This window comes from Melanostigma gelatinosum (genome assembly GCF_949748355.1).
Source record: "Melanostigma gelatinosum genome assembly, chromosome: 21".
NCBI lineage: Eukaryota > Metazoa > Chordata > Actinopteri > Perciformes > Zoarcidae > Melanostigma > Melanostigma gelatinosum.
Genome location: NC_136654.1, coordinates 9583924 through 9728102, shown reverse-complemented (window position 1 = coordinate 9728102; position 144179 = coordinate 9583924). Strand labels below are relative to the sequence as shown.

The window sequence follows — 144179 nt, the reverse complement described above, 5'->3', positions numbered from 1 at the left end:
TTTAAAGAAGTCCCAAATGCCGTTTGAGTATTAAACACAGCACCTGTAGGATGTAAATGCAGCTTTGCTTTGTCCTCATTGGAGCCTGGTGACTGCACTTTACGTCAATTCCTGCTAGTTAAGATGAATTATTACGCTGCCATTCCTTTCAGACATGGTCACGATTGGAAGCCATTCTCATTGAGCAGATGTGTCTTTGCTGTCAGCAACACACTGATGTTTAGCCGCTATAATGTTTACCATGTTCCCCATCACAGTGTAGCATCTTAGCATGCTAACATTATGTAATCTAATCGTTTCATGATCTAATCATCGTGCGATAACTCCAGAACAACAGAGAGTACAGCTGAGGCTGATGCAAATATCTCTAGTTTTGCAGGAGTTTGACAGAGGAAAGGTCATGGGATCATCAAAGTCAGTAGTTCATCATGTGGTGACCATGAAGGTGTGTGCCAATCCATCCATTAGATGCAAGGATATTATAGAAGTGAAAACATCCGGGGTCCTCAAAGAAGTTAGGAACCATCTTCTTGGTACCGTGAACATCTGTACTGAATGTATAGCAATCCCTCCCTTCTGTTGTTGAGATATTTCACTTCACATCTGAAATGTCATCCACGTGCTGGTGCATGAAGAAATGGGAGGGGATCATCCTGTGAGGACCATGACTGTCTGAACTCATGTTGGCCATCCATCTGATCGCTATTGAGGTATTTTCATCTGGACAAAGAGGTGGCCTAAAACCTCTGTATCTATCTCTGTATCTATCTGATGCTCATGGGGATAATGGATCTTTTTGTGATTCATTTAAAGTCTTCAAACAGCCTTCATCTTCTCACTCAGAAACCTGTCATTCCTCAGTGTGAGGGTTACCTGCCGACCCTTCCCCTCCTTCAGCGTCTGGATCTCCTTGCTGAGGACCTGGGTCCTGCTGCGGCTCTCTCTCATGGTGGACTGTCTGTCTGAGTTGTGGCCTGTGGTCTGCTCTGAAAGGGTGGAAAGAGAGAAAGATGAGCGGAGGACGGCACGCGTGATAACACATTATCATTGTGCATCTTTAAAGTCAGTCCACATCAGAATAGTGTTGATACTTTCCCAGGAATGAGAGGAAGGATGATTCAAATTGAAGCTACAGTGTAACATTAACAGTCAGAATCTGAATCTGACTGTTAACACTGTTGCACATACAAGGAATTAGTCATGGCGGGTGGTGCACAACATTAAACCATCAACAACAATCAACACAGTGCAAGAAATAAAAACACACAACATTTACAAAAGAATATAAAATACAGTGCACAACAAACAGATACTATAAACAAGTATGATGAAGTGTATTGTTGAAAGTGTCGAGTGTGTTTAAATAAAGAAACAGATGGTATTTATTGAGGTATTATTTATATTTCTAATGCAAAATAGAAAAGAAATACAGTAACCTTATCCCCACACACACACACACACACACACACACACCGTACCAAGAGCTTTGAGTGTGTCACTAGGGATGTTGTTCCCTGCCATCTCCAGCTGCATTATGCTCCTGTTCTTCTGCAGAGCCTCCAGCAAAGTCCTGCCACCCAACAGACCAATGTTGTTCCACCTCAGATCTGTAAACACAGTCAGCAGGGAAGGCGGCAGTGGGCCATCAGTCAGTGAGCCCACACACACCAGAACACAGCAACCCTTCTAAGCGGTGGATTCGATTGATCATTCTACGTGTGTGTTCGTTTTCTGGATCAGTACAAGCACGCTTTCTCTGTATGGCCCTGGTTCATGTGATCATGTGATCAGTCTCAACCCCCTGTGAGTAAGTAAGGAATACAAGGAAGTTGACTTTTTTGTAGTGGTGTAACATACAGCACATGAACTGTTATTTATTTATCTGATCCCTACGGATCACAGATAAACCTTAACTTCAGGCAACTAGTTATCTGTTTGATAAGATGCAGAAACCATCTGTGATGATGCTCAGTACAATCATACGTACTTCCAAGCTAGTAATATTTGACAGTAACATATGTGATATCCCAGCAGAGAGTCCAACCACTGACACCTCCGCTGAAAAGATGTTCTGACAAAAGAAACAAAAGAAAAACTTCAAGTAGGAACTGTGTGTCACTTAGTGTCCAATAGATACGTCCACACTTAGTTAGCTTACAGGGTGAAGGGGTTGTGTTTAGTTTGACAGAGTCTCACCCAGCGCTTGAACAGCGGTGTTGCGTTTAAGTGCCAGAGCGAGCTCGGCCGCTCCGTGGTGGTTGATCTGATTGTTGCGCAGGTCCAGCTGTGTCAGCACGCCATTAGACGCCAAACCCTCACAAAAGAGCGAGAAGGCTTCGTCCCACACCCCCAAAGCGTTCCACTCCAACACCAGCCTGCAAACGGCGTGTGCACGTTTAAAGCATGATGTGCTCACGGGGACACTATTCTCTGTCGCAGCTTCAGATTTAAATTCAACTTTACGTCCCGATCGAGGAAGATAAAGACGGGATTTTTGTTGATTCTAAAAGTATGTAGTAGCAGTCAACTTTGATGAATGCTTCATTAAGCATATTAAAATGTATTACTTGAACAATGACAAGACATAGTTATATAGCCATGGTAACACCACTCATGGCAGCTCACATTAGGATTGGTGATGCAACATGAACAAGCAGAACTGACATGCTTGAGTTCCTGAGCATGATGAATGATGCTGGATTGTATATTTTATGACACGGTGTCTTTGCATGGTTCTGTATTTGAAGCACATGGCCAACTGCTGACCGATGCCTTTTGCACTTTTTAAACAGATAACTCTGCCTAAAGTGCCTTAAGATCATGTCTTAAATGTGATTGGCTGAAGTAGATTCACTGCAAATAGTAATAATAACATTTATTATTATTATCATTATTATCAAAACATCTTGCTCTGAGGTACCTATCTTGCAAAATCTTGAAAAAAACATATTAGTAATTGAAATGATAAATATTTAATTGGAAAAACCAAATAAATATTTATCATTTCAATAGTAACATTAAAAAGCTATCTGTAATTTGCACTTCATTTGTTCATATTATTCCATTGCACAGTGACATACAGCAGCCTTAAGCTGACATTATGACCACATTTGAAGCCTTTATAATGCATGCCTGGTGTCCCACATGAAGAGCGTTGTTCTCACCTGCGTAGAGTCTTGTTACGCGCCAACAGCTTTCCCAACACCTCAGCCCCCGTCGATCTCAGGTTATTCCCCTGAAAACGAAAGTTACGGACGTAACTACGGTTCTATGAATCCTGGATGACCGCCAGAGGCAGTGCTTAACACTGGATGTATCCCGTCTCGCGCATGCGCAGGTCGAATATTTATATCAACAAAGTCACGTGTGACCTCGGATGACCACCGTCATCTATAAGTTCCGGTGTCATCCTGAGCTCAGTCCTATGGAATCTTCTCGCGAGTTCACGGGATTCCGAGTGACCAAGAACTCTGGCGGTCATCCAGGATTCATAGAACCGTAGTTACGTCCGTAACTTTCGTTCTATTTCATCCTTACTGACCGCCAGAGGCAGTGCTTAACACTGGATGACTTATACCAAAAGAGTCACGAGGAAGCACAGTAACTACCCCTTATAGCTCCGGCAGAGAAAATTGGCCAAGAACCCTCCCCAGTGGGTGAGGGCCGGCAACGTTAACTCTGTAGTGTTTGGTGAATGTGCTCGGCGATGCCCATGAGGCCGCCGCACATGTATCCCCCACAGGCACACCACTCAGGCTTGCCCTCGGTGTGGAGACACTCTTGGTAGTGACCCTTCACCCCGGATGGCCGAGCGCAGCCGCTCGCCTTGTATGTATCGGCAATGGCCTCCACTATCCAGTGGGACAGGTGCCGTTTTTCCTTTTTCCCTTAAAAAGGAGCACAGCCCTTCTTAGGCTCACCATAACTGACTATGCATGCGGTGGCTGCCATATAAGCTCTGAGGGCCCACACTGGGCACAGCAGCCTTGACCTCTCCTCTCCCGATGGGGGAGGGGGGGGGGGTCAACTTTGCCAGCTGGATAGGCCGGTTTATATGTGACCGTATCCACCCCCTTGGGAGAAACACTGCCTTAGGCCAGAAAGTGACACCCAAGCCATCTGAGTTCCACCTCAGACATGATTCTTCCACTGATAGGGCATGCAGCTCGCCCCCACATTGAGCTGAATTGACAGCAAGGAGAAAACCGTCTTGCTGATAGCCATCTAGGCTCCGCCTGTGCCAGGGGTTCAAAAGGACAAGCATAAGCTGTCCAGTACCAAGGGTAGGTCCCATGCAGGGGAGACCGGCCCTTATCCAGGAGAGACTGTAGAAACTCAGTACAGCAGGCACGGGGCGCTGTACTGGGACCTTGTTCTGAGCCGCACACTAGTCGGAGAACAGCTTCCACCTGTTTCTTGTACTGCAGGCAGGTAGACCGCGCACTGGCATTCAGAATAGTCCGTCAGACTGGTTCTATGCAGCCACTCAGCATCCGGTCGGGCCCTCCCGTGACCCCTAATTGAAGGCGGCAGGGATTGGAATGCCAAATCCGACCCTCTAGTTGCGACAGGAGATCCCTCCTGTCGGGGAAGAACTCTGACAAGCTTACAGCAAAAGCAGAGGGAATGGTGGAAAGGCATAAAGAAGATCCTCTGGCCACGTGTGAGCCAGGGCATCTTGACCCAGAGGGCTGGTCCTCCGTCAGGGAGACCCAGTGGGGGCAGTGGGTCGACACGTCTGGCTGCAGCCGCCACTCTCCCGGTGGAGGCTTGTAACGGAACAGGAAAACCACAACCTTGTTCCATTCTCCTGGTGGGTACATTGCCCACAGGCTGGTCAGGCGAGGGGCCTCCCAAGTCAGAAGGCCACGGTGATCCCCGTAGCAACTTCTGCAGATCTGGTGCCCCATCGATAGTTCATGGGAAATCACAGCAGAGGTGCTGTCCACCGGACAAGCACATGCTTTCCCTTCAACATGGAAGGAAGTGCTCGAGCGCTAGCTCTAGAACCTGGACCTGCGGTCTTTCAGCAGACAACTGCCCCCAGGCTGTCCCGTTCTGTCACCCTGCACCCGCCTTGAGAGGCAGGTAACTGTTGTGACAATCTCCTGGTGGAATGGAACCGAGCCCCTGGGGGGTCTTGTGGCGCCTGAAGCCGGGACGGCGCCTAGGTCAGCCAGTCGTCTAAGTACGGCAGTATGTTCACGCCCTGCGATTGCAGGGGGAAAGGACAGCAGTAACACACTGTGGACACCCATGGGGAGATGGGAGAGTCCGAATGGAAGCACCCAGGACTGAAAGTTGTGGTGACGCACCATGGGAACAGGCGTCGATAGACGTGCACCACTCTCCCTTGGAAATCCGCTGATGGGAGAAAGAACCCTGACAGCCGGCCTGGAGACATCTCCTGGCACCCCTGCCGGGGGGGACGGGGACGTAAGTAGGGTTGTATAGGTAGCGGTCCGGCCTCTCAGCAGGACGCCGAGGCCTGTTGCTCTACTAGGGTAAGCTGGAGGCTGAGAAACGGCCTTGTGGGCCAAAAATGGGACCCCTAGGTCTGGGGGTGCAGGCATGTCCCTGCAAAGACCAGAGAACTGCTGCCAGGTCTGGCTAGCTCTAACAGTCCGCTGAAGCGCCTGTACAGCAGCTGACTCGAACAGCTCACCAGGCTCCACTGGGACAGTATGGAGGGTCCTCCTACATGTCTCAGATAGGGGTGACTGCGCCAGCCAAACCTGGCGGCGAGTCTGAACCAGGGTGGACATCATCCATCCACGTTCCCTCGATATGAGCGCAAACGCCTGCAATGAAGCATCACTGAGCAGAAGCGTCGAAGTAGCCCGCTGCAGAGAATCTGCGAGGGAAAGCATGAGGTGGGAGAGGGAGTTGTCGATACGGTGCACAGCGCTGCTGTGTCCTAAGCCCTGGATAGCAGGTCATCTTTGACCCGACATTGGGTCGAGGGCACCTGGCATCGGGCCTCAGAGTCTCCTCAGGGGAAACTGATGGACGCCATAGTCGTCGAACTGGCTGGCATACGTGCAAGGCCAGATTTGCCACCTCCTGCATGGTCTGATGTAAGGCGGGAGAGAGCCCTGGTGTCTCCACCATGCACGCAACTCCCTCAGATATTCCTCGGAGGGAGGAACAGAAAAGGTGGTGAGGGCGGGAAGGTGCCTGAAGAAGGCACTCACAGGTGGATGCTCCAGCTGCTGTGTATGCCCGGCGTGCAAGCGCCATACCAATGACCAGGGTAGGTTGGTCTGGATTCAGCTGCCCTGACAGGGGGAGGTAGACCTCCCGCATCAGGTGTTCCACTTCGGCCAGCCTAGCAGACCTTACTGCTCAAGGCGTGATGCCGCAGGTCCTGCCTGGGTTCTCCCTGCTAGGGCAAGAGGTCAGGGCCGTCCTCCGGCTGAAGAGGAGCTATACAGGTCCTACAGCCGGGAGAGTTGAACATGGCCGCGATTCTGGTGGAACCCTTGTCCCACTAGTTTATGCGGAATTCCCAATCAGTCCGAGCGAGAGCGCTCTGCTGAAGGTTGAGAGAACAGGCAGGGGGCAGTCAGTGGCGAGTGATCCTTCGGACACTCTTCCCTTAGCCAGCCGCTGCGGATATTGGTGACCCACCAGTTAGCCTGAGCGAGAGCACTCTGCAACTGCGGAAACAGGTCAGGCAAAGTCCTTATAGTGAGAGGGGCGAGGACACTCTCTAAGCCCACTCTCTTCACTAAGATAGTTGCTGCAGATATTAGTGTCCCCCCAGTTAGCTTGAGCGAGAGCACTCTGTTACCGTAAAAACGGACAAAACAGACCACAGTCCGTACAGTGAGAGGGGAGCGAGGACACTCTTCACTAAGATAGTTGCTGCCGATATTGGTGTCCCACCAGTTAGCTTGAGCGAGAGCACTCTGCTACTGTGAAAAACAGACAAAAAGAACACAGTCCTTACAGTGAGAGGGGAGCGAGGACACTCTTCACTAAGACAGCTGCTGCAGATATTGGTGTCCCACCAGTTAGCTTGAGCGAGCGAGAGCACTCTGCTACTGTGGAACAGGTCAGGAAAACAGTTCTCCTAGTGAGAGGGGAGCGAGGACACTCTCTTCACTCGGATAGTTGCTGCAGATATTGGTGCCCCACCAGTTAGCTTGAGCGAGAGCACTCTGCTACTGTGAAAACGGACAAAAAAACCCACAGTCCTTACAGTGCGAGGACACTCTCCACTTGGACAGGTGCTGTAACTCTTGGTGTGCTACCAGTTAGCCTGAGCGAGGGCACTCTGCTAACTGATATCCGCTACCGATATGTCCATAATGTTTACAACAATCAATGGACACACAGAGTATTAGCTTAGTCTAGTTAGCCGGAGCGAACTCGACAGCCGTAATGCGTCAAAACCATCAATGGGCACAACCTCAATGTTGATTTAGTATAACTAGCATTCACCGAGTTAGCCTGAGCGAGCACATTCCGCTAACTGTGATCGTTGTAATGCTACAAAGTTGATGGCCACAGCCCCAGTACCAGCTTTGTTTATCTAGTTTCCCACTGAGTTAACCTGAGCGAGGACGCTCTGTTAACTGTGACAGCCGTAAGGATACAAAGTTGCTGGACGCAGTCCCAGTCTCAGCTTTTGTTTAGCTAGTTTCCCACTGAGTTAACCTGAGCGAGGACGCTCTGTTAACTGTGACAGCTGTAAGGATACAAAGTTGATGGCTACAGCCCCAGTATCAGCTTTGTTTAGCTAGTTTTCCACTGAGTTAACCTGAGCGAGGACGCTCTGTTAACTGTGACAGCCGTAAGGATACAAAGTTGATGGACGCAGTCCCAGTATCAGCTTTTGTTTTAGCTAGTTTCCCACTGAGTTAACCTGAGCGAGGACGCTCTGTTAACTGTGACAGCTGTAAGGATACAAAGTTGATGGCTACAGCCCCAGTATCAGCTTTGTTTAGCTAGCCAGCTAGCATCCAAGTTAGCCTGAGTGAAGACACTGCTAACTGCGAATTACGTCAGATGTAAAGATTAAATCTCCATGTACACAACGCCAATGCGGACTAGTGTCTCACAAAGTTTGCCTGAGCAGGAACACTCTGCTAACTGTGATAGCCGTAACACTGTGAAGGGCGGGCCGACAGCGTAATTCTACGCTCTCGTTAGCGCGCCACTCGATTACTAGAGCGGAAGCGCTCTGCCAACCGTGGAACAAACAACTGTTATAGAAAACAATGTTAATCGATCTTACCGATTGCTGTCATCACGACTTAGCTGACCCTTATCAGACTGGTGACGACCGATGATAGGGGCGGCCACCAGTCCGGGGCTCGATGTCCGAACGGCGAACACACCGTTCCCTCCGAAGAGGGACAGCTCGTCGCAGCCTTTGGAGGGCGAGAGAACCGCAACTCCGACCGGTAGTCACAAGGCTACAGCGACGAGCTCTAATATGTCTTGATCGTAGACACATCCTTGTTTAAGCTACCATGGTAGCTAACCTGCGACGCGAGAAGAAAAAAAGGACTGAGCTCAGGATGACACCGGAACTTATAGATGACGGTGGTCATCCGAGGTCACACGTGACTTTGTTGATATAAATATTCGACCTGCGCATGCGCGAGACGGGATACATCCAGTGTTAAGCACTGCCTCTGGCGGTCAGTAAGGATGAAATAGAACAACATGCTTGCATCAACCGACGATCAACACGTCTCATGTCATAAAATCCATTCGGGTGTTAGAGTGTGGACGGTCTAGTGTGGTGGGTGTTACCTTCAGATCCAGGACTTTCACAGTCGTGTTGCCAAACAGTCCGCTCAGAAGTACTTTGGCACCTGAGAGTCACACAAGCATCAAAGCAAACACTGCTCAACATGATGTCATCAGAGTCAAACCAGCAATGATCACTCCTCTCTGTCATAGAGCTCCTTTCTCCCAAAACTATTGCAAAAACATCAATGAGCCACACTGTTGCACTGGGAGACTCTCGTGTTTGTTATGACCCGTCCTGCTGCCACAAATACTCAGTAGAGCACAGAATGTGGATTAATCCGCCACAGAAAATAGTCCCCAACAAAAGGAGTATTGCCTCCTGGTTGAGTAATGTTTGTTACAAACTACAGTGTCCAGCTAGTTTAGAAATATAACTGAGACGTTTTTGAAAAACTATATATTTGCAATATACTTTTAAAGATTTACATCTTCAGTAGGAGCCAATGGACTAGTATTTTTCAATCAATTAAATGGGCATTCCACTGCATTACATCCATATGTAAAATCAAAAGATGCATATATTTGCATGCTAATTGTGACTGCTGTTATACTGAGCAACTTACAATGCAATGCACTAGGCTATATGTAGGCTGTTTGTCGATCTCGAGGCTTACATACCTTCCTCGCTGAGCATGCAGTCACTGAGCAACACCTCCGTGAAGACGGTATCCTTTTGGAAGGCCCTGGCCAGCACAGAGCAGGTATCTGCAGACAGGCTCTGTCCGCTCAGGTCCAGTCTGGAGCCCTGAGCAGCCCTGCTCTCCTGGAGCTGAGCCACAACACTCTCCTGAGGCTCCACACCGCCCTCCTTACACAGGCGCAGGTACGCCCGCCTGAAATCCTCCATCGTGAGTCACCAGTCTCCCCTTATCGTGTGAGACGTACAGCACCGTCTTTCTTTCCTCTGTGACTGAAGAAGAAAAGATTACATTTGCAGATGAAAATGATTTATTGATGGACAGAAAATGTACTATTCTGATTCTATTTATTAATCCTTCCAGTCGCTTTTTTTAATGCACAGAAAGCCAAACATTCCCTTTAGAATTGTGGCTTTGGGGCTTTTTTATTTTTTTACTCTTGTTGTCTTGAACTGAATATCTTTGGGCTTCGGACTGTTGGTTGGACGTAACAAGACATTTGATGACATCACCCTACCATTCTAATGGGTCTGTGTCCTGCATCAAGTACATTAAAGCTGCACTTCAAAGGGGGTTCTATGTGCTGGACTTGTGAATCAACCTCGCACAGAGATCTCTGAGCAGCTCATCTCCATCAGTAAGTAAGTGGAAATGGATGCAAGAGGACTGCAGAAGGACCGAGGTCAAAGGGCAGTAATCAGCTACCTTTTTGAGGCCAGATTGCATGCAACGCTTGTGTGAGGCAGAGTCAGTGCTAGTTACTGGGTTCACGAGCAACAGGACAATTTGTGATTAAGATCACAATGCATGGAGGCTTGATCTTGTAAAGACTTGTTCGGCACTGACTGTATCCCGAGTCACGGTGACGGCTTAGGGTTAGAATTTAGAGATGTCCAACCCTCATTCACTAGCACCAGTTGGCTGCCAGCATCAAAATATCTGGCAAATTGTAAAAATCTAAACTTGCTGCTGCAAGTGAATGGAGCTGACCTTGCAAGTTCTCCATTATGACAAACTCCATAAAGCAAACTGCAGCAGTGTAGACTGCATCATGAGTTCGACAGAAACACAGACCGCGTAACATACAAAACACTCCGAGAACCACCTCCTCAATTTGGCAACATCGAAACTAAAAACCAGAATATATCATGAGTAATACTAACTTTAAGAGCGGATTTCCTGTTACGTTCGCTAGTTGGCTCGGAAGAAAGTCGACAAAAGCAACGAAATCCAACAAAATAAATGCTACTTGGTGGAATCATATGGGAGCCGAATCAAAACGTAGCTTCTATTAGTTTATAAATGGTTTTGTTATTTATGTTCATGATATTTATCTTGAGGATAAGCTAACTACATTTGTATTTGCCAGATTTTGAATGGGAGTGTTGCGTAACGTTATAGTGTCTCCACGCGAGTCAAAGTCTCGAGCAAGGCTATCGAAGGGTTAATCAACGTGTACATTACGGCAGTTTTCCTGACATAATTATAACTAAAATACCTTTAGATAAAAAACCCAAACCTCAGCGACTGCAGTATGTTCTTGGCAGTTATTGTTGTTGTAGACAGCACAGCTGACATGCAGAGGAAGCCCAGCGACAAAGTAACTAGGAAGTAAAGTCGCGCAAAGCATCCTGGTCAGCGTAGTTCCGAAAACGTGAACAATCTTTAGACATCTACCCTCTAACTACAACAGTACTTAATCAACCGCGAACAGTCAATACGTCTACGGTTTACATAAGATTATTTAATAGCATATCATAGAACATTGTGTTAGTTTGGCTTGGAGCTCAAATACAAAATAGTTATTAACTCATTGAACCAGCAGACGGCGAAACGGTTCGCCAGTCGCAGTTGGTGAAGTAGTAGAAGAAGAAGAGGGAGGGACATTGAATTTAGCCGAAGAAGAATTAAACAAGCATGGCAGGGAGCATACACAACACTGCGGCTCAGACAGCTAGTTCTCTGTCTAAACTACAGTCGATAAACGGATTGTTTGCGATATATAAGAAACAAGGGCCGACATCTGCAGACGTGTTGAATACACTCAAAGAAGTTTTACTCAAGGGTAATGCGACAGGGGTCGGCGGAGTCAGGGAATAAGTCTAATCGTAATTTGTTGAAGCTAACAGTGAATTGTTTTTGTGTCACTAACTCTTTTCAGAAGCTGGCGTGAAAAACCCAAACCCGCGAAAGAGGAAGAAGCAGAGCCTGAAGATGGGTCACGGAGGGACGCTGGACAGTGCTGCCAGCGGGGTGCTGGGTAAGCGGCGGCTTCCATTCACGTTGCATCCGGGTGGTGGTCCGCGGGAGACTTTCGTCAGTTCTGCCTTTGCTAGGTCGTAACGGAGCAGTGGGGAAAAAGCTACTGGTGATGTACCCATGCAGCTTATTTCTTTAAGGCCTTGCGTTTGGTTATTACATTGGTAAGGATGGCGCTTAAAGGACTGTAGATTCTGTCATCTGAAAGTTGTCTCTGTGCATCAAGTTTGGGCTTTCTTTCTAATTTGTCTCCCTACTTGAAGGTCTAAATACAGTATGAAATAATTCTTCAAACAGCCACTAATACAGCTGGTGGAGAAACACTATATGTCTATTTGAATTAATCGATTTGAATTGCTCTGCCAATAAACGGTCACACTTAAAAGGACCATCCCCAAATAGATTGCTCTTTAGATGGCAAAAAATGCACTGATAACGAGTTCTCAGATGAGAATATTTGCTTGTTTTTCTTTAGTCTTCTATGACGGTCAACTAGATACCTTTTTAGTTTTTGGACGTTTAAAGACCTTTGACACCTTGGACTCTGCAGGGCTCAACCCTGTTAATGAAACCTTTACCAACGCACATGTTGTCTGGTTCTGGCTGCAAGAGAAATCTAAAAATATCACTGATGTAACAAATATTAAAACAGTTTTTATTTCAGGGTGCACGTTTGGCTGCTTGTTGTCCCTATTTTTTATATGTTAAGTTTCCGCTGATGGCAAGCAAAGGCCAATAATTGGTTGCCAATTTCTCATACGGTTGCCTCACTGCGGGGCCCTGCTCTGCGGGGGCTTGTGACGGACATTGTCACTGTAGGCCGACATGCTTACTGATAAAACATGAATCTGTAGATCAACCAATAATGAAAATAAGAATTATTAGTTGCAGCCCAGCCCCAACCATGTTCGCTAACACTGCCTCCATTTCTTTCAGTTGTTGGTGTTGGGAATGGCACAAAGATGCTCAGCACAATGTTGGCTGGTTCTAAGGTGAGTTTATTTGCACTTATGTAAAGAGTGAAAGCCAGTTGATCTATGCAACGACGCTAAAGAGCTTTACTAACAACACTGTGAAAGTGTTGTTCGTAAAGCACAATGTGTTTCCCATCATGACGATTCTGTTCATTATAATACCATAGAGAACAATACGACTTGTGCATCTGAAGATTCATTAGGAACAAGTGGTGAGCAGCTTCAACATAATGTATGCTTTGTTACTATGTGAAATCTAATTTCATTTTTCAATTTGAAACGAGTAAAACTCACCAAAAAGACTTAAACCGGTAAAAACCTGAAGAAAGCTCGGGGAGAGCAGCAGGAGGGATCCCTCTCCCAGGATGCACAGCAGCACATGTCATGTGCACAGAATGATATGAAACAACATGATACAGCTTCTATCCATACGCCAGAAATGATACACACGATGAGAGACATAATAGCAGTGCTAGCACTAATAACAGCACAATGATCACTCCTACTAATAACGGCAGCAGTGGATGTAATAGAATGATCATGATTATAAAAGCAGTAATAGAACTGATCGTGTGTCTAATAATTCTAATAAACTGGGTCCAGGTAACCTGCAAATATGACAACTTATTAAAATCCCTAACAATCTTTATTTGTCCAATCGGTGTCAAACTTTCCAAACACAATCACCACAACTTTCAGTTTTTCTGTTGATCACTTTTATTTTGCCATTTACTGCAGCAATTCAGTCTCTATGGTTTGCTGCTGTTCTTTCTATGAAGTGAGACGCTTTGCACTCGTTCAACACTCAGCACATCTGTAGAGTGGATTACAGTCACGGAAACTGAATAATAGAAACCAGTGGACGTATATAACGTATGCAGTCATACACAGATAAGATGTGCGAGTGTTTTAAAAGAAGGATTCAATACCAACTCGCCGTTTGTATTTTTTTCCCATTTTTTAAATTAGATTTGATATTTAATGAACAAAATGTGGGTTTGCGGAGAGCATTAACAATTTGGCTAATTGTGCGATGCTGTGTTAAGACTTAGGTATCTTAATAACACTGGTAGGCATAGCAACAGTACAACTCTAAGATGCATACAATACTGATGAGAGACAGATGTCATAAGCTAGGAATACTTCAAAGTGTTATATTGACTTTAGAAATGACATCCAAGTGAATTCATCTTCCTGTCATATAAATACTACACATGATAAATGATGATGCATCGGGGTAACCGGGGCCTTTTCATGTTATTGTTTATTATTATTATTATCATCAAGTTTCGGGTTGTCTGTTCGTACTTCTGGTCCATTCTCGTAAAGGCAATATCTCAGGAACGTCCGGAGGGACTCAAGCATTCATATGACAAAATGATGACATTTTGAGAAGACGTGGATGTTAACTGCTGCTTGACTGGTCGGCGGACAACCACCAGGCGGTCATTCTAGTTTTTTAATGTTCCGGTATTTTGAAGGCTTTTTTCACGTGCAAAATGCTGTTGACTGTAGAAGCATTAAAGGAGTTGAAAGTTCTTTAATGAGGAGTGCCCTGGACGTCCTCACTTCATCGAGTTGTTCTGAACGTCCTGGAGGGTTTTCTTTGATGGGCTCAGTTAGTGTCTTCAGGTTTATCTCACTGAGGATGGTGCATATGACAGACCATAGTTTGAATATTATGGTGTTTCAAAATGAGCAGTGTGAATATTTCCATAGATCCATATCAGTGGTCATTAATACACAGAGACAACAAAGTGGTGGTACCGTTTGTTTTTCAGAAATACGTTGCGGTGGGGGAACTGGGGAAAGCAACAGATAACCTCGATGCCACTGGCCGTGTGGTTCTGGAGAAAGACTTTGGTAAACATGGAAGTTCCACCTGGTCTCATGGATGTGAGCGTGCCTCTCTTTCTGCACTTTGGTTTGCTTCTGTTTTACAGGATGACGTTTCTGTGATTCTGCCCACAGAACACGTCACCAGGCTGGACATCGAGGACAAACTGAAAGCTTTCACTGGTGACATCATGCAAGTTCCTCCACTGTAAGTACAGAGGAAATGATGTCATCACAGCAACACGTGTGAGAAAATAAACTGTAGATCTGATTGTTTAACAGCTGTGAAATTGGCTGTGCAGATTCATGCTCCTCAGAGGATGAAGCCATGGAGGACCCTGCATCCATGGGTTTCTGTAATCACAGGAGGAAACTCACCTTGAAGCAAATATGATAAAGGCCACATTTCAGCAGAGCTGTAGATCACCTTGTGTGTGTGTTGCTGCAGGGCCTTCATTTCATGTGTTAATTATCTCCACCAGGCGTCAATCACATATATATCTTTCTCAAAAAGCACATGTAAAGGCTGAAATCTGGCATTAGCATCACATTGCAGTGTAGCAATTTAGCCACTTCCTTTAAGCCGACATTAGCATCCTGATGGAAGAGTAATACAGTCGACCACTGTTTGACAGTTAATTAGATAGAATGTCACTAAACATGGTCATCGTGTTCTTAACCGGGTTCAGCGCTTCTGGTTTCGCCAGCAGGTCTTCAAAATATGTCCTGCAACATTAAAAAAGCCACTTACAAAATAAAAGCATGCAGGAAGGGTAACTAGCAAACTAAAGGTGTGTAGGAAATATTCACCATATTACAGGGCCTTATAAGAGTCAGGTTAACCTGGTAGAAATGTCTTTGTAACTCCCTCTAGTCTAGGTGAGTCATCAGTATGCTGCTGTTCTACTGTGGTGCAGTGAACCTTGCAGACTCTAGAGGTCCCGAGCAGGGCTTTAGACCACGCTCTCAAAACCTTCTGTAACTGAAGACCCACTTCTGATTGTACTAAAGATTACAGAGGACCACCTTCCCAAATAAATGAGAAGAAAAACACAACATGACAAAATATGAAGATGACAATCTGCTGTAATATGTGTTATTCCTCCATCAGCTGTAGTGACCAAAACACATTCCCTGCTGCCCCTCAGCCATCACTGCCCCACATCATGAATCCACATTTAATGTATTCAGGCTCATAGTTCTGCTTTGGAACTTGTCTCCTGCATCACTTTTTCATTTCAATAACCGATCCATTTAGTTTCACTGCATCGGAAGGAACGTTAGCTAGCTCACAGTGGAGAAACACGAGCTGATGACGTGTGGTGATCGGTGTGTTGATGTTCAAACAGAACTGGTCATTAAAATGATGCTTTGTTGGAATTACTATGTCTTATTTATGTGAACTGTTGAGCACATTCCGATATGATAAGAACAAGCTTTGTAAATAAACAAAAACAGACTTTTATTAGTATTGGATGTAACCATGTGGACCCCCACTAGATGGTGCTCTGGGGCCCAGTGGTTGAGAATAGCTGCTTTAGAGCAACATTGTTCGACTGTCACTTCCCTTGTAAAGAAGCTTTCCTGCCGGTGGCCATTGCACTTGATGAAGGCCAACAGCCTGAGGTTGCAACCTTTCACACTGAGGGAAAGGGGACCATTACAGTGTCGCTCTGTGATATGGGATGGATGTTATCTATCAACTCCTCAGCGCAGCTTGTCCTTTCCATTAGATAAGACGGGTATCTTCAGTATGGTGCGATTAATTGAGGTTCTGTCATTTCAGCTACTCTGCGCTGAAGAAAGACGGCCAGCGTCTGTCTGTCCTGCTGATGAAAGGTCACAAGGTTGAGGCCAAACCCGCCAGACCAGTCACCGTGTACAACCTGACCCTGCAGGAGTTCACGCCTCCTCTCTTCACCCTGGGTTAGCATGAGATGCATCACGCAGCATTTCTCTCTTCCACTTCTGACTTTCTGGTATTTGAAATAGCTCTTTTGCACGTCACTTCCTGCCACAGTCAAATATATTTTTATTTCCATAACAGATATCGAGTGTGGTGGTGGATTTTACGTCAGAAGCTTGGTGGATGACCTGGGAAAAGGTGAGATTTACTCGTTCATTTCGTCACGTTGATGGAACAGTCAATAAGTCGAACTCGCCGATCAGGAATCCACCCTTAACCCCACGTGAGAATAAAGTGTGCCTGTGTGCCGCAGCTCTGTCATCGTGCGCTCACGTGAAGGAACTGACCCGGACCAAGCAGGGTCAGTTCACCCTGGAGGAGCACGCCTTACACGAGGACCAGTGGACGCTGGAACACGTCCTGCGCTCCCTGCAGCCCTGCTCGGAGCCGGAGCAGGCAGTGCGCCGCGTGGACCCACCAGAAGCCGACACCTGAGGGGCCTCTGACTGGGACCGCAAGGTGAAGAGCCGGGTCGCTGTTAGACGTGACTCGCCTGCTGGGCTTTTCCAGCCAAGAGAACATCCTGTCTGAACGTGATGTTTTGGAACTCGATGGAGCGGCGTGGTTACTCTGCACTGTGCGGGGATTTCCAGCCACGTCCCGTCTTTGTCTCGCCGGTTATTACCTGTCATTTTAGTTTCAGATCATTGTGTATCTGTCAACAGCCCCACCCCATCTCCAGCATGTATAAAAACAAGACATGATACAGTTGGAGAAGATTGCTGGACAATGCCCACCACAGTAAAATAGTTTGTGCTTTAAAATCAGCAGAAGCATAAACTTTACATATATATGAGGAGCATTGTGATAGCATTACCTTCATTCATGTTGTCTCAGATGGAACACGGGCAGGTTCACCTTCACTGAGCAGGTGTTTCAGTGAGAGATCATTTGGTTCAGTTTAACGCCTTCTTGTTTTTCCATGTTAGAGACCAAGTCTGCACCTGTTTGCTCTCAACATGTTACACAAAGACGTTGACATGTGAACGAGAGTATTCCTGTTCTTCCAGTACAAAGTGTAGAGCTGTGGTGTTTTTTAGAGATTGGCATACTCCACATTTGAACGTGTTGTTGCATCAGCAGTGGTGTGTTTATACAGCATGTCTCATTGAATTTGTCCTGCACTCGCAGATTAAATGAATATTCAAACAGACAAAAATAACTTCTATCTCCACTCAAGCGGTTTACCGTGTGGTAAGATTTAGTGCCATCTAGTGTAGATGTTGCCGATTGCAGCCAACTGTAACCTGTGTGCCAGAGGTGCTGGTATGATTTGGCCCTACCTTCATACAGATGTGCTCCATATTGCAGACGATGTAATGAAATGACTCATTGTTTCATCATTTTGATTCGGTCTTTGTATCTCAAATCACATTTTAGCATCACAATAAAGACATATTGTCACACAGGTCTCAACTGTCTAATGATGAATTGGAGAATGTTTGAGTTACTAAAATATACAATATGTAATGCTTTGTCCAAAGTGAGATGAGTCAAAATCTGGATTTATCTGAAGTTATTGGTTCAGCATAATGTTCTGTCATGAAGCCAACCTTATTAGATACAAAGTCATTCTCTCTCTAACTCAGATTTCGTATCATATATATCATTTTCACTCGCAACGAGAAAGAATTCCAAAAGTGTGTCATATTCGATGAACTGTTATATCTCCGAACGGTAAAGGTTGTGCTCGCGCAACGTCTCCGCGCGTTCATGAGTCCGTGGCTAGTTTGGTGGTCTGACGGTAACTCCTGCATGGCGCCGAGGAGACGAGCCGAGGAGCCGAGCGGAGGAGTTATCAATCGTCCTGCTGGACAGGAGCCTGAGGCCGCGCTAAGCCGGGCCGGATCAATGCGCTGCAATGATTGTCTCAGTCCAAATATTAGCCCTTTGCTCACTTCTTTCATGTCTTCAAGGCTGCTCATATCCCTGTTTGCTCTCCCGAGTCCGCTTTTATCTAAATTACAGCCGTTAGAAAGTTGCCAGTTAGCGGCGCGCGCTTTAAAGATCGAACACATTGGATTTAACTAGTGCGCGGATTTATCGATCTGAAGCACTACGGCTTCCTACCGACGCCGAAGAGAGACTCGTGACCGTGTCATTAATGAAGTCACCAGGTAATAAAAGACCGATAAACACGAGCATGACTCGCTCTGTTCGTGGTGTAACCGCGAAACGGCTATCGTTTAACACTCTGCAGGACACGCGCGTGAGGGGTGAACGTGCACTCGGGGAGCCGTTAAAGCGATTTGCGTTTGCAGTCGTTAGTGTCATTATAGCACCTGATAGCCCGGTGGGTTTCACAGGAACTGTCCAAACATTCAAATGATGAGTAAATCACTCTGCAGCGCTGCAGTTAACCCGCATTACACTGTTCGAGATAACACTCCGCACTTTGTTTAGGCAAAGTAAGCGCAACGTTTGGGCTGTGCGTCAATTCAGGGCCACAACACCGAGCTCGTGTCGTCTGGACCCTTTTTTTCTGGGGATGAAAGTGCAGAATCCAGCCTGATACATGACAGGTTGACTCCTGTAGTTCGTTATATGGAGGCCATGAAGTAGTCAGGCTTCAGCCCTAAAGACGGCCAACTGTCTCACTGTAACTGTGAAGGCATGTCAGAGAGACGGAGGGGAGCTATATGCTGTAAATATAGACATCATATATTATATCATATATATATTTACATATTATAATAATTAATTACACCCAGCCATATTTATTTTGATGTATTGGTTTATTTGATAAGGGACAGTGCACATTCATGAAAACATTAGTGTAAATGCACCGGAGTGCAGCCAAGAGGATATTTTTCATCTGTAGTCCGGCAGATTTTACAAACAAAAACAGAATTTAAGATTAAAAAGTTTTGATTTCTGTCTTTATTTAGTTTCCAACAATCTGTCAGTAAGGGTCCACCTCATAACGAATAAGGATAACGCGTGTGTGTGTGTGTGTGTACACACAATGTCAGTGAAGGTAGTTTACTGTAAATTAAAAATGGCTTACTCTAAAGAACAGATGCTCTTTCGTGTTTCTTGTATATATAGTTCTGCTCTTCTGAGACTTGAGACCGCTTCTCTTCCTCTCCAGCCCGATGAAGGGTTGACGAATGAACGAGGAAGATGCTAAACGACCTACTTAGAGGCTCCTTCTGCTGTTTGGGGCCGAGGTCTGCTGATCTGTCCGAGGATTTAACAGCAGAATGACAGACTCATTGAAAACAGACTACAGTAATACATCTGAACTATATACTAATTGATATTAGATATTGATAAGCAGAAAGATCAATTCAATTGACAACAACATAAAGATCGATGAACACTTTAGAATATGTATTTCAATATGTGGCATGTTTGGATTGTGCTCACTGTGAATTCTTTTTTCAATGTAATGCATTCATATCTCTTCTCTCTCTCACTGAGTTACTGATTAGTTCGCAGATTAAGATTTAACACATAATTTTACCAAATGGATGTATTGTTGAATAAACTGCGCAACAGCTCAGTCGCAGCAGCTGCTGCTCACAAATGAATGCGTCATGATAATGTAATAATATCACATTGATAGTATTACATGTAATACTACTTTTACATTTGAAATACAGGTTTTAGTGTTTCTTGTAAGACGTAGATGTGCGTTAACATTAATGAAGGATCACCTCCATCACATTACAGAAGCAGCAGGCTTCCTGAATGCAGACGGAGAAACAGTGTTGACGAGCTGTTGCCAAAAGGCTCACTGGACACAATGTGTGTAGAAATCAATCAGAAACAATGACAACAAACCTGCAGGAGCAGCAGGAGACGAGGACGCTCTCCTCTCATTCATCTCCTCTCAATGTTCAAATATTCTCAATGGGGACATCAAATCTCACGTTTTCCATCCCTGACTATTTAACTCAGTACAATATGTGTTTTTTCCAGTGAAGATACTGACACAATTGCTTTTCCCAAATATGATTGGTTGTAATAACCAGATATCTTCCTGCATATAGCGTTCTGTAAGAGAGATTCAAGTATCAGATGGTCTCATAACAACCACTTTTGTGCTTTATAAAAACACAAGCGCGGAAGTTATTTAGGCCACCAGGTGATCGGCTGTACTGCTGATCTGATTCTCCTGGAAGACAATTATCTCCTCCCTCCCGTCATTGAATCACTGTGTACTCGATCGGAGCCGCGAGTAAGCCAATCAGAAACGACCTCCATAGCCACCTGCAGGAAGTTTGCCGTGCGCTTATCTCCTCCCTTCTCCGCCTGCAGCCAGATAACAGCCCCAACAGTTGGACCGAGAGTCGAGCTAGTCCACCGCCTCAACCACCTGATGGACAGCACAGCAGTCTAACGGACTCTCTCTGAAACGTGCTTCGGGTAGCAGCGCTGAAAGTGAGTGTGTTTGGTGAAGAAGTTCTTCTGAGACACTGTCGATAAAGAGGAAGGCTGTAGGAGAGACAGGGGGAGACGGACGCATCTTTCTGTTAATTCAGCTCCAGCGCGCATCGGCGGCAAAAACGGCACCATGAGCGTCCCGCTTTACGCACCGACTCCCATCCAGCCGGCTCACCCGACACCCTTCTACATCGAGGACATCCTGGGGAGGACCGCCACCGCCAACACCTCCTCACCCTCTTCGTCCTCCTCCTCCTGCTGCTCCACTCCGATCGTTCCCACGCCGACTCTCCCGTCGCCCAACTCCTCCTTCACGAGTCTCATCTCGCCTTACAGGACGCCGATTTACGAGCCCACGCCGATCCACCCGGCGTTGTCTCACCACGCCGCCGCCCTGACCGCGACGTACGCCTCCGCCGGGGCTTTCGCCGGCTCCATCTACCCGTTCCACCACCAGCACCACCGCTCCATGGGGGAGTACGCACACGCGCTGCTGAGGCACGACCCTCTCGGTAAGTTGGACGTGTGTCATATTCTGGGCGCACAGTCTATAGACGGTGTAATTGACAGCACCGCGTTTGTTTTCAGTCTATGGTTGGCCTGATGGCACTCTCGGTATCTGTAGTGCTTCTGGGTTGTAGGCTACATGAAACAATTTATTTGAGTTTATATATAGTTTGCATGTTGCGTGCTTTATTGTACAGTAATAAGTTCTGCTTCCCTCTGAGAGATTAAATCCGTTTAGTCCAAAAAGAAGTGGTACTCGCTTGGCTGATGTGGCACCATTGAGACCCTGTTTACCCTTCAGGACAACTCTTGTGTCTTCACAAGCTTCGTTTCAGTGCCAACGAAACCATGTGTTTGCATAAGTATATCACGCTTGGCCGTGCATGCGTGTCGAACGCAAGGCAGTCAGTCTGCATAGTTCCATGAAGCCTGTATGAGCAGCAGATCTCGGGGTGAGTGACGCGTGTGTCCCCATGTCTTTTCTCAAGTCTTCGATCCCAAAAGGAGAAAATTGTGCACGACGCCTGGCCCGCGCACGTTGTTATTGTGACAGAGGTCTTTGGGGGGGGGGGGGGGGGGGGACAATAGCAGCAGGCTTATCCATTCTGTCGGCTGGGGGGAGGGGGGTGCATGGCAACCTTGACTCTTTTTCCTGACTCCCATTGTTCTGAGACATCAAGAGAGCAACTCAGCGGTGACTAAAACCCAGAATCTCTTATTATCTGACTTGCTGTATGAGCGCGTGTTCATGTGAGCACCACCAGGCCCTCCGTCAGCTAGACAGTTATTCTACACGCATTCAAATATTTAAAAAACTGAATTCTTAGGTTGTTGCTCTCATAATGATTCGAAATTCGAAGATGCCATGTCGGGTTAAAGTGCACTATTGAATATGAGACCCCCACCGGGGAATCAGGGCTCGTGTCGGCCTGAGATTTGTTAACTGCTTTACATGAAATGGTTTTAGAGGTCTGAGTCCACAGTAGACCGGTTCGGTTAGACTGGGAGAGCTGCTTTCCTTTTTAAATGTAGTGCGACAAGCGGGCCGTCTGGCCCTGTGCTGCGCTGGACCAGCAGCTCTTTTCCGTTCATAGCGGAAGCGCAGAGGAGTAAATCTGCTTTCAGAAGCTGTTGAATGTTTTCCCGGCTCACCCCGGCCAGCCGCTTCCTCGGGAGCTCGCTGCGCGCTGCTGATTATTTTATCGACATCCTCAATACAGACGCATTCAGGAAACACTCGGCCTCTGATAGCCCGGGATCCGTTTTTCGCATATTGTTGCACTTCCTCTGTCGGGCCCCGCGAGGATGTGGCTGACTTTCTTTCTGGTTGCGGGCAGCGAGAAGGGGAGGCAAAGCAAACGGGGGCCCCGTGGGCCCCGTGGGGTCTCACGAGAAGAGACCGAGTCTCATTCTGGGGAGTTTTTAAATGACAGGGCTCGAGGAGGGAAGGGCCGTTAAATACAAACAAAGTGCTTAAAAATGTAAAGTGCTGGAAAACGCGCGAAAGACGTCTATAAAAGATTTGGTTTGAGTTTGACCCCACAAAGGAATCATTTACCAATAAACTGTACAGCTTATAGGCCGCACATGTGAGGACAATGTGATCAGATTACAAAGATATGAATTTAGGCTGATGTGCAGTCATTGGTCGTATTACGTCTATTTTGTTTCCATTTTCGCTTAACGAAATAGTTTGACTCCATTTATAAATGTGTCCTTGCTGCAGATTGAAATGCAGCAGTTAGCTACAGGCTAATGTTAGCAGGAAGAGAAGTGTTCAAATAGAAGTAAGTTCATAAAGACTTTCTGTAGCCTAAATATCATCAACCTAAGAAAAGGACTGCTCTCATGAATCCGAGCTTTATTCTACAAGATGTTTCCTTTGCTGATATATGTGTTGTTGTTTGCGTTAAGAGTGCACCTCGTGGGGACTGGATTAGCTAACTTCCTTAGGAAAAGAGCAGCATAAGACGTTCGGACCACAGCAGATGTGTGTGGTGTCAGTGGAGCAGAGGACACGAGCGTCGCCTGTAATCGCACCGCGGAGCAGGAAGCACGTGAAGCGGATATTTGGCCATAGTTTTCACTCTGTCACGACCTTCCTCTAAAAGAGAGCAGCGTGTGCTGTTGTTTGTTCCAGAGGAGAGGAAACCAGACGAGGGAATATATATATATAATAACATAATAACAGCCCTGATTACACATCAATCTGATCAATAGTCATCTGAAACAACAACATGTTTATTAGACTGGTGCAGCTCAAATAAATAGGCTAGTATAAATACTTTATTATTCTTTTTTTCTCTTTAAATATTTCAGTTATATTGAGCAGTATCATAATTTAACAAAATTATTTTTCACAATTTACGACAATTAACTAATAATAATGATACTATTAATAATAATCATGATCATAATGTTCAAATGATTATGATAGTAATTATTATAATTACTATAATATAAATAATTCTAATAGTAATTACTATTAATACGATTAATCATATCTTACTGACTGTTAAATCCCACATGTTAATTGTAACTATTTGAATAGACATTATGTATTTGGGCCATGCACAATATAAGTTATTAAATGACAGTCTGCTCCATAGATGTGTGCTGGTGCCATTCTGTGTGAACAGTAGGAGATTAAAAACATGCTGGTGGACATGTGTAAACGTGGACGTCTCTTCCTTCTCCAAAGGGAAACCTCTGCTGTGGACTCCCTTCATACAGCGGCCCTTGCACAAGAGAAAGGGCGGCCAGGTCCGCTTCTCCAACGACCAGACCATCGAGCTTGAGAAGAAGTTCGAGACGCAGAAGTACCTCTCGCCCCCGGAGAGGAAGCGACTGGCCAAGATGCTGCAACTTAGCGAGAGACAGGTGAGACCGTCTGAGTCCGGTTCCAATCGGAGCCCGTTTCACCCACAACAGCCTGAGAGAGAGAGAGAGAGAGAGCGAGAGAGAGCGAGAGAGAGAGAGAGCGAGAGAGCGAGAGAGAGAGCGAGAGAGCGAGAGAGAGAGAGAGAGAGAGAGAGCGAGAGAGAGAGAGAGCGAGAGAGAGAGAGAGCGAGAGAGAGAGAGAGAGAGAGAGAGCGAGAGAGAGAGAGAGAGCGAGAGAGAGAGAGAGAGAGCGAGAGAGCGAGAGAGAGAGAGAGAGCGAGAGAGCGAGAGAGAGAGAGCGAGAGAGCGAGAGAGCGAGAGAGAGAGCGAGAGAGAGAGCGAGAGAGAGAGAGAGCGAGAGAGAGAGAGAGCGAGAGAGAGAGAGAGAGCGAGAGAGAGAGAGAGCGAGAGAGAGAGAGAGAGAGAGAGAGCGAGAGAGAGAGAGAGAGAGCGAGAGAGAGAGAGAGAGCGAGAGAGAAAGAGAGAGAGAGAGAGAGAGAGAGAGAGAGAGAGAGCGAGAGAGAGAGCGAGAGAGAGAGAGAGAGAGAGAGCGAGAGAGAGCGAGAGAGAGCGAGAGAGAGAGAGTGGGGGTTGTCATGAATGAGAGACATCTAGACCACAATGCACAGCGACATTTACAATGTTAAGAAACCCCAGCAGGCTGTTTATCAGACAGAGAGAACATCTGAGGTAGATAGCACCAGGAATTAAACACACACAGACCCACACACACAGGACCCATAGACCATTAGGGGTGCCTTGCCCAAGGGCACCTCGTCAGTGCTCAGTGGATAGTGTAGACAAGGGGTCTGACAAAGCGTCAGTATGTGACGAGTTGGAATGGGAGCAGCTCTACAGTCCATATAGCCGGATTGAACAACTTTGCCAATGATTGCTTTAATTGTGTCAAATATGGATCAATTAAATAACGTTTCATAATTCTGTACAAAAACACGTTTAAAAAGCTGCACAGCTCTATTAGTAATTCACATATATTGTACATATTTTATAGTATTTTTGTGATTGGATTTCTCGATTCAATATTTGTTTCGTGTACATATGTTTACAAGACATTTTCATAATTCTTATTTTCTCTATTTATATTTCTTGTACCTATTTGTATAGTGTTTTTTCATATTTGTATCGTATTTTTATTCCATGATATTTTTCTTGTACCTATTCTTCCACCACTTCATCCTTTTATTGTATATTTTCTCTTCTGTATTTATGTTTCCTGTGCATATTTTAAAGTAAGTTTAATATTTGTATTGTATTTTCTTTTGTGTCTTATGCTTTTATCTTGGATTTCTCTCTGTTTTGCACCAATACACGAAATAAAAAATCCCTTTGTGCTAAAGCTTCTTTGCAATAATCCGGATTCTGATTCTGATGAAGACACTGTTTAGTGTGCATTCCACCTTTGTAATATAAGTATCAAGCATTTAAGAATAGAATCCCTGGAATCTATATTTGAACAGCTTCACATCATTTTGGACTAACATGATAATAATAATAATAATAATATAATAATAATAATAAGAAGAAGAAGAAGAAGAAGAATATAATAATAATAATATAATAATGATTCCGATGAGCACTCAGGAGTCTAAATATTGGATATTGATTGATGAAACCTAAAACGTTTATTTTCATTTCGTCTTTCAGGTCAAAACGTGGTTCCAAAATCGCCGAGCGAAGTGGCGGAGACTGAAACAGGTGAGGCCTTTTGATTTATGTCACATGATACGCTGAGGGCAGCGATGCGGGCTCTGAATTCATAGAACGTTTCTTGCATCAGGAGAATCTCCCGGTGGGTAAGAGGGAGACGGAGGAGGACGGTTCCCCCACCGGCAGGAACAACAGAGGAGACGAGGCAACCGAGTCCTCCGGGACCCTGAGCCTGGAGCAGAGACAGACACTCCCGGCCTCCAAGCCGGCGCAGGCGGACCGCTGCGTGATGCGCTCCGGGTCCCCGCAGCAGCAGCAGCTGCAGCAGCAGCAGCTGCTGCCCCACACGGAGCTGGACTCTGACGTCTCGGACGATACGGACCAGGAGCTGGACATCGAGGACGACGACCATTTCACGCTGAAGCCACAGCGTTGAAGCCGGCTGCACACTGACACTGGTCCGCTATGACTTTTGGACTCCTTTGACTCTCACCGTCACTGAGTCTTTTTATGTTGACATACTATTATAATATTCATACATCAGCATCTAAAACAATACAACACGTCCTCACATGCAGTGCCTCTCACGCAGGACTGTTGTAAACCTCGAGCTCTCTGTTGTGTGTGTGTTGATGTCTCTGTTATGTGGATCACTGTAAATAACCGGAGAGGCCCACGAGTTCCTCCGGTAACGTGTGTGTATCGTCTGGGATGATGAGTGCTCGGGTTCATAAGTCGTTGCCTTAAAATGTGATATTACAATAAATAATCAATGTAGCAAATGATGTTTGGTTGGGTGATAATATCTAATAAACGATTTATTGTTTTGGTAGGAATAACGTGTCACTTTCGGATGGAGCTCTGATGAAATTGACTGATTTATTATTTTGTATTTTTTTAAATTGCAAGAAAAAGCAAAACAATGAATGACGTAATGTTTGGAACATCTACAACTCTGCAAAAATAAATAATTAAGTGAAAACAAAACAATGAACCTGATATTGACATAGTACTTAAAAATAACAACAATAAATGTAGGTATGTGAACCTGAACTGGTATAATTTCAGTCAAAGCCTTTTAAAGAATGAAAGTTTTCATAAGGTGACGTATAGCAGGCTGAATATGTAAAATGTAACCACAGTAACAGTGTTACACATACGCTGCCCACCAATAATCATCAGTATAACACTTATGACGACCATGATTATCATACATTATAAACACACTTATAACCCCATGTTTACAGCACTGTATGATTATAAGCACTTAAATTCTTTATAACAATAATAACACATTGTATACTGTGCTGGTCACTCACTAACATTGGTTGCAATACATGATCATCTTTTTATAATTCACTATAATGTTAGTGTTAATTATGATAATGTGACAAATCATCTGATCATTGTTTGCTTTGAGTAAAGTAAAAATTATTTCAACGTTTCGTGTGCTGTTCTTCTATATATTTAAGAAAATGTTCACTTTACTTAAAGCAAAAACAGATCACAGAGTCATTTATAATCATATTTGAATGCATTTTAACTGCTTTTAATGGACTGTAAAATAAGATGATAATATGAGAATTATGATTATTTTAAGAAGAATCACTTGAATTATAAAGTATTACTTGACCTTACAAGTAATTATAAAATGATATATAATGTGTTATAATGATTGTTATAAAGCATTAAGAATATATATGAGTGCTTGTGCACAGTGGTAACACATTATAACACATTATAAGTATGCTTATAATGTGTTATAATGCGTGTAATAAAAAGTGCTATTTATTAATGACTTGACGTTTTGCTTGAATACGGGAAAAGTACAATAGTAATATCAGTAAAAAGCACTTATCAAAAGCAGAGTTACTGACGATGCAAATTGTCCCTTCCAGAGTATTATTTTATCATTTACGATGCCTTAATATTACTGACGCATTAATGTGTAATCAGCATTTTAACTGATATTCTATTGTCTAATGTGCTTTGGATGAGTTTTTAAAGGGAAAGTTATCAGCCCCACTGATATGGAACTTGCTTGCTTTAGGTAATCTATAACAGTGGACATTGTTTCTACTTTAATTTGTCCTCCAGGACAATCTGTAACCCAAACAGGAGCATTTGATTGGTGGAGTTGTGACAGGAAGCTCATGTGCTCTGTAGTGTCTTTGAAGAAGATTAACATTCTACTTTGATTTACCTGTGACAATAAGTATCCTGAGGAAATGTTTTTGAATAAATATCTTTCATTCCTTGTATTCATTTGTGTAATATTTTTGGTTTAGTGGACGACACGCCTGCTCATAACGTCCCCTCCCCTCAGGTAACAAGAGCCGCAGAGTCCATCCATGATAGGAACCCCTCCATGTGCTCTTGGGGAAGATGCTGAACCTCAAAGTGCTTTGGAGAACTTTTAAAGTTGTCTTCAGGACCCGAGCAGCTGAACTAACTGTGAACCTATGAGTGAAACAGCATGAAGCTCATTGTTGGAGAGTAAATGCTGCGTAAAGACTTCAAGATGAAACCAGTCGTCGCTCTGCGCTCTGCTGTTTCACTGAGGAATCAGAGGCAGCCACAGATTAGCAAACAGTTTAGTGCATGTCAATGGTCGTCCCATCAGCACATTCAACTTCAAATAGCTTATCATTGAGTTCTCATGCAAACACTGTGTGAGTTTTTCAGTAAGTAGATTAGGTTAATGATTGAGTGAAGCCTCAGAACAGCAGGAAGATACCAGCGGGCTGATTGTTGATACAATACCTTCACACTACTTTTTAATACAACACGATCACAGCAGGAGGCTGGCAGCTCAAATCACCGACTGTGATTTTCAGGCTGAATTTGGAAATATTACAACATAAATAACATTGTGATGTTTCTTCTAAGGATTAAAGCTCATTGTCTTATAACTTTGTTTGTGTTATATTAGGTTCAATGACCGCACACATAAGAGACTTCTCCAAAACCAACAGTATGCACATTGATCTCAGCCCCTGTATTGTGTAATGGTTCACAAATTGTGCAGAGTAAAGTCAACATTTGGAGAAATAGCCCACACAGTTGACGGGTGAAATGTCCAGAAGATAGCTGTTTGATTCCAAAGTGCCTGTCTGATCTGGTCAATTAACACACACACACACACACACACACACACACACACACACGCACACTCACACACTCAAGCACACACACACATACGCATACACACTCACACACACACAGTCATGTTTCTATCACTTTAGGACATTACGTTACATTTTCATGATTCCGGGGACATTACATTGACTTACATTCATTTCCTGCAGATTGACCCTAACCACCAATGTGCCTTATCCTGACATTAATGGTCCCACGCTGTTCCTCCTGATGGCACAAATGTGACAGAAAGCCAGCTGACATGTAGAAGATGACATGCTTTCAACAATAATTGCAGAATTCTGAAATCATTGTTTTACGCAATAAATGTGATCAATATGTCATGCAGGAATTCAAGGACTTTATTTGTCATGACAAATCAACACAGTCTGAAGGTATTGAGATTGTGACACAAAATACCATACCACACCGTGGTTTGGTGCTGAATTTTGGGGATTTTTTTCCGTGCTACTTCGTAAGACTGATTATTTGAGATGAAAGGTTTAGGAAAAACATCACGGTTAAAATCACTACAGATAAACATTAGCCGTTATCTGTGATACTCAGCCACAAACCCATTGGTTCCTACTTCCTGCTGAAGATCTTTACAAACACCTCACAAATATATAGTTCAGCAGTTTTTAACCAAACGATACTCAAACAGGAAGAAACTGCATTTGTTGGGGACTATTTTCAGCGGCGGATTGATCCCCACTTGGTGCTCTAGTGAGTATTTGTGGCAGCAGGACGGTGTGTGTGGGACGGAGTGAAAATACACTAGAGTGTGTGTTCATGGTAATGACGGAACATGTCATCAGTGGGGCTCACTGACGTATTTTTAATATATTTTGGACAAATATGAAGCTTTATGGCACTGAGGAATATGAAAATAAAAGTCACTTTTGTATCACTATGTTGTGTACCAAAGAGGTGGACCACGTTGACTCACCGGGGTGTTTTTGTTTTTCAATAAATGAAGTGTAAGTGAACCTAACCCAATCATTGTAACCTCATGAAAACCCTGAAACACTGAGCCAATACATGTCTTCACTAAAACAATGTTCAGTTCCCAAACAGATGGCGACATCAGGTGTCATCGGTGGACAAAGCACTTCATCTGTCTGTGTTATCATAAGTTAAGCTCTCTGGTGTGGAGCGGATAGTCTGAGCAGAGATCAGAGACTTTGAATCACCTTTTTAACAGCATGAAAGCGTCATCAACAGGCAGGACAGTATCACCAGCGCGCACGAACTCTCTGTTCGCTGTGCGTCAGTGTGTGTGTGTTCCCTTGTGGTCCCGGTGGAAACAAGTTCATGTGTGGTTGTATTTGAACGACTGTGGAATGTGTTGACTGTTGACCTTGGCCAAATGGAAGCCATTATCTCCCCACGCTGAGAGACCCCCCCCCCCCCCCGTCCACTGAACTGATAAATTAATGAGAGAAAACACTGCATACATCGATACTAGTGTCGCCAGCAGCCACAGAGACAGGGGAGGGAGGGGAGCAGGGGGGGGGGGGGGCGGTCATTGAGAAACACACATATCAGAATATATTGTTCTGCTGATTTACAAGTATAAAAGAAAAAGAAAATAACATGAAGAGATTAATAGTGGAATTGTGCAACTGGTTCAGTTCCTATAATCATAAAGTGTAATTTACTGTCAGTGGAAAACGTTGAAAGAGAGTTGCAATGATGTGTAAGATCCATCACACCATCAAGGAAGTGATCGTTGATGGGTGAAGGAAGTAGCCTGGTCACAACATGCACACAGAATAACACAAAACAAGGTGCACTCAGGAGATGTGTCTGCAAGGACCACTGCTGTCGTGCTTGATTGAATTAATACAAACCGCAATTGTCCCCCATACTCAGACTTGTTTTTAAAAATGGCTGTGGATTTGTTGATAATGATGTTGATAAATAACATAAATATCCTAAAATATCTAAAAACACTGAGAGAGGACAGAAGCTGTGCAAAAGCATTTATTGCAAACGAGATGAGTTGAAGATGGACAGAAGAGGGATACAGAACTTACTTTTCCAAGCGGTAAAGAGCATATGACGTGAAGGCAGCAATGAGAGTTCACTTGCTAAGATGCGCTCATGATTTGTTGGTGACAAAAAGATGCGCTCATGATTTGTTGGTGACAAATAAAACTCACAACCTATTTGACTCTAATAATGCATGAACAGATGAACAACAACATACGAACAATGGAAGTGACTGAAAAGGGGCAAAGCTTCATCCATTCATTAAACATTTCAAACCGATCTGAAAAGTCTATTTTCTGAAGTGCCTGAAGGGTGCAACCTCTGCAGGCCTTCAGCATTCTTTTTATTATATCTCATAGAAGTGTTAAGTGTGAGTCAAGCAATGAATTTAATGACTTCACACATTTTGTATTGTTTTTAAAACTGTTTTTGGACTTGAAACGGTTTCAGCAGCATCTTCAGAGATAGACAGGCCAGTGGTGGGCCGTCAGGGCCAGCTAAGCCTTCTCTGCTGGCCTAAACTCAACCACTAACTGATAGCTATTTTATCATTTCATACTTTTTCACAAATACACTACATGTATTATCTTATTTTCTCATTGCACAGCTCCTGTCGTCCTCTGTTGCTCTGCTTCCAGCCTGCAGCGCTGCTTCCAGCACAGCTTGTTTTAAGGAGAGCTTTTATCCAATCAGATTCAGCTCTATGTCTCTGTGAGGAGAGGCCCGATAGCCGCTAGAGAGCCTTTGCAGATTAAAGTAAATGGGGACGATATTATTGATTGTCATAGTGTTCAACCAATCAGATCTTTAGTTTGATGTGCCACTGGCACCGAGGTAGCCTCTCAGTACGTCTGCATTAACTGTGCCGTGATTGGTCAGTGGGCCAGCGTGACTTCTGTCAAACAGAAAGCTAGCAAGCAGATCTTAGTGTTTAGTAAGAGTTCAGGTTGAAACATATGTAAGAGAAGTTATGACATGATTAGCATTTTGCTTGGTGTACATTCTTTCTCTTGTTACCTAGCTGTGTTTTTTAACACTCAATGGCTGAAGGAGGAGAAACGGATTTAGGAGTTACTGACTTTGTTAACAAAGAAAGGAGGATGGACTTTGTCTTTAAGTGAAGGCAGCTTTGGTAAGTGAAGTGCTTTTGTGTGTTTACATCTGCAGTAGCATTACTACTGTGTTCATTTGTCTATCGTGTGGTTTTTATGAATAATATGAATAATATGAATGACGCGAGCTCTAGCGCTGCAGGTTTGCTGGATTGATTTGTTGCTGTGTTGTCATATAAATATGTGTGACTGGTTCTTGTGAGTTTGTTCTCTTCATTGTGTTAGTTACATTGATTCTGACTTGTCCGTTAATGATGAAGCATGCCGTCATCGCGGGGTTATTTCGGACATCTGATTCTCTGTTTGAATCAGTAGGGAACAGCTAACTGCTGTTGTTTCCTGCTAAGCTAGTTAGCTTAGCCTCCCTGAACACACGCGGGGCCTCAGCTGTTTTTTGTTTTTGTTCTGGGTTCAGAGGTCAAAACCTGTTGTCTCCTACGTGAGCGCAGTCCACCCAAAACATTATATTTCCCACAGTTTAAGCTTCTGCATTTTCCAAATGCACTATTCAAAGGTATTGTTCAGTTGGTAAGCCTCGTACCGAATGCTTTGGTACGGATACGTGTGTTATTGCACCATAGAAACAAAGAAGCGTAGCTCAGTAGGACAGCACAGAAGGGTATCAAACACACGGCCCCCCACCGGGACAGGCCAATGTTGAAACACAACACCTGTTCATCATCCTAACTTCACCTTTAAAGCTGAGCCAACCACTGGTCTCAACCATAAAGCAAGTCTGTATTATTGAATGGGTTTTGGGACCAGTTTGTTGTCTCCAAAAGGGAGAGAAATCTCCATAATGTGACAGATTGTTTTTCATAAGGGCACAGGACCCACTATTAACACTGCAGGTAACAGAGTTCTTACTGCAGCCTGGAACCAGTTGGTCACGTCTACACCTCTCAGTGCAGAGGAACAGGAGTTAAATTGGCCATGCACTGATTTGTGTTGAAAGAGAACAAACAGTGGCTTATGTGCTCTGCTGGGTGGCACACAAGACCAAACAGCTTTTGAAGACCTGTAATGATGACAAATGTCTGTTTGTGGGTGAACCGTGTTCCTCTCCCGTTGACCATGAGGATAGGGTGCTACTTGTACCTGGGAATAGATTAGTGTCCAGCTAGGTTTGATGTTGACTATTTTTCATTAGCTTCACGTTTTGTACATTTTGACACTTGCATATTTATTACTTCCACTGCATTCAGTATGTCACAGATTCATCTGTTGTTCATTTGTTCATCTGCCCGATAACGTCTGTTTTGCTTGAAGTTTTCATTTTGTATTTGTCGGTTGATTTAACAGGGAGTATAGATAAACGAGTGTCACACAGGAAGAAGACATGTGATTATGTATCGCTAACCTGCAGTCCCCATTCTTGGCTGGACTTCTAAATTCTGATGAAAACAATTAAATAAATGTACATTTTCATTAGTTTGGATCATCAATAGTATTTACATATTTATATAATAGTTTTCTTATTTAGTTGAATTAACACTTACCTTGTGTTTTCTATCTCACATATCCACCAATCAAACATCAGCTGGTATTCGTCAGCAGAGTCACAAAGCCTAAAATAATTACATTTATTATTTTATTATGATCATTATGTTTTTGTTTTCAGTCTCAAATATAAACACTTTCAATCCATACCAGTAGCGATGTGTCACAAACATCTATATCTTCCTCAACATTGTGCACCCCCCCATCCCTCAGGAAGCCTTTATAATAAAACTCACGTCCTCTGGGAATTTGCAATTTGAGAAAGAGAGTATCGAATCATTCGAAATATGTTAAGTTTTTGCATTCTGTCAGCGCTGACTTTGATGTTATGATCTATTATGTTGTACAACATAAGAGAGAGAGTTGTGAAATATGAAGGGAAGCAGAACAGAGAGTGTTTGTGAATGCAGCCGGGCTTTTATTGCATGAGGGGATTCAGTGAAGAAGATCAACAGTTCCTGCCTTGAACTCAGGATCCCGGATCTACGTTGCCTCTGAAAGAGCCGGATGAACGGCTGCTCTGTGAGGACGGAGTAACTGGGATTGTACCTCGAACACACAATATACTGAGAGCTGGCTCTCTGAGTCATCATATTGCAGTAATAATAACTAATCTCCATCTGATCTGAACTCAAACAAAGTTGACTTGTAAGTGATGTGGAACTATAATACGTTACTTCAAGGTGATCTCCAAACCAAGCTTCTTCACTTTGTGCATTTATCTTTCATATCCACGTCAAAGCTGCATTTCTTTTGCTATTCATAGGCAAACTAAAGCTGTATTCACTTGTGTTGTTGCTGAGACGATATTGATAAATAATCTGAATACAAAGTCTGCACTCACCGTTCCTCATCTTTAAATTCAGATTAAAACAAACAAACAAACAAATGTGCTGTTTAAGAGCAATGATTTAAAAGAATAGCACGAATACAACAGACTGTGTGTGTGTGTAAGTGTCTAAGTGTGTATGAATTGTACATGACTATGTATGATTATTATTATGAATAATGAATGTAATTTAATTCTAATATAAAGTAACACCTTTCATACCAAAATGCAACTCAACCTGTTTTACAAATCAAACAAAGACAAAAAGCCAGATGAAATATAAGAAAACTAAAAAAGAGGAGAGAATAAAGAATCAAATGATGTAAAGTAAATGAGATCTTGGGACACATCTTTGCATCATGTCACCCAAGGGGCAAGTCTGACCACATGTATATGGAGAACAATAATCTTAAAATAATCCTATAACTGAACTATAAAGTGAGGTAAAATCAGTTTCTGTCTTTGCTCTTCATCAGAACACATGTCTGTGTCTGTGCCTGTGTGTATATCACTCACTCCTACCTGTGTCATGTATAAACGTCCATCGCTGTCCTTCCTGCACTGATGCAGAGCTTGTTGCTGGTTCCATCACGCTGCAGTCATTCAGTAGAGTCACGTTATGGATACATTGAAAATTCTTACACTTTATTCAAATCTTGACTCTATTTCATTTTGTCCTATTAATGACTTCAACTGTTTCTGGATTCTGAACCACCACCTCCAGATCACATCTTCATCATCATATTATCTGACCATAACAGCTTTTCCATCATCATCACTTTGAGTTATCTCAATGTGGCAAAAGAAGCTCATGTTTCCTCTTTTAAAGTCATTATCCTGAGTTGATTGTCATTATGTTCCTTTATCTCAAGATAACAGGCGTCTGTCCGTCACGGTGCATCCAAACTGGTGTCAGCGTGCAGTCGTTCCACCCAGCTGTAAATAATAGAGGCTGAAGATCAAATGACCGTCGCCATCTTGGTTTTTTGGAAGAAATGAACAGAAGTGACAATGTTTGGAATGTGGAGGAGTGACGTAGAGACGCGGTATACAGCTCTGGCAGCGGCAGCGACCTGTCAATCACAGTAAGCCCCGCCCTAAAGCATCCCCTGCTTAATGGTCTGTGTGACTCTAAATGGACCATAATGTACTTAATGAACATCATGCTGCATTGAAGAATACTTGAAACTAGAGATTGAGACATAAACTCATGTTTACAATGTTTACTGAGGTAATAAATCAAGAGAGAAGTAGAGTCATTTTCTCATAGACTTCTATACAACCAGAGGAACCATGACCATTCAATTCATGACCAGAGCTGAGGCTGCCGCCTGGTTCCTGTGCTTTATCTGACGGGCCCTCCTCTGAGCTTTGGACAGCTCTGTTTGACAGCTAGCACGGTGAAATGGTGAATTATGAACGTCCCTACAGCAAAGAACTATGCTCAGCTGATGAAAAGAAAGCATGTTTTCAAAGTTATATTGGAACCACAATGGTATTATTTAGTACTCATATTGGGACTCTGTATAGGCAAGTACTCAAATGTAAGTACTTGTACTTGGTCTGAAAAACAAAGTGGTGTCGGTGCTTCCCCAATAACATGGTACTTCTAGTGGCGACTATCACGACACCCAATTACCGTCTATATGGGCGCCCTCTGAAGGGGCACTAGTGATTTAGTTCTGCACTTCTATAGAGTTAGGACTTTAGGCTCAGCCCAAATCTAGAGGAGATTCTTTGTCCCTTTACGGCAGTTGTATGCACTGTTTTCATGTGCGATCATAGAATTCCTAAAAATCTCAACATCATTTGGAAAAAATGTGATCATAGACAAGGAAAAATAAATCATGGTGTATAGTCTAGTGCAGAGGTCCCCAACCTTTTTTGCACCACGGACCGGTTTCATGTAAGACAATATTTTCACGGACCGGCCTTCAAGGTGTGGCGGGAAAACACGACGAAATAAAATGATACGATCGGCATGAAAACAAATATAAAATGCAACTCACAATAACGCTGAATCAGTGGAGCCCTGAGCTTGTTTCTCTGCAACGAGACGGTCCCATCTGGTGTAATGGAGACACTGACACCCGAAGTCTGTTCCTGATGTCCAGTCTACTCCGTTTTGTTTTGATTGCCGTCACTGCAGAACATCCCGCTTCACAAAGAGGATCTGTGAAATGGAAGCAGGGTTTTCAGTGCTTTAGTGGCGATCTCAGGATAGTCAGCCTTGGTTTTAATCCAAACACCAGCAGAGTTGTTGTCTCAAACATACTTTTAAGGCCACCGTCATTTACAATCTCCAGCAGCTGATCTTCCAATGTCTCCACATATTCTGCAGAGCGGGTTTAGCGCGTCAGAATTACTCCTGATATTTAATTAGAGTCCTGATATTGTCTGTTAAATGAAGCCTTCTTGGAAGTTGTAGCTCTTCTTCTGTCTCCTTAGTGACCTTTTCTCTTTGCAAAGAAGCTCTCCAAAAGTGTTTTACTCATTTTCACGAGCTTGCGGGCTTAATTTTTGAGGTAACTTATCACGTGACCGAGACAAGCGTCTTGTCAAGAGACACAGGCGGATGAAATTGCGAGAGAATCCGGTCATTTTTCAAAATAAAACTTCTTTCAGACTCTGATAATCAATAAAACGGAAATAATATAATATTTATTCTTTCTGTGCGGCCCGGTACCAAATGATCCACGGCCCGGTACCGGTCCGCGGCCCGGTGGTTGGGGACCACTGGTCTAGTGGCAGCAGAAGCACAGAACATGACAAAGACGGTGATATTACTCCAGTAATCGAGCATTTGCGCCATCGATATTCAGGCCCAGTCAGAGAGACCAAGATGGCACAGAGTTGAATGTATTTTTTAAAAACCTGACAGATTCGGGGCAGAAATCTGACGCTAATGTGTAACGATGGTAGAATTCTCCTTTAATTCTCCTTGGTGAGACGGTGATGTTGTCCTGCTTGTAACAGGCCGAGCTGAGTGGACAGACTTTCGAGTGAGACGTTGCAGACACCGGAGCTCAAAACAAAGAAGTGAAACCAGTGTGTGCTCCAAAGAAAACAATAATGTGCACGTCAGCAGGGCTGCAGCCTGTGGTCAACTTCTTACCATACTCTATTTACACACTCCGAGGCCAGACAATACTGCCACCAGGGGCCCACCAGCCTGGCCACCCGATATGGATGAAGCAGAGGCGTGCAGAGGACACTCAGGCTGCAGCTGTCCATCCCTCATTTTAGCTCACTAATTCATCTCAATGAAGAAACAATTTCTAGTTCGATCATTATTATTGTTTATGCTGCATGAACAAGAAATACTGTGCAGGCTATTAAAAATAAATATATATCTTCAGAAAATGTTCACACGTCATGACTTCAGCCTAAAGCTATTCCTTAAAGGTACTGCACAAAGTCAGGTCAACAGAGCAGTGTTCTTCAACCGCGATGCCGTGAGAGATCGGCAGGTGTGCCGTGGGAAAATGTCCAATTTCACTGAATTTGTCCAAAAAAACATGATTGAGTTGCTGCAAATAATTTGCCATTGTTACAACATAGTGGCTGACTAAGGAATAAATACTCTTCCATACCAGTGGGTGGTAGTAGGTAGCGCAATAATGACCGTGTTAGTTTAAGACAGTATTAAATGATGGGAGAAGTTTCGGTGACAAGACGAACAGCGATGGAGAAATATTTGAAAAGGAAGAATGCAGACTCTGAACTGGGCCCTGGACAACATAACCCAGATGACAAACCTCGTATGAGCGAGCTCGAGGCAATACAGCGAAAGTTATCTTTCATTCGGATTTACTTCCACCGGGGATCCGACTGCACTGACTCCGTCATGCTTGGTGTGGCGGTCCCAAGAAAGCGTCAACGTCAATGTGTCATTGTGTAACTGTTGGTTGTTGGTGTACCGTGGGATCTCTTCAAAGTCAAAAATGTACCGCAGCTCAGAAAAGGTTGAAAAACACTACACTGTGGACCCAAACACTGATGCCCGTTTAATACTCCAAATCAACCCTTAATGAATAAAGTACCATTATGTTGTTATATTGACACTTTCAACATTATCACCATCACTTTCGGATCATCCCCTTTTCTTTTTCTTTTTAATTTGTCATTTTGGAAAAGTCCTCTCCAGGTTCACCTTGAGCGTCGAGTGTCTTTGTTCAGCGTCCCATCTGGTGAGTCAACAGTGAGACCTCGAGTTGTCCCAGAAACCACTTACCGTGGGAGTGAAAAGGAGCCACATCGGGGCATTAATCCCCAAAACAATAATCCAATAGATAATGCGTGAGGGAGGCCATTTTAAGCAATGGAAACCAGGAGCGGGGGCGAGGGGCCCGGCACAAGAGATTCATTCCTCCAGCAGCTAAGGAGATATCACTCACCGATTCATGGGTGCACTCAAGTGTACTATTTGCTTTTCAATTAGGCCATATCCAAATGGAAGATAGGGAGGTTTTAAAAGTATTACCATGCTAGTTAAAAGAGTTCAGGATTTTCTGCCTCACCATCCAATTTAGATAGAGTCCATCTGAACGATTAGCTGCTCAAACAAGCCGCCCTGGCAGAGCACACACACTGATAATAAATAGTTCTGGCCAAATGTAGCAAACATCCGACTGAATTAAGCTGCTATTAGGGCACAAGTGACATTTTAGGAACAATGTAAAAGGATATATCCTGAGGTGAGGTATGTGGCTACTGGGAAAGAGTTTTGTTGGATTTTCCATTGTGATAAGACAACAAAAGTCAGGCTTTTATTCAGTTGAAGGGAACCCCTTTATACATAATATATGATTTTGATATTCTGTCTCAACCTTGTCCCCTTAAGACTTTAGAGGCACTATGAGTGGGATTTGTCGATTGTGGTTTGTAAACATAACATTCAAAGTTGCGTGCTTACGATCTGGCTCCTGAGTTTAGAGCAGAAACGTCCTGCGCACAGAAAGCACAGGCAGAGGAGGAGAGGGTCTCTGAGGAGGTCTCTGCAGATACAGACACCACCGCACTCCTGCTGGCTCACAAGTCATGACTGAGAGGGATCATTTATCGGTCTATATAGCGTCAATTCTACTCATTTCCCTTCCTGCGCTTTAGTCATGTTGAGACAGTGTGTTTCACAGCCCAGGCACCAGGAACAGAACCATTGAATGGCGTGATACATTTTTATGTTCAATGTCACTTTTTTCTGTGCATTTGGTCAGAGCAAGTGACGTAGAATATTGAGCGGGCGTAATTGAAAGTTAAGTGGTATAATAACGAGTACAACAAACGAGAAAGTCCACTACTGAAAATCTATGGGTGGATCAACAAACACAGGACTTTCACCTTGGAGACAGCTGTTAGTGTCCAGTGTGAAACAAAAAGTACATTTTGACTTTAAGCTTGTGACACAACGTTATGTAAGAAAGTCTGCTTTAGGTCGGTTGTTTGTTTACGCATGTTAAGTTGTTACGTTATTGTTTTAACACAAACTTTTTCTAACCTCAAGAAGTGTTGTTGCCTTAACCAAACCAATGGATTCCCAACGTTAACCACGTGGCCTTGTGCGTTTCTGCAGGCGTGATAAGAGGCTGAAACGTATTCATGAAACCTTTAGGTTGGGAAACTGGGTTGGTTTTCAAATGACCTCCTTCTGGCTTCATCAGGTCCATGTTACATTTTAGCACATACAGTTTTACATATCCATTGCATCATTTTAATAAGTCACAACACAGAAACATCAAATCCTAATTGTCAGTCGGCCTCTCTGCACACAGAAAGCAACAAAGCACTGTAATGTATGTGTGCAGGTTTGGAATGTCAGAGGAAATGGATCAAAAGTGTGGCTCAAGTCTTATCAGCCTGGCCCGTCATTGTTGTACAGTGTGACACTTTTCTATTACAACACTGATTACAGCAGTTACACTGTAAAAAGTGTTGTGTTGAAATCAAACTGGTATCGAGCACACAGCCCAAATGTGGACTACAATATATTTTGAAACATGATCTGCAGCAATTAAGGTCTTTGCAATTTCTGTGATATGAGTTCATATTATTTAACATGGTATGTAATAAAATCTCATGATAAAATGGTCCTGTAAGGAACGAAACATAAACTAATAGTACCCCAATAAGTGATGCAGTGAATAGTGTTGATCAGGCAGTGTTTTGTTTTCATGATGTATTCTATTGAGAGGAGCTATAACATCACTGTATGTCCTCTTTAGACGTGGAGTCTGTAACAGTGGGGCTGTTAACATCACGGGGCGTTGGCCTTCAGACATAAGGCTTTATTCCAACATGACAGGACGGTGACGAGCCACCATGTTTGTGCTTGGTCCAAAGAGGGAGCCGTGTGATAAAGTAACGATATGAAGAAAGAATGAGTTTTGTGTTCGCTCTCAGACCGCAGTGATGGAGTTTAAAACTTATTTAACTGATGAAGCCATAAGACATTAGCCCGACGTGTACAATTGCAGATTCCACACATATTTTGTTTTGTGCCCGTAATTCTATACACCCTTTAGCGTTCAACACAAGGAAATGCATCTCTTTACGGATGGAGAGAAACGCCAGCGCAGAAATGGGAGAGAAGGATTCATTTAGTCCGTCTTTCAGCGTCCAGTCTTATGGAATATGCTCATGGACATTATCGAGACAAAAACAGGACAATGCCTGGCGTGCAGCCAGTTGTATGAAATAATATGCATACACTTTATATGTTACACAGCTAGCATGCCACCGAAGTTAGCTAAATACAGCCGTATTACGTTCTGAAATCAGTTACTAGCTCGCTACTTCCGCAGGAAACGCGAAAATAAAAAATGGCAAATTCTGGAGCCAAAACAAATAAAACAACCATGAGGAATGAATGGACTTCTGGTTGACTCGCATACGTCCAGAGAGCGATGTAGAGACAAAGTGTTATGCCGTGTTCACACCAAACACGTCAATCGCGCCGCCGGTCTCGCTGGGGACTATTTGTGTTCATTCCCGTGAATCGCCCCGGAGAGGGGGCGGGGCTTATCACCCTGAAAGCCATTCAACTGTCCGCCATTAACCATGAAAAAAATAACCTCTATTTCTGCTTAGTACGTGTTGTGGAAGTCACAGATATCCCGGGAAACTAAACACCGTCATGTCTGGTTCATAACATTGTCGAAGTGTATTCACTGTGTCTAGTGAGCCACAAGTCGCTGTTTACTACAGCTGTAGGAACACTAAATAAACTGATTTGGCTGTGATTTAACGGCAATAAACCGACAAAAAGGGACTCCGAAATAACTACGTTATGATGCCGATTTGTAGGCTACTTGTCTTCTCAATGGAGCTCTGATGGATCGGTGCTAGGCTATGCTAACATCGTAGCAGCTCCACCAACACTCAGAATAATGTCATGTAGACGTAAATACGGCAGCGTCTATTCATTGTTTGTATCGTATGGTTTACACACACACATGTATACACATAGTTTGGTCCGGTCTCTATTGATATGAGGTATCGTAGAGCTCTGGGTGAACACAGACGGCTACAGTAGTTCCTGATTCAACAACGGCAGGAACATCTCAATGCAGATCAACAGTTACTAATCTACTGGAAGCAATCGACATCTGGACTGAAGCCCTTTGTCACAAGCTTCCAGTTGATATTCTCTTCCTAGACTACGCTAAGGCCTTTGACACGGTTCCACATGAGAGACTTCTCCTTCAACTGTCAACCTTTGGCATCCAAGACAACATACTTCAATGGAGCCGTAACTTTCTTACCAATCGCAGACAACGAGTAGTGGTAAATGGACAATTCTCTGATTTTGCAAGCGTCAACAGCGGGGTACCTCAAGGCTCAGTACTTGGCCCTTTGCTGTTTGTACTATTTGTGGCTGATATACCGGATTTCCTCAACAACTTCGTCCTGATGTTTGCCGATGACACTAAGATCTTTGAAGTCATATCACAGCAACATGACACGCAGCACTCCAGTCTTCAGTGTGATTTAGACCATCTCCAATCTTGGGCCCAAACAATGTGCATGTTATTTCACCCAGATAAATGTAAAACAATGCACCTCGGGAACACCAACCCACAACGCACATACACAATGAGGAACAACGATGGCACAACCCACCAGCTTCAAATCACACAAGAAGAGAAAGACTTGGGTGTAATTATCGACCACAACCTCTCATTCTCCAGGCACATCCAAACCCAGGGATCCAAGGCCAACCAAGTGTTAGGAGCAATCAAACACACGTTCCAGTCCTTGGATCAAACATCATTTCTCTACCTGTACAAATCCTTGGTACGTCGTCTGGTCGCCCAAACTCAAGCGGGACAAAGATGCCCTGGAACAAGTCCAGAGACACGCAACTAGACTAGTGCATGGCCTCTCCAACCTCTCATACCCAGAAAGACTTGCCAGCCTCAACTTGCAAACGCTGGAATTTCGCCGCAAACGAGCCGACATGGTCCAAACTTTTAAAATACTGACAGGAATCGACAGCGTACAGTTGTGAAGTATGTGGCAATAGTATGTTCAAAAAATCCCTCAGCACCAATACAAGAGGTCATGATCTGAAGCTACAGGTACAACACCAGCCTGGTCCACGGAAACCTTTTTTCTCTAGTGGAACACCACCAGTATGGAACAGCCTGAGTCAAGCAACAGTTCGTGCCTCCTCAGTCAACGCATTTAAGACCAGCCTAGGGAGAGAATGGCAACACCACCAAAGCCAACACCAACACATATTTTCCTACTAATTCACCGTCCAGTCTCACGTTCTGCATTAACATATCTAACAAACCTTGAAACTCAACTATTTACGGATGAGGATCAAGCCATCACCTTGGTTTAGGGTCTCAATACTCTTAAAGGGACCTAATGACCTTTTACTAAAGATAAATTACTAAAGATAAATGCTGATAGGCTATCGCGCTGGATATATGGAATATTTTGGCGAAGTTGAAAAATTTCAACTCACGCGTTTGGGGCAATTTGGCCCACGCCATCGCAAATTTGCGTCGCTCCAGTCTCATTACGTCTGTGCATAGACTTTGTATGTAATCTACTCTGCATTTGGTGTAAATGCAGCATTAGATGTCAGAAAACACAGTGATATTACTGCTCCACTTCAGATGCAATTCATATCTGTTTGAAGTGCATTACCAGTTCTTATCTTCTGTATCTGTATTCACTGTGCATGTATGGACGTATGTGCAGCGCTATGTGTCATAGTCAGATAAATGCAGCTTGTTTCTAGTTCTAGTGTTGTAACGCAGCTCTTATCATCCCCTCACAGAGACAAACAGACCTAAATGATCCAGTTATAAGCTTTTATTGATCTGCTGCTGGTCCTTTTATGACATGCTTCTGCTGTTGTTCCCATCCCACACCATTGATTTTTACTGCTGTGTAAACAGCAGGCCCCCTTGTAAAAGTGCCTCAGTCCACAGCAATGTGTTGGGCAGGCTGTGTGTGTGTGTGTGTGTGTTTGGATTCAATGACATGGTAATAATCCCAGATCAATGGGAGATAATGTTTAAGGGTGCTACTCCTTTTACTGACATATGGGCCTTGACAAGCAGCTGAATAATGTTTTACTCGTTTCCTTTTCTTGCTCATGTCAGAGGGCCCTCCTTCCACTCTCCCATTGGTCAAGAGAACTGGATGTCATGGACGTGGTCTGTCAGGCCAGCCTGGAATGACTGCTTCTTAATTTTCGCCGACTTTCTTTGTATTTCTTTTGGTTTTTGATAAAGAAAAAAAAAATAGTATATAGTTCAGGGTTGGAGGTGCACGGCAATGGATAAACACGTAATCATTCAAAACTAATCACAAGTGGGTGATTTGGGTTTGGGTGATAAATTGTGCACTAATCCTTTTTTCAGCACAAACGCGACTATAAATCTGATTTATTGTTCAATCATTTTACAAAAGATGAAGCTGCCAGGAACAGTAAAATATATAATAACCATCAGAGGTGCACACCTCTCTCAAAATATGAATAAAGAACAAAAAATACACACAAAGTGCAACAGAAAAATATAAGAAATATAAATATTATACGGTCGATTGTTATGTAAAAGAATTTTATCGCAAATTTTATTTTTCCTTTTTCATTGAAAGTCGATATGTTTATAAAATATTTTTTTTAAATTATTTTACAAAAAAATGGTTGTAGTATACAAACAGCAGTGATATAGTGTGAAAGCCCAACATCAGCACGTTCGGCATGCTTTCTCAGCTTGTCTCTATACGAGACATAAATAAAGTTATGCTTCTTATACAGTATGTTACATGTGTACATGTACAACATGCTCTGTGTATTCACCGATGAATAGACAGACTTCTGTCATTTCAGTGTAGGTCATTCACTGCATGGTCAGTCGTTGTCCTCAGTGTGTTCTCACCAACGTACAAAATACCGGTTGATTCAATATCAGCAGCACAAAGTAACAACATGTAGTCCAGGGAGGTGTGATTAGCCGCAGTGAATGAAAAAGCAAAGACAGGGTGTGGAATTCAAAGGAAGAAGCATTGAGCTTCAAGACACACACACACACACACACACGCACGCACACAAACACGCACGCGTGCACACACGCACGCACGCACACACACACACAGACACACACGCGCACATGCACACACACACACGCACACACACACGCACACACACACACACAGGCATCACCGCTGGCCTTTGCTTATTAATGGTGGTTTCAGGAAACTATTGTTGCGCTGATGTTTCCAGCTATAATGTGACTGGCCAGAACAATGCGGTGTTAATTTGTTTGGTTTCCGGTGAAGGACTGTGAAAACACTGATGGCCACAGAGACAGGAAAGGACTTTAATAGATGAAGGAATGCTCGGGGACGGGGGTGGCGGGGTGCTGGGCAATGTCCTCAGTGAAGGAGGATGTTGGACAGAGAAAGAGAAGGTTAACGCTAACATTAGCATATAGCGATGAATTAAAGCACACATTGTTTAACCGCAATGTAATAGTACATACACAACTAGTATTTAGCTCACTGATGGTGGCAACAGAGAGCAGTGTTTAGGAATAGGACTGGTTGTGTTCCCAGTATTTTGTGGACTTTTTGTGGAAAGCAGACATTTTGACTCAAAGCTGGAAAAGCACAGGTGTTATAATAACATTAATAATGGATCTGTTGTGCTCAATTGTCCCAGTAAGTTATGCCAGTGTGCCTGTGAGCAAGCATGACCAATACCAGAACCCTGAAACTCGAGCTGTGTGTTTTCTTACTGTCACATGTCAATAAACAAAAAGTGTCTGAGGACAGCCTCTCTGTGCCATCATTAGACACTCAGAGCAACGCATAGTGTAGCGAGCGAGAAAGTTCACTGAGGGCGGGAGGGAAGTGGTGTCCAGTGTGAAACCATAGACTGTATATAAGAGGTGGACATAGTCACCGTGACGTCACCCTTTGGTTTGTGGACTGCCATTTTGAAGCCTCGAGTTTGGAGATTTGGTCGTCGCCATCTTGCCGTTTTTGCAACCGAAGAACGGACGTTACCAGATTTGGAATTTGGAGGAGTGACGTTAAGACGCCATATCCAGCTCTGATAGCAGCAGTGACCTGTCCGTCACAGTAAGTCCGCCCTAAAGCATACTCTGCTTTATGGTCTGTTTGACTCTAAATGGACCATCATTTATTGCTACATGCTGTATTGAAGAAGACTTGAAAGAGACCATAAACTCATGTTTACAATGTTTCCTGATATCAAGTGAGAAGTAAAATAGACTTCTATACAATCGGACATCTTTTTTCAACCGGAGGAGTCTCCCCCTGCTGGTCAGTGGAGAGTGCAAGTTTTAAGACACTTCCACATTGGTTTTACTCTGCAGAACCGGTGTTTGCTGCCTGTGTGTAACCAAAAATGCAGTTATTTTAACTGACGATGTTACGTCACATGAAACTACATCGCTGAGTCACATGACGTAACATTGATAGCTTCAGTTCCAAAATACAAACATACAAATTCTAACTCAAACCACGATCTTTTCTCTAACTTTAACTGAGAAGTTTTGTTAGCAAATGCGACCGTTTCACAATGTTTACAGTCAGGGGCGGACTGGGGGAAAAAAGTGGCCCGGGAGTTACTGTCAGACCGGCCCACTCAATACACGGCGCGCTGCCCACTCAATACACGGCATGTATTTCGCCGGTCTACGCCGGCCATTCGCACCTCCGCCGGCCCCACCCCAACCGTCGCCCGGCACGACCGCACGGCGCAGACCGCGGTTATGGAGAAAGGTTTTTAAAAGCACGTAGTGTCCAGCCGTGCTATGGCGTCCTCGGATCGCGAGGAGTCGTATAATGTCAGTTTATACTGTTGATGCAGTTTTCACTGATTATTGACTTTCGGTATTAGAGTAAATTGAACGTGTTCTGTGAAGCATATAATATAGTCGGGGCTGGCGATGTCAGAGACCGGCCCAAACCCCGTCGGCCTACCGGGGATTCCTGCGGTATCCCCGATGGCCAGACAGATGTTTACGGTGCTCTTAATGACATTCAGAGCATTAGCAGCAAACACTATTAGCTCTGTAAAGATATATAGTGGAGTCATTTCTACCTGAGCAGAAAATGAAGTCACTCTCCATCTGTGCGTGTTGTTATCAGAGCTTCTCCTTGCTCTGTGTTCATAGCCGGGTTGGCAGCGCATGCTCTTCGTGCACGTGAGCGTGCCCCACTGCTTTCATACGGCGGTAACCGCTGATAACCCCATCCCCACCGATGGCGTCATCGCGGAAGCGTAGCACCCAACGGTTCCTCCTCAGGTACACAGTGTTAGCTCTGTCAGCCCTTTTGCGGTTGTTTGCAGTGTTAGCGCTGTTACCTGGTAGCCGCCAGCTCAGCCGTCGCCATGTTGAGAGCCGTGTGGAGGCAATAGATGTGCTCTGAATTCCGTATTGAGCACTTTTAAGTGTGATGGGCTCATGGTCTCATGACATGGTGAATTATCATGATGCTCACACAGGGACTGTCGAGATGTTCTATAATACAATTTAAATGTGTGTTGTTAGAGGCAGGCAGCATGGAAACCCCATGAAAAGCCTAGACGTGTAACATTCCTCATCATATTTTGATGTACCTGTGGTTTGATGAGTCAGTCTGAGTCCCATTTGCAGGGATGACTTTGTTGGTGGAAAAAGAAATGTATATGGAATTCAATATGATACTTGACACAGTTCTGACACTTTCAACACTAATACTTTGTTTAATCATTCACACTGTATCCCCTGTAAAGGAAACATTGTTTCAAAAAAGGATATATAAGATTCACATTTTACAAAGTGTCAACCGTTTTTCCGAGCGGGTATCATTTCTTTTAGGTTACTTTTTGTTGTTTTTTGAACTCAACTTTACTGGTTTCAACTAATATGGCTACGATGAACAGTCGGTTTTGTATGTGAGGTATTTGTCTACACTATACAGACAGTCTAGTGAGTCCATGTCACAAGAAAACTCTCCATGGACCCTGTTGCATTCTTGTTATCCATGAAAAGGGTTATCTGAGACAATGAGGGTAACAGGATATGCTGTTTTATCACTTCCTCCCAGTCCCACTTTGTTAAAGACTGCATCACAGTGAGCAAAGGAAAAGAGAAGAAGGTGGAGAGAAACCAAAGAACTGAAACAATAAAGAGGAAGTATGGTGACAAAAAAGTAACTGACTGAAAAGCAGATTTAACGTGAAATCCAGCCATTTATTGTCTTGTTGGAGATTTGACAAGGGCTGAGTAGAGATGGAGTCCAGACTGCTCAGTTCAAAGCTTTGCCACCTGGTAGGTAAAAGTACTTGACTTTTGGTTGGTTGTGGATTCACTTCATTAAAAACTGTTTTTTTCTGGATAGCATGATTCCATCAGTAAAACATAAAGCTGTATCTTATAATAAAGTACGAATTTTTGGTGTAAGAGCCGTTTCCCTGACAAAGACCACGCCAGTAACGATATATTATATATTGAAGCAGGGGCGGACTGGCCATCGGGGATACCGGGGGAATCCCCGGTAGGCCGACGGGGTTTGGGCCGGTCTCTGACATCGCCGGCCCCGACTATATTATATGCTTCACAGAACACGTTCAATTTACTCTAATACCGAAAGTCAATAATCAGTGAAAACTGTATCAACAGTATAAACTGACATTCTACTACTCCTCGCGATCTGAGACGCCATAGCACGGCTGGACACTACGGTGCTTTTAAAAACTTTTCTCCATAACCGCGGTCTGCGCCGTGCGCTCGTGCCGGGCGACGGTCGGGGCGGGGCCGGCGGAGGTGCGAATGGCCGCTGTAGACCGGCGAAATACAGGGGCGGCTCGACTGTCACGCCGTCCATGAATCGAGAAGGACTTCTTACTGGAACTGAAACGATGTACTGGGATTAAATTCTTTGTCAACAAAGAATTTGGTAAGTGACAAACTGCGTTTGTTTTTTTACATCTGCAGTAACGTTTTTATGAATAATATTAGATGGCTCGTGCTCTTGTGTGGTGGAATGCGTGGATCCGCTGCAGGTCTGCTGGATTGATGTGCTTTGTTGTCATATGAATATATGTGACTGGTTCTTATGACTTTGTGGCTGTCATTGTGTTAATTACGTTGATTTGACTATGCGAGTTACAAAGCGAGCTCAAACGTCTGGCACGACAATGGGATAGGCTGAAGGCATCAGTATTTGAGGAGTACACAACCAAGACAACAGAAGCCAGGCCGGAGGATGCTGAAGATGAGGCTGAAGAGGCAGAGATGGTTTACAAAAAGTGCTCATCTTGCAAGGACTGTCCAATCTGTTGCTACCGAGTTCTGAAGCAGTACAACCTCCTGACAGATGCATACCACATCATAGGCCTTGCATACAGGTTCCTGATGACCCTCTCTGTCACACAGGTAGCATGCGAGCGAAGCTTTTCGACGCTAAAATATATCAAAAACAGGCTCAGGAGCTCGCTCTCTCAACAGCACCTGGAGGCTTTTATGTTGATGGCTACTCAGACAGATGTTTTGCAGATGCTGGACAGTGAGAAAATCATAGACGGTGTTGCATAAAAGAGTGAGCTGCTGCAAAAACCGAGCATTGAGTGGGCAGCGCGCCGTGTATTGAGTGGGCCGGTCTGACAGTAACTCCCGGGCCACTTTTTCCCCCCAGTCCGTCCCTGTATTGAAGGTGAAGAGCCAAGATGATGCAGCAGGGATGGATTATTGTTTTAGTTGTTATATTACACACGCACACACACACGCTCACTCACACTCGACATAATTACATTATTTTTTTTCTTTTTCTTTTTCTTTTTCTTTTCTTTCTTTCTTTGTTTTGATGCAATGTAATGTCTTATGCATATTTTATTTTTTCTTTGTAATTTTGTAAAATTTCAATATTATATAGGTGGAGGCTTCAAATAAGCCAAGTTGGCTTTCTGTCTCTTACTGCACTGTGATATTCATTCATTTCTGTTATGTTTGATTATTTAAAATTTTGTTGTTTGAATTGTGCAAATAAATAACTCTAACTCCAACTCAAAGGCGAGAGACATGGGGGATGAAGGGTGGGGGACGAAGGAGGAGAGCAACAATGGAATGTTGCCAGCTGAAGACGGTTGGGAACCGGGGGGGAGTCGAGACTCTCAGGGATACCCTGCCACTGATGCGTGTAGGACGTGTTTCATCCTAACGGAGATTAACATGCTGATGTGTGTGTATGTGTGGGACAGTCCTGGACAGGGTGCCCCAAAGAACATTTCTACTGAACAGATTATTTCTTCATGATCTGTGCAGGTCCGCTGCAAATCTTCCCATTTTTGAGGGGAGACAAAATGTTACCATCTAACCCCTTCAGTAAAATAACTTATTTAAATTCTACCGCTGCGTGGTCCAAGTGACATCACACCATCAGACACAGCCCTTCGCGGGGGGTCCGATGTGGGATGGTTTTCACCTGTTTGTGCATATCTGAGATCTGCTAATGAGACAATGGAGAACATTGAGGAGCCGGTGGCAGAAGTGAGGAACATTGTTTTGCCACGTGGAGAAACCCGCACAGAGTATAAACGATCTAAAGCTCATGTCCATGCGGAAAGCATAACCGAGGCTTAAGAGTATATTTATTTATAGGTATAATCAACTTCATATTGTTAACAAAACATTTTTATTCTTTCCCCCCATATATTCAATTTGATTTATGTTGTATAGCCCAAAATCCCAAATCAAAAATTAGCAGGAGGGATCCCTCTCCCAGGATGGACAGAAGTGCAAAAGATGTCACATGACCAACATAACAGAGTTACAACACATGCAATGCCTATGACAGAAATGATTCATATAATTAGAGTAGTATCCATCCATCCATCCATTTTCCTCCGCTTATCCGGGGAAGGGTCGCGGTGGCAGCAGGCCAAGCAGGCTCCAGTGGGAGGCGTCCAGGAGGCATCCTAATTAGATGCTGAACCACCTCAACTGACTCCCTTCGACGCAAAGGGAGTAGCGGCTCGACTCCAAGCTCCCTCCTGATGACTGAGCTCCTGACCCTATCTCTAAGGCTGAGCCCAGCCACCCTACGGAGGAAACTCATTTCGGCCGCTTGTAGCCGCGACCTCGTCCTTTCGGTCACGACCCAGAGTTGGTGACCATAGGTGAGGGCAGGAACGTAGACCGAGTGGTAAATTGAGAGCTTTGCCTTCCGGCTCAGCTCCCTCTTCACCAAGACGGTCCGGTGCAGCGCCTGCTTTACTGCTGCAGCCGCACCGATCCGCCTGTTGACCTCCCGCTCCATCTTACCCTCACTCGTGAAGATACTTGAACTCCCTCGCTTGAGGTCGGCACTCCGTCCCCACCTGGAGGGAGCAATCCACCGGTTGCCGGCAGAGCACCATGGCCTCAGATTTGGAGGTGCTAACTCTCATCTCCGCTGCTTCAGACTCGGCTGCAAACCGCCCCAGTGAATGCTGGAGGTCACGATCCGAGGAGGGTAACAGGACAACATCATCTGCAAACAGCAGAGAGGCGATCCCGAGACCCCCGAACTTGACATTCTCCGTCCCCAGGCTGAGCCTAGATATCCTGTCCATGAAAGTCACGAACAGGACCAGTGACAAAGGGCAGCCCTGGCGGAGGCCAACACCCACCGGGAATGTGTCTGACTTATTGCCGAGAATGCGGACACAGCTCCTACTGCACTCGTCCAGAGACCGGATCTCCCGTTGTAACGGCACCCCATACTCCCGCAGCACCCCCCACAAGAACCCCTGAGGGACCTGGTCGAAAGCCTTCTCCAAGTCCACAAAGCACATGTAGACTATTTGGGCAAACTCCCAGAACCCCTCCAGTAGTCTTGCGAGGGTAAAGAGCTGGTCCACTGTTCCATGGCCGGGACGGAATCCGCACTGCTCTTGAATCTGAGGTTCAACAAACGGTCGGAGCCTCCTTTCCAGCACCCTGGCATAAGCCTTCCCCGGGAGGCTGAGTAGTGTGATACCCTGGTAATTCGAGCACATTCTCCGGTCCCCCTTTTTGAAGATGGGAACCACCACCCCGGTCTGCCAGTCCATGGGCACTGATCCTGACCCCCATGCGACATTGAAGAGGCGTGTCAGCCAGGACAGCACAACCATGTCCAGTGCTTTCAGCATCTCAGGGCGGATCTCATCCACCCCCGTGCCTTGCCACCAAGGAGCTTTTTAACTACCCCAGCGGCCCCTGCCAGGGATATGGGTGAGCCTCCCCCTAGATCTTCAGGCGCTGCCTCTTCGGCAGAGGACATGTTGGTCGGGTTTAGGAGTTCCTCAAAGTGCTCTTTCCACCGCCCGACGATGTCCCCCTGTCCGGGTCAGCAGTCCCCCCCCCCCCCCCTCCGCTTTGGCAGAACCTCCTTGAGGCCAACCGAAAGTCCTTCTCCATGGCGTCCCCGAACTCCTCCCATGCCCGAGTTTTAGCATTCGCGACCACCGCAGCTGCAGCCCTTCTGGCCTGCCGGTACCTCTCAGCTGCTTCAGGAGACCCCTGGGCCAACCAGGCCTTGAAGGTCTCCTTCTTCAGCTTGACAGCTTCCCTCACCACCGGGTTCTCGGGTTGCCGCCACGACAGGCACGATGACCTTCCGGCCACAGCTCCTAGCGGCCGCGTCCACAATAGAGGCTTTGAACATGGTCCATTCGGATTCCATGTCCTCAACCTCCCTTGGGATGTGTGAGAAGTTCTTCCGGAGGTGGGAGTTAAAGACCTCCCGGACAGGGTCCTCCGCCAGTCGTTCCCAGTTCACCCTCACTACACGTTTGGGCTTGCCGGGTCTTTCCAACCGGTTCCCCCACCATCTGATCCAACTCACCACCAGGTGGTGATCAGTTGACAGCTCTGCTCCTCTCTTCACCCGAGTGTCCAAGACATACGGCCGCAAATCAGATGATACGATTACAAAGTCGATCATTGATCTAAGGTGTTCCGGTACCAGGTACACTTATGAGCCACCTTATGTTCGACCATGGTGTTCGTTGTGGCCAAACTGTGGCTAGCACAGAAGTCCAATAACGAGACACCACTCGGGTTCAGATCGGGCAAGCCGTTCCTCCCAATCACCCCCCGCCAGGTTCCTCCGTCATTGCCCACGTGAGCGTTGAAGTCCCCCAGGAGAACTATGGAGTCGGTAGGCGGCGCCCTTTCCAGGACCCCTCCCACCAACTCCAAGAACGCGGGATACTCCGAACTGCTGTTTGGTGCATAAGCACAAACCACAGTCAGAGCCTTGCTCCCCGCAACCCGTAGGCGCATGGAGGCGACCCTCTCGTTCTCTGGGGAGAACTCCAACACAGCGGCGCTCAGCCGGGGGCTCGTGAGTGTCCCCACTCCCGCCCGGCACCTCTCACCCTGGGCAACTCCGGAAAAGGACAAAGTCCAACCCCTCTCCAGGAGCTTGGTTCCAGAGCCAGTGCTGTGTGTAGAGTCTGTCTGTAGAGTTCAACTATATCTAGCTGGTATCGCTCCACCTCCTGCACCAACTCCGACTCTTTCCCCGCCAGTGAGGTGATGTTCCACGTCCCTAGAGCTAGTCCATGCTGCCGGCGATCGGCTTGCCCAGGCCTCCGGCCTGACCTGCCGCCCGGTCTGCATTGCACCCGACCCCTATGCTTGTCCCTGCGGGTGGTGGGTCCACAGGGTGGCTGCTCCATGTTGTTTCTTCGGGCTGAGCCCGACCAGGCCCCATGGGCGAAGGCCCGGCCACCAGATGCTCGCCCCTCCTGGTTCTGGCTCCGGGAGGGTGCCCCGGTTTCCCTGGTCCGGGCGAGGTGGCTGAAGACCGTGGGCTGCTTATCATTAGGGTAATTTTGAACCGCTCGAAGTCTGGGCTCTCCCCTGAGACCTGTTTGCCTTGGGAGACCCTACCAGGGGCCAATGCCCCGGACAACATAGCTCCCAGGATCACTGAGCCACTCAAACTCCTCCACCACGTTAAGGTGGCGATTCACGGAGAAGGGATAATGAGAGTAGTAAGCAGACTAATGATGGAAAAATTACGACAATTAATAATAACAGCAGCGGTGGATAGAGTAGAATAAGAATGATAATAAAAGCAGTAATGGTATCGGGTATAGTAATAGTAATGTGACTAATCATAATAATGATACGTGTCAGTAGGTGTCAGCAGAGCCATGGCAGGAGGCTGGACCAGGGTCCAGATATAACCATGATCCATGGACACCTGTGAGGAGAGAAAGCACAAAGAAAAGCAAAGTTAGTAATGTGCATTGATGGGACATGAATTCATATAGAAGGAGATAAAGAGAAGGAGAGAGGAGCTCAGTGTATCCTAGGAAGTCCCCTGGCAGTCTAGGCCTATAGCAGCATATCTTGGGGCTGGTCCAAGGCAAACCTGAACCAGACCTAACTATAAACCTGAACCAGCCCAAACTATACACCTGAGCCAGCCCTAACTATAGACCTGAGCCAGCCCTAACTATAAACCTGAATATAATAGAATAGAATAGAAATGTACTTTATTCATCCCCAAGGGGAAATTTGTCTGTGGCAGCAGCAAACAGGGTTACACAATAAAATAGAAATATTAAGTATGGAAAATGCACACTATATACACAATATAATAAAATAACAGAGCAGGACCTATTCAATTTAAGAAAATAAAGTAATACAAATGCACAGTATATACACTAAATATAATCGTAGTAAATTAACTAAGTAGGAAAAAATAAATTAAACAGCAGTGCACAAGATCACCAACAGCAGCAACAACAGTGTAGCAGTGTTATAGTCTTGTGTTTCATTTGGCCAGAGGTGATTTATTATAGAGTCTAATAGCAGAGGGCAGGAATGTTCTCCTGTATCGGTCCTTGTGATAGCGGAGCTGGATCAGTCTGTTGGAGAAAGTGCTCCGCTGTCCCTCCAGGAGGTGATGGAGAGGGTGGTCCGGTTTATCCAATATGGATAATAGTTTCCTCAGTGTCCTCTTCTCCACCACCTCTTCCAGATAGTCTTGTTTGCAGCCAATGATGGAGCCGGCCTTCTTAACCAGTTTGTTCAGTCTGTTGGTGTCACCGGCTCCAATGCTGCTCCCCCAGCAGACTACAGAAGTAAAGTGCACTGACCACAACAGACTGGTAGAACATCTCCAACATCTTGCTGCACACGTTGAAGGATCGAAGTTTCCTCAAGAAGAAGAGTCGACTCATCCCCTTCTTGTACACAGCGTTGATGTTGGTCTTCCAGTTCAGTCTGCTGTCGATGGAGACACCCAGGTACTGGTAATCCTCCACCATGTCCACATCCTCTCCCAGAACTCTCAGCGGTTGTGGAGCCCCTTGGGCCTCTCTTCTTACCTAGAGACACAGAGGTGAGATCTGATTGGATAAAAGCTCTACTTAAAACAAGCTGCACTGGAAGCAGAGCAACTGAGGAAGACAGGAGCTGTGCAATGAGAACATAAGATAATGGGAAAAATATTTTTATAAATTATAATACTTGTAGTAAACATTATTAAATTATTAAATAGATATAACTTTGTGATTCTGTTTAGGCCAGCAGAGAAGGCCTTGCTGGCCCTTACGGCCCGCCACTGCTGTAGGGTAATATGGTACTATAAGCCAAGATATAATGGTTTCTGACCAGTTAGGGCTTTGTAGGTAAATAGAAGGATTTTAAATTCTATTCTAGATTTTACAGGGAGCCAGTGTAGAGAAGCTAATACAGGAGTAATATGATCTCTTTTCTTAGTTTTTGTTAGTTCATGAGCTGCAGCATTCTGAATCAACTGCAGAGGTTTAAGAGTCTTATATATGTTACATGTGTTATATGTATATTATACATATATATGGACATATATTTATATCCGTATATATCTCTATTCTTCCCTCACGCTGCTGTCTCTCTGTGTGTCTCTGTGTCGGTTGAGTCGTGTCTGAAGTCAGTGATGGTACCCAGAGGATTTGCCTATCAGTAACAGCACATGTTCTCCTGTTAAAAAAACAACAAGCTATCTAAGAGCACACACGCGCGTCTGCCGGGGCGTACGGTCACGCTGCTTTACTGAACACCCTGCATGTGTGTGTGTGCGTGTGTGTGTTTGTTTATATATCTCTGCCTCTCTTTCACTTCCCCATTCCAAATGAAAGAGAAGACAATTTCACAACTGGGACACACAGACTTGAGTAGCACGCACATATTTTCAGACACACACACTGATGAGGTTAAGATCAGTTCAAGAAATACAACCTATAACAATGATAATCTTCTACATCCCTCATTTTGACACATAAGACAGATTGTTCTCGCTTAAGAGGAGTACTAACATTTCCCTAAAAATAAAAAACATTATTGAAGAAACATTGTGACTTTTGTCTTGTCATACAACAATACAACTTTTTTTTTCTCAAAACAGTGTAAATTTGCATTTATTCAAATATTTTCCCTAATTTGAATTCTCTAATTATTATTATTTTTTTATTATTTTCTTTAGCAGTGTCCCCCAAACCCAGTCTGTAATATCACACTTACTACCGTAATAAGTATACATTTTAGGTTATTGAATGGTTTTGTAAACCATTTACAGAAAAAATAACATTACACTTACATACTAACACTATGTATTACTCAGTCATATTTTCAGTACAGGGCTTCTAAATTGTAACATAGTATTTTTTACAGTGTGTGGCATTGCAACTCTTACTGAATTAAAGATGAATGCATTGATGAACATGTGATGTGACATCTCTCCAGATTCTGTGAATCAGTAGCTATCTCCCTATTTGTTTCAACCCGTCCACTCAGAACAGTCTTGCGTACTGTGGTGGTGGGCGTGGGTGGCTCAGCTGTGGAGGGGGCGGAGTGTGGGAGTGGTTCGGGGAACGGTGCCGGTAAGGGACTTAATTAGGCGCAGCTGGAAGGGATCCTGATTGTCTCACTCACGGCTGTATTTAATCCCACAGTAGAGACTGAGGCGAGGGACGGACAGGACGGAAAGCTCCTGCGGCGTGTGCTCGGAGGCGAGGCAGGAGAGCACCCGGCCAGGCCCGTTAGGGTTTAAAACAATAAAGAACCATTGAAACCGTCATTCCACCGTGTGCTGGCATCATCGTGCTCCCCAGACCCACCGGGTAGCAGAGAACCTGCTACACGTACATCTCTTACAGACAATAAGAACTTTTGGACATTGTATCTCATGATGTCTTGAACATCAACACGCTGAGAGTCTTTTGGACCCAGTCTGGAGCCCGGTGGTGGTGGGGGGGGGCATTATCTTTGTTTGACTTCCTCTCCTTAGAGCTTGATGAATCTGCGTGGCGCGATGATCTTGACCTCTTCATTCAGAAAAAACAGAGGTGAAGAGTCCACAGCGGTGCAGACAGAAAGACTGCACTGCAAATAATCCATAATTTGCAGCGGCTGTGATTCAGCATGCAGACTGACGCTCCACGTATAGCTTCAGGATTCCTTTGCTTCTTCTTTTCACGTGTATTTTCCAAAGAAACTCGTGTCCGTTTGACATTTATTCACTTACACTCATTAACCAACACAAGCACACTCTTCCCCGATGGCTACTGAACACTTCCAGCATGAGGAGAGTTCACAGTCTGTAAACCCAATCACTGGCGAGACAAAAGTCTTGGAAACCTTGGGAAAGTAAAATGACTTTCTTTTGGTTTGTGAACTTGTTTTCTTGCAGCGTGTGAGGGAGAAATAGAAGCAGAGAGAGAGAGAGGGATTGATAAAGTCTCTGTGTACCTATGTTAACATTCCTCCTGGTGCCTGTCCACTTGACGGAGACAAGAGAGACAACTGGCAAGCCTCTGAGAGGTTTACGTCTGCTGAGCAATAATCATGCACGTCCATGTGTGAGTGTGGCAGTGTAAGTGGTGAATGTGGCTGAGCAAACTCAACACTGTGAGAGACACTCGAAGACCCATCAGAGCCTTTTGTCCTGCTGACAAGAGCTCTCCACCGAGACAGACATCCACCTAGAACAACTTCTTCAAAGCCAAGCCCACTGTCCCCCCCGGCGGCAGAAATCTGGCAGCTCCTTTCAAAACAAGCTACGTTCATACAAACATGCTGAGGCTGTTTGTAGAGTATCGATTATTAAAAGACAAGGGGGGCGACGAACACTCCCAAGCTGAAAAACAGGCATGGCCATATTCACAGGGGTCCCTTGACCTCTTACCTCAAGATATGTGAATGAAAATGGGTTCCACTGGTACACACAAGTCCCCCCTTTACAAACATGCCCACTGCATGATCATCCCTTCAGTTTGGGGTGAAGAACATGCAGCTTTTAGCAGTATACATGTGTTATTTTTGCTTATTCTAAAAAGTGTGTATTTGATTATTTCTGCATTTCACTAAACAGTCTTGGAACTGCAGTATGACTGGAAAGATGAGACTCATGTGTGATGATTTCAGTCCCCATATAGCCTCCTGAAGCTTTACGACCACAAACTACAGATCGAGAGCGTTCAGAGGATGTATGACGTTCCTCAGTATCTGGTATCCTCTGTATCATTCTCGTATTATAGGGGAGTTTCTGAGCAGTTTCCACAACAGAAGCGCTCCCCATCCAAACGCAGAAAAAGGCCATTCTCGCCGAAATCTTTATTGATATTGACACCAAATCACAGCATGGATTTTTCATGGTTTTGCTCTTGGTCTTGGTGTCTTCATGTGGTATTTTGGAGGATTTTTGATCATTTTTGATCAATTCTTGAGTAGTCAGAAATGGTCAGATTTAGCACCAAATCAGTTTGCTGCTGCCTTTAATTGAACCAGATTAAATTAATATATTAATCAATTTCCTGCATTTCTGCATTTTACTACTGTATTTAATTTCTTTCACAGTTTTTTAGTGTTTTAAAACTTTTAATGAATGTTCTTAATTGTTTTAAAATCTCCTTTTCTTTTGCCTTATGTTTTGATGCTTTTCATGGTTTTATAAACTTGCCTTGCCTATATTTCATGTTGTAATATTATTTAGAAAAGTTACCTTGATTGTACTTTTCATACAATTGTTTTTTTAATCAAATACGTTTCCCAACAGCGCTGCTAGTTCTGCTTGATTAGAATAAAAATAAAAAGTGGGTAATCCATGTCTACTTGTTATAACAGCATGGGTACATATCAAGATCTGGGTGTGGCCTTCTTGTAGTGTGTCACCAGAGTTATTCCACTAATAGCTACTTTAATTCGTGTTGTTACAAAGGATACAATGGAGTAAACACTAACAATGGAAGAACATGACAAATAAGACGTATTATCTATGTCTACTAATACTGAATAGATGTTTAAGATTTAAATATATCTGTACTGACAGTAAGTGGGTAGACGGTAATAGATAGACACAATGTATAAAATGTCACGTTTCATACAGGGGTTTCTCAGGGCATGTTTACTGAATGCAAAGCATTCTGGGGTGCGTCCCTGAGTACTGTGTGTGATTTACACACACAGTAGTGTGTGTAAATGAATGCATGACGGATGTATCATGTTACTGTATAATTGATGAGAGAAGGAAGTGGATTAAATGTATTAGATTCAAATGTGACATTAAAAGTATTTTCTACAATGTATTTCAAGGGAAACTAAAACATGTAGTTTGGTAAGACACATCGAAACACATGGGAGGAGGATAGTAAGAGAAAGGCTCTCTGTGTCTCCCTCTGCAGGTCAGCACGGGTTACTTCTGCCTCACAGTCGCTGCTCCACTGTTCTCTGAGGCGGTGGAACAACAAGTCCAATGTGAAAAACACAGATAAACACCACTGACAGGCCTTTGCCATGGATTACTATGACAACACGTTTGAAGCCATGCACAGGAAAGAGACCTCGGTTGTAGTCCTGTAAAGGGTCGGTACTACTGATACACTGCAGCGCCTGTAAAAGAGTCACTTTTTCAACATGGACCCTATTCCACAGTGTTTTGTGTCTAAACTTGGTTATTGGTCACTAAAATGACTAAAAACATGGTTGAAAAATGCGGGGCACCCTTTACCTTCAGCAGCTACAAACATACAGCAGAGCTTAAAGGTTACACAGTTGACTAGTTCATTACTCTGTAAGGATAAGTTGAGAAGGCATACTATGACACTCCACCAGCAGCAGTTGGCAGCCATGTGTCGTTCCAAACAACCTCTACACAATGGGAGCATTATGTAAAATCCTTTTTTCACCAGTATAAAATCGTTTTATGTCAATGTTTGATTTTACTGCCTACCTAAGATATTATGGACTGCTCCTTAGATGAGTGTTCTAGATACACACAAACACGACAGATATGACTTGTTCCACCGAGGAGTTCCACAGTCTAGGCCAGGATGTTTAAATCACAAATCATATCTCACAAACAATAAGTAACACTACACCTACTGCTGCTGAGCAGGCGGCGTGCAGTGGGGTTCATAGAGCTTGTCCCTGAAAACAGCTTCCAGCGATGCTATGAGAGAACCAGGACGCTGACGCTACAGACCGGACTGCTTATCCCTGCTTCCAGTCTTTGTCGCTAAGCAGGGTAAACACTGGGTGTGTTTACCCTGCTGAGGCGGTTTTCTATTTGGTTTGTATCAAACTTGTGTTTTTCCCAAAATGTTGAACTGAGACTTAAAACAATGTCCAGTGGGCCTTGTCTGAAACATCTGGACAACCTCCATGGCTTCAACGGTGGACTGTCTCATTCCAGGATGTCCTTCAGTGGTATTTGTGAGGAGGGTAACTTACAATAGAGGTCAGTGCAGTGCTTGTGCTCCGGACAGACACAGGAAGCTGGCAGGAAGCTGGCAGAGCATGGAGAGGAAGAGCACTCGAGAGAAGAATAGGCAGAGGGACAGTTCACAGTCGACCCTCACTGCTGTGATCCACATATCCTCTTTGAACAGGGACATGTGCACACATGATTATCACTTGGTAGGAATCAAATAACACTGACGGCGTTGCCGCAGAAATGTAGCACCCACCCTCCGGTTCCCCTGCAGGGAACACTGTTAGCTCTATCAGCAAAGCTGCTGTTGTTTGTGCTGTTAGAACCGTGAGCGCTGTTAGAACCGTTAGCGCTGTTAGAACCATTAGCGCTGTTAGCACCGTTAGCACTGTTAGAACCATTAGCGCTGTTAGCACCGTTAGCGCTGTTAGAACCATTAGCGCTGTTAGAACCGTTCGCATTTAGCCACCAGCTGCACATGGGAGGAGTCTGCATTCAGTTTAGGCAACAACCCTACTTGGTTAGGTGTAAGAAAAGGTCATGGTTTGGGTTTAATAGATGCTCTGAATGTTGTATTGAGCACCTTTAACCATACTGTATTTCAAAAAGACACAATCTTTTACTAATCTTGACCATAGTCAGGGACACTTAAAGAAAGCAGAGTTTGTGTGTGTGTGTGAGGCAGACGAAATAGACATCCATCTATCTGTCATCTTATATCTTTACAGTCATGTCTTTCTTTCCCTCATTGTATACCATCTGTGTGTCTGTTCCCACAAACTCTGACACATTTCCTATACTGTTGGTATGTGTGTGTGTGTGTGTGTGAGAGAGAGAGTGAGTGTGTGTGTGTGTGTGTGTGTGTGTGTGTGTGTGTGTGTGTGACCAACTTCTTGTTTTTGGTGGAGTAATAAGGAAACTCATAGTCAGGGCTTTTGTAAGCTTATTGTCAACCACACACTCCTAATGGGCCAATCCATTTCGAGAAGAATAGCAGGAAATAGAAAGTGGTTGTGTAAGTTGGTCAAGGCCTGCTGCCTTACTCAAAATCTAGTTTCAAACAATGTGGAAACCTTTCTGTGGTTCCACTTATTGTTATCCACCACACCCCTCAAGTGGCTCACTTACACATTGACAGTTATTCATTTAGCTTACAACAACTAGAAGTAGAGAATATGAGGAAACCCAAGTCTTGTGCTGTTGATAATGACACAGGCACACATTCACATACAATATAATAATGAGAATACATCTATTCGTATTTTAATAGACCTCTTCATATGAAAGACTAAAAGTCAGGATATCTTAGTCTCTTCTTTTTAAAATCTGTATCTCACAAGACCCAAGCTAAGTTAAAGTTTGAATGCAGGACTAGTATTCTGACATTGTTACTTTTACATCATAAAAGATTGAATAACTGGATATATAATACACTGCCAGCATATAACAGCTGAAAGTACTTTGTATACCATATATAAACTATTGCTGACCTAAGGCAGCATGTGGGTAGACAAGAATAGTTGTCTCCATATCAAGTTGCAAAACAATAAGCACCTTAATCACCTTGAATCACCTTGGTCACTGTGGCCCAGTGACCTAGATCCCACTGTTACTCTTCATGTGCTTGAGCTGAAACTCTTCCTGCATTGAGGTGTAACTGTAGCTTATCTGTGGATCTTGAGCTGAAGACTAGAGAAAATCAAAGCAGGAGGTGGAGCACCATCTGATCTCTGTTCCAGAGGCAGTGACGCTGCAGTCTGTGTTTTAAAGTTGAATTCACTCTCTGATCTTCAAGTGCAGGTTCAATATTATCAGACGTGTACATATTAGTATTATTTCTGTTTTTTTTGTTTTTTTTAATAATAAGAATTTCAGTACATACCACTTCATCACTCTCTTGTCATGCCTGCATTTGTTTATTTACTCATTGCATGGATCCAAAACTCAACATTTGATCTTGAGTTTGACTGCTGACTTTGCGTTTTAAATCTGCAGTGGTGAACAAAGGCTTCTTCTACAGTCCTGTATGAGACAAATGTACACACAGTTAGACACGTACACACAGGGAGCAGCTGAAGTACGTTTTGTTGGCTTCAAAGTCTGGCGAATCACAAGGTTTCTTTTTCCTGTTGCTCCCTCTTTTTCTGCTGACCGTAGCAGGTGCCCTGAAATCCATGATACACACACACACACACGCACACACACACGCACACACACACACACACACACACACACACACACACACACACACACACACACACACACACACCTACACACATCCACAGTTCTTGGTTTCCTTCTCTTTCACACATTCAGAAAGTCATCATCATTAGAATGTGAAGACAGAGATGGCCAGTGACAGGGTCCATGCTGCGCTACCTGAGCCTCCCAGTCAAAGTGAAGAGGAGAACAAAGAAGAAGAGAGGGCTTTTGGGAATATCTTTGCTGAGTTAGAATCCGTGGACCTGCCTCTAGGAAGCACCTTAAGGTAAACCTGTGCAATATTCAGGACTTAACTGTTTTTTTTTTCATCTGGAGGGAGTTAACCTGACCTACAAAATGAATGATTTCAAATGCTGTTTGGTCCTAATATTCACATCAAGAGCCAACAATCAAGGAAACATGCATGTATTTTATATTTGCTTATAATACCAAAGGTGTAATTGAGCTTTTAGTGCAATGTGCTGTTAAAACACTTTAAACAGCTAAATAAATGAGCCTTATGAGCAGCGGCGAGTGCTCGAGTACTTGTTTTGACCCACGTATTACTTCAACCAACTGACTGGTCGAAATGTGCAGGCTGGTATCAAATAAACAAGTTTGGGGGATTCGTGTTTCAATCTATTTTTTGATCTACAGGTGACTGTGTACTTATAGTATTTTGTATTTTTTGGACTTCAGAATTGAGCAACATTAAACACCTTTTTTTTTCTTTTTCGAAAGATGAATATACGAAACTATTTAAGTGGGTATCCATTCTCAATCAATACAACTAAATGTGGTTTTAAGTCATTTATACAGCATGTGTAATTGCTTTGTTCTTATGGAACACATGATAACCAATTTAATTACAATGTTACTTGCTAAGCTGATATACATTTGTATACATTCTATAATTCAGCAATGGAGACAACAACTAACAACCCATATGGTTTTCCATGTTGGCCAATGGCCACAGTGTTTTGAGGTAAATGTTTGGGGATGTGTAAGTGTGTTCCTGTGACTAACCTAATGTAACGTACAGGATACTGTACTAATGTAACGTACAGGATGCTGTACTAACCTAATGTAACATACAGGAGGCTGTACTAACCTAATGTAACGTACAGGAGGCTGTACTAACCTAATGTAACGTACAGGATGCTGTACTAACCTAATGTAACGTACAGGAGGCTGTACTAACCAAATGTAACGTACAGGATACTGTACTAATGTAACGTACAGGATGCTGTACAAATGTAACGTACAGGAGACTGTACTAATGTAACATACAGGAGACTGTACTAATGTAACGTACAGGATGCTGTATTAACCTAATATAACGTACAGGAGACTGTATGAATGGAACGTACAGGATGCTGTACTAATGTAACGTACAGGAGACTGTACTAATGTAACATACAGGAGACTGTACTAATGTAACGTACAGGAGGCTGTACAAACCTAATGTAACATACAAGAGACTGTACTAATGTAACGTACAGGATGCTGTACGAATGTAACGTACAGGATCCTGTAAGTTACATTAGTACAGGATGCTGTACTAACCTAATGGAACATACAGCATACTGTACGAATGTAACGTGCAGGATGCTGTACTAACCTAATGTAACATACAGGATACTGTACGAATGTAACGTACAGGATGCTGTAATAACCTAATGTAACATACAGGATACTGTACGAATGTAACGTAAAGGGAGACTGTACTAATGTAACGTACAGGATGATGTACTAACCTAATGTAACATACAGGATGCTGTACTAATGTAACGTACAGGATGCTGTACTAACCTAATGTAACATACAGGAGACTGTACTAACCTAATGTAACGTACAGGAGACTGTACTAATGTAATGTACAGGATGCTGTACTAATGTAACGTACAGGATACTGTACGAATGTAACGTACAGGATGCTGTACTAACCTAATGTAACATACAAGAGACTGTAACCTAATGTAACGTACAGGATGCTGTACTAATGTAACGTACAGGATGCTGTACTAATGTAACGTACAGGATACTGTACTAATGTAACATACAGGAGACTGTACCAACCTAATGTAACATACAGGAGACTGTACTAATGTAACGTACAGGATGCTGTACTAACCGAATGTAACATATAGGATACTGTACTAATGTAACGTACAGGAGGCTGTACTAATGTAACGTCCAGGAGGCTGTACTAACCCAATGTAACGTATAGGATACTGTACTAATGTAACGTACAGGATGCTGTACTAACCTAATGTAACGTACAGGAGGCTGTACTAACCTAATGTAACGTATAGGATACTGTACTCATGTAATGTACAGGATGCTTTACTAACCTAAAGTAACGTACAGGAGGCTGTACTAACCTAATGTAACGTACAGGATACTGTACTAATGTAACGTACAGGATGCTGTACTAACCTAATGTAACGTACAGGAGACTGTACTAATGTAACGTACAGGATGCTGTACTAACCTAATGTAACATACAGGATACTGTACTAATGTAACGTACAGGAGACTGTACTAATGTAACGTACAGGAGGCTGTACAAACCTAATGTAACATACAGGATACTGTACTAACCTAATGTAACGTATAGGATACTGTACTAATGTAACGTACAGGATGCTTTACTAACCTAATGTAACGTACAGGATGCTGTACTAACCTACTGTAACGTATAGGATACTGTACTAATGTAACGTACAGGATGCTTTACTAACCTAATGTAACGTACAGGAGGCTGTACTAACCTAATGTAACATACAGGATACTGTACGAATGTAACGTACAGGATGCTGTACTAACCTAATGTAACATACAGGATACTGTACGAATGTAACGTACAGGATGCTGTACTAACCTAATGTAACATACAGGATACTGTACCAATGTAACGTACAGGAGACTGTACTAATGTAACGTACAGGATGCTGTACTAACCTAATGTAACATACAGGAGACTGTACTAACCTAATGTAACGTACAGGAGACTGTACTAATGTAACGTACAGGATGCTGTACTAATGTAACGTACAGGATGCTGTACTAACCTAATGTAACGTACAGGATACTGTACTAATGTAACGTACAGGGTGCTGTACTAACCTAATGTAACATACAGGAGACTGTAACCTAATGTAACATACAGGAGACTGTACTAACCTAATGTAACGTACAGGAGACTGTACTAATGTAACGTACAGGATGCTGTACTAATGTAACGTACAGGATGCTGTACTAACCTAATGTAACGTACAGGATGCTGTACTAATGTAACGTACAGGGTGCTGTACTAACCTAATGTAACGTACAGGATGCTGTACTAACCTAATGTAACGTACAGGATGCTGTACTAATGTAACATACAGGAGACTGTACCAACCTAATGTAACATACAGGAGACTGTACTAATGTAATGTACAGGATGCTGTACTAATGTAACATACAGGAGACTGTACCAACCTAATGTAACATACAGGAGACTGTACTAATGTAACGTACAGGAGGCTGTACTAACCTAATGTAACGTACAGGAGACTGTACTAATGTAACGTACAGGATGCTGTACTAACCTAATGTAACATACAGGATACTGTACTAATGTAACGTACAGGAGACTGTACTAATGTAACGTACAGGAGGCTGTACTAACCTAATGTAACATACAGGATACTGTACTAACCTAATGTAACGTATAGGGAACTGTACTAATGTAACGTACAGGATGCTTTACTAACCTAATGTAACGTACAGGATGCTGTACTAACCTAATGTAACGTATAGGATACTGTACTAATGTAACGTACAGGATGCTTTACTAACCTAATGTAACGTACAGGAGGCTGTACTAACCTAATGTAACATACAGGATACTGTACGAATGTAACGTACAGGATGCTGTACTAACCTAATGTAACATACAGGATACTGTACGAATGTAACATACAGGATGCTGTACTAACCTAATGTAACATACAGGATACTGTACCAATGTAACGTACAGGAGACTGTACTAATGTAACGTACAGGATGCTGTACTAACCTAATGTAACATACAGGAGACTGTACTAACCTAATGTAACATACAGGAGACTGTACTAATGTAACGTACAGGATGCTGTACTAATGTAACGTACAGGATGCTGTACTAACCTAATGTAACGTACAGGATACTGTACTAATGTAACGTACAGGGTGCTGTACTAACCTAATGTAACATACAGGAGACTGTAACCTAATGTAACGTACAGGATGCTGTACTAATGTAACGTACAGGAGACTGTACTAACCTAATGTAACGTACAGGATGCTGTACTAACCTAATGTAACGTACAGGATGCTGTACTAATGTAACATACAGGAGACTGTACCAACCTAATGTAACATACAGGAGACTGTACTAATGTAACGTACAGGATGCTGTACTAACCTAATGTAACGTATAGGATACTGTACTAATGTAATGTAGAGGAGGCTGTACTAACATAATGTAACGTATAGGATACTGTACTAATGTAATGTACAGGATGCTGTACTAACCTAATGTAACGTACAGGAGGCTGTACTAACCTAATGTAATGTACAGGATGCTGTACTAATGAAACGTACAGGATGCTTTACTAACCTAATGTAACTTACAGGAGGCTGTACTAACCTAATGTAACATACATGATGCTTTACTAACCTAATGTAATGTACAGGATGCTGTACTAACCTAATGTAACATACAGGATACTGTACGAATGTAACGTACAGGATGCTGTACTAACCTAATGTAACATACAGGATACTGTACCAATGTAACGTACAGGAGACTGTACTAATGTAACGAACAGGATGCTGTACTAACCTAATGTAACATACAGGAGACTGTACTAACCTAATGTAACGTACAGGAGACTGTACTAATGTAACGTACAGGATGCTGTACTAATGTAACGTACAGGATGCTGTACTAACCTAATGTAACGTACAGGATACTGTACTAATGTAACGTACAGGGTGCTGTACTAACCTAATGTAACATACAGGAGACTGTAACCTAATGTAACGTACAGGATGCTGTACTAATGTAACGTACAGGAGACTGTACTAACCTAATGTAACGTACAGGATGCTGTACTAACCTAATGTAACGTACAGGATGCTGTACTAATGTAACATACAGGAGACTGTACCAACCTAATGTAACATACAGGAGACTGTACTAATGTAACGTACAGGATGCTGTACTAACCTAATGTAACGTATAGGATACTGTACTAATGTAACGTACAGGAGGCTGTACTAACCTAATGTAACGTACAGGAGACTGTACTAATGTAACGTACAGGATGCTGTACTAACCTAATGTAACATACAGGATACTGTACTAATGTAACGTACAGGAGACTGTACTAATGTAACGTACAGGAGGCTGTACTAACCTAATGTAACATACAGGATACTGTACTAACCTAATGTAACGTATAGGAAACTGTACTAATGTAACGTACAGGATACTTTACTAACCTAATGTAACGTACAGGATGCTGTACTAACCTAATGTAACGTATAGGATACTGTACTAATGTAACGTACAGGATGCTTTACTAACCTAATGTAACGTACAGGAGGCTGTACTAACCTAATGTAACATACAGGATACTGTACGAATGTAACGTACAGGATGCTGTACTAACCTAATGTAACATACAGGATACTGTACGAATGTAACGTACAGGATGCTGTACTAACCTAATGTAACATACAGGATACTGTACTAATGTAACGTACAGGATGCTGTACTAACCTAATGTAACATACAGGAGACTGTACTAACCTAATGTAATGTACAGGAGACTGTACTAATGTAACGTACAGGATGCTGTACTAATGTAACGTACAGGATGCTGTACTAACCTAATGTAACGTACAGGATACTGTACTAATGTAACGTACAGGGTGCTGTACTAACCTAATGTAACATACAGGAGACTGTAACCTAATGTAACGTACAGGATGCTGTACTAATGTAACATACAGGAGACTGTACTAACCTAATGTAACGTACAGGATGCTGTACTAACCTAATGTAACATACAGGATGCTGTACTAATGTAACATACAGGAGACTGTACCAACCTAATGTAACATACAGGAGACTGTACTAATGTAATGTACAGGATGCTGTACTAACCTAATGTAACGTATAGGATACTGTACTAATGTAACGTACAGGAGGCTGTACTAACCTAATGTAACGTACAGGATACTGTACTAATGTAACATACAGGATGCTTTCCTAACCTAATGTAACATACAGGATGCTTTACTAACCTAATGTAATGTACAGGATGCTGTACTAACCTAATGTAATGTACAGGATGCTGTACTAATGAAACGTACAGGATGCTTTACTAACCTAATGTAACGTACAGGAGGCTGTACTAACCTAATGTAACGTACAGGATACTGTACTAATGAAACGTACAGGATGCTTTACTAACCTAATGTAACGTACAGGAGGCTGTACTAACCTAATGTAACATACAGGATGCTTTACTAACCTAATGTAATGTACAAGAGGCTGTACTAACCTAATGTAACATACAGGATGCTTTAGTAACCTAATGTAACGTACAGGAGGCTGTACTAACCTAATGTAACGTACAGGAGACTGTACTAATGTAACGTACAGGATGCTTTACTAACCTAATGTAACGTACAGGAGGCTGTACTAACCTAATGTAACATACAGGATGCTTTACTAACCTAATGTAATGTACAAGAGGCTGTACTAACCTAATGTAACATACAGGATGCTTTAGTAACCTAATGTAACGTACAGGAGGCTGTACTAACCTAATGTAACGTATAGGATACTGTACTAATGTAACGTACAGGATGCTGTACTAACCTAATGTAACATACAGGATGCTTTACTAACCTAATGTAACGTACAGGAGGCTGTACTAACCTAATGTAACGTATAGGATACTGTACTAATGTAACGTACAGGATGCTGTACTAACCTAATGTAACGTACAGGACATGGAAACAAAGCTGCTGACGTTGAATTCCTTCCAGCTGTAGTGCGCCCCCCACCGACCAGACGTCGTACTGAACGGCACTCTGCTGTAGCTGCAGTGATAGCCATAACACACACATAACAATCATGGCGGAGAATGAAACCCTGGAGTGTATAACGGAGCACGAGCGGATTTTACAGGAAATTGAGAGCACCGACACGGCTTGTGTTGGTCCCACTCTCCGGTAAGAATATACTGCTTCTTAAGAAGTCCTCACCAACCATAATGTCCGTGTGTGTTATTGCATATGCTAGGCTGTAAGACCTTTTGTTCATGAGCTAGTTAGCTTGGCTGTCTTAGCCACCGGCAGGCTAACATGAGCTATTCTAGCTGACGGAGCTATATGGTGTTGAAATGAAGCTTGAGCCTAGCTGGCTTGTTAGCTAACAGGCCAACAGTGACCACTGCTACATTCAGTTGAACGCAGCTATAGCACAACTGCGTGTGTGTGTGTGTGTGTGTGTGTGTGCGTGCGTGTGTGCGCGCGCGCGCGCGCGCGCGTGCGTGCGTGTGTGTGCTCCAGGTTCTGTGCCTTGATGGACGGCTGGTGACCTGTCGAGATGTAAACATCAGTTGTGGGTGTGGCTGTGGTACACCACATCTTGTTATCATTATGTTGTTGATGTTAGCTAACAGTGCTAACAATTAGGGCTAGTTATTTAGCAATTAACGTGAGTTGTTAAGAAATTAGAAAATGTATGCTACTGGCATTCCAATATACCGGTACGATGGTTGGATAAGTCATCTAGAAAACCCGGTGTTGTGACTTGGTTGATAATGAGTGATATAGATGATGTAGATCCGTTCTTCAGCACACTGCATTGATGTTGTTAGTCAGCTACCAAGCTAGCTTCAAAGGCCCCAATGACAGACATTAGTTCAGCTAGTGTTCAGCTGAATGCCCTCACCTCTCTCTCTCACACACACACACCTGTCTCGTAGACATGCCCGGAGGCCGTGGTTGTCTTTCAGCATACCTGAGTAAAGCAGTGAAAAGATGCCCTCAAGGTAACATTACATCCACGCCTCGGTTAGTTTCAGTTTTAGTGTACGATCTTATTAACGCTGTCATTCTTTTATCAGATGACCTAGACGGCCTAGATTAGTTGTTGAAAATGACACTTATCTAAGTTGATGCACTAATATCATGCTGCTCTCATGATTGATGCGTTTCTCTCTCACACTGTCCCTAAATAGAAACCTCAGTGTTGAAGTCACATTTGATCTGCTCAGAATATTAGTAACAGGTTGAAGGGGAAAGGTCAGCTACTCTAAATCGCTACAGTCAGAAATGGAGACATTATCTCTACTCTGTATGTATTTGTAAATGTAATTATTTATACTTTGTGGCAAGTACAGGAATGGTCTGCCTGTAGTTTCAAGACAAGCAGGCTCCTGGCCACCATAAAGCCAACGTTTCCCATCTATGACGTCTGCATACATTTGAATGCTTTAGTGTTCATTTCCCTTCTCTCCACAGTGCAGGTCACTGTGTTTGCTTATACTGTGTGGGCTGCCCCACATTGTATATAGCTCCTTCTGGGTGTGGACTAATCCATGATTACAATAGTTAGTTTTACCTGATACATATGTCTCTCGGGCTGGATGGTATGACTGACTTCACATGAGGACAGCGATGATTGTTACCACTTATCATTGATGTTCTAACTTCCAAAAGCTGTGCCATATTACTGACACACCTGGGGCCTGTATCACAAGGCAAGTTCCACTTCCTCTGGCTTTATTTGAGATATTTGGCCTCTATAAACTTTAAACCATGTACATGTGAATGGATAAATATGAGGAACATTGTTCAGGGCTTTCTGGATGACAGCAATATTAACCATCTTATTTAGCCAGTATTGCAAAAGTAGACATGCTTGTACCCATAGTTACCGTACTTTCCGGACTATAGAGCGCACCGGTATATAGGCCGCACCAGCTGATTTTTAACAGAATAAAGAATTGGTACATAGATAAGCCGCACTGGTAGGGCTGGGCGATATGGCCTAAAAAAAAAATCTCCGATTTTTTTACAAAAAATCCGATTCACGATTTAAATCGATTTTTTCCCCCACAAATTTTTGCAGATGACAGAAGCTGTTGAAAACAATTTTTTATTTTATTTTGTGATGATTTTCCCTCGTAGGTTGATAAAAATAAAGTGCAAACAAAAGCTGAACATTGTAGAAAGGTGCCTGTAGTATACAAAAAGTATTTGGTCACTCTTTTGTTTGCCTGAATCATTTAAATATAAAATTAAATTAAACATAACATTAAATGGCATTAAATAGTAGCCTTCCATTGTAAACAACTGTGCAAATGTAACTTTTTACAGTAAGCTTTTCTAACTGAATACACTGATACAAACACAGCATGAAATAAAATGTATGTGACCCTTTAACATTCACATTTTCAAAAGTGCAACATCTGATCTAACATCAACATAACATATTTTGCACAGTAAATAAGTGCATGTAAACAAAATCAAGTGCATTCACAACATAACCAACAGTATTAAACAGTAGTGCATGTTTTTTCTAAATATTTTTTGCCAGGAAGACAGCGTCGCTTGTGCTCCCGCGGTCCTGCTCCCTCCTCAGGGCGCAACACTTCTCCCACTCGGCGGCATGCCTCTGTTTGAGGCTGTTTGTTCTGTGTCAGATGACACGAACCCGAACCATTTCCAGACCACCGAAGACACGAAGAAACAATGCGCGCGCACTCAACTACGGGAACCCAACGGGGGGGAGGGGTGGGGGCGATTTTCTCGATTTTCAATAAAACACATCGCCTTAAAGCACACATTCGAATTAATCGATTAAATCGATTTATCGCCCAGCCCTACGCACTGGTCTATAAGCCGCAGGTGTCCCTGTTGAACAGCAAGATGCTTTTAACAGTACCGTACTAAAGTTGTCTTCTTCTATGAACATCATAACATGTTGCTAGCTTCTAAGCTAATTTTAACATTACGGCCAATGGGGAAATGCTAACCGCGATTAGCATTAGCGAATATATAATATATCTTTGTACATCTTTTCATGCAGACATACTTGCATTACAGACTAAGGTCTCTCACGGCTACCAAACGAAAAGCAATGAGGCAATACTGGTAACTGTTGTTGCTCATAGCTCTCATAGCTGTTGTTGCCAAGCCAGTTAGCCGTAAATGTTATTCAGAGCTATGAGCAACGTCGACACGCTGCATGAGAAGATCAGCTTTTTCTCAAGTCTGCCAGTGGATCCTAACAGCGAAGAAGAAGATTTGCCACAATTGTGGCCAACAATCAACGAACTATGATCGCTGTATGGCGCTCTCTCCGCCGTCTCACCATGGAGCATATGGAGCGTTTTTCTCCATGACAAATGCTTTCAACAACACGCTGAATGCTGCACTTTTCTAAACATTGTCCTAGCTGTGCAGCCCAGAACACACGTGAAATGCGTTCTCTCATGGCCAGTTGTTTTGAGCGTGATGGAAGACTCACCCTTTCTGTTAACAGTCCTAGTGAGAGCGAGGTCAAACGCCAAAGGTACTTCGTCCATATTTATGATGTCGTCTGGTCCAATGGAATTTTCGGTTATATGTCTTTGCGTGTATTCGCTGAAGTTTGTCATTTTTTCCTTGAATTCGGGAGGGAGTTGCTGACCAGCGGTCGTCCGTGTTCTAATCGACAGGCCCTTTCGTTGCATGAATCTGAAACACCAAGACGGTCCACCTCTGAAATCTCCAATGTTCTTTTCGGTGGCGAGGGCTTTAGCCTTCAGTCGGATTTGCACGGTGGAAACACCTCGACCGTCTGCTCTCTGTGTGTTCACCCAATCCTCAAGAGTGTTTTCAAGATCAGGCCACCTGCTTTTCCTGCCTCTGAAGGCTTTTGTCGTCTTTTTGCAGCAGCTCAGTTCTTCGGCCTGGCGTCTCCAGCGTCTCACCATCGATTCATTGACGCCGAGCGAATGTGCAGAAGCTCTATTTCCTTCTTCGACAGCCAGGCGGATCGCTTTCAACTTAAAAGCAGCATCATACGCATTTCTTCTTGTACCGGTTTTCTCCATGGCGAGCGATGCTGGTGTGCTGGTGTGCACCTCTGAATATTTGTACCTTGGTGGGCGATCACGTGACTGTCAGTAGTTGACTGATTTAAAGCACTATTTATATGTCCAGGGATTATACAAGAAGACCAGTTCACCTCTAAGTGCTTCAGGAACAGGAGGTCTTAGAAATCTACATTCAAGTCAATATGTTGCAGCCAAATCAAATAGTTTACAGGATATTCAGCCTTTGGTTCTTTATGATGCTGTTAACACTTAACTTGTTCATTTACTGGGCTTGTACAAAGACAGTAAAGTAGTCCCTGAATGTGAGATATGAGTTTACACATAATCACAGTCCCTCTGCATTGAGGAGGTTGCTTTATGGCTTCTACCGGTTCCACCTGCAGGCTCTGGGCGTATCTCTGGGTTACACTCCTTGTCTTTATGATTCTTCAGTTCATTGTATTTGTACACATCTGGTGTTCTGGAGAACAATGCAGGCCACAGCGCTGCGAGTAGAAACGCCTCCGCTCATACTCGCAGCTCGCGCTGAGGTGCCAAGCGTCGCCAGTTAAGCCTTTCATTTTTATTAATACTCTACATCAGTACTGATGGTTTTCTTCAACATACTCATTACATTATATTATATATTCATAATAAATATATTATCTATGGCTGCAGTTACAGTGCAGCACTTACAGATAGGGCTGGGCAATATATCCATCATAAATTGCTGTTTTGATATGAGACCCACTTATTCATCAAATCCACTTTACTGATTATCAAAACTTCATTGTGTAAATATTTTGTGAAAGCACCAATAGTCAACCCTGGAATATTGTTGCAATATCGATAACGAGATATTTGGTCAAAACTATTGTGATATTTGATTTTCTCCATATTGCCCATCCCTACTTGCAGAGCAGCTGCCAGACACTCACCCCTCACCACACTCTTTCACCACGCGTCTCCATTATAACCACATGTTTATTACTGTAAAGCAACACATACAGTGTAGAAAACAATATTCCCAGAAAACAGATCTTATGGAAAGAATTGCAACAATAACTGACCAGTTGACCTGTATCTACCTGTGCTGTGCGGGGGCACCCGCCTATGACAAAGCTGTGGACTGTTTTTAGACCTGAAAAGTAGTGTAAAAACATTTACACTCAAATGTTGTGACGATCTGAAAATGGCTGTGTGGTTGTTCCTCTTTTACTTTGAAATTGTGTGTATGTCAAGTGAAGAACACATTGAGAGGTAGAACGATAGAGCGCAGTGTTTGTGGCCACTTGGCAAGAAGTCAGCTTCCTGCCCTGAGAGGAAGCAGGAAGCAGCAGCCACCTGTTTTCAATTATTAATAGGAGCAAAGAGGAACCTCATGCAGCAGCATGGAGACTGCTGATTACAAGGCAGCATGAGTTCTATGCTAGTCAGTTAGTCATTCATCAAGAGCACTTTAGCCAGTGCCAGCTAAATTAAAGACCTTGACTTTTTTGGACTGTAAATTGATGATATTTAAAAAATCATTTTTCACATTCTACAGATTAAATTAAAGTAATTATTCTTTGAAACCCTTATAGCAGGGGTCACTAATCTGGACCCGGACGCCGTTGTATCCGGACCCAGGACCTCTAACCGATAGATAATTGAGAATTATTCAATTTCTCACGGAGCGCTCCTACGGCTCAGCGTTTCACTCGTTCAGCGGTGTAGGAAACACACCGACCAATTACACGCGTTGTAAATCACATCACGTGATGCTGCTCAGCCAATCAAATATGTGTATTCTGATAAGGACCGCTGCTTGAGTGAGAGATAAACAGACGGGAGAGAGTGGACAAGAGGCCGAACAGTCGGAACAGTACGTGAGTCAGAGAAGTTATTTCACATGGCGTGTTCCAAAACGAGAGAAGTGGACAACGAAACCAGAGTCTCCAACCAAGAATGGACAGACTCTTACCTCTGCATTCTGCGGGCAGTATAAAACCAGCATGTCTCGTATGTTCAGAGGCCGTGACCATTATTAAAGGCGGTGATGTGAAGCGCCGCAAAGCACAACTCTTTTTAGAAAACGTACCCTCTCACATCTGAAATGAGGACAGATAATAAACAATCTAAGAGCCCAATATGATCACAATCAGAACACATGGATTCACTGACCAACAGTGATGTTAACAGAGAGGAGCAGAGCAACAAGTGGTTTAATAACCACAGAGAAAGTCCATGCTCACTAATGCCTCTCGTTAGAAGATGAGAATAAGATAATATTGTGTTTTTTTGGGTGACATCACTTCACACCCGAGTGAAGTTAATCTAAAGCTGCAGGACAACTCAGTGAAATACATTTCTCTAAAAGTAGTTTATTTTAAGAGGCACATATTTCAAAAGCTTTCTGTTATGTAATCTTTAATGCATCCCTTATTTTACTTGAAGCGAGAGCAGAACATTTCTTTATATTAGAGTATGTATTATTTATAATTCATCCAGTTAAATTTGAAAACTGCATAAATATTGTTGAGACATTATTCAGTTGAACTTTCTTTATTTGATTTGTCAGTTGTTGACTACATGCAGACATTAATACAACTGTTGCCTACTTCAATATTTATGGCACTAAATCATAGCACAAGTTAGACATGATTGTGATGTTCGATACGTTCTCTGGTGATTTAGAAATAAGGTCCATTAAAAAGAATTACATTTTTTTTTTCTTGTCTCAGGTAGGGCTGGGCGATAAATCGATTTAATCGATTAATTCGAATGTGTGCTTTAAGGCGATGTGTTTTATTGAAAATCGAGAAAATCGCCCCCACCCCTCCCCCCCGTTGGGTTCCCGTAGTAGAGTGCGCGCGCATTGTTTACAAACTAAAACAATGGCGGCCAGCAGTGAAGCTCTCGTTCTTAAGAGAGGGAAGAATGTGTCTTCGGTGGTCTGGAAATGGTTCGGGTTCGTGTCATCTGACACAGAACAAACAGCACCACGATGTAAGGTCTGTCTAAAAGCTATTGCTACAAAATCAAGCAGCACAACAAATTTAATGCAGCACCTCAAACAGAGGCATGCCGCCGAGTGGGAGAAGTGTTGTTGCCCTGAGGAGGGAGCAGGACCGCGGGAGCACAAGCGACGCCGCCGCTGCCGCCACCTCACAACAACAACCCAGCATTTTGGAGACATTCACCAACTGTACTCCGCATGAGAAGAAGAGTGCCCGGTGGAAAGCCATCACGGATGCAGTCGCGATGTATATTGCAAAAGATATGGTGCCCATATACACCGTGGAAAAGCCGGGGTTTATTCACCTTCTCAAAGCTTTGGACCCCAGGTACGTGCTACCAAGCCGTAAACATTTTTCTGACGTTGCCTTGCCTCGGCTGTACAATAGTACACGCCAAAGGATCTCTGCGGAGCTGGAGGGGATGTCATTCTACTCCGCAACAACTGACCTGTGGTCCAGCAGGTTGACCCAGACACCGATCCACTTGACTGGTGGAAGCGTCACCAACTTAACTTTCCAAGGCTAAGTACTTTAGCAAAGAAATACCTCTCTGTGCCAGCTACAAGTGCCCCCTCTGAGAGGCTTTTCAGTGTGTGGGGGGGCATTGTTACATGCCATCGTGCATGCCTGAAGCCAGAGGTAGTAGACAGGCTTGTCTTCCTGGCAAAAAATATTTAGAAAAAACATGCACTACTGTTTAATACTGTTGGTTATGTTGTGAATGCACTTGATTTTGTTTACATGCACTTATTTACTGTGCAAAATATGTTATGTTGATGTTAGATCAGATGTTGCACTTTTGAAAATGTGAATGTTAAAGGGTCACATACATTTTATTTCATGCTGTGTTTGTATCAGTGTATTCAGTTAGAAAAGCTTACTGTAAAAAGTTACATTTGCACAGTTGTTTACAATGGAAGGCTACTATTTAATGCCATTTAATGTTATGTTTAATTTAATTTTATATTTAAATGATTCAGGGAAACAAAAGAGTGACCAAATACTTTTTGTATACTACAGGCACCTTTCTACAATGTTCAGGTTTTGTTTGCACTTTATTTTTATCAACCTACTTGGGAAAATCATCACAAAATAAAATAAAAAATTGTTTTCAACAGCTTCTGTCATCTGCAAAAATTGTTGGGGGAAAAAATCGATTTAAATCGTGAATCGGATTTTTTGTAAAAAAATCGGAGATTTTTTTTTTAGGCCATATCGCCCAGCCCTAGTCTCAGGTATTCTTCTACTTGTGCTCTGGCTTTAGAGCTGCCTTCAAACTCTTCTGCAAATGATGTGGAAGTAGGGATGATGCACATTTGAATAGAGGAAGCATCTGATTTGTTTAACAAAATGTCTCAGATTGTCGACAGCACAGCTCCACAGACACCGTGTCTGATACGCAGCGTCGATTGGCTGCATGCGTATTGCTGGTGACAGCAATGGGGTTGAAGGTGTTTGTGATATTGACTCATAAAGTACAATTAAATTCCAGGAATACTCGAGGTGGAAACTTTCCATGGGAATTAACAGAACTTTACGGGGAATAAAACGGAAGTATAGGGGCAGCTCAGGCTGCATGTCACGTGTAGGCAGAAACAAACACTTTACCATATCATAGGTCGATATTAAGTTGTCTAATACATACAATGTGGTGAGTTAGGGAACCACCAAGTTAACTGACGGGGAAAGGGAATTAGAAACTGAGATAGAGCCGACGACTTGGACCGTGTGCAAGGATTTAAAGTGAACAACTAATTCATAGAATAAATCATTCATAATAACGAATGAATGGAAATAGATCAATTATATCTCCTCAGATAACATGTTCAATGAAGCCACATGCTAACAGCTAGCTAGCAAGAGATGCTAACAACTTGTAAACTGTGTACTTAGCGTGGCTACTCTCTGCTGCTTTACTCAAATGTAAAATATATTAATTTTAGTAATAAATCCAAACGTACATGAATGCTCAGACTTTGACTGACATCTCTCTGTAACCTGCCAGTGACAGGCTCTACCTTCATCACGGCTCTACCTTCATCACAGTGAATTCTTTCTTGGATGACAGGAGGATGTATGTTTGTCTTGTTGTGACTGTGATCAACCATCCTCAATAGTAACAATCGCAGAGGTGTTATCAATAACTAGGACCTGTGTTCTGTCCTGGTTGAATGAAAAGAAATGTTAGACATGTTCACAGGAAATAACCATCTTCATTCCAATAAACTGTATATATATTGTATGTATATATATTAATATATATATATTAATATATATATATATATTAATATATATATATATATATATATATATATATATATATATATAATATATAATATATAATATATATTCATCTGTGAATGTAGCAGTGTCCCGACTGGGTCACTAGATGGAGCCGTTGCTCCAGCTGGAATACACGGTGATCCTTGGTGGTGAAGGCTTTGGGCTCAAAGGTTTTGTCAGTTTTGTCCTCAATAATCATTTGCTACCCGTCCCCATCAGAGGCATGTTCAACTTAAAGGCCAGCCTACGTCATGTCTTCATTCTGCATCCTTGCTATTAAATCAATTGTACAGCTTAGGAATGAGCTGTGATGTTAGCGATGTATTTGAGATTCATCTACATTGAAGTATTAGGTTAGTAGTCGGCTTTACAAGTAGTTCAGGTCTCTGCTGATTTTGAATCTTGCCATTTAAGTGACGAGTTACAACACTGGTTGGATATCATCGAGAAAGTCAAGTTCTCTATTAATTCCATTTTGGAACATGCCAAAAACAATAAACGGTTAAATTAGGAACGATGCCCATTGTTTTCAAAACATCTAAAATGTCATAACCACACTGTGTTTGTTGTGTGACAAAGGTTTTGTATCAGAAAATAGTCACTCTTCACGTTAAAGTTGTTTGGCTAGGATAATATTGTTGTTAAACCATTTCTGAACGGACAACGTTTTGTCTTTCAACTGAGTATCCCAGTATTTCTACACATCATATTTCTATGGAGGAAAAGTTGTGGCTGTAGGCCAAGGTCCATGCCAATGGTAGCTGCTTATGCACAAGTACACATTTCTACCAACTCACAATTAGTACACACTCAAGCTTTCTCTTTTTCTCACACACACTCAGATACATATATACACACGACCATCTGTGCCTGTTGAAGCCAGGCCGTGTGTGTGCGCGCGCGTGTGTGTGTGTGTGGTTGTCGGATGCCCAGCAATGATTAATAGCAGGGTTCTTTACAATAATGTGCAAACAACTGGCCGCTAGGCCTCCACCACTAGCACAGGGATGTTGCTTCTCAGTGTTTTTGTCGTGCTGTTGTTCAGCACGCACACACACAATGAGGCATTGTAAATGTGAGTGTGACAGGTCGCACACAGCACTACTAGTCACTGGATTGGAAATGATTTGACCCTTGTAGAGGTCTTGGTCATGCGTCTGCTCGTTGTAGGGTGACATCTTTGTTACAGTATGTTGGTATAACCACCATAGATGATGAGCTCACAGGCTCCTGCTCGCTGTTCTCACCTATACTTTGTTTTAATGCAGCTAAATGAACAATATAGTTGTTCTCCTTTACACATGTTTCTGTATGAAATAGTGATTTAAAGAGTAGTCCGGACAGAGGGCTGAAACTAGTAGTTTCAGTCAGTGGGGGCAAAAATTGCCCCCAATAAAATGTGAATTTCCTACCCTGATCAGGCTGCATATGGACAATCACAGAGTGACGTATGAACAAATCGTTTCTTACCGTTTTCTCTATTTGTCCCTTCCTGCCTTACCTCCTTCATCCTCCAACTCCCATTGGCTGACCTCTCTCAGGTCTATTTATGATGACCAGCCCAACGCCCACAAGCGCTTCATGGAAAAGCTGGATGCCAGGATAAGGAACCATGACCGCGAGATTGAGAAGATGTGCAATTTCCACCACCAAGGCTTTGTGGACGCCATCACAGAGCTCCTCAAAGTCCGCGCTGATGCTGAGAAACTGATGGTAAGGGACATAATAACTGTATAGAGACTACTGGCCAGAAGAGGCGATCATCTGCAACCCACATTAGCTGTCAAATCTCAAAATATAGTGGCCGACTAGATCGTTAAAGAGTCAAATTAAAGATGTGCTTCCTTCATTGGGCCTGGTAGAGGGTTAGAGAGACTAGAACTTATTCTGAAATATTCCATTACATCACTATAGGACCCCCAAAACATTCAGTTTATTACCTTCAACAAAATCATGTTTCAGACACATTGAGATGGTGATTCATGTTGTGATACATGATTGCATTATTCACATAATGAGCTGGAACAAGGAATATAACGATACCACAAATGTAGCGGTCGATTGCAATGGCAGTGAAATTCCACGAGTCTCGATGCCCCATTCCACACCGCGGTGAAAGACCAGAGAATAAACGTGCTTCCACATACGCCCTTCTATGAAATACATTTGAACGTTACAGAAACAAGGTGTAGCGGTATTTCAGGATGAGACCTGAAGGGAAATGAAAGCCGAGTGAAGATGATGAAAGACTCAGTAATGTAAACACTGAAAGGCATTTAGTCATGCTAAACTTGCACAAATGTTTTCAGTATTTCTTAATTCTCAGTGACTTCAAGAATAACAAATTCAAGCTACACACAAAAATATAACATTTCTCAGAAACTTGCCAATTTGTCAAATACATTACACACAAAATAACAACGTAAAACAAATCACACAATGATGCTTGAATCAGTTAGGAGTGGGATCGGTAGCAACATCTAGCAATAGGTTCAAAATCTTTTTTCAGAAGTTGTGAATTAATTCAGAACTGTAGAAGATAAGAATCTCCATCGTGACATGAATCAAGCACGACAGGTTCTGCTGTAAGTTCTTACAGACTTTTCACCTCTTATCCAAATTCAATGGATGAGAATTCTAACGTTTTCAGCAATAAATGAGAGAAAGAACACTGTCCCACAATGGAAAGGTCATAGGTTCCACTCCCTGGTAACTGCCCAGTGCAGCATTATGTTGCAATAAATCACAGCCGTGGTGAGGTTTCTAGAGATGTTTCTTATGCTTTCCCCGTGGAGCTGCACCGTAGCCAAATACAGAATCAAAAACGGAAGCAGTGATTGTGTAGTCGGTCTCCCCTCGGTTGGAAGCTTCGCTGTTGAAAGGATTGTCATCAAAAAGCCGACTGGTCAATTGGGTCATGGCTCTGATAAAGTCTGATAAAAAGTACATGAGAAACAGTAATACAGAAGCCAGACCTCCAAATATCAAACGTATACGTCATCTATAAACATTATGCCATATTCATCATCACAATGTAAGATAATACATCCCCTACATTCAAACATATTATGCATTAAGTTAGAGGGAGAAAGGTTAAGAATAAATCTTAAAGACCAGTTTTATATTCGTGAACCCGTCTCAAACAGAAGTGATGCTCAGTCACACAGACCTTTACCGACTCCACCTTCGTCACACTAAGAGGAAGACCTTTCATTTATAGATGTAAACTTGCAAGATATCTCAATTAATGTTCTCAAAATCTAAACTTGTGTGTTTATGTTTTCAACATGCAACAGTTCCCAGAACAGCTAAGCTAAGGCTGGTTTTATTTCATGTTCGCCCTTCTGTCAACAAACCCGTCTCTGTCTGTGGCTCTCAGCCCCAAGCCCATCGATGCCTCCTGAAGACATCTGAAACATCAGGTCACAACATATTCTATACGTAATATATTGCTCAGTAAAACTGCTGGTAACTGTCGTTTTAACACAGGTTACTCAAACAGGGGTTGGGGACTACTTTCAGTGGTGGATTAATCAAAATTTGGTGCTCCAGTGGTATCGAGGCACAAATCTACTTCAGTGTGTATGTTCGTAGATGAAGGACCATGTCCGAGTTTTTTTTTGTGTTTTTTGGCCAACAATGGAGTGCAGGAATAACAGGCGTGGTATTTGTTGACAGTAAGAGATGTGCAGTAACCATGGCTGGAGGAAGAACACAGCGAGAGTTCTCAGGCTGTACAGTTTAAACTGATGTCTGTGTTTGCTTTGAAAGGGTCAAGTGACGGACACTAATCGAAGACTACAAGAGGCTGGGAGGGAGGTAAGTCCACGCATCGCATGTGTGCATGAGTGTGCAGGGGACAGAAAGGGCTGCTTTACACTGTGCTGTCAGGACGTACGCCTGCTTCTTCACTGCGGAGACCGTTCTTTAACCCAGGAGTCAACAGTGGTGGCCTCTTTCTCATTGTTTCCTCTCCATTGTGTGTTCCTGCCCTCAGGTGACGGTTCAGACAGAGGAGGTGATCCGCTGTCGGATCCAGCAGAGGAACATGGCCACCACTGTGGAGAAGCTCCATCTCTGTATACCAGGTAGCACTGCTGCTTGTGTAGCAACATGATGGTCGCTTTACTTCTTGTGCTTGGCGAGGCGTTACCTCAGGGTGCCACCTCAGGGTGCCACCGGAGGCCACACGTGTGCTTGTGCACACTAGAATGTTACCAGTTCAACACCTTCTTTCAATCTCGGGTGTCTAGAGTGAGAACTCTGCCTCACGTGGTGAATAGACCCACTAGTTTCTAGCTGGTGGCCATTTTATAAACATTTTAAGTTGTTTTAGTTCTTCATTTCTTACATCCCGTAGCGTATACAATATATATATATATCATGAATGCAGAAGTAATAGAAGTACCGGTACTCGTAGACGGCACTTATTACGAAGACAATTGAAGATGAGTTCAAATAACCTTTAAAGCGGAGTATGAGGGTGTTTCTTTATTAGAGTTGAGCACTTAAGGAGCCATATGCTGCAGGCTTCATGCAACAAGCACTGGGGCACAGACTTGGAGGTCTGCAACTCCAATCCACTGGTGACCTGAAATAGTCATTTTGGTAGAACTTTTTACACACATCTTTTAATAGTATATTTTAATGCACAGTACATTTGGAGCAAAAATAAGCAAAATGCTTAAACCAGCAAACTTACTGGTCCTGTTTCCTGTCTTCTCTTTCCTTTGCAGTGCTAGAAATGTACAGCAAACTAAAGGAGCAGCTCGAGTCCAAAAGGTACCAATCTCACAAAGCATCTCTGTGTGACTGATGTAGAACATGATAACTTTACCAGTCAAATAATCAGACTTGCCTCACCAACTAGTGGTGACCGCATCCTTCCCCCACCCTGTGCAGCTGTGGTGTACCGTAGCACTAGAGTAGCATGCTGCGTGCCAGCTGGCTGTGGTTGTAAGTCCATCAGAACATAGACCAGTGACGTCACGTGGTGCTATAGGCCAATGGTGCATTGCTGCTGCACAGGTTTGGAAAAGGCTTTTGTCACCACTAGTTGGCAGGGGGTGCGGCCAGAGGTTCAACCCACAGAGGCTAGTGCAGCTATGTTGGACTTATTCTTTGCTGAACACCAACTGAAAATCTTGTTTTTGCTGACTTCCAGTTGTTTAATGTGTCCCCTTGCATCAGTGATGTAGAAGTGTACTCCAGGGCGTGTCGGTGTTCTGTGACGTCACTATTGGCCATAACAGGTGCAACAGAGCTCGTGTCTGATCTAGGCCTGGCAAAATTGGCCAAAAAGGATGTTTCAGTATTTCGTCCTCAAAAACACATCAAACTATTCTGATGTCTATTTTTGTGAATTATGTCAATGACCTTGTGTCGAATATTATTATTATTTAATGTTATTTACAATTCGAATATAGTTTATTCAAATGTATATTTGTTGACGTCTCTATATCACACCCAACCATACACATCACATTTATAAATAAATCAATGAATAAATGAACATTTTATTATTGTGTCCAGCCATTTCCATCAGCCGTCCCTCACGGAATCATACAGACGCATTAATCAACAACAAACGGGTTATTCCAATATGTAAATGTTAACCCTCATAAGTATGACTAGCCTACATGCCTCAAGGATTCAAGGACTTACGGACAACGTATTGTCATTATGCAACTCATAAAAGGGTTGTATAGTGACATGTAGTTGCAGTCCTTTTGCAACACAAGAACAACACGACAAACACAAAAAGTGTATTCCTGCGTTCTTTTAAAGTTGCATCAGGAGGAAGGCAAACTGTTGCAACAGAACAATTCTCTGGGCAACATGGCCGACATCTTCACATTAAAATCTCAACATCATGGAAACACTGTCGGTCACATTTGACTGTTTGAGCACCAAGCATCAGTGTAAACACCGAGTCCGCCTCCTCGTCCCACCGGAGTCCTGCTCTCTGTCCTGCTGTCCGCCCGTCAAGTGCAGCTGGATCAGGACTACGATGGAGCCAGGTCTCTGTGGAGTCACTGACCTCCCGTTGCTCAGTTAGAATTAATTTTCCTCCAATTGGACATTAGCCAGGAGCGGACTGGGTGGTGGAGTAGCTTTAGATCCTAGCTGGGTTAGCTTAGCTTCCATCTCGGCTCTCCTCCTCTCGACTCTGCTTTCAGTGGCGTTTATCTGTTTCAGTTCATGAGTAAGTGGCTAATCGTCAATATAGAGGATTTCACCGGTCTTCTTTTTCATGCTTTAGAAATACATTCAGAAAATGCAAAGAAAGTCTGATCAGAAGGTTGATTGAAGCCCTATCCTCAGTCGTCAGTGAGGCTGTGCTCAGAGGCCCAGCTTTGAAGCACAGAAGGCAGTTAAAGACTGCTTTGCAACCTGTTCATATGTTACTTCTTGGTAAATGGAAGTGTTTACACATAAATGGACAGTTTATACATGTTTCTGTTGCTTTTTGCTAAACAGAGCAAGCTCTGTAATCTTAACATTCTACCAAACAAATCTGCAAAATCAGGCATCCGCTGCTCTGTGGGTTTGATTGAACTTCATGTCTGGTGGTATTGACATGCCTATCCGTATAAAGAGGGGTGGGGAGTTCACTCTGGACAGGATAATAATGACCCTTTCTTGTTCATCACTGTGTACCAAAAGGAAGAGGCCATTCACTGGCAGGACAAGTGACCCTCAGTGTGCCCTTGTTCACAACCAGGCCCTCACTGCAGCTCTGTCACGGCCCACAGACAATCCCAGGCAGTTAGACCATTGCCGGCCACCTAGTGGGATTCCTGTGTGTGGAGTGTACTTAAAGCACTAGTGACGTAGCCTATACACTTACAATCACTTGGAATGGGTTTGAATGCCACAAATGCAGATTATTGTCTGTGCTGTATGTGCCAGTGCGCAGGTCACATTCTGCTCCGTGTGCTGCCACTTGCGCTCTTTGTGTCGTCCTTCCTGGTGCTGTGCACTGTGACAGACCTTTTCACCATACAGCTTATGAGGCGGTCTTCTGTTCATGTGGATACAACAGCTGACTGACCAATTAGATCCCTTCACAGCCTGCCTATCAGCCTCATGATGGGAGCTCAGCACACTGACCTAAAGCTGAACCCCTGTGACGTGTGCACACTATGAAAGAGCACAATATCTGTGTAACACAGGTAGCCACACTCTCCTGCATGCAATGTATTAGACTTGCATGTAGCTCTGTGATTGCCTTGTCAGGCCTTAAAATGTGAGCAGTAGGGGATCTAAAGGACAAAGCTCTATTCCACCATATTTGAATACGCGGGTCACAATTTTTATACATTTAATTACCTTCAGTTATTCTCAGAACATTGTCATGTTCTTGGATATTTGCCACTGCAAGATTAGCCACATTGCGATAGTCGTGCCAAAAGTTCACCAAACAGTGTTGGGCGCATGGTGGACATTAAAAAAGACAAAGAAAATTCAAAGCAGCAGAACCAGAGATCCATGCCTACATTAACCACAATGCATCTGACATCAGTTTGGTATGCTAGTAGTAGCTAAATGACTGAACTCGCATTGTCCTATTTCCGTGTGTAAAATGTATATCGGCAGTCAAGAGGGCATCTTCCAAAGTGACAGGCTTTAGTATGACATTAGCTTTGTGTGGTTCCCAGAGGAGCAGACTCAAAGTAGCCTCAGAGAAACTTTGTACAATATTATTGCACTGAACTAGAACTGTAGATTTAGTCCCCTATCAATTACAAACTCAACCTGATTATTGTCTCATGATAGACTTGAAAGGATGAAACATGTAAGCTGTCCTTTAATCGTTTTGATTGAAGAAGCAGAGCTGTAACTGAAGCCACACCGTTTGTCTCTGCAGATACTATGCTGCATTGAAAACCATGGAGCAGCTGGAGAAGGTCTTCATTCCCAGGTAGGATTATACCGTTAAGGTTCATGATGGAACACAAATCCTAAAGTACAGATGTTTCTTGCCCTCTGTGGGTTCCAAAGATGGCGCTGAAAGTGTATGACTTTTGTTCCAGACAGCTTTTCTAGACAAAGTTGTACTTTTGCCACTGAGGTCCGCCATACGCAGACATCTGTACGGAGTGAAAGCATACACCCTCTGATGACAGGATGTACGTCATGCGGACACTTGCATAGCCGCGGACTTGGAAAGTAGCTCCTGCTAAGATAGAACGACTACACGTCTGTGCATGCATCCATTTGGAGGTATAACCGGGACTTTACATCCCTCTTGCAGTTTACACATTTTTAGAACTACTGATTTGTTAAATCAAAGTTCTGCAAGGCAAGGCAAGTTTATTTGTACAGCACATTTCAACAACAAGGTAATTCAAAGTGCTTCACATAAAACCATTAAAAGCATCAAAACATAAGGCAAAAGAAAAGGAGATTTCAAAAACAATTAAGAACATTCATTAAAACATTAAAAAACAGTGCAAGAAATAAAATTCAGTAGTAAAATGCAGAAATGCAGGAAATTGATTAATATATTAATTGAATGTGGTTCAATTAAAGGCAGCAGCAAACAGAAAGGTCTTCAATCTTGATTTAAATGAGCTGAGGGTCTCAGCAGACCTGCAGCTTTCTGGGACTTTGTTCCAGATATGTGGAGCAGAAAAACTGAACGCTGCTTCTCCATGTTTAGTTCTGACTCTGGGAACAGAAAGTAGACCGGTCCCAGACGACCTGAGGGGTCGGGATGGTTCATAAGGTAGCAGCAGATCAGAGATGTATTTTGGCCCTAAACCATTCAGTGCTTTGTAAACCAACAGCAGGATTTTAAAGTCAATTCTTTGTTGGACAGGAAGCCAGTGCAAAGACCTCAGAACTGGAGTGATGTGGTCCACCCTCCTGGTCTTAGTGAGGACTCGAGCTGCAGCGTTCTGAATCAGCTGCAGCTTTCTGACGGACTTTTTACAGAGACCTGTAAACACACCGTTACAGTAGTCCAGTCTGCTGAAGATAAATGCGTGGACAAGTTTTTCCAAATCCTGTTGAGACATAAGTCCTCTAATCCTTGATATGTTCTTCAGGTGACAGTAGGCTGATTTTGTAATTGTCTTGATATGGCTGTTCAGGTTGAGGTCTGAATCCATAACTACACCTAGATTTCTGGCTTGGTTTGTAGGTTTTAACATCAGTGACTGAAGCTGAGCGGTGATTTTCAATTGTTCGTCCTTGGTACCGAAAACAATTACTTCTGTTTTATCTTTGTTTCATTGAAGAAAATTCTGTTACATCCAGTTGTTGATTTGTTCAATGCAGTTATATTTACTCATATTTACTAAGTTAAATATGATGGTAAAGTTAGCAGAATAACTCAGTAATATAGGAAAGGCCTCTTATGTCCGGTAAGAATAATTATTAGTGTCTGAACCAATGACACACTCTCATTAGAGGTGGGGGATTTTTTTTTCTTTTTTTAATCAAATCAATTACTTTTTCAGTCCACTAGATGGTGCTGAGTTATTTTCTGGTGAGGTCAGCAAAGGTCCCGGGTCAGTGTGATTGGTAGGAAGTTGGTCAAAACAAAGAGACATCTGACCTCACAACGGGGTTAAATCTGCCAACAGTAGCCGGCTCATGGGGAGAGTGCAGCGCATAACTGTCTCTCTGCCTCGACGTCCACGCATCACAAGTTACACTGAGTTATATAACTCTAATATCCTACTTATATAAGTTACAGTTCATATGCTGAGTCCACACGTTTGCATTTAGTTAAGTTGGACTATGTAGTAATACAAACTGTTCAGTTTCTCAGGTTCATGCAACATTCATGACATTGTTGGTCAGTCTGTCTGCTTGACAATCATATTCTGCTGCAATAAAAATGATTGAAGTGAGATGAACAGACTGAAAACTTTATCTTATTAGATAAAACATGTTGACAGTTTTCCTTTCGGGACATCATTTGAAGTTGAAAAAAGTAATAAATCGCAATATAGGCCTATGTTATCGCAATACTATCGCAGTATCGTGATAATATCATATCGCGGGACCTCTGGTGATTCCCACCCCTAACTCCCATACAGTTCTGTGGAATGAGAGGATCTTCTTCCTCTTCTGTAGTTTCTACAACAATGGAGAGGTAATGGTGGGCGATCTGCACCTGTGCAGTGAAGTGGGACATGAGAAAATACACCGATATGACCGTTGTTTGGATATCAGATTGAGGACCACATATAGAAGTGAAGATATATCTGATTCATGCGTCCACTGTACTCCTGATCTGTGTCACATGTGAGCAAAGAGAACCCATTTTGGTCACATTTGCTTGTAATGTGAACGAGAGCCTGAGATCAATCTCAAGTGATGCTGGAAGTATTACCAACACTGATGTTGCCTCAGTATTAGTAGCATGACACTGATTGGTCGATGTTCTCTGTATTGGATGTGGTTGGTTTGCCAGCTGTTGTATTCATATAAAATGAGACAATGCTGATTGGGTTAGATTGAACTCTTTAACGTGGACACAACTGGGCTGTTCTGCTGTGTCTCCTGCAGGGTAAGTCAGTACAGGTTCTGTCAGATCATGGCTGAAAACCTGCCCAGACTGAGAGAGGAGATCAAGGAGATCTCCATGTCAGACCTCAAGGACTTTCTGGAGAGCATCAGAAAACACTCTGACAAGGTCGGAGAGACCGCCATGAGACAGGTATGAGAGTTTGTGTTTTCAAACAATTCCCACTATAGATATGAAAATGTATGCATTAGATCGTGTGTGTGTGTGTGTGTGTGTGTGTGTGTGTGTGTGTGTGTGTGTGTGTGTGTGTGTGTGTGTGTGTGTGTGTGTGTGTGTGTGTGTGTGTGTGTGTGTGTGTGTGTGTGTGTGTGTGTGTGTGTGTGTGTGTGTGTGTGTTTCTTTCTTTCTTTCTTTCTTTCTTTCTTTTTTTCTTTCTTTCTCCAGGCACAGCAGCACCGGGCCTTTAACATTGCAGTAGCCAAGCAGGCCAGTATGGGCCACTACACCAAGCCTGTGTACTCCCTCAACGGACGAACACGCACTCACAACGGCCTGATGATGGACGACGGAACGGGAGACGAGGAGGAAGCTGATGAAGAGGTAAGGAAATGTTTTGTGGTCGGGTGTGACGGAATGTGATCATGCAGAAAAAACGGTATTCGTCTTTTCCTAAACTGGGTTGTATTTAGCTCTCTTATGTGATGGCTGCTAAATGTAAATGGTGGAGGTTTTTTGGGTGTATAAATGTCATTGCTTTCTTAGTATTGTGTGGGTTAGTAGTATTAGTATGGGTTTTACAGTCCCCTTAAAAGATTTTTTTTTTCATGTTGCATAATCAAAATTTGAAGCATAAAGTAGCTCTGTGAGATGACTGTGAAAGCAGTGCATTTATTCTTCATGACGTAGGTAATTCATTTTTCGTAGTTACCAGCTTGCTACTTGTTTTCATTGGTTGCTGTCGTCAGAATGAGTATAAAGAAAATGGTAAAGAAATGTATGTCTCGTCCTCTGTGTTTGACAGGTTCTTACAGCTCAGGACCTGGTGGACTTCTCACCTGTCTACAGGTGTTTACACATTTACACTGTGCTGGTAGGTGTTCCTCTCTGTCTCTCTCTTTATCTCTCTCACTCATACTCGCGCGCGCGCGCACACACACACACACTAATACACATTACTTTACTTTACATTACAGTCATTTAACAGATGCTTCTATCCAAAGCGACTTACAATTCAGATTCTATCACATCATACACCGTAGGCTCAGCTACAGGAGACATTTTGGGGTTAAGTGTCTTGCTCAACGACGCATCAACATGCGACTAGCGGAGCCGGGGATCGAACTACCGATCCTCTGATTGAAGGACGGCGCTGCTCTCCACTTAAGGAAGAAATTACCTCCTCACTGAGCGTTGCTGTAGGACCTCTGCTTTATAATGGGACTTCACCACAGATACTGAAAGGTTTACTGTGGTGTTAGAGGACTCGAGCAGAAACGGGTTCAAGTCCATCCCAGCAGAACAGCATCATCATACTGATCCAAGGCCTTCACACTGAACACTACATTCCTCTGTTCAGTGGCGCTGCCTTCATCCCTGCTTTACAGTACTGCCGTAGCTCACAGAATATTAGATATGCTACTCTACACGTTATTCAGATTTGTAATCACATTGACAATAAGATTAATGGGTTAGGGGAGTGTCTCGCTTTCACTTTCTCGCCTACAATTTTCAAATGTACCCGGCTTGCTGAAAGATCCTGAGTTCCCTAAATTCTATGCCACTGCAACAGTCTTTGGAATATATTGTTATCATTATTTGTATTATGAATATAAAGGCCATCTGGTGTACAGCAAAACTAATTGTTTTCTTTTTGTGATTGTGATTATTGAAGCCCGTTGTATTTCTCTGTGTCTGCAGGGTGACCGAGAAACATTTGAGAACTACTACAGGAAACAGAGGAAGAAACAGGCCCGTCTAGTGCTGCAGCCACAGGCTAACATGGTGAGCAACACACGAGCAGCCTCAGCAGGCATCACAACCAACGGCTCCGATCATACAACACACATGTAATGCATTCAGTTGGTAGTTCACAGCAGGAATCCACATCTCTCATTGTGTGAGGCAAAATCAAGCAGCTTTGACCCAAGTTAAGCCAAGTTGATAGCCAGTGAAGTAAATAAACCAATGAAGCTGCAACAGACAGACCCTTCCAGTTATTTGCTTGGCTAATGTTTACGATTCACTAAAAGAGAAATACACTGTTAAAGAGCTGCATTCCAATTTGACTTAAAGCCACGACTAGTAGAATTAGAGAAGTTATGTCTTTGTTGCCCCCTAGTGGTAGTGCGGAGAAGACACCATGGCGAACAGCACCATGCTTTTACCCCTGTGCACCTCATTGACTTCTACCAGGTTAGCCGACGCTGACGCTCCAGGTTTTCTACCAGAAAAGTGGAGTGGGCTCAAAGTCGTCGCAGCCTGAACTGTACACACGCTGCACTGCAGTGTTTACAGCTAAGACCTGACTGCTACCTTCACACACGCACTCTCTGCCCCTTTGGACCGCACGCTCGTTATCCCTTCAAGGAGTTTGCAGCATTTTAGTTTAAAAACATTTACAAATTACATTTTTTTTAAAGAATCCCTGATGTTTAGGCTTACAATACACTGGCGGGAACTCTGCTTGCTATGCTATCAAAATAAGTTGAAAGGTAATCAAAGGTAAAGGCGTCAACAGGAAATATAGTCAAGTTTTTAATGTTAAGAGTGAGAGAGTCGGCTAAAGAAGTATATATATGTATAGGCATTGTTAAAAGTTAATTCATTGCTGTTCTGTTTGGCAACCAGCTGCCAAGTTTTGGGTGTGGGTGTGTGTGTGTGTGTGTGTGTGTGCTGGGCAACGATTCAAATATTTAATCACGATTAATCGCATGGATTTTTTGCGATTAATCACGATTAATCGCATTGTTATGGCAAAGTTCAATAATGAATTATAAAGTAGTGTATTGCGCACTTTTATTTTAAAGTACTGCTGTATGAACTAAAGGGCAATAACATTTGGTTCACCAGATGCAGGTAGCATGTTTCATACTTAATGTGAATATAATTCATACTTTGTTGGCATCTTATTCTGAAAACCGGATGTTCATCTGAAGAAACCGGATGTTGTCTGACGTTAATCTTTCCGTTAACTTTCAAAGTCCTTCGCTCGCTCCCGATCTGTGCCGTTTGAATGTGTTTACTGTGAATGTCAGCATATAGGTGCACTAACATGTAAGTGTCTGCTGAGTTGACCGCAGCGATGTCCAGTCGTCTCCAGGGAGAGCAGAGGAAGTCGCCTTTTCTCTACGCAACCCTGAACGGACATCATATCTCTAATACAAAACCATAAACATGAGACAGTCTGACTACAGGATGTTTGCTGGCTTTTATCCCACTGTTCTTGTCATCCTCTTGTTGTTATGTATTGCGTTAACGTGCGATAAAATAATTGTCGGCGTTAATTGATGAATGCGTTAACTTGCCCAGCACTAATATATACACACATATACTATGATATTTTATGCATTCCTGCACTGTGTGCAAACATTGCTTTCTGTGTGTTTGTCCAGCATGAGACAGTGGAAGGCTACAGAAGATACTTCAATCAGATAGTAGGGTAAGATGTTCCTCCTATTATCACTATTGTATCTTTAATGAGCAGCCCACACTACTGCACTGTCCGTCAGCTGCCACCAGTCACACGGGGTCGACATCACCCAGAGGCTCCAGAAACAAAATATCTGTGTGCATTTCATTAACTCTCGATAATAATCGAAACAACTGTTAAATCCCGCATGAAACTAAAAAACATCACATTGTAGATAGAAAGAGTATATTCCAACTATGTAATCCATCAAATCATATTTCAGGAGGTTCTCTTACTCATGATTAAATTCAGAGTGACTGGTGAATTAAAAACGGCGTATGCAAAAGTAGTGTGATGAACTCCAGGAGATGTGGTGAGAAACCTTTCACTTCTCTATAAAGAGGCTCATCCAGATGTTATGGTTAGTTTGATGTTCAGTTCCAGCTTTATTTATGAATTACTTTGAGTTTTATGTTCACTTTGATATTTGTATAGACTATTTATTTCGATGTTTATTATGTTGAGTTCAATGGTAGGTAGCAGTCTAAAACAAAGTACACAGTTTATAACTTCTTTCCATTTTCTGCTAGTTTTTGCTCGCTAGCTGTTACCATGTGGGACGTAGCTTGATGGAGCTAATTGAAGAGTTTTAATTTATCTATTTCCATTCATTCATTGTTGTAAAATATGTATGAGTCAGTTGTTTCTTTAATACTCTTAAGTTTTTACATTGTGGACTCGAATTCTAAAAGCACCTTTATTCATGAGTTACCTTGCTAGCAAACTAACTCACCACATGGCACATTTCACATTGTATGTATTTGACAAATTAATGGAAATAACCCATATATTTCCATTTTATTCCAGTTAATTCTCATGGAATGTTTCCACTTTGAATATTCCTGGTATTGTACAACCCTAATCAGTCCTGTTGGTTTCAATGTGAACATAAATAATGTGTTTTTTCTGTGTTAGGTTCTTTGTTGTGGAAGACCATATCCTCCATGCCACGCGGGGTCTGGTGACCAGAGCTTTCACTGATGAACTGTGGAACATGGCCCTCTCCAAGATCATCGCTGTGCTCCGCACACACTCTGTAGGCCCTCACGCATGCCCACACGCACATGCATGAACACACACACACACACACACACACAAGCAGCAGGGAGTGGACTGTGGATGAGAAGGAGGCTGTTTAGAGATAATAGAGCCTGCTGTGGTTCTATTTACCCTGGAAGAACCTTCTTTTCTTTCACTGGCTGATACACACACACACACACAATACTGTGGAGGTCAGTGCACCCACAAACACCCTAATGATGTCACTCTCAAGAGAAAAGGTCAAAACACACATACGCATGCTGCCAAAGAGGAGGTCATTGGGCCTTAATGAGAGACAGATTGCAACAATAACAGCAGATTAAGAAGGCATATTCCTGACCACTGGGCTCTAGTCACTTGTAAATGACCCAGAGGATTATGCTAACAGGCCGGAGAATGGGCCGCCCAGCGTGGGGGGAGACGACTAACAAAGGCCCCTGGTCCCCCCCCCCGGCCTGCAGCCCCTCTGCTGGGCCGTGGCACAGGCAGCTCCACACTGCCAGGGGTCCTGTCCTTCCAGCCGCTGCATGGCCAGCCCACAGGGAGAAAGTCCGTCTGTGAGCCAGACCACTTCTAAGTTATTGTAAAAAGGTCCACAATTCTGTGGCTAAAAATAAAAGATCTTCATGTTGATGGTGCTCACATATTTCAATCAACAAATCCCTCATAACACAACTGTTACCAATCCATTGATATAGCTAAGTTAAAAGAATGACAAAGTTCACGTCATATGTACACACAGCACGGATCAGAATATGCACATACAGGCCAATAGAACTGACTACATTCCTGCCAGTGCTGTGATTTGCTGCTGGTAGCAAAGTCTCCAGCTGGTTGTTGGTGTGTGTACGTGTGTGCCTGAGTAAACAAAGAGGCCGCTGCCGCCGCGTTACGTCAAATCTCAGGCTGTGTTCATTTGCTCAGTTGATTCACACACTGCTGTGTTTGTCAGGATCCTTGTGTTGGCGTTAAGGGACTCCACTAAATCACTCGGCACTCCAGAAAAATGGAGAGACTCTGTTGGTGTGGATTGACCCTTAGCTAAGCCCCTCCCCCTCCATTACTCTTGCTACGCCTGTCAAGCTGTGTCTGAAATCCCAACTTTGTTCACTGATTCACTTTCCTTCCATAATAATGCAGATTAAATGAGTGTTTTTAAACAGTGCACTTGTATACTTCCACTCACAGGTGTAGGATTCCACAGCCGTATTCATTCATCAGATGACAACTATTTTTAAAATGAAAGAGGTTTGCTCTGGCAGGTGGGCGGTGCCTGTTTTTTTTTTTTCCAACATGGCGGCTGGGTCACAAACATTTCACAGCTCAGCAATGCACGAACATAGGCTTCTAAAAACATTCGAGGCGAGGAATAACAGTCGTGATCCATATTAGATCAGCTGGTAGGAGCGCCCGGGGTCAGGGTGGCCCCTCGACCGAGTGCACTCAGACCGGAGGAAGCAGGGTAGACGTCGGGAGTAACGGCAGTTAGAAGAGCCAGGCGAGTTCCCTCGCAAGAACACCAGCTCGACAATCTTTTAATAGAGAGCTGAGTCAGTAAGTAGCCCCGTATCGGGCCAGAAGTACCCCAGGATCTAACACCTGCCTAGTTTGACAGCAACAGTGATTGACAGCTGCGTGAGAGACTCCTCGGCTCTGACTGGTTGTCTCATGTCTGTCACTTTATAGTGACAATTGGAGCAAATATGACAAAAAGTTGTTTCTATTAAAGTCACTGTAGCTAAACAACACAGTGCTTTACAAATATCTTTAACATTTCTTCATAAATGATTACTTTCTCATTGTTTTCAAATTTATTCCCCCACATGCAACTGTGGAGCGATGTTTGCTGATTATGATGTTCCTTTTCTCTTTCCCAGTCATACTGTGATGACCCAGACCTGGTCCTGGAGCTGAAGAACCTCATAGTCATCTTCGCTGACACACTACAGGTGGATTCAAAGCTGCACTTGATCTGAACATGTTGACTCTGAAGGGTGCAGAGCCCCTGACATTAACACTGTATCCTCTGTGTGTGTGATGTCTGTTTGTGTACAAAGGGTTATGGTTTCCCAGTCAACCGGCTGTTTGACCTGCTGTTTGAGGTCAGAGACCAGTACAATGAAACTCTCCTGAAGAAGTGGGCGCTGGTTTTCAGGTGGGCTGCGCCGGCGTATGTGACCGTTTGTCTATTATTACATTTCTTAACAAGCAGGTGGGTAAATCCTGGTGTTAATGTGATTGCTGCTCAGCAAAGACATCTGTGTATCTGGAGTGTTGCTGGAGCTTTTACCCTTTAGATAGATTAGCGTTGGCCAATGAAATCTGTTTCTATTACAAGATTTAATAACTGATCTCAGTCATCACTACAGGTTGAGGTCACTCTTATAATCATAAAGCTGTCAGATAAAGTTGACTGAAAGTATATAAATGGTAAATGGACTGTACAGAGCTTTTCTAGTCTTCAGACCACTCAAAGCGCTTGAACACTACATGTCATCATTCACCCATTCACACCCTGATGACAGGACTACCATGCAAGGTGCCACCTGCCCATCAGGACTAACTAACATGCACACACCGTAGGCACAGCTACGGGAGCAGCTTGGGGTTAAGTGTCCCTAAAGTGTCTTTCCCAGGGACACATGGATATGGACCAGCGGAGCTGGGGATTGAACTGCCGATCCTGTGATTGAAGGACTACTTCAATCACAGGCTGCTCTACCACTGAGCCACAGTCTACTTTCATTCATAAGCTAGATATCGTCATCACTACGAGAGCTCTCCATCTCTGATTCAGCTTTGAAATACATTAGAATGTGTTGTTCCAGCTGCTGTGTACCTATTGGTCCAGGTGAGGGGACTTATCGGGTGCTGCAGCAATGACTCCTGAACCCCAGAAAGGAGTCAGGATTCTTGCTGGTTCCCTCGTCTTCAAGTCGATGGGTTTTCAGTGAGATCCCTGAAATAAACTTTTGAGATTGTAACATTTTGTTCTTCAACATAAAATAAGTCAATAAATATTAGGGCTGTGTATTAGTACTTAATACCTTCAAGGTATCGACCAAAATAACCCCGTACCAAGTAGTATTACTTTGTTCTCAGGTCTTTGATTGTTGTCTTAAACAGGTGCACAAGTCTTCATGACGATTGTGACCATTTGATATTTTGTACAAATACAACTACATTATACTGACATCTTTGGATGACATATGATAGCACCAACTGTACTCTGAGTACAGTAGTACTCAGAGTACCCAACAGTGAAACAAAGAGAGAGATTCTTAAACACTAAATTGTGTTATTTTCCACAGGGAGATCTTCGAGTTGGACAACTACAGTCCCATCCCAGTGGAGACGGAGGAGGAGTACATCCTGGTAGTCAGCCGCTTCCCCTTCCACGATGCTGAGATAGAGAAGGTAACGAGCTCCACGCCCATACACTCACAAACCTATACATCCACGGCAATACTTCAAATGTGAATTTCTTGATAGCGCACTCATAGAGACACTCGGTTTCCTGTGGTGGTCGGTGGTACTGGTGTTCTACACCAAACACGGATCATATGACTCCCCCAGCGCCCCATATAGAAATATAACATTCTGTTCATTTTCGCAGATCAGCGCCCACGTTTGTTATTATAATAATTACAAATTTCATTTTTAAAATACTAATTGTAATCGGTCGTCAGACGCTACAGTTATAAAAAGAAAATGGCTGCTCCGTACAGCAGCACAAAGTAGCCAGAGTCAGATTTAACCAATCGCATGACGAGAGGAAGGACAAGTGACAGACGAAGGATTTGATGTCAAAGCGAAAAACACAAGCACCTGTTTGACCATATTTATGATTTAAACCTAAAGCTACTGATAACGTTAATGAGGCAATCTGTACACTTTACCGGAGGAAGTTGGCAGCCTCTGGAAGCAACACCTCCAAGCGCTGCGCTGGATTCTCTGAGCGAGGGTTGTGATTCTACCTGATGCACCGAAGCTCATTTCACAAGTGTTTCACAAGCGTCTCTACAAGCGTCCAGAAGCGTCTCTCTGCTCCGCACTGCCAAAATGGGCCCCACAGCGATGGCTCGATGGAATAGGACAGACACACAGCCATCCGACGTTAAAGATCAAAGCACACGCTCTATGGATATTGAGCGTCGCCGCCGAATACATTTTTCCCATATGACATACAAGATCCCAATAATAATTCACAAAATCACCCTTCAACCACACTTTCTTACCCTCCCTTACCTTCCACAACATTTATCATTTATGTTTACATGACCAGGGAAGCAAAGCACTGAGACTTGACATCTTTAATCTGGGTCCTTATATTAGACAAGGAGTCATTTAATATGGTTGTTTTCTGTTTTGTGTGTGTGTGTGTGTGTGTGTGTGTGTAAGCAGCAGGACTTTCCAAAGAAGCTGCCAATGTCCCAGTCTGTCCCTCAGATCTACACACAGGTCAAAGAGTTAATTTATGCCAGCCTCAAGTTCTCCGAGTCGCTACACCGGAGGTTGGTCTCATGAAACTATTCCCATTTTTTCACTTTCAGTATGTTGAGGTGGACACTAGAACACCTCTACAGTTCCTCCTGACTGTTTGCCTTTGTGTTGTGCAGCTCGAGTATATCTGGACTTGCTAGTTGTAAAGTTTGTTTGTGTACCCAGTTCTACAGAGATTGACGACATGTTGCGAAAGTCAACCAACCTGCTGCTGACAAGAACGCTCAGCAGCTGTCTGCAAAACCTCATCAAGAAACCTCACATAGGACTGACTGAGGTAGGAGCAACACTGCCGTTACTAATCATCATCCACACCAAGAAGTAAGTAATTTAGTCTGACGTCTCCATCTTCTTCCTGTAGCTGGTGCAGATCATCATCAACACCACCCACCTGGAGCAGGCATGCAAGTATCTGGAGGAGTTCATCACGAACATCACCAACGTCTCCCCCGAAACAGTGCACACCACAAGACTCTATGGCTTGTCCACGTTCAAGGTAAATGTGGATTCTTCTTTGTGTTAATCATACACTTTGTTGCCATATGTTGTGTTTTGCATTTCATTATTTATATATATTCTAAATCACACAAAATGACCCAAAGGGTGCTGCTCGGTACATTATGTCCTTTGTCCTTGGTGCTGAAAAACAGTTCCAAGACCAGCCGGCAGCCTCCAGTTCGGAAAAGTAAACTTAAACTTACATTCTCTCTAGTGTCCAGCAGGGGGCGACTCCTCTGGTTGTATGGAGTGGTCTCGTGTGACGTCACAGTTTAGCTGTCGGCCATGTTGGAGTACACACAAAGCCACTGGCATGCACGGCTGAGTCGCATAACCTATCGGTGGTGAACTTTTGTGCTGTCTTTGGTTGTGGCAGCAGAGCTGTTAGAGACAATAAATCATTCTTTCGTTTGCCAGCGGTCATTACACATCAAGGAAATGACACGAAGGAGCTATCCAAGCGACGTCGCGAGAAATGGCTGTCACGCATCTCTCGAGATATAAAGGAATGGAATTTGGCGTACACTAGAGTGTGTGCGGATCACTTTATAAGTGGTCAGTGATTTTATTTACTAATTCGTTTGTGAACAGTATTTAATAAAGGAAATATAAATTAAACTTGGACACGAGAAGGTTACCGAAGCTTCATCGGCCCGTGACAGCAGTCGGTACCAGAGACGTGTCGAGCGTGTACAACAGGCGAAACACAGAGATGCAGCCTCAGCATTGCTTGATATGAGTTTAACGTCGGATCATATATATATATATGTATATATATATGTATATATATATATATGTGTGGGGGGGGATGAAGTTAGGAGTTAGTTGAAAGTGAATTCCTACACACACGCACACAATGACATGCACGTACAATGTAAACAAACACACGTGTCTGTTTGCGCTGAGTAAACATTGAATATTGCTAAATATCGGACCAGATCTGTATATATTTAACCTCCCAATGACGAGATGAGAATTCTCCACGACCGTTGCTTTGACGTCTCGGACCCATCCACTGACAAACTGATTATAAGCGTCGAGCCCTTTGTAGCACTCCAACTCGTCTTTTGTGTGAGGACTCGGGGTGTTCACGAGATACGCGTAGATGTTGGCGTAGTTTACCGATGGAAGATAAGTAGGATCGGCACTGAAACCATCTGCACTCATCGTATAGGGATCCAAGTTACCAATAACCTTCAATTTGGCCAGGTAGCGAACCTTTGATGCACTATCCAGTGATTCAAAGTATTGTATTTTCGCCGCACTTCCTTGTTTACGCGCCGCCATGTAGGATCTGTATGTACTCCAACATGGCCGACCGACCTCGTAACTAAGGAGATCGTGACGTCGGTGAGACCACTCCATTGAAGTCTATGAGAAAATGACTCTACTTCTCTCTTGATTTATTACCTCAGTAAACATTGTAAACATGAGTTTATGGTCTCAATCTCTAGTTTCAAGAGGAGCATGCTTTAGGGTGGGCTTACTGTGATTGACAGGTTGTTACCATGGTGTTGTCCGCTCTGAGAGTTTTTTTCGTATTAGAGTGTTAATCCTTTTACAGTGTTTTCAGTTCATGAAAGTTCATTGTAACTTCTTCAGTGTTCGGTTGTACTTCGCTCCACATTCTCGTGTCATTTCCGGTTCCAAAAAAACAAAATGGCGACGGCCAAAATGCCAAACTTCAGCAATCTTTTTATCAGAATTATGAAGTTGTGCCGATGCTCAATAATTGTGGCGCTGGGCACACATGCACAAGGCAACAGCACCAGAGCAGCTGTCATTACACCGTGTCATGGCTATTTATAGCAGTCGTACCACTCGTTCATCACATGTGAGCCGTCATTACTGTGATAGCTCAATCCTCAGAATCAGCCTTACAGAGCTGCACAATTCAGGACAGAATCAGAAGAGGATTGACTTGGAGATGACTGCTCAAATGTGGTAAAAAGAATAATACAAATCATCACTCATAAATATTATTCAGTGAGTTTTATAAAAGTGCCTATGAAATGTTACAGATCGCTGGGTAGACTAGATCAATTATAACAAAATCAAGAATCAAGTGTGTGTGTGTGTGTGTGTGCGTGTGCGTGCGTGTGTGTGTGTGTGTAAGTAAGTAAGTAATGGTGCATGCATGGTTTTTGTGCGTTTCATGAGCGAGGACGCACGAGAACAGACTTCCAGGAAGTGTGTTAACGGCCGACACGCCTCTTTGTTCATCAGCGTTAGGGTTCTTTTAAAAAATATCTCTGGAGTTTCATACCAGAGTGAAGACAGATCAGAGGTTAAACTCAAGTTTTATATTTGATTAGGTTTCTGATTCAACATCTGGTCTAAATATAAGTTCATTGTAGTCTGAACAACAAAAGGATCACAAACAACTTTCTTCATTTATCAGAAAGTTTTGTGTTTTCATGATCTGATATTTCTCTGAATAACTTTTATTATGGAAACAATTAAAGTGAGAGAGAGCTGAGAGATGAAACACTTTTTACATCATTTATCATCATTCAGTCACGTGAGGCTGATCATTCCTGAGTGTCGGGTCAGATGAGTTCTATCATTTAAGTTTAACCTGAAACATGGAGCCTAATAAATTAATTACAGTATTTGAGAGAAACAACAATCATATTCTGGGTTATTTAATAATGATGTCAGAATCTGAATTTCAAAATGACAGATGCAAATAATTCATAAATTCTGACGTAGAAATCGATCCTGCGCTTAAAAACAGGACAGTTTTAAGAGGTAACAGGCTACAGAGAGAACCACCTAAAGTGTCTTTATTAGTTATTAGCATTATTAGTTTCTATTCTTAAGTACAGTGATCATGTGAACAGACACAAACTTTTCAGAAGTCTCTCCAGCTGTTAAAGCCGACTGACAGCTGAGATCATCTGATCCTCCGTCATCAGAAACAGACGTCGCTTCACGTGATGCAACTGAGGAAAGGACGTCTCATGTCTGTTCAAACATATTTCCTCGTTCCTCTCTCCTTGCATGGTTTCCTTGCGTCTCTCCATGCATCCCTGGTGGGAGGGACTAAGACGCAAGGAAAGGATGCAAGTGAAGGAAACGGGGATGCAATTAAGAGACTTGGGATGTACTCAGTCTTTTTTTTCTTCCATTCATGAATCTGACAGTATTACAGGATTTCAATGCTAAATAGGTGGAGTGCTTTTTTAAGGACTTGTTGCTCTTCCAACAGTTCTGGATCAACTTTAAACTAGTTGGGAAGAAGTGACAAATCCAGGCTTGTATCAAATCACTAAATGTAAAATCAAGCTCACTCAGCTATCCACGTTGGCTAACGGTAGCATGACGTTACTGCTAGCCTAAAGGTTCTTAGATTTGCTAAATGATAATTCGTGTCTCTATTCCTCAATGACTAAAGGTACAACTGTATTTAAAACTGTATTTAGTACTATGAAGTCTTTCAAAGGGGCTTATGGAATATATTTCCCAGGATGCTCGTCACGCTGCAGAGGGAGAGATTTATACCAAACTCAACCAGAAGATTGATGAGTTCATCCAGCTGGCAGACTATGAGTGGGGTATGGCTGAGTCGGACGGCCGTGCCTCTGGATACCTCATGGATCTCATCAACTTCCTGCGTTCCACTTTCCAGGTCTTCACACATCTCCCGGTGAGTCTGATCCACCACACACTAACCTGTGACCCGTTCAACCCGCCACCTTTGTCGTGGAACTGTGGGACAGTGTTCATGGTTTTTAGACCCATTTGATCGGCTTTGAAATGGTGTGCTGCAGTTTTGAATGTGTTTTTGTTGATAATAGGAATGTGATCATTACTTTTTTAAATGTATTTTCCCTAAACCCCAACTGTTGTTTGGCTACATGTTGATCACATCCCTATTAGATGTGTGTGCTGTCTGACTGGACTGATGTATGGTATGGTTGTGAAGTTGAACTGAGTATGTGTAGCGTTGGTAGCTGTCCATATGCATGGTGACTGCGCTGCTACTGACTTGTATACTGCTTTTGCACACTGACATTATTTCCAGCAAGACCCATTTGTTGATATCTAAGTGTGGACAACTTGACCACTAAATGTGTGTTGGCCCATCAGCTGACATATACAGCTGGTTCAGCTCCACTTTCAATGGGCCACGTGCCTGCTCTTCTCCTACATCTCTTATCATGTCCTGAATGAGTTCTAGCTTATTTTCATTTTTCCAAGACTGTCTCCTGTCCCCCGATCCACACCCCTGGTAATAAACAGTACTGTAACTAATTTGTTTTACTAGCAGTTTTATTCCTTGATTCATTTGACTTGTCAAGCATGCGAGATATCTCCAGTTGAATTTGCCTCCTCTTGTCCATTTATTGTTGCCACATTTCTTTTCCTGTCCTTTCCCTCTTTCCCTTCCCCTCTGCCATTTTTGGTTGGTTTGGGGGTGTCTCTGCTCAGAATAACAACAATGACCATGCGTCGATGTCGGTGAGTATTCCTGCCTTGCTGTTCCAACACTATGCTGCCATTCTACGGGCAGAGGGGAGATGAAAAGCATGCTTATGTTTGACTGTAGAAGCTCCACTACTCCAGGCTTGTTGGTTCTTCTGGCACCTGTTGTCACCCTTACTGAGGACATTAAAGAATAATCTTCACATTTGCGTCTTCGCAATGAATATACCGTAGTCGTCCAGAGGGACTTTGAGTGAGAGACGACCAAGCAGCAACCACCACAGCTGACCGCTAAAGCAGCAGGGGTAGGTCCTCTAATGGCTGCTACATTTTGCTGGCCAAGATTATTCACTCATCTCAAGTCAACGTCACTCTTGTAATACAAAGTCAATATTGTTTTCCCTTGACATGACATGTCATTCAGTGACTAATCTTGTGTTATTGTGTCTTGGTTATATAAGCGGTTTGGTTTCAGAGGCATGATTTCAGAACAAAAGGCTACGTGTAGTTGTTATGAAATACTTTTTCAAAGTCGTGCACAATAGCAACTGTCATCGTGTGTGACAAAGTAATTACAACTCAAAGCTCCACTTAAGATCTTTTTCTGAGCTTTAAACCGTATTTCATTGTCTTTGATTTTGTTGTCCGTGTCACACATAACGTTCCAGAAAGACTTCCCTGCTCTAGTGGACTCTTAGGAACCTCACGGCATCAAGGTCCTTGATAATTACATACCATGTTCTGTTTTCAGCATGATGGTATGTGGCATCGGGCCAAGGAATCTAACATAAGGGATTCTGGGTAATGTGATCCCTTTGAGAAGAGGTGTGCTGCTTTGCTTTCATACAATATCATGGTGCAATTATTTAAAAGTCACCGATTTCAAGGCACCAAGAGTACAAGGGGTTTACTTTTAAAACAACACATTTCCACGCTATTCAGTTGGTCTTTGTAACGATCTCTGTCCACATTAGAGTGTAGAAACGCTGATCTTCTCTCTTACCATGCACTACAGCCAGCTTCCTGTAAGGACGAGGAAAGACAGTCTAGTTGCTCTGCTGAGTCTTAGCTTGTTAAACCGTAATTTGTCCAAACTCATGATATAGTTGTTCTCATTTACATATTTTTCTAAAACTGAACAAATAAAACCAGTGATTTGACCCCGCTCAGGAACGCTACCAGTCGAACGGTAACTTTTAGGTTGCAGCACTGAGACATCAATTCAATCACTATTTTACAATTGTCGTCCGACCGATGAACATAAATACAGTTCATTGGTAACAGCTGTGCTGTGTGATTGGCTCTTCCTATATTTACTGCTACACAGCCCACGTCAGGCTCATTTCATTGTTTACTTTAGGCAAGGCAAGTTTATTTGTATAGCACATTTCAACAAGGTAATTCAAAGTGCTTCACATAAAACCATAAAAAGCATCAAAACATAAGGAGATTTAAAAACAATTAAGAACATTCATTGCATTAAAACATTCAAAAAAATGAATAAATAAATGAATTTCCCACGTCTACACTACAACACCAAGCTGACATCTTGGAGACTACTTTCAAAAAGCTCAGTTTTCGGGTGTCAAATACGGGTGTGTGTGTGTGTGTGTGTGTGTGTGTGTGTGTGTGTGTGTGAATAGTCCCTGAGGTGGAAACCAGTCTATGCAGAGTCAGCAATTGACTTTTGTGATAGAACAAACTTGCAGTCAATAGGCTGAGATGTGATACCAGAGGACAGACCTCGTTGCTGCCACACCATGTATCACTGCTGTCCGTCTGCCGCTCATTTGTCAGCATGAAGGATGTTAGAAGGGATGCTGTGGAGCTCAAACAAAGGAATGCCAGAGATTATTCTTTCGTTTTCCGAAGCTAAACACACATTTCTTATATCAAACCCAAGAAAAACGTAGCAAGGTGCCATCAGTGATTTATGTTTTTTACTCGCATACCTTTTAATAAAAGGACTCGCTGACTGTCTCCTCAGTGTTGTTTTTAATCAGGGTGATAATCGGCTGTGCATTTTCCTTGACATTGGGGTCACCACATCATCCCTTGGTTTGAGAGTTTTGCATGGGTATCGGTGAGAATGGATTGTGTTGAGCTGCTGTTCTGTTCCTGTTTCCCACAAACTCTTATTTACAGATCCATTCAAAGTTACTGTTAGCGTTTGACACTTGAGGGAAGGTATCATTTATAGAAATTCCACAAACATACCTGCTCACAAAAGGAGCAAAATCAAGAAAAAACACCTCAAGTTGTTGAAACGCTTACAATTGTTATTTACTTTGGAGTTGTAAACATGTTGCTGTGGAGTGTTACATATGTAAAGTTGTTGATGGAGTTTGTTGTGCCTTACCTGCATGTGTTGGGCTGTGGTTTGTGTTTTTTGTGTGAATGAATAGCACTGTAAGTGGTTTCATACCTTTCAGTAACAGATTGTGATGGTTTATCATATCCACGGTAACATGAGAGTCCCTGCCATAAAGATCTCTTTAATGAGATGGATGGGTTGGTACAGCAAGCTTTCAACCAGACGGCCAGGGTTTGTGTCCCATGTGACAACAACTTTTTAGCTAACACATTAGCTAACAAAACATACTCAACTTGCGTCACGTACGTAACATAATTAACATGCATAACTTACGTCGTGTACGTAACATAATTAACATACATAACTTATGTCGTGTACGTAACATAATTAACATACATAACTTACATCATGTACGAACCATAATTAACATACATAACTTACGTCGTGAACATAACATAATTAACATGCATAACGTAAATAACTTGCGTCATGTACATAACATACATAACTTACATAACTTACATCATGTACGAACCATAATTAACATACATATCTTACGTCGTGAACATAACATAATTAACATGCATAATGTAAATAACTTGCGTCATGTACGTAACATACATAACTTACATAACTTACATCATGTACGAACCATAATTAACATACATAACTTACGTCGTGAACATAACATAATTAACATGCATAACGTAAATAACTTGCGTCATATACGTAACTTACATAACTTACATCATGTACGTAACATAATTAACATACATAACTTACGTCGTGAACATAACATAATTAACATGCATAACGTAAATAACTTGCGTCATGTACGTAACATACATAACTTACATAACTTACATCATGTACGAACCATAATTAACATACATAACTTACGTCGTGAACATAACATAATTAACATGCATAACGTAAATAACTTGCGTCATGTACGTAACATACATAACTTACATAACTTACATCATGTACGTAACATAATTAACATACATAACTTACGTCGTGAACATAACATAATTAACATGCATAAAGTAAATAACTTGCGTCATGTACGTAACATACATAACTTACATAACTTACATCATGTACGTAACATAATTAACATACATAACTTACGTCGTGAACATAACATAATTAACATGCATAATGTAAATAACTTGCGTCATGTACGTAACATACATAACTTACATAACTTATATCATGTACGTAACATAATTAACATACATAACTTACGTCGTGAACATAACATAATTAACATGCATAACGTAAATAACGTGCGTCATGTACGGAACATACATAACTTACATAACTTACATCATGTACGTAACATAATTAACATACATAACTTACGTCGTGAACATAACATAATTAACATGCATGACGTAAATAACTTGCGTCATGTACGTGACATACATAACTTACATAACTTACACCATGTACGTAACATAATTAACATACATAACTTACGTCGTGAACATAACATAATTAACATGCATAACGTAAATAACTTGCGTCATGTACGGAACATAATTAACATACATAACTTACGTCATGTATGTAACATAATTAACATTCATAACTTACGTTGTGTACGTAACATAATTAACATACATAGCTTACAACATGTACGTAACATAATTAACATACATAACGTATGTTGTGTACGTAACATAATTAACATACATAACGTAATTCAGATACATAACATAAATAACATACATAACGTAAATAACTTACTTTGTGTACATAACATAATTAACATACATAACCTATGTCATGTACGTAACATAATTAACATACATAACTTACGTCATGTACGTAACATAATTAACACACATAACTTACGTCATATACATAACATAATTAACATACATAACTTACGTCGTATACATAACATAATTAACATGCATAATGTAAATAACTTGCGTCAAATACGGAACATAATTAACATACATAACTTATGTTAAGAATGAAGAACGAGTTAACAGACTGAGATCGAGGCGTTTAGCTCAATTCAAGCAATAACATTTATTTGTGACAGAAGTATTATGTCCAGCAGTTAAACGTGCACGGACCCTAGCAAAGGCAAAGAGTGCAAAAGTGAAACCTAAAAGCGCTTATACAGAGTAAGCAGGCGTGTCCATCTGGTTCCCCTTGTGGAGCCATTGGTCAAAATCAAAGCAGAGGCGGATTTGTTTTTAGCATTCAAATAGCCTGATGGAGCACTGGGCAACTTCACCCACAATGGCTCACGTCTGGAACCCGCCTTCTCTGGAACGTCAGTGTGTGTGAAATGTTGATGTACAGCATATTGTTAACACTTAAGGTGCTGAGGAAAAAGGAAAAGGGTGCAGTTCTAAAATATTTTGAAGTCTCTGTGTGAATAGATAAAAAGAGCTCTTCTCCTACTCTAAGATGGCAGTTTCTGCCCTAATCTGGTGGTTTAAGCAAGCGTTACTTTCAGGGCCACTGTATCTGTTCCTATCGTACGAACGGGTGACGGAATGCCCCATTCGGCGTTTTTGACCTACTTACAGTGACCTCACAACTCCGCAATATAAGCTTTACAAGTATAGCGCATATTATTTAACAGTGAATGAATATATTTTATTTACAAATCCCCCTTTTCACACCTGCTAGGTGTGAACTTCTTAGACTGGTGTGTTGTCGTCTAACTGGGAGTTAGTCAATGAACGCAACTCTGGTTCTTCTTCCTGGTCCCATGACCCCTCTGGGTCAGGGGCCGGCAGGTCTCCATTCAACAGTGGATAAGCACCATGTGGAGGCGGCTGCCTTTCCTTGGAGAGAGCTGTGGTAATAAGACGGCCTATCAAAGTTCGGAGGCAGGGGATGCAACAACAGCCACAGGTGATGAGAATAGCTAAGAAAACCGCAATGGAAGCCGCTATGGACATGATGAGGGCCTTCCATTTGCCAAACATGGATTCCATCCAATCAGAGAAGGGATTGTCTATGCCTGATGCCGCATGCATTTCTTCCGAGAGGGTGCGCAGACTATTTAAAGCCCGAGTGACCGAACCGTCTGGGGCAGTGTTGTTCGGAATGATGGTACAACACATTTCTCCAAACATTGAGCAGACACCCCCTTTTTCAGCTAACAACATGTCCAAAGCCATTCTATTCTGCATAGCCATGAGAGAGGTCGGCGCGAGTTGTGCGGCTAAGCCTTCCACGGCGTCCCTAGTGAGGTTAACAAGACGCAAGACATTGTAATGGACATAGTTTATGCGGTCCACGTTTTTGTTGGGAGTGATCGGAAAGAAGGCTGCGATTATGGGAATGTTTTCAAAACCTGCGGCGACTTGGTCAGCTAGTTTGTATTCGTTAGGAATGCCTCGTGGGATGCCTATTGAGTCTATATAGGTGGGGCCTCCAGTAAGCTCGAAGGAGCCTGAGGCAACTTCTCTCTTGATGATGTGTCGCCTTCTGCGTTTGGTGAGAGAAACGGCTAGACCGTCCGCTCATGCTAATCTATGACCTATTAGGGTAAGGGGCATTCCGAGTTTGACCATTGCACAAGTTCCGACGGTTTTGCTAGCTTCTATTCTAGGTACCAAGCGCAGGTCTCCGCAGTAGTAGAATAAACCTGCTCTGGCCCAGGGCCCAATGTCTGAGCCATCGCGGGTCTCATTACACCAATCAGGGGAAATTTTGCCCACATTCAGCTGTGGTCTGACTGCTGTGAAATTAAAACACATGTACCTGTTAGCCTGACCTCTCATGGCGGAAAATTGGCCCAATTTTGTTTCATTTACGATAGGTGGAAATATCGCGGCAAGTGTGGTACAATTTGTGGGCGTAGCCGCTAGTCTCGCAGCTTTTCACTATTGGGGGTGTGCCACAAAGATAAACATTATAGCCCCGCCAACCCCTTATATTGCCGTTACAGGTTACAACGTCGCACAGATCAAATGTGTATGCACTGGTGGAACCGGCTGTGTAGTTCAGAACGAGTTTGGATCTACATGCTGTTGTATGGACCAATGTTGGGGTGTTACGTCTTGTTCGGCTGTGAGTCATCGGGGATGGACAGGAAAAAGGGGCAGGTGAATTAGAAGTCTGATTCGGGAAAGGGGCGGTAGAATTAGATGGGTGCTGGTGTGTCTGATACATGGTTTGTAGTCCCCACAACATGAGTGCAGCAAGTATCCCCATACCCACCCCCACCCCCATCATAGTTTTCTTCACCTCGGCGGGGTCTACATGAGGGGCCCCTAGAGAGCGTCTAGACTCTCGGTGCATTTTTCCAAATTAGTGCAAATTTCTCCCAGTGTTCTGGTTGGTACCGGTGCTGGGACACAATGTGTCAGGTGGTGCCAAGGGGCGCCTGATTTGCCCTTGACCTGGACCGAGTGTGAAGTAACCTCCTTCACTTCGTACGGTCCAGTCCACCTGGGGTCAGTCCACTTGCGCTTGTGAACCTTGACCCTGACCCAATCACCTACTTCTATCTGCTTTCCAGCTGCCGCTGCTTCAGGTACTGCTCGAGTCCTCTCGATCTGTTTGGAGAGAGCTTCAGCAAGAGAAGTTAGGGCACTCATATAGTCAGACATTTCAATCTGCTATACATCCAGAGGTGGCATATGACCTCCATCTCTGGGTGGACCTGGCATCGGCCGGCCAGTCATGATCTCGTGTGGGGAGAGATGTGTTTCTCCCCCTTTTCCGGACCTCATGGCCATAAGGGCCAGGGGCAGGGCCTCAACCCATGTTAATTTGGAGCCCGCACAAACTTTGGCAATTTTGGCCTTAAGGGTCTGATTCGCTCGTTCCACCAGGCCCTGAGATTGCGGGTCATAGACTGACCCGAATCGGTGTGTGATTCCCAGAAATTGCTCTACCTGTGCGAGCATGGTGTTGCTAAAGTGTGATCCGTTATCAGAGCGGATGCATCTCGGCACTCCGTAACGGGAATCAGTTCTGTCTGCAGCCACTTTACAACTGTCTGCGCGTCTTCTCTCTTGGTGGGAATTGCTTCCACCCATCTTGAAAATCTGTCTACCATTACCAAGATGTACCGCTTTCCCTGCACTCTGTTCTCTGGTCCCATATCTGTATAATCTATGCTGATGTCTTGGAAACAGGCAGAGGGCACGGGATAAGATCCCATCGGTGTCTTGAATGGTTTTCTTGGGTTGTATTTTCCACAAATTTGACATTCATCGCAGAAGAGGAAAGATATCGCTTCCATGTGCGGATGCCACCATAGTTGTTTTAAATTGTCCAATGTCCGTCTCTTTCCCTCGTGTGTAGGTCCGTGGGCCCCTGGTAGGAGTGCTGCACACAGTTCTGCTGAGGCAACCACTCTGCCGTCGTGGGCTCTCCACAGACCTTCTTTGTCTTTTGAGGCTCCTTTCCGTGTCCATTCGGACCATTCATAAGGTCCTGCTTTCTTTTGATGATCTTTGATGTGTTCGATGGTAAGCTCAGGTGGGCCGGATGTTGGCTTCATAACCATTTGGCGAGGTGTGTAGCCTCCAGTTTTCTTGGCTGCTCTGTCTGCCGCGTCATTACCGGCACTGATTCGTGATCTGATTGTGTCATGTCCTTTGCATTTCATGATGGCCACCCCCTTTGGTAGTTGGATTGCTTCTACCAGCCTTCTCATAGCTGCTTCGTGTTTTATGGGGTGGTCATTTGAAGTGGTGAAGTTGCGTCTTCGCCATACAGGGCCATCGATGTGGGCCGCTCCATGGGCGTAAGCCGAATCTGTGAAGATATTTACAATTTTGTCCGTGCTCCACTTCAGAGCCTGAATCAGTGCTTTCACTTCCGCTAGTTGTGCTGAAGCGGGTTGTGGCAGAATCCCTGACTCCACTGTTTGGTGATAGCCATCACTCTTCTGTTCGACCACTGCATAGGATGCAATGTTCCCTTCTTCTCCTTTGTAGCAGCAACCATCCGTGTACAGCCAGGCCTCAGCTGTGAGGTGGGGAGTGTTCTGGAGATCCGATCTCAATTTGTTTTCTTGTACTGCAACTTCCTCGCACACATGTGGTTGTCCATCCGTAAAGTTAGCCGACATATTTCTTGTGGCTGGCACAAAGGTGATGTGTGGCATGGTGCAAGTGTGTTGAATCTTTGTTTTCCTTGCGGCACTGAACGTGAATTCTTTACTCATCAGAAACGCTGCCACGCGCATGGTGCGTGTGTACTTCCAGTGGATGGCCCATGACAATATGAGAAGTTTTTTCAATTGCTTTTGCCACTGCTGCAACATATCGTGCGCACGTGGATTGACCATTTTCCACAGCGTCCAGTTTTGATGAATGATACATCAGTACCTGTCTTTCACCCCCCTTTTTCTGGAAGAGTACAGCATTGAGTAGGCTGTCTCTTTCAGAAACATCCAGGTGGAATGGTAGGGAGTAGTCTGGGGACATGAGTGCGGCGGCATGTGCAAGTGCTTGCTTCAAGTGGGAGAAGGCTGCTTCAGCCTCTTTTGTCCATGTGAGGGTGGCAGTAAGATTTCTTGTGCCCACTTCCTTCAACATCTCTCTGAGAATGGTGGTGTTGTTGGTGTAGTCTGGGATATGGGCTCGTGAGTAGCCTGTTAAACCCAGAAATGAGAGGAGAGCGGCAACAGTGAGCGGTTGGGGATGTTGCAGGATGGTGGCCCTGTGCATGTGCGACAGGCCTTGACCGTCTGATGAAACATTGCGACCCAAAAACAACACTTGGCGTCTGGTGAACTGTACCTTTGAACGTTTGACCTTGTAGCCCTTTTCGGCCAATAGAGTGAGGAGTCGGACAGAGGTATCAAGACAGAGAGCAGCTGACGTTGCTGCCAAAAGCAGATCATCGACATATTGAATCAGAACTACGCCTACTGGGAGGGCGAGGTCAGCAAGATGAAGGCGTAAGTGGTGGTTGAATAGACCTGGGGAGCACCTGTAGCCCTGGGGTAGGGAGGCATACGTATACTGCTGATTATTAAAGGTGAAGGCGAAGATGGGCTGAGAGTCTTTGTGCAGTGGGACACTGAAGAAAGCGTTGGCCAAATCAACTACTGTGAAGTGGGTGTGTGCAGGGCTCAAATTGCTGAGAGAGAGATGAGGATCTGGAACCGGATGACCTGTTGGAACCGTGATTTCGTTCACGGGGCGGAAATCCTGGACCATTCTCCAGCCTTTTACTCCTGCCTTTGGAACCGGAAGTATGGGAGTGTTGAACTCTGATGAGGTGGGGTAGATGACTCCGGCTTGGAGCAGGCCTTCAATCGTTGGCCAAATGCCTTCCAGTTGTTCTTTTTTCAGACGATATTGGGGTCTGTACACAGGAAGCTGATGTGGGTCTGTGAATGTGACTTTGATGGGTTCCGTGGTCAGGCGGCCAACGTCATAGGCCCCTGAGGTCCACAACCTTCCTGGGACCTGAGCCAAACAGGCAGTTGTAGCTGGATGATCTGAACACGATTTGCCATGGTGACGAGGCAAAGGGAGGTGCTCCGGTAATGTGTGTTCAACAGTGTCAGGGGCTGTCCATCTCCACATGGTCTCCTCCTTGGCTTTGAGCAGACCTTCTGTAGGGGTTGGTTCCCATGTGAGAGTTAGTGCTCTCTTGATCATAGGTCCCAGACCTCTGGCCTCATGGCCAAAACCAACAGCCATAGTGACATGGGGTGATGAGTCCGCATCTAGCTGATACCATGAGCGAAGGAAGGGAGATAGAATGACTCTTGATGCCACTCCTTCTTGGCCACAAAAGATGTGTAGACACTGAATGGTGGGTCTAAGGTGAGACATGTTTTCATCCCAGTCTTCTGTGTAGGGGTCGTCGGGATCTGGTGTGACATTTAGAGTGCAGTGGACGTGGTCCAGGGGAGTTTTGTATGGGAAAAGCTGAGTGATTTTTGGTTTGAGAATGTTAAACCAGTATTGGATGGCAGGGGTCTGGGGGCCAGTTTGAAGACAGCGTAGCCAGTAAACTTCTACATCTGTGGGGGACACCGTCTCTATAGCGGGAGCAAGGGAGAGAATGCGTACTGGCATGGACAACGTACTAGTTGGTGGGTTGGACGAGACATGTACACCCTCTTGGTTCAGCCAGATGCTCAGATTGAGGCGAGTCATCAGATCGCGTCCTAGCAGGTTGACTGGGCAATTTGGAGCAGAGAGAAAGCTGTGCGTCAGGGTTGCATCTAGAAATGTGATGGGTAGAGGGGTGGTGTAAAATTGTCGAACTGGAGTGCCAGAGACTCCCACCACTGACACAAACCGGTCCGACAACGGCTGCGTGGTCATCACACTCGAATATGTGGCTCCAGTATCGACGAGGAAGATGTGATCCTGTCCATTTACTGAGCACCTGATTAAAGGTTCGCTGGTGAGGCCGAAATGTAGAGTGTGTGACTCCAGTGGTTGAGGGGCGTGTCAATAGGGAGGGCTGTTGTAGCCTCCAGGCCATTGTTGTTGACTGTTGGCCTGTGTGGCATGGACCCCGCCTTGGGGACCATGTTCATCGTCCCAAGGAGCCTGTTGGGCCCCTTGCTGAGGTCTTTGTCCGTCATAGCCATGTCCGCCTCCTCCTCTGGAGTATTGTCCTCTTCCTCTCTGTGTCTGCTGTGGCGCTGCACTGCAGTGTCTTGCGAAGTGTCCCGGTTTCCCACAGTTGTAGCAGAAATAGGACGCTTCTCTGCCTCCAGGCTCTCCTCTTCTGGCTCCTCCTCTTCCACGCCATTGGCCCTGAGGGACCCATGGGCGTGACTGCTGACATCATAGCCATCATGGCCTCCAGTGGGACAGAGGGAGTAGGTGCCGTTGGAGGTGGAGCCGGTGCAGGTTGGACCACCAGCTGTTGTTGCTGTTTAGCCTTAGATTTCGCGCCGGCCTCAGCCGCGTCGTGTTCTTTGAGTTGTTTCTTGAGTAGGGCCTTCTGCAAGGTCTTAATTTCTGTGTCGCCAACCGCCTCAGTTTGAATGTGCTTAGAGAGGTAATGTCGGAGCTGGGCGTTCCACATGTCTTGTGTCATTGCTTCTAGGCCAACCACTGCGTCCATGCACTGGCGAGGTCCATCAGGGAGGCCTCGTTTAATCATTGCACGCCATAGTGCCACTGTGGTAACGCTTCCATCATGTGGCTCTCTGAAGGCCTGGCGCCACACCCGTTCTGCTCTGGCCAGATACAGGGGTGGAGACTCTCCCGGGGTCCAGATGAATGCTGCCACTGCGCCTTGGTTCACTGGAGTGGGGAACTTGGTTCTGAGCTGCTGCCACAACGCTGTACGATGTTGATCAAAGGGGTCGGTATCTGGTGCCGCACCAGCGCCTGCCATGTGTAGTAGGGCAGTACGCTGGGATGGGTCCAGACAGCGGGAGAGAAGTGCTCTCAGGTCGCCCACTGCTAGCTGGCGGCCAGCAGTCAAAGCTTCCGTGAGCTCAATCCACGGATCAGCTCCTGCATGGAGGGATGGAAGCTGTTGTATCATGCTGGTCAGAGCTGCAAACCCAAAAGGCACAAATTGAACACGCTGTGGTTGGGCTAGAGTGGGGGCTGCTCTCAGGGGATATGCACCACGAACACTCTGCTCTGTTTCTTCTCGTTGGTGCTGGCCCTGAGACCGAAGTTGCATGGCATGTTGGGAGAGTGGAACTCCAGTCCCTGTCTTGAAGGGGAAAACTTCTCCTTGTAGAGTGCCTGACACCGCATACATTGGCACTGCCACCGGTCTGTCACAGTGGCTGGTGTGGGCTAGAACTGAGTTCAGAGTCTGTTGTAGCACTTCCGCCTCTGTTAGCAGGACAGAGAGCTTCTCCAATGTGGTTGGTCCGCTTGGGTTCCTTTGTGATGGCTGTCTTCCAGCTTGAGGATCATGGTACAGGTTGCTTATCACATAGGTCTCTTCTGAGTGCATGGGGAAAAGTGTTGTGGCAGCGAGGTCGTCGTCAAGTCGCTGAATGCAGCCCTGATCGAATTGTCTCTGTTGCTGGGCCTCTGTTTCATTCTCTTCGGGCTGCTGGCCTCTCTCTGTTGTCGCAGGATCTTCTTTGTCTATGGGGACTCTTGTCATAGCTCTTTCCAATGTTCTCACCCTCTCCATCATGTTTCTCATCGCTCGCTCTGTTGAGGTGGAGCTTGTGTCGATGGTGCACCCTTCATCCAGGGACATCTGGAATGCTCCTGAGCGCAGTCCTCCCTTTACTGTTCTCACCGGTGCTTGTATGAATGGATTATTATGGGAGAATGGGGGAGGAACCGGAGCAAGTGCTGGATACAGGCTAGTTGAGGGTGGGGGAGGAACCGGAGGAAGTGCTGGATACAGGCTAGTTGAGGGTGGGGGAGGAACCGGGGCCAGAGATGTTTGGCTCGTTTCCTGTGCAGCCTTTTCCAGACCTACCGGGGCTTGAGTGGTAGGGGTGACGTCCAGGGGGTTGATGTTGAGTGACAGACGGGACCTGGTTTTTTCTTTTCTGGTTGGCATGTCCACCTGCATCCGATCTGTCATGGCCATCCCTAGTGCCATCATTGCCACTCGCTGTTCCTCTTCTCTGTCTTTGCGGGCTTGCTTCAGTGGGTTAGCGAACCCCCATCGCTTGGTTTGATTTGTCATTTGATTTCTCTCTGCAGTCTGTGCTTGAGCCACTCGTTTTGTCAAATCGTTCAAGAGCCGAAGGTTGTTGACTGATGGAGGTAGTGGACTGGCCGCCTTCCACCATCCCTCCTCTTGCCATCGTTTCATGCATTTATCCCAATGTGTCTTGTCTCTTTTCCATGCAGTCCTGCCTCCAGTCTCTGTTACTGCTTTTTCCAGTTTTGCACGCAGTACTTCTGAGTAGCCACCAGATGGAGCCACAGCTCCAGCCATGTCTTCTTGTGTTCTTCTTCTTCTTCTTTTTTTCAAATCAAGTTTTTTTTTTTTATTTATTTATTTATTTTTATTTCACATTTCAAATTTCAAATTTTTCAATATAAAATGTTTGGATGCAGTACTCCCGAATGTCCACCAGATGGAGCCAAAGCTCCTGTCGAATGTTCTTCTTGCAGTTCCTGAAGTACCCACAGAGGGAGCCAAAACTCCTGTAAAATGTTCTTCTTGCAGTTCCTGAAGTACCAACAGAGGGAGCCAAAGCTTCTCCCAAATTTTCTTGTGCAGTTCCTGTAGTGCCACCAGAGGGAGCCAAAGCTTCTCCCAAATTTTCTTCTGCAGTTCCTGTAGTGCTACCAGAGGGAGCCAAAGCTTCTCCCAAATTTTCTTCAGCCCTCTGACCTTGGCCTAGTTACTACACTCCCTAGAGCTGCACCTGCTTCTTATCTGCAATTTTCACTCCCTTTTTCAGTGTCTCTCTGACTGTCTGAATGCCTGCTCTGTCTTCGCTCCTAAATTTGTTGACGGTCCCTATGGAACACAATTTCCAATAAATCTGTAATCTTTGTAACTACACCAGTAAAACTGACACGTATATTAACCCTCAGCTTTCCTCTTCTATCCTCGTGTTCGTGTTTCTGTGTTGAGTGCAAAATTTGTGTCTCATGCGTGTGTTCTGCTCCACTGACCGTCAATCACTGGCAAACACACGAGCCTCTGCACACTTCAACTCCAAATCTCAGCTGTCTCTCACACATGTACGCTTCACGCAATCACTCTCATCCATACCAAATTGAAACCATACACTGCCGTCACTGAAATACGCACAAATCACATATGGATCTGTTCTTATAGCGTTTTCACGAGCCCGGTCCCGAAGGAAATGGATACCTCCCTGAGATATTACTCAACACTCAATCGACCATACACTGCCGTGATTCCACAAATAATCACACACAGACCTCGTCAGGGAAGATCTATTGATCTTATTGTTTACAGTGTACGCCTTGTGCGAATACGGTCCTGAAGGAAATGGCGATATCTTGTGCTACAATTGAATCGATGTCTTCCCAGAGTACATCTATGCTGCATGCACAACCATACACTGCCACTTCTGCAATACTGGTACACAAACCATCAATTCACCTCATCAATTTAACCTCATCAATTTATTTTTCTCAATTAAAATTCTCTGGATGGATCTTCGTTTTACAGTATACAACATGCATGAACGTGGTCCCTTTAGGAAATGGCGTTTTGCAGTCTCCAGACACACTACTTTCACATCAGCGTATTTCAACAACAATTTCTATATACTTGATCCAAACCTCAGTTTGCAACTTCGCATAAATCAACAGTGTGGCCCGGAATTCAGTCTTTCAGACCGTCATTGGTCAGCGAACCGAAGCTTTCGCCACGGCTGTGTAACCTCTGAACAGTCAATCAAAGCTTACGCGGTGAACACAATGGCAGCTTATACAATGTTAACAACCATCAATTTCTGTTAGATCCACTCACACACATATTCTATGCTAAAAACCCCCACTGCTGTAATAACAATTCTGTCACAATGCTCCATAGTTTATCTTTAGAAATTTAGTCAATGCAATTCATTACTCACACTCCAGTACTTCTGATCAATTCAATTTAGTTTTTTTCCTATATACAATCTGCAGAATTCATTTAAATAGGCTCTGCTTTACCTTTTGATTCAGCGCGTTGTTTGATCAGTTTCTCAGAGTTGAGCAGAATGGCTCCGGTAGGCCTCCGGGCTTCCCAGCCTCTCGGGAATACGCCCTTTTTTCTTTCTGTCAACAGAAGAAAGTCTGTTACTCGATGAAAAAACCACTTGGATCGTTATAACCATCCTCTGCTACCATGTTAAGAATGAAGAACGAGTTAACAGACTGAGATCGAGGCGTTTAGCTCAATTCAAGCAATAACATTTATTTGTGACAGAAGTATTATGTCCAGCAGTTAAACGTGCACGGACCCTAGCAAAGGCAAAGAGTGCAAAAGTGAAACCTAAAAGCGCTTATACAGAGTAAGCAGGCGTGTCCATCTGGTTCCCCTTGTGGAGCCATTGGTCAAAATCAAAGCAGAGGCGGATTTGTTTTTAGCATTCAAATAGCCTGATGGAGCACTAGGCAACTTCACCCACAATGGCTCACGTCCGGAACCCGCCTTCTCTGGAACGTCAGTGTGTGTGAAATGTTGATGTACAGCATATTGTTAACACTTAAGGTGCTGAGGAAAAAGGAAAAGGGTGCAGTTCTAAACTATTTCGAAGTCTCTGTGTGAATAGATAAAAAGAGCTCTTCTCCTACTCTAAGATGGCAGTTTCTGCCCTAATCTGGTGGTTTAAGCAAGCGTTACTTTCAGGGCCACTGTATCTGTTCCTATCGTACAAACGGGTGACGGAATGCCCCATTCGGCGTTTTTGACCTACTTACAGTGACCTCACAACTCCGCAATATAAGCTTTACAAGTATAGCGCATATTATTTAACAGTGAATGAATATATTTTATTTACACTTACATCATGTACGTAACATAATTAACATACATAACTTACGTCGTGTACACAACATAATTAACATGCATAATGTAAATAACTTGCGTCATGTACGGAACATAATTAACATACATAACTTACATCATGTACGTAACATAATTAACATACATAACTTACGTCATGTACATAACATAATTAACATGCATAACGTAAATAACTTGCATCATGTACGGAACATAATTAACATACATAGCTTACGTAGTGTACGTAACATAATTAACATACATAACTTACGTTGTGTACGTAACATAATTAACATACATAGCTTACAACATGTACGTAACATAATTAACATACATAACGTAATTCAGATACATAACATAAATAGCATACATAACGTAAATAACTTACTTCGTGTACATAACATAATTAACATATATAACCTATGTCATGTACATAACATAATTAACATACATCACTTACGTAATGTACATAACATAATTAACATACATAATTACATCATGTACATAACATGATAACATAATGATAACATAATATATAATCAGTGTGTGTGTGTGTGTGTGTGTGAGAGAATGTCCTTGAGCCTTTTGACATGGAAGGAAAAAAATATAAAAATAATAATTAAAAAACAACAAACCAAAAAAATGAAAGAAAAAAAACAGGTAAGTATGTGTGCATATGGATGTGCATGTCCGTGGGTTTCAATTGATTGTCAGGCAAGAAAAACAACAAAACAGAAATCAACAATAGTAATAAATACACAAAATATATATATATATATACTATACATATTTCAATATTAATAGAATGGGTGGTGTCACGTTTGCAGAAACATAGTGAGGGATGACCAGGTGGACTGGTGTTCTGTTGTATTGTATATGATGGATGAGGTTAGATTGTCCATTGAAATATATTCTGTCATTAAGTTTCTCCAGTGTGCGATGTGTGTATTATTCCTTGATTTCCAGTTCATGAGGATAGTTTTCAGGGCGATAGTTAGGGCCACAAGGAGTAATTTGCGGTTTGTTTTACTCAGATGTATTGTTGAGATGTCTCCTAGTAAGCACAGTGAAGGGGATAAAGGGACGAGGCAGCCCAAGAAGACAGACAGTGACTCAGTTATTTCTTCTCAAAAGTGATGAACTGGTGTGCAGTGCCAGGTGGCGTGAACAAAGCTATCCGGGCTGTTTTGAGTGCAATGTGGACAGATATCTGACGTGAATCCCATTTGAAACATGTTTTGCCCGGTGTAATGAATTCTGTGAAGTATTTTATACTGTATTAGTTGTAAATTGGCATTTTTAGTCATGAAGTAGATGTTATTGCAGATTTGGTTCCAGAAATCAGCATCAGGAGTGATGGACAGGTCTGATTCCCATTTTCTTGATGGTATGGATGATGTTTTGTCAGACTGTGATATTACTCTACATATTTTTGAGATTAACTTTTTTGAAGAGGGAATATTAATTAATTCTGAGGTTGAGGGGGGCAGTTCTAGGTTAGTGGCCTTAATGTTAAGTTTGGATTGAACGGATGATTTGAGTTGCAGATATTCCAAAAATAGATTGATCCTGATGCCGTACTTGGTGTTATTGTTGAAGATGTGTTATTGTTGAAGATGTGTTTCAGATGAGTAATGCCTTTAGCAGACCATGTGTGGAGACTTAGAGGTGTCTTGTGACTTAGAAAATCAGGGTTGTTCCATATGGGAGTAAAATTTGAAGGTGCAAAAGTGATGTTAGTGATTTTGTGGAATTTCCACCAGGCTGTCAGAGTTTCTGCTATTGTTAGTATATTGAAACAAGGATGGCGTTTGATAGATTGGCTTAAAAATGGTAAGTCAGAAATCTGAATGTCCTTACAAACTGTCTGTTCTATATCTAACCATGTGTTGTCTGATTGGCTGGGGTGGATCCATTTAAGAATGTATTGAAGTTTATTTGGTAGAGAGTAGTGAAAAAAATGTGGAGCTTCAAGTCCTCCTTGTGTTTTTGGTTTTTGTAGAGTGGCCAGTTTAATTCTTGGTGTTTTATTTTTCCATAATATAATTAACATACATAACTTATGTCACGCAAATAACATAATTAACATACATAACATGATTAACAAACAACTTACGTTATGTACATAACATAATTAACATACATAACTTAGGTCTTGAACGTAACAGACCTAACATGTGCATCTAACTTAAGTTCCAAAAACACAAAGGACTTTTGCCCTGGAGCCCGCTGTCCGTGCCCCGTGTGAAACCAACTTATGTATGTAAGTGGACTTGCATCACATACGTAACATACTTAACTTATCATACTTCACTTAAGTTGTTTCAGTTAACCAAAGTTGCCTAAACCTAACCAAAGTAGTTTTTTTTTATTCAGAATGTTAACCATGCAGGGGCCTATCCTGCATGTTGAAAAAGTACGCGTTTTTCACATCATGTCATTTTGCATTGCTTTGAGCACCATGAATACAATCCCAGTCATTCATTGTATTGGCGTTGCATCAGAAACTTCAATGACAACTTTCTCAGTTTGAATGACCTCTATGGGTAGATACCACTAGGACCAAGTGAAGACATATTCCGGGGATTTGGGGTAACTGAAACCAGACATTGTTAAAATCAAAGATGAGAACCAAATCACCTATTCTTTTTCTACATCTTATTCCATGCATCACCCCTCTTTCACTTGACAACTGCACACATTAGTGGTTCCTGCTTCCAGGACATAGCTCTAACCACTGATAAAGTCATAATGGAGGTCATCAACAACTTGTGTACCACCAAGCACCTACATGCTCTGTCTTGATGCTTTTGTCTACGTCTTACATGCATTGTATCTTGCTCCAGTCAATTAGTCATTGTCATTGGCTGTTGACATTGCAATTTGTATCGACATATGCAGGATGTCGATAGAAATCACTGTTTTAAAAGCTTGATGCACCTTTCCATCGGCACTGATGTAAACTTTAGTATACATGGTGCAGAGAAGGTAGACTGTGTCTGCAGTGAGTGTTGCCTCCCCAGCCCTCAGTCTTGTGCTGCTCTTGCTGAGGCTGAAAGGTCTCTTGGCATGTATGCAGCAGCAACTCCTGTTTTGGTTTGTTCGGGGTTCAAAACCAACTTGTCTGGTTGGCAATCAGCTGTTCACTTTGCCCGTGTATGCCACACTCTCAGACAATATCTCTCTAAAAGTCAAGTGGTCTTTCCCCAAATAGGCATGCTCATTCTCTGCCCTTCTCATCCCCATCCTAATCTCTCCTACACCTTTCCACCTTTCCCTCCTCTTTTGCATCCTCTCATCCTTCTCTTCCTCCCTCCTTTCCCCTGTCCTTTTCTGTAGGGTAAAGTGGCCCAGACGGCTTGTATGTCAGCCTGCAAGCATCTGTCCACATCACTGATGCAGATGTTGCTGGACACAGAACTCAAACAGATCAGTATGGGGGCCATTCAGCAATTCAACTTGGACGTCATTCAGTGTGAATGTAAGTACACATATATGTATCGTTCATTTTGACTGATGAAAGTATAATTGGAAGGGTTAGACCAGCGGTTCCCAAACTTTTTAGGCCACGCACCCCCTTCTACATCCCGACCGGGTTCACGCACCCCCAACCCCCCCCCCCCCCCCCCCCCCCCCCACAGACACACACACACCTTAAAAAAAAAAAGCAACAGAGCCGCATAAAAATCGGACGAATGAGAGAACAGTTTGCTCGCGCGTGGCGTTTGTTTACAAGATAAAAAACACAAAACCTCTTCCTGCACCGTGCCTTCGAAAAGGTAACGGACGTAACGTTACGAAGGTAACGGACGATTGGCCACATCTGTAGGCTCGTCTACTTGCAGAGAGTAAAACTCACTCTTCTTCACGCGACCGACTAATGTAGCCAGGATGTCTTCGGACAAAGCATCGATGCGCGCGACAGTGTTGTTGGACACCGGGATCACGTCCAACTTTTTCGCTTCTCTCTCTCCAATCATACATTCCACCATCTCTTTAACATTTTTCCCTCTCCACCACCGCCTCTCCTTCTCCCTATTACGCGGTCAGAATACTACCACAACACGCCGCCTGTCTCCGGCAGAAATGCGCTCATACACACACGGGAACAACACCGAGTTGTAATATATACCTCCATAACACCCCGCCACTCTCGGCTCATACCTCCGCAGCAACGAGGCACATCACCCGGTCACAATACCTCCAGAATGTCCCCCGGGTGAAATCCGGGACTTGGTTTTATGGTTCCGAGTGGCGGCGCTCACCCGTTGGCGCTGGGACGCGAGGTCTCCAGCCGTCCCCGCCGTGAGGCACCCGATCGTCAGGTCTGTCAGCCCTCGGAACAGGCCGCGGGTCAATAACTCGTGGGTGGCGGGGCAGAGGCGAGGCAGATCATAGAAAAAGAAGTATGGCAAAGATATGTTGATGAGAAGCGTATTTGTACGTCAAACACAAACATAATCAGGGAGAAAATACGTTCGTGGTAAAACGTAATTGAGAATGCATTTTAGTTTTGGGGGAACGTCATTTTTAGGAGACAAGACTGCACCGCCATTACATTTTTTCTCTCGCGCACCCCCTAGAGGCAGCTCGCGCACCCCCAGGGGTGCGCGCACCCCACTTTGGGAATCCCTGGGTTAGACTAAGGTGTAAAACTCTCATAGCCGAGGGGTATTTCATTAACTGTGTCTCAGCTATGTCCATTGTGTTCACATGTGGTCCCGCACGAAGAAACTGACTAGGAGCCACCGTTTTTGTGTACTGTATTCTGCTAATGTCTTTGATTGTTGTCTGGTGGTATTTCTGTTTCCTCTCAGTGTTTGCCAGTTCAGAGCCGGTCCCTGGCTTTCAAGGAGACACACTCCAGCTGGCTTTCATCGACCTACGACAGGTAAACTGTCTCACTGAGCTGTATAGAACAAATCAACAGTCTTAGCCAGCACACGTTTTGAACAGATTAATTTATTGCTCCAAACTTTGCCTAATGGTAGTTATTTCATTTATGTGTTGAATTTCTAGCTTAAGTTTGTTATGTTCTTATGTGAAGCCTTTGTTAATGGAATAATAAGACAATCCAGGGTCCAGTGTTGCCAGATTGGCCTGGTTTTCGATTAAGTTGGGCTGGGAAGAATAGCATTGGGCTTGTAGATGATAATTGGGCTGCTTTGGTCAACATTTGGTGGGGTTTTAAGTTGTGATTGGGCTAAAAACTGTCAATCTGATCATGCAACATGTCAGGGTCAGATGTGTGGGGAGAGGGTTGGCTCCCACCAGTGGAAGTCTCCAACGCAAAATGTGTTATATGTTCAGGGGCTTTAAAGACTAGTCAGTCAAATTCAGAGAGCTAAAAGGGTCCAATGCTGTGTTTTGAAATGATGCCCAGTTGTTCAACTGAGTATTTATTTAGAGGCTTTCCTCCACTGACACATACAATTGACCCTTCACTAAGTCCCACCCCTCAAACACAGACTGACCAATTACAGCTTAGAGTCATCCAGCTTTGACCAGGCTCTGCTCCATAGACTGTAATGCAATCCGTTTTCGTTTCCAGGCTGGTTTAGTGGATTTGAAGCTAGTCATGGATAAACAGTGTAATAGTGATACTCGTTACAGGTTTACACGTTTCTAAAATGGTACGTTTCTACGTAAAAACCTGTGGAGTTAACATGAACAGAGGACGTTAGCATTATTTAGCATTAGCACTTCTATTGTACTCCAGCTATTGAAGGTATACTGAATGTACACGTGCTGCTTTTGTTTTTTAGCCATTGTAGCAGTGAATGTAGACATACCCGTCTATACAGCAACAGTGTTGTTACTTCATTTCATTGTCTTTTGTTTCGATCGCCAGCTGATGAGGTGGTTCACTTTTGCACTGTGAGCTTTAGCTTCTAGCTTTATTGTTTTAACCAGTTTTTACTCAGTTTGGCATCCTGGATTTATCCATCAAACGCCGATTGTAGATCCTTCTGACTGCTTCTCTCTGCTGTTCTATCTATTCAGAAAGTGCAGTTTGTGACACAGTGGTCTCTACGGTAGCTCTGACAGCTCACCAGAGTAGCAGCAGGGGGTGGGGCTAAGCAAACGGTCAATTCTGCTTAAAACTGTTTATAGCCAAGTGCTTGAACCAAGAAGTAAAGAACAAAGCCAGAACGGACCAATCGTTTACATTTAGTTACAAAGTAATTTCTTTGGCTTCAGTCCGTTTCCACTTCACTTCTCACCTCTCCAACAATATTGTGTTTCACTGGCTGCTTCTTTTCCAGACTCATGTCTTTGTGTTACCTTTTCAACTTTCACCTGTCCCAAGGTTCACCCGCTCAAGAAAATTCCGATTCCCAAATACACCAGCACAAAGCCCCTGCCTCCCTTTTTGTTGTGGTATGTAAAGTGTTGCTGGGTCTCATTACCTTGTGTCTGTGCTGATCTGTTAATCTGAGCCTGAGGTGGAGGCTTGGCTCTGCATCCAGTCCAGGTCACAAGGCAAGGCAAGTTTATTTGTATAGCACATTTCAACAACAAGGTAATTCAAAGTGCTTCACATAAAACCATTAAAAGCATCAAAACACAAGGCAAAAGAAAAGGAGATTTAAAAACAATTAAAGAAACAGTGTAAGAAATAAAATGCAGTAGTAAAATGCAGGAAATTGATTAATATATGAATTGAATGTGGTTCAATTAAAGGCAGCAGCAAACAGAAAAGTCTTCAATCTTGATTTAAATGAGCTGAGGGTCTCAGCAGACCTGCAGCTTTCTGGCACTTTGTTCCAGATATGTGGAGCAGAAAAACTGAACGCTGCTTCTCCATGTTTAGTTCTGACTCTGGGAACAGAAAGTAGACCGGTCCCAGACGACCTGAGGGGTCGGGATGGTTCATAAGGTAGCAGCAGATCAGAGATGTATTTTGGTCCCAAACCATTCAGTGCTTTGTAAACCAACAGCAGGATTTTAAAGTCAATTCTTTGTTGGACAGGAAGCCAGTGCAAAGACCTCAGAACTGGAGTGATGTGGTCCACCCTCCTGGTCTTAGTGAGGACTCGAGCTGCAGCGTTCTGAATCAGCTGCAGCTTTCTGACGGACTTTTTACAGAGACCTGTAAACACACCGTTACAGTAGTCCAGTCTGCTGAAGATAAATGCATGGACATGTTTTTCCAAATCCTGTTGGGACATAAGTCCTCTAATCCTTGATATATTCTTCAGGTGACAGTAGGCTGATTTTGTAATTGTCTTGATATGGCTGTTCAGGTTGAGGTCTGAATCCATAACTGCACCTACAGCACTACACTGAGGAAGTTTGTTGAAAACACAGAAAGAAGACACTGGAAGGGAGAATTTGCCACCTTTATGTGGATTCCCAATAAGTGCTGCTGAAGAAATAAATTCCCCAGTGCCTGATATATTGATCGAGAAAGCAGATTTCTTCTGCTGCGGCGAGTTCGTTACAAGCCCTCTTTAGTCTGAGAAATAAAAATGTAAATTTAGGAAATATTCTTACATCTAAACAGAAAAACATGACCTCAAATGTCTCCTGTAGACCGAACTAACACAGGCTCAACTGCCTTGTTAACTCATCGTAAAACACACTTCATTCATATTGGATAGAAACAAAATAAAATCCCATCTTGCTTTGTCTTTCCACTGTTCCAAAAGTCATCAACTCTTATGCAAAGGCATAAAGGTGAAGGAGTGTCAGCCAGATTTAGATATAGAAAGAGCTTTTTAAAGAGCTGCGACAAGGGGACCAGGAAATATTTGGCCTCTTCATAACTCCAGGGAAGAAATGCTTTAAATCAAAACGGTAGTTGTTGCATTTTATTAAAAGCCGTTTTATTTCCTAACGGAAAGGCACTGATCTTGTAAGATGTCATGCATACAGGCAATAACACGTTTCAGCAATTATTAAAAGTCACGTTTAATACGAGTTCTACTGTAAATTTATGAACTTGGTTTTCAGAGAAATTCTCCTGGAAATCAGCATCTGCTTAGAAAATCAATGCAAGTAACATCTGTCTGTATTTTCTCTACAAATTCTACCAAATGATAAACTTCTTCCCAGGAAGCTTCAGGCGATATCATTATAAAATGACTGACCCAAAGAATAATGATAAATGAAATAAATCATTCTTTTGTTGTGAACTGTATGTATGAAAAGCCCTGAAAGGACCTGCCCTCAGTGTGGTCAGCGGTGCCTGGGCCTGTTTCTAACTGAAGCATCTCATGAGACACGATGTGTCCATGTTCCCTTATGCAGGCTGCCTGCTGGACATGTTAATCCTAGCCTGAGGTAAAGGGTTCGGTGAGGTTACCCAGAGCTCATCCCTTTACTTTCTCTTCATACAATGACGAAAACGAAATTCTATTAAAAAACGTATTTTGTTTGAAGCAAAATAATGGCAAAGGTCAAAGGTGAACGCACAGTCAGTTTTGGATAAGAAGAGAACAGTCTATGAAACTGTGAAAGCCTTCTCCACAAAACTGAAATTGTGGAAAACTCAGCTTTCTGCAAAAAATCTCAGCCATTTCCCAACATGCAGATGTGTTGTGGATGAGGGCCCAGCATCCAGTGGTGGATATGCCTGTGCTATTGAAAACCTACTGCAGGAGTTCAAGGCACGCCGTGACACTTTCCAGCTGTTTGCAGACCCCTTCTCAGCTGATGTGCAGAGTGTCCCAAGTATGTTGCAAATGGAACTTATTGACTTGCAGGACAACAATGATTTTTTTGTTAAGTATGGCGAAAATATGTTTGTATTGTAAAAATAAAAATGTTCCAAAATATTGGGCTTTCCTGTAGTACTTGAACGTTGAAGTGGCCCTCCTATGAGATGACGATACCAGCAGCGGCCCCGAGCCAGATAGAGTTTGAGACCTCTGACTTAGAGTGACTGAGTCAAGTCAAAAGGGTTGGTCAACATGGACAGATGTGAGAGCTACTCTCTGCTGTTGCCTGCAGCAGAGTGTATGTTGATGCACTGGAGATGAAGAATATTCTCCACCTCAGTGATTTAATGCACCATATAACACATATCAAACCTTATATTGTCATTAAGAAATCAAATTTCATACATCTTGAAACTTGCTCATTTAGATTAACAGGAGTTTAGTTGTTGTTTGACGGTCAATATAATGGACATAATAATATATACATTGATATAATTCTGTTTCTGCACTGCAATTTATTGTTGGAATGCTGTTAAGCATTCCAACAATATTGTTATCCTGTTTCTTTATTCCACTATTTCTTCCGTTCCCCCTTTTTTTGAAACTCTTCTTAATTTTTTAAGCTACAGAAACCGTTCAACTATCAAAATGTTCAGCTCCTTCAGCTCATCTCTGCTATGACTTTTTCTATTTCTAACCTTTAAACTTTTTGAATTATTCAGCTTTTTGCAACTTTTTTTTGAATGGGTTTCTATGGAGAAGATTTTCAAATCCTCTTAAACTTCTTCAAATTTCAAATCCTTCAACTTCCTCATACTTTCAGCTACAGACACTATTTCAACTTTAAAATGTTGCCGCGTAATTCAGCTTTCCGATATCCTTTAAACTTTTTGAACTGCAGCAATTTAACTTTTATGATTTTTCAGCCCTTTTCTGACCACAATCTGTGTCCACAATCTTAGTCTTAGGGATCTTTAGAGGTCTTTCCCCCCTCCTTCACCCCCCCCCCACACACGCCATTTTAAAATAAAAGCCCCACAGAATGAATCCTAACTGAAATGCTTGTGATGAGCCTGTCATTTAATAACCGGTTTGTGTTTATCTAACATTATGATTCTGTCTCCTCTCCCCCACACCCCATTTCAAAATAAAAGCCCCAGAGAGTAAATTCTAACTGAACTGCTTGTGATGAAGCCTGTCATTTAATAACCTCTGTTTATGTGTCAAACATGATGATTATGTCTCCTCTCCCCCTCCCTCCCCCACCCAGCCCCACCCTTTCAAAATAAAAGCCCCATGGATTAACTGTATGTAAACATTAAGTTCAAAATGAGGCTTTTTTGTTGAAATAATGAATGCTCTTACTAATACTGCAACAACTTCTACTGCTGCTAATATTTCTAGTATTACTACTACTACTGTTGCTGCTACTACTTCTACTACAACTTTTGCTGTTGCTACTATTACTAGTGCTATTACTGCTACCATCAATATTATTACTACCACTACTGCTATTACTCCCACTACTACTATTACTTATACTAGAACTGCTACTACTGCTATTCATGCTACTACCAGTACTAATACTACTACAGCTATTAGTATGACTGCTACTAGTACTACTACTACTGTTACTTCAAATACTGCCATTACTTTTACGACTACTACTACTGTTGTATTAAATACTACGACTACTACTACAGCTATTACTACTACTACTGATACTAGGCTATTACTTCTTCTAAATACTAATACTTCTTCTAAATACTAATACTTCTACTACTAATGACACTTCTACTACAACTACCACTTCTACTACTACTATTACAAATATCACTACTGCTTCAACATTTTTCAGACAGATAGTCTCCCATTTCTTAATTTTCAGCAATTTGTTCACAATTAATTTCAGCTTTCAGCATTCCAACGCATTTTCAGCAGGAAATGCATTTTCTAGTTTTGTCTTATTGGCCAACTTATACATACATCTACAATAAGTTAATATCTGCAGATATATCAGCGTGGCCAGTCTAGCTCTAGTTCAAACGCTGGAGACACATCAGGATGCCATTCATTGTGAATAAACTGCTTTAATGAACTCTGCTGTAAGCCCACCACCATGACTCACACACTCACACGCTCGCACTCTCGCACGCTCGCACGCACGCTCACTCACTCTCACACTCACTCTCACACTCACATGCTGCCAAGTGCCACGACGTGGGAGCTTTCTGCAAGTGTCCCTTTGCCATGGGACGGCTCGTCATGTATTAATATACTCTCCCCAAACCACCGGATCCAGTCAGACACAACGCAGTCACTTTACCTCGCTGATCATCCAAACACACTTTATTCAGATTTAGACAGAAACAAAATAAGAAACATCAGCACTTTCTCGGTTAGTCTTTCAACTGTTCCAACTCTTCATGCTCTCCTCAGAGACTCTACTGACTGAAACAGTCACTTTACCTCGCTGATCATTGTGAAACCTTTTGTTTGTGTTTCGCTGTTCAAACATCCCAGCTCTGGTTTGAGAGTTTGAAAGATATAAACAGATATAAAAAAAAGAACGAACCACTGTAATGTTTTTGCTGTTTGATAAACTTGTTCTCTGTCACATTCCAGACATTGAACACGACAAAGCAAACCTTTTTTAGAAACTGCATATAGGCACTCATTTGAGTGGGTATTTGCATGTGTATGAGTGCCAACACCTGCAGTTAGGGAGAATAGCCCTGTCTTCCATTATAAGACAGGACCATCTAACGAAGGGAAGGAAAGCTGAGAGAGCTTCAGACGCTGACGTAGTGTCTCAATGTAAAGGTGAACGCAAGGATTCATGGCAAGCCATTAACTAATGTCACAGGGACAAAGATCACACACACACCTCATTCTCTTCTTCTTCCACTCCGGCTCTTTCCGTTAATCGTAAACCTAAACTCGCATCAGCCTAACCCTGGACGTCCGCTGGATGCAGCTCCGTCACCTCTTGGTTGTAGCTCAAATCTTTGCTGATATTGTTCAGAGTTCTTTTGTCAGCATTGCTTGTGTTTTTCAGCATATTGAAAACACTTGATGGCGAGGACAGATACTGTGTGGCCGTTGTTCAATGGTTTTAATGACTATGCAGCCGTGGTGCTGTTGTGTGTATGAGCAGAAATAAACCTGTAACATTTCTGTTCCTGCTCACAAAGGAAGAACTTCAGTGGAATACAACAAAACATTCCCAAAGGGTCAAAGACGAGACCAACATTTCTGCCACAAACCGTATTATAATTTACTGTTTTATGTTCTGGACCACTGGCAAATACAACTCAACTGTAATTGGATGATAGCAAGTATAGAATTATGAATTGTTTGACATTTCCATATTTACAAACTTTCACCGATTTTCTGCTGGTAGCAGGCAGGGAGGTGTGATGGCGAGCCCAGCCACCCTGTTTGTATCCACGATCCATCACTACCCAGAGTGCATTGCACATAGCTATTGAGAGGCCAGCCTTTGGGATTTGGAGCAAACATTCAACATAATGATTGCCGGTGGATTTTTTTCCAGGACTTGTACAAGTCGACCTTCCACAGTGACAATTGACACACACACACACACTCACACTCTCAGGCCAGAAGCTGAATATTTCCCAGAAGTGTTTACCATTTGACTCTTATGATAACATGACTCTGCTCGCCCAGCAGAATGCCACTGATCGTTGTCTCCACTGCAGTCGGGGTCATGGGTCAGACGTATGTGACGGAGTGGAGTGGTGTGTGGATGACATTCCCCCGGGTGGGGTTGGATATTGAGAAATGGTTCTCAAGTGGCAAAAAGGTTCTGTGAGGGTAATTACCCTCCGCAGGCTGCATTACTGTTGATATCATAGAGGAGTTACTGCACACTGTGTGTGACTCCCTTATCAGAACTGATGGAACCAAGTTTTATCCAACTGTAGTTCACCTTGAAAGCATCATGGTACCAACTCAGTCTGACCCTGTTGTTGCTGGTGTTGGAGAGGGCGATGGCTGCTCGGGCTCATCCCTTGGCTCCAGGTGAAAAGAATGTCTCGCTCTCTCTCTCTCTCTCCCTCCCTCCCTCGCTCTCGCTCTCTCTCTGTGTGTTGGAGTCTCTCAGTCAGCTGAATAATGCCATTATCACTAAGCTGTTCTTTCACTGCTCTTTCAGCACCCAGCTGTTTCACCCTATGACATTAGCATACACTGTGTGGGTGGGTCAGCTCCATCAGGTTAACCCGGGGTCGTGGGGGGGTCATTTTTAATGTTCCTGTTCACACTTAACACTCATCATGTTAAGCAGGAGAACCTCCCTTCCTCTCTCACTCTTCTGTTTTCTCTCTACGTCTCAGAGTGACACAGGATACACCTGTGTTTACCGTCTACACCATCTGACCCGGCTGCTGACCCGGCTCCATCACAGCCTCTCGCTCTGCTTGGTTATGATGCAAAACTAACTACACTACAGTGTTTTTTTTCCTTCAAAAACGGTGCTTTACCAAAACAGCCTCCAGAGGGCACAGAACGCCTGCTCGGCGTTTTGCGTGTGTATGAGGAACTCTTCTCACGAGCCCGGTGAGGGCCGGGGCTGTGTGCCGGTAACGTTAAGAAGGATTTTCTGTCTCTGACATCTTTCAATTCAAAATATGGCCAAATACACAGCACAGCTGTTGTTATGGAAGGTTATTTTGACAGAAAATGTCACAACCACAAAATAAGGTTTTGGTTTGGCTGCCTGTCTGTCGCACTCCTCCCACCACGCTGGCCGAGGGAAGAAGGGATGTGTCTGTGTTTAGGTGTTTCACTGTAGAAAGAGCTTTTCTACTCAAACCATGTGGAAACGCGAGTGCATAATAATAATAACTTCATTTATATACAGTAGCTCTTTAAAAGCAAGTAACAACATGCTTCACAGAGACTTCTAAAGACAGGACTCTAACAGAGCAGGAACAATCTCAAGTCTTCCTTTGGTATTTCTTCAGCCTGGATCCTATTGTTCCATGTTTTTGTGCCTAAGTGAGGAATGGGGACAACTTGTTTTTTCTTTTTAATTGCCCGTTAAACAGGCTGCAATGTATTCTTCCGGCAACAAGTCACCTCCCGTGGGATTTCAGAACGAGACTTCTCCTGAAGCGAGACTTGGAGACCAGAAGCGAGACATGGTGAGGGTTCAGAACCTTTGGGACAAAGTTCCCTCTGAGCAACAGCTGAATAAGAGTAGAAGAAATGCCCAGTCGCTGGTTACAGAAAGTACAGGCTCAGCATCAATGTGTGTGCAGATTGAAATAGGGACAGCTTCCTGTTTCAGCATCATATGCACAATGAAGCAGCATCTAACCAGCTGGTACTGACGTGTTGCTTTAGCAAAGCTAGTCTTCAAACCTCACAATAGAAATAGAAGATCAGCGTCGGGTTGGCACACTGACCAATCACAGTTCAAAGCTCTGGTGTTGTATCTGAGTGGACTATACCTCTGTGTGTTCTCTAGCTCCTGGATCTGTTCATGGTGTGGGACTGGTCAACGTACCTGGCGGACTATGGCCAACCGACCTCCAAATACCTGAGAGTGAACCCGGCCACCGCCCTCGCTCTACTGGAGAAGTGAGTGCATCTGATATGAGGACATGAATACAATATTTCTACGTCCCTTTTTAAAAGGACATGTGGGTGTGCTGGTAGAGTAAGTGAAGGGCCAGCAAGACACAAATTAGCTTTTTGAACTGAAACATATTAGTGCCAGGATGTTTGAGTGAACAGCAGTCAGCTGGTTCATGTGTCCTGGAAGACCGGGGAAGAGAAAACAGTCAAATGTCCTGGAAAATCTTGTTTTGTCCTGGATTATGATTTCAACATTCTCTTTATTTTCATTTAGCTGACAATAAACCACGATCCATCCCATCTCCCCAAAACAGATAGCATGCCATCTGAATGGGCCGTTTGGTTCAGGCTCATATTAACGTTAGCATGGGCGTCCATGGACCAGAGTATTCTGGTTCTGTTGTGGAAACACTGACGGCACAGCACATGGTAACGATGCTTTCTTGTGAATCATGAAAAATGTTGAATTGGTTAGCCCGTTGGGTTCAGTTGCTGTAGTTGATGTGCTTGCTAGCTGGTTTTGCCTGCCAAGCTTCAAGGCTTGCGATTCAACTCTCGGAGCGATGGTGTCGGGTGTAGTTGATGGTGTTGGGTGTAGTTGATGGTGTCGGGGGTAGTTGATGGTGTCGGGTGTAGTTGATGGTGTCGGGTGTAGTTGATGGTGTCGGGTGTAGTTGATGGTGTCGGGTGTAGTTGATGGTGTCGTGCGTAATTGATGGTGTCGTGCGTAATTGATGGTGTCGTGCATAATTGATGGTGTCGTGCGTAATTGATGGTGTCGTGCGTAATTGATGGTGTTTGGTGTAGTTGATGGTGTCGGGTGTAATTAATGGTGTCGGCGTAGTTGATGGTGTCGGGTGTAGTTGATGGTGTCGGGGTAATTAATGGTGTCGGCGTAGTTGATGGTGTCGGGTGTAGTTGATGGTGTCGGGTGTAGTTGATGGTGTCGGGTGTAGTTGATGGTGTCGGGTGTAGTTGATGGTGTCGGGTGTAGTTGATGGTGTCGGGTGTAGTTGATGGTGTCGTGCGTAATTGATGGTGTCGTGCGTAATTGATGGTGTCGTGCGTAATTGATGGTGTCGTGCGTAATTGATGGTGTCGTGCGTAGTTGATGGTGTCGTGCGTAATTGATGGTGTCGTGCGTAATTGATGGTGTCGTGCGTAATTGATGGTGTCGTGCGTAATTGATGGTGTCGTGCGTAATTTATGGTGTTTGGTGTAGTTGATGGTGTTGTGTGTAGTTGATGGTGTCGGGTGTAATTAATGGTGTTGGCATAGTTGATGGTGTCGGCGTAGTTGATGGTGTCGGGGTAATTAATGGTGTCGGCGTAGTTGATGGTGTCGGGTGTAGTTGATGGTGTCGGGTGTAGTTGATGGTGTCGGGTGTAGTTGATGGTGTCGGGTGTAGTTGATGGTGTCGGGTGTAGTTGATGGTGTCGTGCGTAATTGATGGTGTCGTGCGTAATTGATGGTGTCGTGCGTAATTGATGGTGTCGTGCGTAATTGATGGTGTCGTGCGTAATTGATGGTGTCGTGCGTAATTGATGGTGTCGTGCGTAATTGATGGTGTTTGGTGTAGTTGATGGTGTCGGGTGTAATTAATGGTGTCGGCGTAGTTGATGGTGTCGGGTGTAGTTGATGGTGTCGGGGTAATTAATGGTGTCGGCGTAGTTGATGGTGTCGGGTGTAGTTGATGGTGTCGGGTGTAGTTGATGGTGTCGGGTGTAGTTGATGGTGTCGGGTGTAGTTGATGGTGTCGGGTGTAGTTGATGGTGTCGTGCGTAGCTGATGGTGTCGGGTGTAGTTGATGGTGTCGTGCGTAGCTGATGGTGTCGTGCGTAATTGATGGTGTCGTGCGTAATTGATGGTGTTGTGCGTAATTGATGGTGTCGTGCGTAATTGATGGTGTCGTGCGTAATTGATGGTGTCGTGCGTAATTGATGGTGTCGTGCGTAATTGATGGTGTCGTGCGTAGTTGATGGTGTCGTGCGTAATTGATGGTGTCGTGCGTAATTGATGGTGTCGTGCGTAATTGATGGTGTCGTGCGTAATTGATGGTGTCGTGCGTAATTTATGGTGTTTGGTGTAGTTGATGGTGGTGTGTGTAGTTGATGGTGTCGGGTGTAATTAATGGTGTTGGCGTAGTTGATGGTGTCGGGTGTAGTTGATGATGTCGGGCGTAATTAATGGTGTCGGCGTAGTTGATGGTGTCGGTGTAGTTGATGGTATCGGGTGTAGTTGATGGTATCGGGTGTAGTTGATGGTGTCGGGTGTAGTTGATGGTGTCGGGCGTAATTGATGGTGTCGGGCGTAGTTGATGGTGTCGGGCGTAGTTGATGGTGTCGGGCGTAGTTGATGGTGTCGGGCGTAGTTGATGGTGTCGGGCGTAGTTGATGGTGTCGGCGTAGTTGATGGTGTCGGCGTAGTTGATGGTGTCGGGTGTAGTTGATGGTGTCGGGTGTAGTTGATGGTGTCGGGCGTAGTTGATGGTGTCGTGCGTAATTGATGGTGTCGTGCGTAATTGATGGTGTCGTGCGTAATTGATGGTGTCGTGCGTAATTGATGGTGTCGTGCGTAATTGATGGTGTTTGGTGTAGTTGATGGTGTTGCGTGTAGTTGATGGTGTCGGGTGTAGTTAATGGTGTCGGCGTAGTTGATGGTGTCGGGTGTAGTTGATGGTAGTAGTTGATGTAGTTGATTCTACTCTTTGAATTATATTTTCATACATTCTCACAGATAAGTTATAGCCACGGCACGACCCCCTTCTGTCATACCAGCGAGATCATCACTGAAAAAATGCAAATAAAAATCTTTTTTTATTTATTTTTTTTATGCTCAAAAGCAGGCGGCTGGAAGTTATTCATACCCAAAGAGCTTCACTGGACCATTTGTTTATACAGATGTTCTGGGTGGGTGCTTGATGCCCATTCGTTACTTTAGACACTAATAAGGAAAGATTTGTTTCCAGAGCTCGTATACGCGCATGCTGGAGGCCGGCGTTGGACTTGAGCTGAGGTCTGGGTGGTCTGAGCTCGTACCTTGAAGACTTTGTGGTCTGAGCCCGTACCTTGAAGACTTTGTGGTCTGAGCTCGTACCTTGAAGACTTTGTGGTCTGAGTCCGTACCTTGAAGACTTTGTGGTCTGAGTCCGTACCTTGAGGACTTTGTGGTCTGAGCCCGTACCTTGAAGACTTTGTGGTCTGAGCTCGTACCTTGAAGACTTTGTGGTCTGAGCCCGTACCTTGAAGACTTTGTGGTCTGAGCCCGTACCTTGAAGACTTTGTGGTCTGAGCCCGTACCTTGAAGACTTTGTGGTTTGAGCCCGTACCTTGAAGACTTTGTGGTCTGAGCCCGTACTTTGAAGACTTTGTGGTCTGAGCCCGTACCTTGAAGACTTTGTGGTCTGAGCCCGTACCTTGAAGACTTTGTGGTTTGAGCCCGTACCTTGAAGACTTTGTGGTCTGAGCCCGTACCTTGAAGACTTTGTGGTTTGATCCCGTACCTTGAAGACTTTGTGGTCTGAGCCCGTACCTTGAAGACTTTGTGGTCTGAGCCCGTACCTTGAAGACTTTGTGGTCTGAGCCCGTACCTTGAAGACTTTGTGGTCTGAGCTCATACCTTGAAAGTGTTGTAGCTTCACCTCGCGTGTCGAGGTGGTTGCTCTACCGTCAGCAGAGAGGGAGGGTCGCCGGTTATCGGGTTTGACAGTGCTCTATTTTTGCTTTGTTTGGTCGATCTATCGCAATATTTACGGTATGTGTTGCTCAGAATCACTATATGGTCCACTTGGTGTGCAGTTAAAGAGAAATGGAGGGCTCTTCTAATGAACATTTGTGTCTTGTGTTTTGGTTGAATGGTTGCTCTGCTGTTCCTCTAAACCTCCTATCTGCTGTTCTTCTGCTGCTGCTGCTGCTCAGAGTCTACAGGGGGTAGGTGCAGCTTCCTCACTGCTTTCTGTTGCTCTTCTCCTGCATGCTCTGATCATCTCAACATGGTTCTGCCTCCTCTACAAAATACTTTTGTCCAACATGTCTCTTAGACCCTCTCTGTCTCTCTTCCTATACAGGATGAAGGACACCAGTAAGAAGAACAACATCTTCTCTCAGTTCAGGAAGAACGACAGAGACAAACAGAAACTGATAGAGACTGTGGTCAAACAGCTGAGGAGCCTGGTCAACGGCATGTCCTCCTAAACACACGCACACACACACACACAGGAGAGACGTGTGCGTCACAGTGACATGCACACACTGAACTGCCAAGATGCTCACAGAGGATGGAGACGTTCGCACATGTAATGAAGTGATAACACACAACATGACAGTGACACACACACACACATGGACACAAAAAAAGGGACAGATAGGCCGCTTATACACACACACACACACACACATAAAGGCACAGCAATACACTCACTGTACAAGGCATGCGGAGAACATGCACTAAATGCTCAATGTAAATAACACACATACTAAACACAGACTAGACTCCGTAGCAGCAGTACGATGCTGGTGGAGTATTTGTAACGGCTGTGATGAGACAACCTGTTCTGTGCTTTGTGAGTGTAGTGATTGTATCTGCAGAGGGAGTGACTCACAAGTTCTGGGACAATGAGGTCAAAGGTCAACACTCTGCACCCGTTATACATTCCACATGGTAACACTTCTACTCACAGCTCCTCTGTCCTCATTCATAACTCTGTGTTTATGTTGCACTGCACATTAGGGCAGCAACAGCTAATTGATTCAACCCATTCAAATAGATGATAAGAATTTCATGTAGCACTTGGCAGAAATGTCAGCATGGATTAGTTATTATAACTCACGACACGCTGTGGCACCATCACGTAGGGCGGGGCAGTACGCCAGCCCATATGACCAATCACAGGAAATGGCCACAAATGATCTCCGTTATCTCTGAAGTCAGCATTTGAAAGCGGCGGAGGCCGACACTAACAACACAGCGGAGTAAAGTGCAGCAGCACGGTGACAGCTTCTACGTCACAGAACAAACCAAACGCAGATCACAATAACTGGTGAGGATCAACGCAGCAGCAGATGAAGCTACGCTGGTCTGCTGCCAACAGGAGGACGCTAGTAATGACGGGTCAGCCAGTGTGTATAACGTGAAGGCGCTTTGGCAATATGTCATGCCATCAGTCAGGTGTCCATGATTCTTCACAACATAAATCTGAGTAATATCTGATCAAACATGTTAGGTGCATTTCCCTCAGTGTGTGGCTGCATCCTCAATGTCCAACTATTGAAATACATTTTTGTAATTTTGCATTGTACAAAAAGACAAATAATAAGTTTTGTTTTATGAAAAAATGCTGGAAATAATGAGATTTATCTTTATTGTTTGAATGTGTTTAATAATGGATGAATCAAAGTAATAATAGATTGATCGATTATCAAAGGCCTTGTTGGTTGCAGCCCAGTGAACTCATTGTCCCAACACTTGTGTTGTCACTGTGTGAAACACAGAGCGATGCTGAGCTCATCGATGGATGATGACGTCTCAGAGGACTGATGTTCATGAAGAGAAGTGAGGCTCTGCTGAGCTCCTCGTGACGTTGCTTCCTGTTTGTCTCATCTTCTGCATTCAAAGCAGGCTCCTGAGACGGAGCCTCACGGGGACTGAACACTGAGCATCCTTCACACACAGACTGTAGTTTGAATAGTCTCATGTTCTCTGCACACCACCATGTCAACAACAAGGGTCCAGATCTGAAAAGTGGCTTTTTAAATGACTTAGTCCATCTTGGACAACACATCACACCAATTTCCCAAATAATGCAATCTGCTACAACGCACATGTTGATGGAGACGTGAGCCGGGTCATCGCAGGCTGTTGTACTGGATTGTATTAGACTGCGTTGGTGTCACAGTGATCACTGCATGAGGCACCTTAATGGAGCGTTGATGTCACCGTGTGAGGAACGTACCACGGCCACAGGACACTGATGTGGTGCGAACATGCTATCAGCATCTGGATACGTTTGCCGTAAATGCAAGCAAAACACGATGTCATGGGAAATGATTGTCGGTTCAATGTCTCAGCTGTGAATGACAAGTTGAGGCTTTTGGAAAAGATGAAATTAGAAATGAGACAGAATAGTGCAAGTGCTAATGCTAGTGCTAGCAAGATTCTCCACTGGCTCTGATTACCTTATTAAATTGAGATTATATTCCTGTTGTCCTCGCAGCATCATTTCATGTCTACAAGGGACCAGCTCAGTTTATAACAGCGTCCTACGTAGACAGCAGGTGTAGTGTACACTGAGCACGGCTCCAGGCTCCTCCTATCGCTCTAACAAGCTTCATCAATGCAGTTTGATTTGAAAAAACAAAGTAGCCCACTGAGCTTATATTTAATATATTGTATTATGTTTATGCCCCTTGACCTCCATCAACACCAAAGTAAACAATACAACCATAACAGTTCAAAGTCAAAGTTAGCTTTATTGTCAGTTCCACAATATGTACCGAACATACCGAGGAGTTGAAAAACCGTTTCTCTCCAGTGCAACATATAAACGTATAAAGTGAATAGTGTGAATGGATAAACAGACATTTAGCCAACATGTAATTTAGTGTGATGTAAGTGTAGCTTTGAGTTCGGTAATGTAACGTTGAGCAGCAGAGAACTGCACAGGAGAAAGCTTCACTTTATCATCTCAGCTAAAGTTAGCGGTAGTTTGCTAACAACATTACCGTTAGCGATATAGCTATATAGCTAGCTAACATAAGGCTAACGTGCGTACACTCGCAGCTATGCCAACAACCAGATACAGACCACATGTTAATGGAGTCAAATGTTCCCGGCTCATTTCAACATCCACAGACCAAGTGACGCGTCATTGTTACACCTGATGACATCACAGTCCACAGCTTTAAAAGATGGAATCACAGCTGGACTCATTCATCGCAGCCCAGCAGTGATCGGCCACTCAGTGGCTGTGAGGGTGGTCAGGTGACATCACGTCCACGGTGACATCACGGTGACATCAGTGCATGCCCTCTTCCTCCCGCTACATGCTGTCAGCTGTGGGGTCAGGACAGTATTCATGTGCCGTTGTCTGCAGTTTTGTCTCACAGCCCACAAACTACTTGATTCATGCTTACAAGAAAACAAGGCCCACACGGGAAATTATGTTATCGGTGATTATATTTACGTATATGTCTTTAAAAGTTGAATAAATTGCATTCTAAATTCCTTTTGTTCCTCAGGGTGAAATGAAGCTTTAGAATCATATAACATGTATATTTACAAAGCACAGCAATAATGAATTGGCGGCAGGTTGACGCTTATCTAAAAGCTGCACATGACCATTGATGACAAACATTTTGTAATGACAACGTTTCTATTCTGTTTATGTTTTGGTCTGTGCTTCTTTCTCAGCAGCCAGTTTTGCACTGAAAGTTGAATTTTGTTTTTGCCTTTTTTTAAAGTTGCTTGTAAATGCTGTAAATGTATATACTGCATATTTTGTAAAGAAAATATTGCAGCAGTCTGTCTGCAACAAACAGAAGTGGAGGTTGACACTAATAATGTCCCTCCATCAACACCTAGTAAATATGTAATTAATAAGAGTTTGCGTGTGTGAACACAGTGTGAGGAGCTCAGTGATGTCTGTTGGTACCTTCTCTCCACTCATTTGCATGGTTAAGATATGAAAACATAACTATGATATGCTAGCATAGACCCTGTGTAATATTCCAACATGTAGTATTTAAAGACAGAGTTCAACTAAATGCTCAAAGAGGTTTCCCAGAATACAGGACCGATCCAAACTCACTTTCATCAAAGCTCCTGTCTGGGTTCGTCTCTTGGCTGTAAGCTGGTGCTCCTAGTTTGGAGGTGTGCACAGGGCCGTGCATTCATATCCAACTTACCATAAAACAATGACCGAGTCTCAAATAACAGCTGGGCCAGGCCTAACTCATAACAGCCCGGGAAACCATTGAGGATATTGCAACGCCTCACATAGTATGACACACGTTCTCACATCACTGATTCCATCAGTTCAACTGTCACAATCTCCTCTCTCTCTCTCTCTCTCTCTCTCTCTCTCGCTCTCTCTCTCTCTGTGTCTCTCTCTCTGTGTCTCTCTCTCTGTGTCTCTCTCGCTCGCTCTCTCTCTCTCTCTGTGTCTCTCTCTCTCTCTCTGTGTCTCTCTCTCTCTCTCTCTGTGTCTCTCTCTCTCTCTGTGTCTCTCTCTCTCTCTCTGTGTCTCTCTCTCTCTCTGTGTCTCTCTCTCTCTCTCTGTGTCTCTCTCTCTCTGTGTCTCTCTCTCTCTGTCTCTCGCTCTCTCTCTCTCCCCCCCCCCTTCCACCACAAGGACTGGTTCTGTCACTGCTTACTTCCAGTTCTTTTATTTATTTACTTTTTCAGTGCTACATTTGGGTAAACAAATAAAATATGTTGTCGAAGAATATTTGACGAATGCATTCAAGTTTGCCACCGGCCAGATACCGGATCAGCATGCAGCGTTTCACATGTCCTGGTGTGACTAGCGAGCGGAGTCGGGTTCCCTCAGCGTGCTGGTGCTCAGTGCTCGTATGAAGATGTAACACGGTTTCATCATATGGGACAAAGGCCTGGCTCTCTGCCTCTGAAGTAAATGTTTCAATGTATTTCATTAATTAATTAATTAAAGCGCAAAATGAATCAATCTGTGGTCTTTTGATTTGGCAGCGTCTCAACAGCTTCCTGGTATAACGACACAAATCAAAGCTTTTCATGACGCCGCTGGTTAGCCAATGACTATTTCGATGGATTTAAACATCGTGAGGTATTTTTGGTTGCCTTCCACAGGAGTGGAGAGAGGGTACATTTTGATATCCAAAGGAATCCTTGCTTTACCTTTGTCACCCTGACTGAGATGGTGTTCTCCTAAATTTGTTCTTTTTATTTTGTGTGCTGTAATAAAAGTTTACTCAACAATAATGTGTGCTTGACTGATCAGTCTGTTTGTCTGTCCAGCAGCTTTCTCTTCAACAAAATGTAGCCAAGCGTCAACCTCCGGGACTGAAAAGTGAAGCTAACGAGGAAGTGCCTTAAAGCTGCATTCTCTCTAATGTCCACCAGGGGGCGACTCCTCTGGTTGTATAGAAGTCTATGAGAAAATGACTCTACTTCTCTCTTGATTTATTACCTCAGTAAACATTATAAACATGAGTTTATGGTCTCAATCTCTAGTTTCAAGTCTTCTTCAATACAGCATGATGTTCATTTAGTACATTATGGTCCATTTAGAGTCAAACAGACCATAAAGCAGGGGATGCTTTAAGGCAGGCGCACTGTGATTGACAGGAAGCTAGCACGGCGTCTGGGAGTTTTCCCTGTTTTTGTCTTAGAACTTTAATCCTTTCAGTCTATTCACTTCATGAAAGTTCATTGTAACATTTTAGTCGCCTAACAGTGTCTTCTTCAGCGTGCAGTTGTATTTAGTTCCACCCTCTTATGTCACGACTGGTTCCAAAAAAGCCAAGATGGCGATGGCCAAAATGCCAAACTTCAGGCTTCCATAGCCGCAGTCCACAAACCAGGTCACCGTGACTACATCCACTTGTAATATACAGTGTTGTGGTTTGTACGGGTGAGATGTTGAGGAACACGCGTGCACATGTAACGGATGAATATGTGTTTCCAGGGACGTACAGTTTTCATCCAATCCACTCTTTGTCCTGTTTGTTTTCTTTTACTTACTTTGAAGCTTGGGTTTCTCATTTACCATATTTAAGCTCTACAACCAGGTGGCTAACCTGTGTAAATAAGGTAACTGAGAAAATGTCTGTTTTAATGCGGGTGAACTGACCCTTTAAAGCCACAGAGTGAAACATGTGCAGCGAGAGTGTGCCTGAACCACCAGTCTCTACCCCTCCCTTGTCCTCTCGCTCACACTCACACAAAGACAGAAGCGTCACTTGTTCTGTGACGGTTTTCTTGTCATCTTGTATCTCACCCTCGCAGCCTCGCTGTGTCCCACCGCACACATGCTGACTGGGAAACAGCAAGTGAACTTTGGCCCGGGTCAGTGCTTGAATGAGAGGATCCCTGTCGCCGTGGATGTAATGAGGCGAGAGACATTTGGAGAGCTCTATTATCACTGGACAGCAGCCACACACACACGCACACACACATGCACACACGCACGCACGCACACACGCACACACACATATTGACAGAAATGTGTTTGTTTTCCAGAGGGTTACTAATACTACACTCTCACATCTACTGTCTTGTTACACTCCTCCACTGTTCTTCTCGAACATTGTGACCCTTCTTCTA

At 43.5% G+C, this 144179-nt stretch overlaps 4 protein-coding genes across 11 annotated transcripts in view; 3 read left to right on the top strand and 1 right to left on the bottom strand.

Moving 5' to 3' along the window:
• The window catches only part of lrrc45 (leucine rich repeat containing 45), a 20587-nt gene extending 10929 nt beyond the window's left edge, over positions 1 to 9658 (bottom strand). For both annotated transcript variants that reach the window (XM_079293342.1, XM_079293343.1), the window contains exons 1-6: positions 9385 to 9658; positions 8767 to 8828; positions 3165 to 3235; positions 2197 to 2375; positions 1479 to 1607; positions 874 to 986 (exon numbers count right to left, since the gene is read on the bottom strand). In XM_079293342.1, the coding sequence (XP_079149468.1) occupies positions 874 to 986; positions 1479 to 1607; positions 2197 to 2375; positions 3165 to 3235; positions 8767 to 8828; positions 9385 to 9613 (783 nt within the window). In that variant the 5' untranslated portion in view covers positions 9614 to 9658. The remainder of the gene's footprint in view (positions 1 to 873; positions 987 to 1478; positions 1608 to 2196; positions 2376 to 3164; positions 3236 to 8766; positions 8829 to 9384) is intronic.
• A 1663-nt stretch (positions 9659 to 11321) lies between these two features.
• Positions 11322 to 17826, top strand: trub1 (TruB pseudouridine (psi) synthase family member 1; the record flags this gene model as incomplete). Its single annotated transcript, XM_079292663.1, has 8 exons — positions 11322 to 11469; positions 11566 to 11664; positions 12600 to 12655; positions 14419 to 14500; positions 14609 to 14681; positions 16260 to 16399; positions 16521 to 16577; positions 16693 to 17826. 8 exons carry the CDS (start codon positions 11322 to 11324, stop codon positions 16872 to 16874), a joined length of 837 nt encoding a protein of 278 aa, XP_079148789.1. The 3' UTR covers positions 16875 to 17826.
• Positions 17827 to 20958: 3132 nt separating this feature from the next.
• hhex (hematopoietically expressed homeobox) lies at positions 20959 to 26323 on the top strand (the record flags this gene model as incomplete). The annotated part of the gene is made up of 4 exons (XM_079293852.1): positions 20959 to 21340; positions 24037 to 24215; positions 25881 to 25931; positions 26014 to 26323. 4 exons carry the CDS (start codon positions 20959 to 20961, stop codon positions 26317 to 26319), a joined length of 918 nt encoding a protein of 305 aa, XP_079149978.1. The 3' UTR covers positions 26320 to 26323.
• Positions 26324 to 70008: 43685 nt separating this feature from the next.
• Positions 70009 to 142807, top strand: exoc6 (exocyst complex component 6). Of its 7 annotated transcripts, none has more exons than XM_079293476.1 (24): positions 70009 to 70139; positions 80820 to 80991; positions 83050 to 83097; positions 83276 to 83366; positions 84015 to 84060; positions 87149 to 87202; positions 89803 to 89953; positions 90206 to 90361; positions 90783 to 90851; positions 91679 to 91762; positions 93373 to 93419; positions 94365 to 94485; positions 96368 to 96439; positions 96548 to 96645; positions 97802 to 97907; positions 98895 to 99004; positions 99159 to 99270; positions 99355 to 99489; positions 102961 to 103140; positions 103926 to 103955; positions 122953 to 123094; positions 124431 to 124504; positions 133771 to 133883; positions 137947 to 142807. In XM_079293476.1, the coding sequence occupies exons 1-24, from the start codon at positions 70042 to 70044 to the stop codon at positions 138071 to 138073; spliced, it is 2436 nt and encodes an 811-aa protein (XP_079149602.1). In that variant the 5' UTR covers positions 70009 to 70041; the 3' UTR covers positions 138074 to 142807. The 7 variants fall into 7 exon arrangements, with proteins under 7 accessions (XP_079149602.1, XP_079149597.1, XP_079149596.1 ...); XM_079293471.1 differs by having other exon boundaries at positions 70023 to 70139; positions 98898 to 99004; XM_079293470.1 differs by having other exon boundaries at positions 70023 to 70139; positions 98892 to 99004.
• The last annotated feature ends 1372 nt before the right edge of the window (positions 142808 to 144179 follow it).

Bases quoted from the DNA above. Each gene is read 5' to 3' on its own strand.
- exoc6 (XM_079293470.1), top strand. From the start codon at position 70,042: ATGGCGGAGAATGAAACCCTGGAGTGTATAACGGAGCACGAGCGGATT. The intron at 87,203-89,802 runs GTAGGATTATAC...TGTCTCCTGCAG, and splicing joins GAGAAGGTCTTCATTCCCAG to GGTAAGTCAGTACAGGTTCT. The intron at 103,956-122,952 runs GTGAGTATTCCT...CCTTTTCTGTAG, and splicing joins ATGACCATGCGTCGATGTCG to GGTAAAGTGGCCCAGACGGC.